This window comes from Bos taurus, chromosome 25, assembly GCF_002263795.3.
Source record: "Bos taurus isolate L1 Dominette 01449 registration number 42190680 breed Hereford chromosome 25, ARS-UCD2.0, whole genome shotgun sequence".
NCBI classification, from domain to species: Eukaryota; Metazoa; Chordata; class Mammalia; order Artiodactyla; family Bovidae; genus Bos; species Bos taurus.
The window spans coordinates 18,000,852-18,145,030 of NC_037352.1; the positions used below are offsets into that span (position 1 = coordinate 18,000,852).

Genomic DNA, 144,179 nt, shown 5'->3' on the forward strand with positions numbered 1-144,179 from the left:
TTTCATAGGAACCAGTGTTGGTGGAGTTTCTGTAACCTGGAGAATAATGGGTTTATGGAGCAGACCCTGGGGCCTACAGGGTTTTCGTGCCCTACACACTCTGTTTTGGGAATGCTAGGGAACCCAGTGAGGGCAAGAGGCACACAATCGGTTAGTTGCACATCAGCCTTCATCACCTTGGGGTCAGAATAATAATGAGGGCTTTGTGTGGTATATTGTAGGCATTAAGAACATCAGAGTCCCCACACTCTCTGCGTAGCCCCAGAGGGTGTCATTCATACTGAGCCTGAGTGGTGATGCGGGCTCTGGAGTTGTTGCAGGGCTCCCCTGAGCCACCGCACACTGTGGTTCTGCCTGCCAGTATTTGTTTTTCTCATTGTAAATGTAGGATAGGCTCATGGGAGAAAACTCAAAGGTTATTAAAGTGAATAAAGTACAAATGACACCTGTCATAGCGCGTTCCATTCCCAGACGTAACCATAAATTTGTCGTACAGTTTTCAGACCCTTCCTGTGCATCTGTTTAAAATAGTTTTTTTTTTTTTTTAATAAAAATGGGTTTAATGCTGTACAGCTTTCTTTCCACTTGCATTTATTATTTAGTATATCATAGAGATTTTTCCTTTATCAGTAGATGACGATTTCTGAGCCTCAGCACTACTGATATTTGGGCTGGATAATTATATGGGGGGACGGGCTCTGTCCTGTGCACTGTAGGATGCTTAGCAGCTTCCTTGAGTTTTCTTACTAAATGCCAAGAGTACTCCTCCCTGAAGTTTTTTCCAGACACTGCCAATTGCCCCCTGAAAAGCAAAATCACTCCCCCCACATTGGGAACCACTGAGTCTAATAGGGCCATTTCCTATTGCTGGTCTCATGGTTTTTAACAGATTCAAGGACTGTGATGTGTGAAGATATGGAGAAGTAAATCAGGGGTGGGGTGGAGGGTAGAGGAAGTCACAGGCCAGACAGTCTGGGTTTAAATCCAGCTCTGCACCTGCTGACTGGCTGACCTTGGCAGATGGTTTAATTCCCCTGAGACTCTTCTGCAAAATACCACGTGTAAGCTAATACAAATATCATCCATTCCTGTACTTCAGGTCACGGTTGCCACACAGGTGTCCATCTGTCCTTGCATTTATCTCATGTGTTTTTCTCTTTATTTATACACTTAAATTTTGTACATTTATTGTATTTAAGTTTATCTCAAAAAAAAAAAAAAACAACAACAACTGAAAGCAATATTGAACTCAGACTAATCATTTGCATGCTGAAATATTTACAGATAAAGTGCACGGATGCCTGTAGTTTACTCTTTAAATTTTTTAAAAACCTTTTATTTTGTATTTTATTTTGTGTGGAGTGATTAACAAGGTCATTATATATTTCATATGTTTCTTTCAGTGATTCTCTTTATAGATTCATTTCATCCTAAGGAATAGTATCTGTGATACCATAGGTATGATATATTAGTTACATGGTTTAATACCCGTGAAGAAAAGTACATATAACATAGCTACCAAAAATTCTCTCTCTCTTTTTTTATTTTGGCTGTTCCCTGAAGCATGTGGGATCTTAGTTTCCCAACCAAGGAGTGAACTCTTGCCCCTGCAGTTAAGAGTTTGCCATGCAACCTCATTTCGGGATATGCATGCCCCATTTGGGAGAATAAACCTTTAAAGGACTGTTAGAAGGTTAAATGAGGTACTAGGTGCAAAATGGCATGCACAGCACCTGGAGCCTAGTAGTTCAAGCTAGTTCTCTCCCCTAGTTCTGACATGCTGAATAGTACAAATTCCCCAATGATGAATTAAGTATATTCTACCAAGATCACATTCGTTTCTTTTCTTTTGATGTATTAAACTATTTAATGGGTGATCGTGTGCCCAGCACTGATGCACTGATTACTGGGGCTCAGTCCATCCCCACAAAGCAGGATCACATTAGAGAAACTTTTTAGGAAAGAGATTTTCAAGCCTTGCTTTTGTACATGCTTATTTTAAGGAAAGGAGTCACTGCACTTATTATTCTTGGACTGGTTATTGCACACACTATTTTGCCAAGGCAGGCCATGAGCTAAGTGCCTCCAGCCCCCTCCACAGGGATGTAGGCAGAAATTTTCCCTTGTGCAAAGCCTGAGAATCCTTCCTACAAGCATCTAAGATGCCCAATCCATGGATCTTTGGAAGGACCACAGAGAGATCACTAAGCCTGGTCTCTTCATTTTACAGATGAGCAAACTGATCTGGAGGAAAGAGGATGCTTGCCAAAACAAGGCACAGAGCGACTGGGAGCTTCATGTCCTCATGAATCCCCAGCCCTCTGCTTGCCACCATATCCAGGCATAGGAGGTTTTAACTGGCTCCCACTGCCCTTGAGGGGGAATTTCTGATTTGGCTCTTTGACAGATTGTGACTAGATTCCGGTTTCTCGCATCTTGTTTCCCTCGAGTTTTTATCATGCCCCTGTCTCCTCGCTGACCCTGAACCAATTTTCTGTTCTCCCCTGCTGCCTCTCCAGGTATCACAGGTCATCTGAGATGCCAGGCGAGCAGAGTACTCACCTTGCTGTTCTGTAGATGACAGGGTCAGAATGTAGGAGGCCAGGGCCAGCCACAGGACAGAAGTCATCCTTTCCAGGAGCTGAGACATGTGGGTCACTCAGCAACCTGCAGACTCTCCATGCAGTGGTCGTGGGGAGACCCAGATACGATTGGGGAGACAGAGATTGCTCCCCTGACTGCAGGGGTAAGAAGAGAACTAGGGAACTCACATCAGTTAGCACATGCCTTGTACCAAGCACTTTGCATACCTTAGCTCATTTAAGACACCAAACCACCCTCCAGGGAAGGTATATTTATCGTTCCCATTTTATAGATGAAATAGCTGAGACTCAGAGTACATTAATCCCAGAAATATTTATTGAATCCCTTCTATGTGCAAGTACTATGCTGGAAGTGAAATAGCTTGCTTAGGCCCATTTTCTCAGAAATGTTCTGATGGTTTCTTTCATGAAGGCTGTATTGCTTTGAAGTCCTATCTGTGACTTACAGAAAAGAGATGTTATAACAGGAGCAGATTTGTTAAGTGGGTGAGGTTGACAGCAAGAGAACCAAAGGCAAGCAAGACTACTGAATGTCCTCAAAGGTCTCAGGGCAGGTCCTACTCCGGTCAAGGTAGAGGCTCTCGGAGAATGGATGGAAGGGAGGGTGACAGAGCTATGAATGTCTACAGACAAAAGTAGCAGCTTTCCCTTTCTCGGTTCTGTGCATCGCGTACTGTGCCGAGAGAGCCCGAAGTGTCCTCTGTGTATGCAGATATCTGTGAGAGTTAGACCATGTCAGACTGAGGCCATCACGGGCTCCTCACACAGTGCCCAGAGCACAAGAGGTGCTTAGGAGACATTTGGGGGATCTGTGAATAACGAGCAAGGAGGGAGTGGATAGGAATAAGGAACTGTGAAGAGCCTGCCAACATTCAAATAAATAACACCTCCTCTTCTGGGAAACTCTTTTCTCAAAAGGAAAAATCTTTGGATAATATTCTACAGCCTCTGAAAGACTTCAGTTGAAGACAGAAGTTTGTTTCCGGAAGAGATATCGTGGCTATGTTTTGAGAGAGTGCCCAGGACTGGTAATTCTTAGAAGTGAAATCCTAAGTAGACGCCTGTCTTCCTGGGGGGGTGGCGGGGGGACAGTGTCCAGAGACAAGGGAAGGGGGCACTTTTTGCCCTGGAGTAGCTGGAGTCACGGTTGAACTGGAAATACAGTGATATATGGAGTCTTCAATAAAGGTCAGGGTCTAAACTCCTTGTTGGGTTCTGAAAGGGCCAAGTATCAGAGGAGGCCCCCAGGCTCAGGAGAAAGCCTTCTGGGGCTTGAAGTAGGACTTACCTGGTGGCGAGAACACGGAATGTTCTTCCTTCTCTGGCTGTGGAAATGCACGTCTGCTGTGGACCGTCCTTTTATTGCCGTTTCCCACCAATGTGGCTCTCTGGGATTGGTGCAGAGATGAGACTGAAGTTAGCCTCCCAGGCATACACTGGGTTGGTTGGGTGCAGGTAAGATAAACAATTTACCAGAAATGGTGGTGAAGGGAAGGCCCCTTTGTTCCCACACCACCTGCCCACCACGCCCTTGCATGTAACCCTTCCAGCAGTCTCTCCTTCGCGCAAATGCTTCTCTACAAACAAGAGCAGCATGTACTGAATTCTGAACATAACTGGGCACTGCTTTGCACCCATTATTTCTCACTTTTAATCCTCACAATGAACGCATGAAGTAGCACCATATTTATTACTGGAAACCAAATACTAATCAAACGGAAGCTTAATATCCAAAGGGAAGTGGAGAGAAATCAAACAGACACTTGTTTGCACAATAGATTTCCAATTGTTTCTTGCGTTCCTGGCTAATTACCTTAGAACACTTCTGCTTCTGTCTGGAAGCCAGTCAACTTGGAGTCAGTTAGGACAAGGGACTAAATAAGGAAGGGCAGATGGATATTTCTCATTTTGGGCCCATAGAATCTACCCAACTTCAGATGCTCCATGTTGAGCAGTCTGGGAAAGGCCAATCTGGGGACATGTGAATCACAGACCAGCAAAGGATAGCCTAGACCTTTGGACAAAATAAGCACCTGAAGAGCCTGTCGATATGTGGGCTACCCCAGAGACTGTAAGGTAGAGAACTGAGAGGACCTTGAAGATCTTGGACTTTTAAATTTCAGGCTTGAACCTGGCTTTGTGGCAAAGTGGATATTACAGAATTAACAAAAGAGTCAAAGCTTCAGCAGAATAAATGGCCATTGCCTTTCTGTGTTACACTGGGACTCTTCAAGGAGCCAAGGCTACAGGGTCAGGGAGCCTGGAGGTCCTGCCTTGATAACACCTTCCAGCAAAAACTCAACATGGACAAAGAAGAGGTGGTACAAGCCACCTTCTTAACCATACTGCATTTGGAGAAGAATCCCCTAAATGTGGAATTTATAGCAACTACAAATGTTGGATTCAGAAATCCATCTGAGCCCACAAAACAGCCCATGTGTCCGTTCCTACCCACCCTAGTCTCCCCAGTGGCCACTCTCAACCTTTTCCTTTCAAGTCTCTGCAGCCATTACTACTCACTTCTCTCTCCCGCTGCCTCCTTTCTCAGCAGGCGTCTTACATTCCACCTCAAGAAAGTTTAGGCCATCACACTTGACCTCGCTCAACTTTGTGTCCCCTTCCTCTAGAAACATAAACATCTACCTCCACTTTCCACTTCCTCCCTAGCTTCTGATAAGGTGATCTTTCCTTTTTTCAAAGTCAGTTCCACCACCTGTCTCTGACTTCTCCATTCCAATCTGAGGCATATGGCTAAGACTGCCTTGCAAACGTCCCCTCTTATGCAAGTCCACTGGGCATTTTTTCTGGCTTCTTGTCAATGGATTTTTTTGCTGCTTCCTTTAGGCACTCTGCATTTCCTTGACTCCCCTGCACCAATTACTTTCTTTATTCTCCTCTATCTGGATACTTGTGCTCTAAAATTATCATGATCATTGTCATGATAATTACCTTCTTCCTCCAGTTGTCCTTGAGAGGGCTGCTAGGTCTTATCTTTCTTTGTTACACCATGGACTCTCCCTAGGAGGTGTCAAATTATCTCATGGTTTCAAGTACCATCCACAGGCTGATGAGTTCCAAATCTGTACCTCCATACCCAACTACTTCCTTAATTTCAGATCCACCTTCCCAGGTGCCTGCTGGACTTTACTTGGACTGAGATGCTCAAGGCACCTTGAACCTTCAGTTCAGTTCAGTTCAGTCACTCAGTTGTGTCCGACTCTTTGCGACCCCATGAATTGCTGCACACCAGGCCTCCCTGTCCATCACCAACTCTTGGAGTTTACTCAAACTCATGTCCATCGAGTCAGTGATGCCATCCAGCCATCTCATCCTCTGTCGTCCCCTTCTCCTCCTGCCCCCAATCCCTCCCAGCATCAGAGTTTTTTCCAATGAGTCAACTCTTCGCATGAGATGACCAAAGTACTGGAGTTTCAGCTTTAGCATCAGTCCTTCCAAAGAACACCCAGGACAGATCTCCTTTAGAATGGACTGGTTGGATCTCCTTGCAGTCCAGAGGACTCTCAAGAGTCTTCTCCAACACCATAGTTCAAAAGCATCAATTCTTTGGCGCTCAGCTTTCTTCACAGTCCAACTCTCACATCCATACATGACCACTGGAAAAACCATAGCCTTGACTAGACAGACCTTTGTTGGCAAAGTAATGTCTCTGCTTTTGAGCAGGTCCAAATCCTAATTCATGATTTCCCCTATATCCCTCCCTCCTCATTGCATCCCTGGTTGGGGATCCCTCACTGGGCTTCCCTGGTGGCTAAGATGGTAAAGTGTTTGCCTGCAATGCGGAGACCCAGGTTCGATCCCTGGATTGGGAAGATCCCCGGGAGAAGGAAATGGCAACCCACTCCAGTATTCTTGCCTGGAAAATTCCATGGAGAGAGGAGCCTGGTGGGCTACACAGTTCATGGGGTCGCAAAGAGTAGGACACGACTGAGCAACTTCACTTTTACTTTCCTCATTGAATCATCTATCTTAATCATTGGCACCACTGTTCACCTGGTCACCTGAGCTGGAAAACTGTTTCCTTCCTTTACCCCTCAGTCTAACATTTCCAGTAATCACTAATATCTCAAATATTCGTGAACCTGTCTTTCCTTCTCATGCCCATTTCATCAACCTTAAGTCAGGCCACCACCATCTCTTAGAAGAGTGATTTTAACAGCTACCTAGTGGATCTCTTTTGTTCTTGTCTCCTTTGATTCTGTTATCTCCCTGCAGCCAGATGTCACAGCATCACCTCTCTGCATTATTCCCCACCACTTACATGCAAAGTATCCTGGGTCTGACCCCTGTTCACAGCTCCCACCTCATCTACAGCTTCTCCCGACATACAATATGCTTGCTTGGATCACTCTGTGCCCAGACTCTTCCTACTGTTTACCATTCAGGCTTGCCTCTTCCAGGAAGTCTTTCCTAAATTCCACAGGCTTGCTGGTGCTGCTCTTCTGTGCTCCTTCACCTCCCAGGGCTGATTGCAGTCGCACTCAATTACCCGCTAGCATATCTGTCTCCCTCTGAAGGTTGTAAGATCTTTGCAGACATCAATCTTATCTTTGCAGTTCTAATGAGCACCTAGTAAGTACTAGTTGAGTTAACAAATGGACAAAAATGACAGTATGTATGCTTAAGACCCTTTCCTGTGAGTGATGCCTCAAACTTTAGGTGTCCAAGTCTTAGTGAAAGTTGGGTAGAAAGACACAAGGCCTCAAGGCATTTGCACTTGCTGGCCCACCACCAGTAGTCTTCCTCAGATAGTCATTTTCTTTTCTCAGTTTCTACATCTCAGTGAGACCTTTCCCCAGTCATCCTAGGTAAACTAACACCTTCATTGCCTTGTTACTGCTGTTTCCCCCTGCCCCCTTGTCAGTTGCTTCAGTGATGTCTGACTCTTTATGATCCTATGGACTGTGGCCCACCAGGCTCCTCTGCCCACGGGGATTCTCCAAGCAAGAATACTAGAGTGGGTTGCCATACCCTCCTCCAGAGGACCTTCCCGACCCAGGGATCCAACCCACTTCTCTTTATGTCTCCTGCACTGGCACGCAGGTTGTTTACCACTAGCGCCACCTGGAAAGCCCCAGGTGGCTTATCACATAGCTATTGTTTAAACGTATCCCCCCTTTAAACATAAGGTCCTTATCAGCAAGGGCTCTGTTCTGATCACTGGCAATTTCCCTGCTGCCTATAAAAGTTTCAAGTCTTGAATTTATGCTCAAAATATTTGTTGAATATTGAGTTGAGCAACTATCTGATAGCAAACAAAAGTAAAATGTAAAGGGAAGGGGGAAAAAAGGAACAGAGGAATAAAGGGATAAATTCTGATATATTTTTTTTTCCTCCTGGCCTTTGACCCTTGTTTTAATTTTTTTATGTTCTCTTGTACCTGAGTCAAAGTATAGATTGTGCACACATCTAGCTGGCCCATCTGACCATGGACGTCTCCCATAGCTCTGACACAAAGGCAGCAGGCATGGGGATTCAGTGCAGGTCTGTGTGTGATAAGAGGTTCCTTAACTCGAGATATGCTGACCTCACAGCCCGCTGTTTGCTGTTACACACGTGTGGTTTTCCCTGGGATCAGAGATTCTAAAAATGGGTCAGGGCCTTGGTCTCTTCTGAAAGCCACAGCTGGGGTCCAGGGAAGCAGCTGGCATCGAGGTGGACATTTCTCATGAGCATCAACTGCCTTTGGTCCGCTTGTCAAAGAAGTTCAGAGCCCCTTGAGACATCTGGGTCTCCTGGGTGGTCTCCAGCTGTGCCTCCAAGGAACCTCCTAGAGGTCTCCCTTGCAAAACATCCTCTCTCAATGGAGTTAATGGTCTGCTTTCTGTTTCTGCTGCCAAGTCCTTGTAAACAGGTCTGCATCTCCTGCATTGGGCAGGGAGAGAAGTACAAAGGATGGCGGGACATGCCATCTAAGTCCCTTATATAAGGATTGTGACGCTCCAGAGCCTGGGGCTGTGTCTATCCTATTCAGGACTATCTTTTCCCAGCACCTAGCATTGTGCCTGGCACGTACTGGGTGCTCAAATAGATGTTTCTGGAAAGCTGAACGAACCCTGTGAGGGTATCATAATTATCCCCATATGATAGAAGCAGCAGTCCTGTTATACCCTCCATTTCTGCAATGCTTGACAGACTTATAATTACTTGTCTTTTCCCCTTCCAGACCTTAAGCTCTGGGAAGGCAGAGGTTGTTTACTGATGTATCCCCAGCACATTGCCTGAATCATAGTAGGTTACCAGCAAATATTTCTTGACTGACTGAAAGGATAGATGGATGGATAAAGTTCAGAGACAGTGTGCATTTTATTTAAGCTCATAAAACCAGAGTTGAACCCAGTCTGTGACCAGACCGTGAAGTCCATTAGGGCAGGAATAGAGTCTGCTTTTTCTCACAGTCAGATCCTTAGCACCACAGACAGTGCCTACACGGAGCAGGTGCTCAATAAATACTTATTGAATGAATGAATGACTCATAGACTGAGCTTTTTTTAATTATTATTTTGCAATACCCTTTAAGGAGATAGGGGCCTCATGAACAGACATATCACAAGACCCATTTTGAGAGAAAGCAGCATTTAAAGACACAGGCTATTTTTTGGTAACAAGGATTAAAGGGGAGAAAAATAGGAGCAGAGTGACTGAAGTGTGGGCTCCTTTCTCTATGGGTGGAGTGCTAGCCTGCATGGCCTCGCCAGTCAGTAGAAAGTGAGTTTGGTAGCCACAGAGTACAGGATTTCCGGCCACGGATCACGGAGACATCAGGGTCAAAGTGGCCGACAGAAGCAGAGGCAGCCAGACCTGCAGAAGCCCTGAAAAGAAAGAGATTACAGGGTTGCTGCTAGCACTGATGTGCACATTTTATGGCAAAACTAACATAAAATGCCTCCTCTAAATTGACCAATTAGGAAAGAACATGTTATCTGACTGGATCAGTTAGAAAAAGGAAATTTTTTCTTTACCTGCCCTGAAAACCAGTTAGAAAAAGGTGCCCTCCCAGATGGGCCAATCTGAAAAAGGCAGCCTTTCTGCAGGCACTAGCTGATAGCCACTCAAAAGGGTACTCCTGTGAAGTGACCAACCTACTCAACCTCGGTGACCTTGAGGGATAGTCACAAAGGGCAAGCCTCTTGGGGGCACCTTGCCTCTCCAGGACTGAGCTCACTGATACTGGAATGAACTAGCTTATGTCAAACACTAGGTTGGTGTAACAACCCACTCAGATCTAGGTGCCAAGAGCCAAGCAGAGCAACAATTACACAGATTCACTTTTTAATCCAGATTTTCAGACAATTTAGCAGCCATAAAAGTCAAGGGCCATTAAAATGCTGCCGGTCTCTGGTCTTTGTGGTCAGAGGAGCAGAAAAGCAGAAAACAGAGTTTTTTGTTTGTCTGCCATGTTCATCCTGGCTCCAAACATCCTGACAAAGGTGTTAGAGATACATCTTGAAGCTTCAGGAAATGCTCAAGGTGCAGATCACAACGCAGTGTGCGTGTCCACTGCTTACAGGTGTGTGACAAGCATGCATATGTCGGCATATGCAGATCCACACACAAGCAGCTGCAGCTGTAATGACGTTTTGTGTGTGAGTATGAATATGTGCATGTGACCTCGTGGGTGTGTGTGAAAAAGTCTAGGTGATGTTCGCTCTTGTGCACCTTGTGTGTGCCCGCTCTTGTGTGTGCCTGCGTCTATGTGCACTGTCGTGGGACAGCACAGGTATGTGCGTGCATGTGCAGCCCCAGGTCCAGCACTTTCCACACACGCAGTCACCTCTTCAGAGCTCAGGCCAAGCAGACCAGGCACTCCAGCACGCCCTAGGCCAACAGATAAAAGCCCCAGATGAAGGTTTTGGTCAAGTCCCTGTGCAAAGAGGATCTGAACTTACCCAAGCTACTGGGAGCAGCCCTTGACATTGCAGCCTGGCCCCCTGTGGGAGGAAACAGAAGGATCAGTGCACGGGAAGCCTGGAAGAAGCCCCTTCCATCTGCTCTTCCTTGCAGCCAGAGTGTGGTCTTTAAAAAACCCCAATCTGGTCATCTCACTCCCCTGCTTTGGATCCCTCGGGGGCTGCTGTCTACTTTCAAGAGAAAGGGCCCAAAACCTTAGCAAGAACTACATGTTATTTATATTTCAATTAGAAGAAGGAGAAAGGGAAGGGGAAGGAGAAGAAGAAAAAAGAGAAGTACTATCATTGGAAGGACTGATGTTGAAGCTGAAACTCCAATACTTTGGCCACCTGATGTGAAGAGCTGACTCATCTTAAAAGATACTGATGCTGGGAAAGATTGAGGGCAGGAGAAGGGGATGACAGAGGATGAGATGGTTGGATGGCATCACCGACTCAATGGACATGAGTTTGGGTAAACTCCGGGAATTGGTGATGGACAGGGAGGCCTGGCGTGCTGCGGTTCATGGGGTTGCAAAGAGTCAGACACGACTGAGCAACTGAACTGAACTGATAAGGCCTCACGTGGTCTGGTCCCGCACCTCCATCAGCTCACCCACACCAACCTCCCCTCCTCCTTTCAGCCTGCCTGGCCAGTTCCTCTAGCACCCTGGGTTCCCTCCCGCACAGGCCTTTTGCTCATTCTCTACTCTCTCCTTGGGATTCCTCCCTCTTTTCCATTTCTCCTGACCCCAGTTACTTAATCCTTTCTCAGTTTCCAAACCTCACTTCCTTTCTTCCCTAATCCTCTAGACTAGGTCTGCTTCCCCTGTGGCAAGAGCTCAGAGTTCCTGATCCATGTTCATGCCTGCACTTATCACAACTCCAGAGACACATGATTATTTAAATGATGTCTCCTCTACCAGTCCATAAGTGGCACACGAGCCAGGCTTGTACCCATTGCTGCTCATCCTGAACCCCCAGCCACTAACACAAGGCCTGCCACAAGGCAGGCATGAGAAGACAGCCGTGCAATGAATGAGAACCTGCAGGAGGAAGGCAGCTTATAGTCTACCTCGTCTCACAGGATTTACTTGCTCCAGCTCTTCGGACCCCAGGAAGATCCCAAGTGCCAGGTTCTCTCACCTCACCTCATCTCCAGAGAACATTTCTCACCAAGAACATGGAGAGGGGAGTGGCCTTCTTACCCTTCCGTGTGATGGGACCCAAGTTCAGGACACGGGTTTGGTCTATGATGCTCCCACTGCGGAATCTGGTCTCAGGGCAGGTCTGCAGGGAGAGGGTGACAAAGAAACCTTTCCACAAGAGAGACTGAATGAGGCCCTGCCATGGGGAGCTGGGTGCACCCTTCATAAGAGCAACCTCTTGCCTCAGGCTGGAACTTGAGGATGGTAGAGGCAGGGGTTGTTAGGAGATCTGTATACATGCGTTCATGTCCCAGCTCTGCCGTTTGTTAGGTGTATGATCTTAGGCAAGTCACTTACATTTTCTAAGCCTCTCTCCCCATATGGAAAAAGGGGCTAATAAAATACCTCCCTTATAGAGTTGCTGTGAAGTATCAAAAAGTTAACACGTGCAAATTGCACACAGTGCTTAAAAATGTCAGTTTCTGCTATTAGAACACAAGCTTGCAGATAAATGAGAGGTTCACCAGCCTACTGCAGTGCCCTGATCTCACCCAGCTTCTGCACAGCCTAGTCTCCTGTCTGGCCATGGCAGCCTCGTCTTGTAGCTCTGACTAGCCCCGTACTAAAATGGAAATATGGCAGAGATGTTTTGTTTTCTTTTCACCTTGTGGCCAAGTGTCTTGGGTTACGGGAGTTGGGTGTGAGGGTGTGGCAAGCAGACTGACTCACAGGTCTGCACTTTTCATTCACGGTGTCACAGAGATACACTTCACAATGCAGGTACACCAGGTCGTAGTTTCCAGCAAAACGGAACATCTGGACAGAAAACCGGCCCTGAGGGGACTCCCCATTCTCCTCCACTTGGATGGTTGAGTCCGCAGCACGTGGACATCTGGGAAGGGGACATCACATAACATGGTTGGTTATGCAAACACTCTGGGGCCAGACTTCCTGGGTTCAGATCTCACTCTATCACTTATTAGCTGTGTGACTATGGGCAATTTACTCAATCTCTCTGAGCCCGTTGCCCTACCTATGTGCCAGGAATAATAATTTTAGCTTACATCGTAAGACAGTTGCGATAATTAAATGAGTTAAAATTACAAAGTAAACAGTATATGGCGTACAATGGGTGCTACATGTATGTGACTCTAAAATACAAATGTAATCAGTTCAGAGCTTAAGGACAGTTACTTAAGGATAGTAAGTAAGCACTTAAGTAAGTGTATCCTTAAGTAAGCACTTTTTGATTTCTCAGGAAATGGCATTCAGGAGTTATTGCTGCTGCTGCTGCTGCTAAGTCGCTTCAGTCGTATCCGACTCTGTGCGATCCCATAGACAGCAGCCCACCAGGCTCCGCCAACCCTGGGATTCTCCCGGAAAGAGTACTGGAGTGGGTTGCCATTTCCTTCTCCAAGGCATGGAAGTGAAACGTGAAAGTGAAGTCGCTCAGTCGTGTCCGACTCTTAGCGACCCCATGGACCGAAACCTGCCAGGCTCCTCTGTCCGTGGGATTTTCCAGGCAGGAGTCATTACCTACCATTTATTGGCTATCTACTAGTGCCTGGTGTTAATTCTAACATTGGAAACCTCTGAGCACTGAAGGCTGCTGGCCAAGTTGGGGTGTGTATGTGTGCTCATCAGCACACATTATTACCCAGCGCACCCAAACACGCAGAAACTCAAAACTGCACATCCAGAGACTCACGTGAGTGCTGGGCTGGATCAGGGTACACAGGCACTCTGAGCAGGCAAATTGGGCACCCCGTCTGCTTTTTGACACTATCCGCTCAAAATGGACTTAGAAAAGGGGCTGAAGGCTGACTGCATTGGAGGACCGAGAAAGAAACTTCTCGGAATGATGTTCATTTTGTTCTGTGTCCCCCACAATTCAAATCTGACTCTACTTGACAAAAGAAAAGCCCTGTGGTTAAGGAGACCCACCTTACAAAAAGCAGAGTAAGAGGCAGCCAGCACTGCCCTTGGCAGCCCCAGGCAGTCAACCCAAGTAAGGCGCCCACGTGTCTCCCCCAGCGCCTAAGCACCTCCTCAACTCATCTCCTCCTTACACCCCTGTGATATTCTGAACAACTCACAGACTGGCAGTCCTCAGCCCAGCTCCCACTCATGCCATGGCAGAAACACAGGCCACAGCCAGCATTTCTTCATGCTTCGTTTTCAAGACTTTTTAAGCTTTTCACAATATACCTGCTCTACCTTTATACTCAGATAAATATATATATATATGTATACACACACACACAAGCTTAAAAATCCCTGCACAGTAGATTTTCTTCATGCCTGTTTCACATATGAGAACATGAATATCCAGACAGATGAGCTGAACTAAGAACTGTTTGCTGTTTCTTGAACTAAGAAACAGCAAACTAAGAACTAAGAACTGTTTGCTGTTTCTTGAACTAAGAAACAGCAAACCCATGCTATGAGCCCAAGTCTCCATGATGTCCCAGTCAAGGTCATGTCAATATTTTTCAAATTTCAGTTCTTTTTTGCCTAATACAGAAACCACCTCCCTGAATGTTTTCCTGTTTGCCAACACCTGTACTATTATTTTACATTATTTTATTATTATTATTATTACTATTTTTCTTTAAATCTACAAATGTTTTTTTTAAAAAAGATCATGACCACAAATAGCATACCAAGGGCTTCCCAGGTGGCAAAATAAAGAATCTCCACCTGCCAATACAGGAGATGCAAGAGATGAGGGTTCCATCCTGAGGTCAGGGAGATCCCCTGGAGTAGGAAATGGCAACCCACTTCAGTACTCTTGCCTGCAGACTTACATGGACAGAGGAACCTGGCAGGCTACAGTCTGTGGGGTCACAAAGAATTGAACGACTGAGAACATAGCACATTGCTTGCCATATATAAAACACGACCATACAAACACAGTCAGACACTACTGTTGCATTTTACTTCAACACTGTTGATTGTAAAAGACCCCCAAAAGACTTCTGCTCTCCTTTCTTTTTGTTGTAAAGGGAGATTAGCAAATAACGGAAGTGTGAACACCAGATGAGCACCCAATTGACGTGACCAGGCAGATTTTAAGAGAAGTGAGACAGAAATAGGTCAGGGTCTCCTGGGAGCACTTTCTCTGACTGCACTATTAAGACAGCAACTCCCCTCCCTTTTTCCTGCTTCATTTTTTTCTCTATAGCACCGTCATCATTCACATGCCATGGATGGCACTTTCGTTTAATTGTTGATCTCCCCACTTAGAATATCAGCGATAAGGGTGCAGACTTTTGTCTCTTCTATTCACTGTTATCCACATAGCCTGGCACACAATAAGCTTCCAAAAATATCTGTTCAATTTATGAATGAAAATGTGAACCACTTTCTCACAGTGTGGTTCATGTTTCTCTAATGTGTTTGAGTTAAAAGCGGTCCATCTGTGTCCTCCCTGTTTCCACTGACCCTTTTCTAACCATGCCTCTGCTGTATTCCTCCCAGCCAAGTGCCAGCCTGCTCCTGTCCAGGGCCTGCCTTTCCATCACGTTCCTCATCCTTTTCTGAATCCTAGACCCCCTCTGCCATCTGGTGAAGCCTATGCACTCCTCGTCAAAAGTAATGCTTTAAATGCATACACTAAATTACATAAGATAATAAAAAAAATTAAATATAATTCTTAAAATATTAAACTTAATACATCATGTATTTACATATCTGGATATAACTATATATTTACAAGTACAAGTATTTGGTATATATCAAATAATGAGATCTAGTTGAAATTCTAATACTACAATATAGTAAAATCAGTAAAAATACTGACTTGTTTAAATGTCTTCAAATGTCCTGCTAATACTTCTCTGGTTTGTTGCCTATATCATAATGAATGACAGTGCTAAATTTCAGCTAGAGGTGAATGAATGTGAAGATGTACTTTGTACCCATCCAAGTCTAAAGTCCCTCCCCAGCCCCAAATTCCATCCAACAGGCCTTACCTGTCCTGGATGATGAAGTATTTCAAGGGGTCTGTGGCATTGCTGCTGGGTGTGGCATAGCAGTTGGTCATGAGCAGTACAAACCGGGACAAGTCACCCCCATCCAGCATGGTGCCGACGTAGAGAAACGCTTCTGTGGACAGGGTCACAGAGGAGCCTTGGTAGGGCTGTGTGTAGGCAGGGCTCTGGAAGAGTGCCATTCGCACGGTGAATGTGCCGGTCCCGCCCATGCTGATGTTGAGGGCACTGCAGGGGGAGAGAGGCTGGTGAGACAACCAGAACCAAGAACAGCAACAGATAGGTCACTCTTTCTGATCTGCATTCCTGGGCCATCCCTGGCAGTTATTTGGAATTTTATCCAGCAACAGGACTGGAATCCACCAACCACTGCTCTGCAAAATACAATAATCACACACAGGTCACTTAGGGATCTTGTTGAAGTGCAAATTCTGGATCTGTAGCTTTGGGATAGGGCTAAAGGTTCTGCATTTCTAATAAGCTCCCAGGTGACGCTGCTGCTTCTGCTCCAGAGATCATATTTTTCTGTAACACGTCTACCCCTTCACATGGTGGCCCTTGCATTTAAGTGTGGCAAAAACATTCTCAAGGGAATCATCTAGATTCCTTTTTTGATCTTAATATAGAACAGTTTTAAAAGATGGGCTATGAGTCCTACAGGCCTTAGTCAGAGTTCTGGTTCCACCTACAGCAGAAGATTAGGATTTTTAAAATGCATTATTTTAAATCACATTAAAAACAGCCACACTGATGGCAACTCCATGGGGATTATCCTACAAAGGACACTGAAAGACTGATGCCCCAGGAAAGGGGTACATGAGAAATAGTAATGCGGAAGTCCATTTTAGAGGTGAGTACTGGGTTATTTGTTTGGACTTGGTATTCAACTGGGATGAGATTTCTAGCTTAAGCCAGAGAGAGATCTGCATACAGCTGTTTTGTTCCCTGGAACCTAGCAGGTCTGGGGCATGGCCACATTGCTCCAGAGCACTTCTTGGCCAGGTGATGTTCCACACAGAGGCAGACAAGGAGCAACTGGCTTCCTTCAAGTCAGCCAAGCACCTTCATCAGTGGCAGGTGCCCTTCCCAAGTCTGGTTGATCCAGAAAACATGTGACCATGGACAAGCTTCAAAAAAAAGGTCATGGTAGAGTGGAGGCTCTATGCCGGATGGCCTGGGTTTGAATCCCAGTTCTGTAACTTACTGTCCTCTACCACTTTGGACAAATTACCAAATTTTCTTTGAACTTCAATTTCAATAATAATAATATTTAAACCTTCTAGGCCATGCTAAGATTTCAGTGAGGTGTTTCGTCTAGAGCACTTAGCACAATGCCTGACATATGGTCAGCTCTTGCTAAACACTTGTTATTATCACAACTATTATTTTTTTCCAAGTATCTGCATCATTGGCTTGTGATTCATCCTATTCAGAAATGTTCAAGTTTATTTAGCAACAGGATCCTTTTATTTTCTAAGTAATAAAATTGATAAAGAAGATGTGGTACATATACATGATGGGATACTACTCAGCTATAAAAAAGGATGAAATAATGCCATTTGCAGCAACATGGAAGAAACTAGAGATTATCATACTAAGTAAAGTCAGAAAGAGAAAGATAAATATCATATGATATCACTTACATGTAGAATCTAAAATATGGCACAACCGAAGCAATCTATGAAATAGAAATAGACTCACAGATTTATAGAACAGATCTGTGGCTGTCAGGGGAAGTGGGGCTGGTGTAGGGGGTTGGGATTAGCAGATTTAAGCTATTATACACAGAACGGATAAACAGCAAGGTCCTACTGTATAGCACTAGAACCTAGAATCAATAACCTATGACAAACCATAATGGAAAAGAATATTAAAAAAGAATGCATAGACATTAACACAACATTGTATATCAACTATACTTCAATTGAAAAAATAAAATTTAAAAAGTTCTCTGGTTCACATCCCCAAATCACCTCCTTAAAGACCTTCACACTCCAAGAAGCATAATTTGTAAACCCCTCTTTATTCAAATTTCTCCTATTTACAGAGAAAGAAACTGAGATCCAAATATGGGGTACAATTTGCCCAGTCCCATAGCAGGTCTGAACTGAGACTCCAACCTTCTTTCTTTTGGGCCAACCACTCTACCCCTCAGATAAACCAGGGACCCTAATATGGGTTTCACCACTGCAGAGCACTTTTGTGCTTCTAAGAAAGACAGTACTTTACTGCTAAATCCATTTAACATATGAGAAGACTGACGCCTAGAATAGGGTTATCAATTTCCCAAAGCCATTTGTGAGATAGAGCCAGGATTTGAAAGTGGGCTCCAGATTTCCTAGCTGGGTTCCTTATGGACTCTTTTTGGAGTCCAACACTGCCTCCCAGCTGACCGCCTCCAATCAACTCCTTATTGGTGGCAGCTGACAGAGAAGCTGAGGTCCTGGCGGCCAAGGGTTTGTGGGGTGGAGTTGGCCAGGGACACTGGGGACCCTCTCTGGCCGCACCTGACCATTGGCTGCAGGGAGGTCTTCAGGCTGACTTTCATGTCCAGGGGATAGGAGCACGCAAAGTTGATTCTGATGTTGAGGTCACGGATGATGATCTCATCTGCCAGGTAGAGAGTGTTGCTGTATGTGGCGTGGGTCTCATTCCTCTGTATTGGGGTAGGAAGGTGGGGGGAGGAAGGGCGGAAAAGGAATAGAATCTGAGTAGGATTCAAAACCAAAGGCATTGAAACTGCTGAAACTGCCCTCCCAGTTTCCATTAGCATGAGTCATGAGCTAGGCACCCCCCTCCCAAGCTGAATGTCCCTACTGCATCTTTGCACGGATCCTTCAATGACCCTGACAGGCAGGATGACCACCTCCTTAATATAGATGGAAGTTCATGGGAACTGGGTAACTTATCCATGGTACAGGGGGTCTAAGAAGCCTGGACTCTTCCCATCACCTCATGCCTCCTCTCGTGCATGCCAAAAGACTAAAAATCACATACTGAGTCATCATTAATGGCAGATTGTCAAAAAGTCATATTTGGCAAGTGACAATTATTTCCTTGTTTCTTATGTCTTTTTTTTTTTCTCTATGTGGGGGATGAGGGAGATGCGAGGAAGCAGAACCCACTCACACAAATGTTTACCTCTGGGTCCCTTTGGAGGAGGCTTCTGTAGCTGAGGCCCTGGCTCTCTGAACACTCAAAGTGCAGACTCTGCCTCCCAGGAACCATCAGAGACAAACAGATCTGCTTCTGAACTCAGTGCTGATACCTACTGGCTTAGAATAGTCATTGCTCTGTTGGGGTACTACCTTTCCCATCTGTCAAATGGGGAACTATCACTATGGATTGTCCTCTTCATTTGAAACTGACATTTATCGAGCACTTACTTTGTGCCAGTCACTTGTACTAACCACTTTGCACACAGTAACTCCTTTAACTCTCCTAACCCTATGAAGTCAGTAGGTGCCCAATATGCTACTGGAGATCAGTGGAGAAATAACTCCAGAAAGAATGAAGGGATGGAGCCAAAGCAAAAAGAATACCCAGCTGTGGATGTGACTGGTGATAGAAGCAAGGTCTGATGCTATAAAGAGCAATACTGCATAGCAGCCTGGAATGTCAGGTCCATGAATCAAGGCAAATTGGAAGTGGTCATACAAGAGATGGCAAGAGTGAATGTTGACATTCGAGGAATCAGCAAACTGAAATGGACTGGAATGGGTGAATTTAACTCAGATGACCATTATATCTACTACTGCAGACAGGAATCCCTCAGAAGAAATGCAGTAGCCATCATGGTCAACAAAAGAGTCAGAAATGCAGTACTTGGATGCAATCTCAAAAACAACAGAATGATCTCTGTTTGTTTCCAAGGCAAACCATTCAATATCACAGTAATCCAAGTCTATGCCCCAATGAGTAATGCTGAAAAAGCTGAAGTTCAACGGTTCTATGAAGACCTACAAGATCTTTTAGAACTAACACCCAAAACAGATGTCCTTTTCATTATAGGGGACTGGAAAGCAAAAGTAGGAAGTCAAGAAACACCTGGAGTAACAGGCAAATTTGGCCTTGGAATATGGAATGAAGCAGGGCAAAGACTAATAGGGTTTTGCAAAGAAAATGCACTGGTCATAACAAACACCCTCTTCCAACAACACAAGAGAAGACTCTACACATGGACATCACCAGATGGTCAACACCGAAATCAGATTGATTATATTCTTTGCAGCCAAAGATGGAGAAGCTCTATACAGTCAGTAAAAACAAGACCAGGAGCTGACTGTGGCTCAGACCATGAACTCCTTATTGCAAAATTCAGACTTAAATTGAAGAAAGTAGGGAAAACCACTAGACCATTCAGGTACGACCTAAATCAAATCCCTTATGATTATACAGTGGAAGTGAGAAATAGATTTAAGGGCCTAGATCTGATAGATAGAGTGCCTGATGAACTATGGAATGAGGTTCATGACATTGTACAGGAGACAGGGATCAAGACCATCCCCATGGAAAAGAAATGCAAAAAAGCAAAATGGCTGTCTGCGGAGGCCTTACAAATAGCTGTGAAAAGAAGAGAAGCGAAAAGCAAAGGAGAAAAGGTAAGATATAAGCATCTGAATGCAGAGTTCCAAAGAATAGCAAGAAGAGATAAGAAAGCCTTCTTCAGCGATCAATGCAAAGAAATAGAGGAAAACAACAGAATGGGAAAGACTAGAGATTTCTTCAAGAAAATCAGAGATACCAAAGAAACATTTCATGCAAAGATGGGCTCGATAAAGGACAGAAATGGTATGGACCTAACAGAAGCAGAAGATATTAAGAAGAGATGGCAAGAATACACAGAAGAACTGTACAAAAAAGATCTTCACGACCCAGATAATCATGATGGTGTGATCACTGACCTAGAGCCAGGCATCCTGGAATGTGAAGTCAAGTGGGCCTTAGAAAGCATCACTATGAACAAAGCTGGTGGAGGTGATGGAATTCCAGTTGAGCTATTCCAAATCCTGAAAGATGATGCTGCACTCAACAGGCCAGCAAATTTGGAAAACTCATCAGTGGTCACAGGACTGGAAAATGTCAGTTTTCATTCCAATCCCAAAGAAAGACAATGCCAAAGAATGCTCAAACTACCGCACAATTGCATTCATCTCACACGCTACTAAAGTAATGCTCAAAATTCTCCAAGCCAGGCTTCAGCAACATGTGAACCATGAACTTCCTGACGTTCAAGCTGGTTTTAGAAAAGGCAGAGGAACCAGAGATTAAATTGCCAACATACGCTGGATCATGGAAAAAGCAAGAGAGTTCCAGAAAAACATCGATTTTTGCTTTATTGACTATGCCAAAGCCTTTGACTGTGTGGATCACAATAAACTGTGGAAAATTCTGAAAGAGATGGGAATACCAGACCACCTGATCTGCCTCTTGAGAAATTTGTATGCAGGTCAGGAAGCAACAGTTAGAACTGGACATGGAACAACAGACTGGTTCCAAATAGGAAAAGGAGTACATCAAGGCTGTATATTGTCACCCTGATTATTTAACTTATATGCAGAGTACATCATGAGAAATGCTGGACTGGAAGAAACACAAGCTGGAATCAAGATTGCTGGGAGAAATATCAATAACCTCAGATATACAGATGACACCACCCTTATGGCAGAAAGTGAAGAGGAACTCAAAAGCTTCTTGATGAAAGTGAAAGTGGAGAGTGAAAAAGTTGGCTTAAAGCTCAACATTCAGAAAACAAAGATTATGGCATCTGGTCCCATCACTTCATGGGAAATAGATGGGGAAACAGTGGAAACAGTGTCAGACTTTATTTTTCTGGGCTCCAAAATCACTACAGATGGTGACTGCAGCCATGAAATTAAAAGACGCTTACTCCTTGGAAGGAAAGTTATGACCAACCTAGATAACATATTCAAAAGCAGAGACATTACTTTGCCAACAAAGGTCTGTCTAGTCAAGGCTATGGTTTTTCCTGTGGTCATGTATGGATGTGAGAGTTGGACTGTGAAGAAAGCTGAGCGCTGAAGAATTGATGCTTTTGAACTGTGGTGTTAGAGAAGACTCTTGAGAGTCCCTTGGACTGCAAGGAGATCCAACCAGTCCATTCTGAAGGAGATAAGCCCTGGGATTTCTTTGGAGGGAATGATGCTAAAGCTGAAACTCCAGTACTTTGGCCACCTGATGTGAAGAGTTGACTCATTGGAAAAGACTCTGATGCTGGGAGGGATTGGGGGCAAGAGGAGAAGGAGACAACAGAGGATAAGATGGCTGGATGGCATCACTGACTCGATTGACGTGAGTCTCAGTGAACTCCAGGAGTTGGTGATGGACAGGGAGGCCTGGCATGCTGCAATTCATGGGGTCGCAAAGAGTCAGACACGACTGAGCGACTGATCTGATCTGATCTGATCTGAACCCTATGAAGGAGTTACTATTACTCCATTTTCAGTGGAGGAAGCTGAGCCACATCCAGGTTAAATAACTCACCCAATTCACACAACTAGTAAGTGGTGGGGCTGTGCTCCTACCCTGTCCCATACCGGCCAGAACGTACCGTCATCACTGTCCCACAGGGGCCATCCCTGGCTGGGGTCACCACAGACATCCAGTCCCGGTCGCCCCTCTCAGTGAAGCCTGAGCACTGGCTGTCATGCAGGTACATGAAGACCTTCTCAAAGCCCAGACTCTTCAGCTGGCACTTGCTCAGGGACAACTTAATGTCATCAACCCCACATTCCAGCCTGCGCTCCAGGAGGGAGAGATCTGAAATGGTCAGGGAAGGCAGGATTGGAGGCCTGTGACCACAGTTCAAGGTTTAGCACATCCCCAGGGCCCAGGTCCAGCTAGCTGGGTTGGCCACCAGCCAACCAGCTGGGAGTACTCAGAGTCATGCTGTGGTCTCCCCTCTCAGGGAGGTGGAGACATGAGACTGGGTTCCAAGTATCACTGGATGGATCCACATGACTAACCACCAGCCCATGTCACCCTAAGCCTAGGCTGTACGCAAAGAAAAGTAACACATTTGGGTCATTCGCTGCTCTCTCTGTGTGCTCAGACATGTCCAACTCTTTGCAACTCTATGGACAGACTGTAGCCTGCCAGACTCCACAGCCCCAGCACTAAATATCATTGAATCCTAATAAAACAAAACAAATAGCAAGCAAACAAAGCTAATAAGTTAATGGTAATTTCTTTCCATCCTTTCTGTATCAAGGGGACAATCCTCAAGATTTGCTAATGTTTTTATTATTAACACCATACACTTGCCAATTTTCCTTGAAACCACAGAGAACAGACCTCTGGTTAAGTATTTGCAGCATATAAAGAGATCCAGTTAGATTTTTTTAATTAAAGTATTACATAGCTGATGAAATTTAACAACTTTCTTTCATTGTATTCATTATTACTGCTACTGCCCACAGATAAGACGCATTAGTGAACTTCAACGGCCCAAGTTTACTTAAAAGAAGGTTGTGACTAAAACCAAGACTGGAATTTGGGAAACACTAGCCAAGGCAACCCACTCCAGTACTCTTGCCTGGAAAATCCCATGGGCAGAGGAGCCTGGTAGGCTGCTGTCTATGGAGTCCCTAAGAGACAGACACGACTGAGTGACTTCACTTTCACTTTTCACTTCATGCATTGGAGAAGGAAATGGCAACCCACTCCAGTGTTCTTGCCTGGAGAATCCCAGGGACGGGGGAGCCTGGTGGGCTGCCATCTATAGGGTCACACAGAGTCGGACACGACTGAAGCGACTTAGCAGCAGCAGCAGCCTGCTTCAGTCATTATGTATACAGGGAAACAGGTTTAGAGATGGCCAGGGCCCTGCTCAGGGTCCTCAGCCGGTCAGTGGAGGGCCCAGTCCAAGAAACCACAGACTGCTGGCCAGGCCTGTGTTCTTGTACTGTGGGAATACAGCTCAGGTTAGCCTTTGGCCAATAGGTGGCAACCTCCTGCTTATCCATCAGGATTTTGGGGGCCTCCGAAAGAAGCCTGGGAGTGGGGTTGTTCCTCAAACTCTGGGAGCTTATGGGTCAACTAAAGGGAGACTCCAGGAATCCAGAGGGCTTCTGGCTGATTTTAATAGGTATTACTGGACTGACTTTCCACTCCGATTGGATAATATGCACACCCTGGGTCATCCCCACAGGCCCCCAATTCACACACAGGAATATGTCCCTCCCCAGGTCCCTGGCATTTCTGAGTACCACCCCACCTCCCCATCGGCCTCACCGGTGACGTTGAAGTCCTGTTTGCACTGGCAGTGCCATTCACCATTATCCGATTTGCAGTCCTCATCCACACGGCACTCCTCACACGTCCCCTCCACAGAGCTGGGGTCTGCAGGGTCACAGATACAGTCAACAAGGATGAGTTCCAGTCTCTCGGGGCGCCCACAGGGCCCAGGGGGGGTTGCTGGGAGACACCCGCTCACCTGTGCAGTAAGCCAGATGGCACTCAGGGGGCGCCGTCAGGTTGTACACGTAGTAGCCCCCGGCACAGGCCTTCACTTGGATGGGCGCGTCCCACAGGCAGCAGTCACCGCTCCAGTGTGCACAGGCCACGCGGTTCACGATGCCCTCGTCGCTCGATGGATGCGTGCCGTTGAGCCACATAGGCGCGGCCGTGTTGCAGTGCAGGACGGGCACGCAGGTCTCGGGCAGGCGCACGCCGGCCTGGCCCACGAAGCGGTACCAGCCGCCCAGACTGACATCACAGATGTAGCCGGAGCCGTACTCTGTGCTGCGCCAGTATTCGTCCAGGATGCGGTGCACCTGGCACGGGTCCACGCACACGAGCGCGTCGCCCTCCCGCACGCAGTCTAGCCCAGGCCCACAGGAGCCCGGGGAACACTCACAGTGCCTTCCGTCTCCCAGGTAGCCCGCAGGACACACGCACGAGTAGTTGCCCTCGCCATTGATGCAAGTGGCCAGGGCGTGGCAGCGGCTGAGCCCTGGCTCTGCACACTCGTCCACATCCTCGCAGCCGAGCTCCGAGCTCAGGAGAAAACCTTCAGGGCAGACGCACGTGTAAGAGCCCAGCGTATTCACGCAGCTCTTGGTGGCGGAGCAGTTGTGCGCCCCCAGAACGGCGCATTCGTCCAGATCCACACACTCGAGGCCGTCGCCAGTGAAGCCCTCCTGGCAGGCGCAGGTCGTGGCAGCCCCGTCCACCGTACAAGTGGCATTGCTGTGACATTCAGAGCAGCTTTCTGCAGGCAGAAAAGCCCAGATTCAGAGTAGGGGCCACTAGGCCACTGTTCACCAAGAGACTCTTTCCATGGTCCTTAGGGTTCTTTAAGACATAGCAGACTCCCTTTGAAAGAAACAAATAAACCTCCCCCGATGTCTAAACACCCACCTGCATTCTTGTGTTAAGCACTGCATTCAAGCTGTGTCATCTTTTCAAACATCCACCTTTCCACCACCAGAGGAATAATGCAGGTAATAATACTTGACACTTCGGTAAGGATTTGGGGAACCCTGTCACCCCTTCCCCAACTTGATATATTCTATGCCTTTTGCTCAGATCTCCTTCCCTGCCTCCCCTCTCTACCTAGCAGTGGCACTGACATTCTGTGTGTTCCTCTACGACAATAACAACAGTAAAGATGGTGAGCTCTCATGTATTAAGTGCTTAGGATATGCCAGGCACTGGGATAGGCATTTTCTATCCATTAGCTAATAGAATCCTCTCCAGTGGCCCTGGGCAATTACTTTTGTATTTAGCCATATTTTAAAGGTGAGGAAACTTGAGATTCAGAGGGTTTAAGCTACTTGCTTCATTGGTAAGCAGCAGAGCCAGGACACAAATGGAGGTTGCAGGACCGCAGTGTGTGTGCTCCACAATGACACAATGGTATTTACTCTGCTCCAGAGAACTCCAGTTGGGGGTTGTGGAGAGGTGTCTCTTCTCCAACAAAAAGCTAACAGCAATGTGCAACCCAATGGAAGGGTCACTTATGTGTGAAAGGGGATGTCTTTGGGTCCCACCCAGGTATGTTCACATCTCTTGTGTGGTTGAATATGTTCTTGACCTTCCAGTAAAGTGCCGGGGGCGGGGGGGCGGGCTTAGTGATGTTCTAAACTTTTGTCTCTCAATATGTGATCCAAGGATCACACCATCAGCATCATCTGGGAGCTCATTAGAATGCAGAGTCTCAGGCCCCACCCCAGGCCTACTGAATCAGAATCTACATTTTAGTAAAATTCCTGGGTGAGTCCTATGTACCTTAAAGTATAAGAAATGAATTTAGAATAAAGACTATGCAAATCCCAAGCATAAAAGGAGAGGGACTGAGACCTCTTCTGCTAACGGGGCACTGCTCTCTACACACACAGCACTTACTTGCTAATGAGGTGTCAGTTGCTGCAGGTATGATGACCCAAGAGGTCACCACCGCTGCCATCCACATGAAGTTCGGAGAGAAAAGACACTTCATCCTTTCTGCTCCTCACAGCTTCTTCTGGTCTGGGAAGACTTTCCCAAAGGCAAGGAAAGGCTGGCCTCTTGAGATTTCCTTCTGTCCCTGATCCCTGAAGTCCTGTGAACAGAGTCAGATGAGATAAATACATGATGGAACTCCCTTCCCCACAGTTGGGAAAAGTGCTTTGGTTGTGCTCTGTGCAAGTCCAGGAGATGCCATTTATGTGAACCACAAAAAGTGTGTAGTGCTGTGGTCCTTGCTTTGGTAGAGCTTTCCCCTCTGTGGCCTTACTCTTAATTCCCACCACATCCCAGTCTCAGTTCCCCAAGTCTCAGTGCATTTGAAAGAGCTGAGTCTCTCATCTGGAGCAGGAACCTGCAAGACGTGGGGGTTGGGTGTTCTGCACTCACCATTTTATTGGAGGCACCCTCATGATTCCCTCATGGAAAACTCTAAACTTTCCTAGATGCATTTACTCATTCAACAGAAATTTATTGAGTAGCCAAACAGGAAGCTAAGCACCAAATGACAGACAAGGTCCCTGACTTCATGCAATTCACATATTGTAAAGAAGTGGCTTGAGATAAGCAGTTTGAGAAGTGATTAATCTTCATAATGTATTTTAATGTTTCCAGAGTGCTCAGATATTATTTCACTCACCTGGTAAAATAATCTACTAATACCCCAGTTTTTATAGCAGCATAAGGTAGCATGGCAGTTAAAGGTATAGGACCTGGAGGCTGCAACAAGGATTTGAACCTCTATTTTACCAATCACTATGATTGGTAAACTCACATGTGACACTGGGCAAGGTATTTCAATTCACTGAGACTCAGTTTCCTCATCTATGAAATAGAGATTATTGCTTGCACAAACTGAGTGGCTATAATGCATCAGGCTCAGTGTGAAGTCTCCTTTTAGTAAAGAACCTGCTTCATAGGAAAGTGTTTTACAAACCTTAGTGACCATGATCTGCTATAAGGAAAATATTTTATGCCATGACCCAGTACAGTTGCTAATACACACACACACACACACATGTACACATGAAATAAATGTTTTATAAAACAATTCTTACCATTACTACGTGCATTCCTTGCTGATATATCCTATTGTATCTAATTAAGAGAAAATTCTGAATGTAACCCACAGATGATTCCATAATCCACTAATGGGCTGAGAACTATAGTTTGGCTAATATCAGACTGCATATTACCATCCCGGTATTAACAAAAATGATATGTGCAAAGCAGGTTCAGAGCAGATGCTCTTGTTCACTGCTCTCTCCATCCCCATGCCTAGTATATAATAGGAACTTCACTAATATGGATTGAACAAATGGAAAAATTGTAGTCATTGTTGTTAGGGAAGCGCAAGATTAAAGAGAGGGGAGTTGATTTATCAAAGCCCTTAAAGTCAATAGTCAGCAGAGTAATGACTTATCCTAGCTTTGATTCAAGTGTCCAATCTCTTCATTTCCAGACCCCCATCCCTCAAACAGAATGGGAGTCAGCAAAGACTAGATGGGAGAAGTGGCTAGGAGAAGTGAGAGCTGCAGATAGCCTTACCTGAAACCAGAAAGGTAGAATTAATCCTTTTACAAGTAGGTGACTATCATATCTATATATATACATCTGTCCCCCACTGGCAGTCTTTCCTCCAATGATCCTCTGGTTCTGTTTCTTAATTATTTTAATGGGGGTGGAATATTTTTCCCTTTTGACACAGTGTTTTCCTTTTCTAGGCTGTGAGGTGGTTGTTGTTCTTTTCCCTAATAGGTAGAGACCCCAAATGATTGACACTGGGGGTCACAGTTGTGCCCAGAGTTACAAGGGCTCTGTTTTATATCTTTTGGCAACGAGAGGTTCTTTAGTTAGAAATTAACTGGGTAAAAAATTCCAAGTGCCTGGGCTTTTCTTGGTCATTGAAAAGCACAAAGTGGAGCCAAGCAGAGGCCAGAATCTGAAGCCAGGCTGCTCCAGGAGAAAAGGGGTGCTCACTGTCCCCACTGGGATGTATACTTGTGGCCACTCAGTTCCAAAGCAAGTTCCATCCTCATGGGTTCAACCAGCTTCCCTGGGGTCCCGATGTGAGCAGGAAAGGAGCTGAGAATGCCTGAAGGTCAGAGACAGAAGGCAATTCAGACATCATTGGACCAGATGCTCTGTGAATCAAGAAATTTGAATTCCCATGAAGGAAGGTCCTTGAGAAGTAGATAATTTTGTAAATGAACAGACTGACTTTGGAGTCAGTCTATCTGAATCCTGGTCAGCGTTTTTTGTGTGCCAGTGGGCTTATTTCTTTCCTTCCAGAGGTAATTTTCATCATCTATAAAACGAGAATACCCGTGTCCTAGAATTGTTATGGCCATTAAAGAAGATGATGCAAGTTAAGGCATATAGCAATGGTACCAACTGTGGAAGTCACTGCCGATGCTGCTTTGGTGATGTGCAATCATGGGGTAGAGAATGACAGGGCTTGGTTCAGCCTTAGGTCTCCTGACCTAATTCCACATTAATGGCAATGCCATATTGAGAAAAATCAGGTACGTGTGAACTCAGGCTGAGCAGGAAGTATGACAGTGATCCACAGCATTGCCTCTTTGAGGGCTTTCTCCTTCTGTCTGGCCTAGTGGTCGGGTGACTATCAGCAGAGGCTCACTCACCTCCTCAGGGGAATTTCATAGGAAAAGAGGTAGCACAGTTTTCAGCGATATTTCTTCCCAAACAGCACCCCAGAGAGATCTATAACAATTAGTTTACAATCCCAGCACAGTACTCAGCCACCCTGGGCATTAACTTTCATCTTTGTGGAAAAGTGAGAAATATCTCATCGTTATTTCCTTTTGCAGTTCTTTAATGAAAAAGGAAGTTATCTTTTCATTTGCTTACTATTTATTCTTTTCTGAACTGTTTGTATCCTTTGCCCATTTCCTCCCCACCCCCCGTAAGAATGTTTTTTTCCCTTTCTTTGCTATAACTTCAGAAGAAAATAAAAGTTCTTAATATTTTTTTTCTCAATCCTAGGTGGTGAGTGTCATTTCTGGTTGGTGACATGCTGCTGCTGCTGCTGCTAAGTCGCTTCAGTTGTGTCCGACTCTGTGCAACCCCAGAGACGGCAACCCACCAGGCTCCCCCGTCCCTGGGTTGCCATTTCCTTCTGAGGCTCTGTCAAAACCTAAGTCTGGGTGTCTTTAAAGGATTAAAGATGGAGCTCCAGGTAGCTCCTGAAGTTGTCTGGGCAGAGATCTTGGGTAGGAAAATAGGGAGTTTGGGCTGAGACTATTCTTAAGTCTAATAACCAACCACATTATTCAAGTTTTTGTGTTTGATGCTTTTACATCTTGAAACTTTGGTGATTCTGGAGGGACTGCCCCACTGAGGGTGAACTATGCCTTGGAGATAGGTAGCATTGGAGATACACCTTGCTATCTCTAAGAATATCATATTCCTGAGAGCATGCCTTTCACATGCAAAACAGCCAGTCTAGAGCCCATCACCCAAGCTCTCCTCTGTCAGGCTCACACTCAGGACCAGGTACCAGATAACTAGGGACAATTTCCAAGTCCCAGAGCCTACTGACATTATTCCAACTAGCCAATCCTAAACCTGCTTACCTTGCCTCTTCTGTCCCTTCCTGTGGGAACCACAATAAAGCCTACATTTTCAGGTTATAGTCAGATTTCTCCCTTGCTTCCTCTGCCTTCCGACCAACCCTAGCACTTTCCTGTATGCCACCCTCATGGCATGATATATTCCCTCCTCTTAGGATCTGAGAGTATAATAAACTATCTTTTGATGACAGTTATCTCCTGTTCTGTTGCCTTTGTCAGACTTGAATTATAATAAAATCTGTATTTTAGAACAGTAATTACCACCTTCATTCAACACAGCTAGATCATCTTGTGGTATATTTCTCTAATTGGCTATTTTTCCACTCTTTGTTCTTCGCACCCTTCCCTGCCCCCACCAGCCCCACACACTTAATGACGACATGGCAACTTCATTGGAGTCATTAAGCCATGCCTCCCACATCTTCTCCATCTACCTGCCTCTGGACTCATCTTCCACATCCCATCCTTTCATTGAGACAGTATCCTTCTGTAAAAGGTTTTTCTCTCCCTGTATGCTCTAATGACCCCCCAACAGAGAGTCATCACCTGCCCCACCTACCCATACTGTATTCACCAATATGAGCCCCCACTTCCTAAGGCCCCAGTTGCATCTGGGGGACAGGCAAGTAGCACACCCATTTTCTGGCTCATGGCCAGTAAGGAGCTCTGTTCCATGTGATTTAGTTCCACGTGATTTCCTAGAAGCCCCCGGGGACCCCTCCTTCAACTGGCAGCCACATGGCTTTGAAGCAGGTGAGCTTGGAATCGTGTCTTGAATACTAACACCTGCTCCTGCCAGGGCAACTGGTTCCGGTGAGTTCCAGGGCCGCAGGCTGTTCCCTGCTTAGTCTGGATGTGGACAGGCCCGGGTTTGGGAAAGGAGAGACTGGGGCACAGGCTATTGAGACCTGATTAAGTACAATCAGCCTTTGCGTTACATAATAGGAAGGCTGTGGAGAGGCCCAGGTGGTTTGTGTAGACCTTAGTTTCTAAAATAGTATGCCCTCCTTTTACTGAGAAGGTCTATTATACCCGAATTAAGTGAATGTCACAAACCAGCAGCATAAATATGCTGCTGCTGCTGCTGCTAAGTCACTTCAGTCGTGTCTGACTGTTCGACCCCATAGACGGCAGCCCACCAGGCTCCCCGGTCCCTGGGACTCTCCAGGCAAGAACACTGGAGTGGGTTGCCATTTCCTTCTCCGTGTGAATGTTACCTTACATGGCAAAAGGGACTTTGTGGGTATAATTAAGATCAGCGTCTTGAGATGAGGTTATCTGGGCAGGCCCAGTGCAATTACAGTGGTGCTTATGAGAGAGATGCAGGAAGAATTAGAGTCAGAGGAAGCAGGACAAGTGAGGATGGAAACAAATGGTCAGAGTTCTTTGAAGAGGAAACCATGAATGGCAGGTAGCCACTAGAAACTAGAAAAACAGGGTAGTACCGTGAGCTCTCATGAAACGGCTTTTAAAAAGATCACTTTAACAGCTTTAGGGAATACGGATTGTGTGCATGTATGTGTTGGGGGCTTGGAGGTACAGAGCCGCAGTAGAGGGACCAATTAGAAGACTTCTGTGGCTGAGACTGGTGGTTGGAGATGGGGAATAGTGGATGGAGTCACATGGAAGGAAGTAGGAGGAGTCATGTATTTTGGTGGAGTTACTTTTATGGTAATAAAAGGAAAGAAGGGACTTGAGCGTTAGCCTAGCATATGGTTGCTTACGAGAATGGGTCATTTTGAGTGAAAGACTAGGGAGAGATTTTGGGTCAAATCTCTTTCTTACCGTGCTAAAATGAAGCAAAAAAAAAGATCAGTCCACCTCTTTGAAAGCGTCAGCCACCCTCTCTGGGGATCCCAGTGTGGTAGTGGTGATGGTGATGTGTGCACCACCTGTGGAGTGAGATTGCCCAGAATCATATTTCAAGGGCTTTCTAGCCTTGTGATCCTGCCTGGTTGCTCAACCTCTCTTTGCCTCAGTTTCCTCATCTGTAAAATGGGGATGATGAAACCTAGCTCTCAGTGAGGCTGTGAGAACTAGGCGAATGCCCAGTATGTTGTAAACACTCATTAAATGTTACTATTATGGCTTCCCTTGCAGCCCTATCTGAATTCGAGGCCAAAGAGCTCTTCTAAAGCAACACCAGCAGAAAAAAGGTAATGAGTAACACGGGGCCAAAGACATTCAGGGGCTTTTATTATCCAGCCTCCACCCACCTACCACAATTATATGGAATTTTATTTGGAGTGGATAAACTCAGAAAATGATGCCAGGATCTGGAAAATGGGCACCCTCTCTTCCTGGCTTTGGAGAGCCTTACAGTTCTTCCTTCATTCTTGGTTTCTCTGCCTGTGTTGGAGGTTCCTTTGGCTCAGCTACCTTCTCCTCCTCAGCCTTTTCTTTCTGCTCAGTTGGCCCTTCGAGCTTGGTCACATTCTCCAGCTCAGGCAAATTCTGTTCTGGTAGCTCTTTCTTCATAAAATGTTCCTCCTTTTCCTCCGCTAATACCTTCTTTTCTGTCTCTTCACTTTGCTCAACAGAGAGTAGCTATTTAAGAAAAGAAGAGAGGGAGGGAGAAAGGGTTGGAGGAGGAAAAATAAATAGAGGCAAGAATTATGCAGTAATTGCCATTGTATTGCCAAGCAGCCTTTCACTGCTCTAAGCTCAGAGGTGCTGCTGCCCCAGGCCTGGCTGCTGAGATTCGTTCCAGGACATGTGCTAGGACTACTAAAGACCTGGTATTATTAATAATACTTTCTTTGCAAGCTGAGAAGATGTTAGCTGAGAGCTGTGGAGCAGTCACTGCCCCTCCGTGGGGAAGTGCCTGCTTGGGAATGAAGCAAACAGAGGAAAACAGAGATGGGGAGACAGAAAATGACTCTGAGCTTCAGAATCCACCCACCTTTGATGTTCTCCTGGTTATAGGGGATAAATTCCCATTGCTGCTTAAGCCAAACAGTGCTATAGTTTCTGACATTTGCAACTGAAAGGGTCCTAACTAATACAGATGACCCCTTTCAGCTTACTGAGGCATGGACAGAATTAGGAGGGAATGGAAATTGTAGAACAATGCCAGGGCACAGGAGCCAATCAGGACATGTGGTTAAGCACTCAAGAATAGTGGACCTAGGGAAGCAGCCTAGGAGCTGTGTGAGACGTTGTCCTTTTTTTTTTTTTAATATAAATTTATTAATTTTATGTGTTTCTCAACTCTGCCTTTCTAATAGCATGTGTCCTTGAAATAAAGTCATCCAACCTGGATCCCTCCTCCATTCTCTCCCACAAGATTATAGAAGTCTTGGCACCCTCTTTCCTAATCTGTTGAGCTCTTGATGGTTCTGTGTGGGACAGAATGGTCTAGGCTACTGCTGTTTCACCTTACCTCATCTTCATCCTCAATCTGAATCTTGATTTGACTTTCCAGGAAGTCAGAAAAGCCCTTCAGGGTATGTTCACCATTGTACAGTACAGCCTAGGAAGAAAATGGCGCAGAGATGAAATGGTAGCCTCTTCCTGCAGGATACTCAGGGATTGCTCCACAGACAAATCCGGAGTCAAATTCCTAACAACCTGAGTGCAGCGAGCAAGTTCCTTAACTTCTCTGAGCTTTCATTACCATAAGAATAATGAAATATCCTCCATCATAGGGCTGTGATATAGTTGTTCAGAGCAAGAACTATGGGGCCACACTGTTGGGGCTCAATCCCTGGCTTCATCACTTTGCAGTGTTGTCTGGAAGCTTAACCACTCTATGACTCAGTTTCCTTAACTGTAAGATGAAGATAATAACAGTCCCTTGCTCATGGTGGTGTTCTTTGGATTTAACGAGTTACTATGTGAAAAGGAGGCTTCCCTGGTTGCTCAGAGGTAAACCTGCCTGCAATGCAGGAGACCTGGGTTCTATTCCTGGGCTGGGAAGAGCCCCTGGAGAAAAAAAAATGGCAATCCACTCCCATACTCTTGCCTAGGAAATCTCATGGACAGAGAAGCCTGGTGGGCTAACAGTCCATGGGGTCGCAAACAGCGTGCAAAAGGCAGTTAAAACAACGCTTGACTCATAGGAGCACTATATATATCTACATCTAGATATATATGCTATTTTATCACTAAAGAATGAGAATATTTGTTTTACAAAAGGTCTGGCGTATGTTCTTGCTCAGTTATCACTAGCTTCCTTTCCTTTTTCAGTCTTTAAGAAGATTAGGAAACTGTTTACTGCCCTCTGGCTGTCTAAACTCCTTTTCAGATAACTGAAGATCTGAACCAGGTCCATCCACCCTTTCAATCTAGCCTCATTTTCCATGTGCATCTTCTACACCAGGAGGATGACATCTCTTTCACAGTTCTGTGGTTAGCCCTCCGCCTACCCCCTTGTTTATATTATACTCCCTACTTATAATTCACACACTTCTGATTTAAATCCCTACCATTCTTCAAAGTGTCATATTTTCATGAAGACTTCCAGCCATATAAGCCCTCCAGAATCTGCCCTATTTAATGTCAATTGCATTTGGAGATGAGGCTATACCATGACCTTCAGTTCAGTTCAAATCAGTCACTCAGTCGTGTCCAACTTTTTGCGACTCCATGAACCGCAGCACGCCAGGCCTCTCTGTCCATCACCAACTCCTGGAGTTTACCCAAACTCACGTCCATTGAGTTGGTGATACCGTCCAACCATCTCATCCTCTGTCATCCCCTTCTCCTCCCATCTTCAATCTTTCCCAGCATCAGGGTCTTTTCAAATGAGTCAGCTCTTCGCATCAGGTGGCCAAAATACTGGAGTTTCAGCTTCAACATCAGTCCTTCCAATGAACACCCAAGACTGATCTCCTTTAGGATGGACTGGTTGGATCTTCTTGCAGTCCAAGGGACTTTCAAGAGTCTTCTTCAACACCACAGTTCAAAAGCATCAATTCTTTGGCACTCAGCTTTCTTCACAGTCCAACTCTCACATCCATACATGATCACTGGAAAAACCATAGCCTTGACTAGATGGACCTTTGTTGGCAAAGTAATGTCTCTGCTTTTGAATATGCTGTCTAGGTTGGTCATAACGTTCCTTCCAAGGAGTAAGCTTGGAATGCCTGCATGGCATTCATGGCTGCAATCACCATCTGCAGTGATTTTGGATCCCAGCAAAATAAAGCCAACCACTGTTTACCCTGCTTCCTCATCTATTTTCCATGAAGTGATGGGACCAGATGGCATGATCTTAGTGTTCTGAATGTTGAGCTTTAAGCCAACATCTTTACTCTCCTCTTTCACTTTCATCAAGAGGCTCTTTAATTCTTCTTCACTTTCTCCCATAAGGGTGGTGTCATATGCATATCTGAGGTTATTGATATTTCTCCTGGCAATATTGATTCCAGCTTGTGCTTTTTCCAGCCCAGCATTTCTCATGATGTACTCTGCATAGACGTTAAATAAAGCAGGGTGACAATATACAGCCTTGACGTACTCCTTTTCCTATTTGGAACCAGTCTGTTGTTCCATGTTCAGTTCTAACTGTTGCTTCCTGATCTGTATACAGGTTTCTCAAGAGGCAGGTCAGGTGGTCTGGTATTCCCATCTCTTTCAGAATTTTCCACAGTTTATTGTGATCCACGCAATCAAAGGCTTTGGCATAGTCAATACAGCAGAAATAGATGTTTTTCTGGAACTCTCTTGCTTTTCCGATGATCCAGCAAATGTTGGCAATTTGATCTCTGGTTCCTCTGCCTTTTCTAAAACCAGCTTGAACATCTGGAAGTTCACTGTTCACATATTGCTGAAGCCTGACTTGGGGAATTTTGAGCATTCCTTTACTAGCATGTGAGATGAGTGAAATTGTGCAGTAGCTTGAGCATTCTTTGGCATTTCCTTTCTTTGGGATTGGAATGAAAACTTTTCCAGTCCTGTGGCCACTGCTGAGTTTTCCAAATTTGCTGACATATTGAGTGCAGCATTTTCACAGCATCATCTTTTAGGATTTGAAATAGCTCAACTGGAATTCCAGCTCAACTGGAATTCTATTATCTGCACTAGCTTTGTTCGCAGTGATACTTCCTAAGGCCCACTTGACTTCACATTCCATGACTTTACCCAACACTTAATCGTACTCTTCCTGGGATCAGGGACCTTGGCTTGTGATTCTTTGACGTCCTTCCCCACATACCAAAGTAGCATGAAGTATGTATTCCATGAACACTGGTGATGTTCAATGGCTCTATAACCAAAGTGTAAAGTACTTAATTGTCTCCATCATGCAGTCTTCCTTCTTCTGGTACCACCCCACCCCCAATATTCACATGGTGACTCCCCTTACCTTATTCCATATAGTCTGAGTGAAGCTCAGCTTTAATACCAGAGGGAACCATTTGACCTAGGCCTGACTATCAAAACACCAACATCCCCTTTGCCACAATGATTGGGTTAGGGGGACCCAATCAGACTGAGTTGGGAATTTTCTGAAAGCTAGTGGAAATCTTTCTCTAACTTGAATATGAAAAGATAATAAGAGTTGGAGCTGAGAATGAAGTTGATTTTGTAAAAGGTAGAGGGAGACTGAGAGAAACAGAGTCCTTGACAATAATATAACATTTCCAGTTATGTGAATCCCAAGAGCCCCTCACTTTTTGAGAGTCAGTGGGGAAGAGTCTGAAGAAGGGGTACCGGTCCTGGTACGTCAGCTCAATGTCATTTGCTGTGATGTCAATCTTGGCGATGGTGACTGTGGAGTGGTTTTGATACTTTCTGCCCAGTTCTTCCAACACTGGGAATAACACCATGCACTTCTGGGACCAGGGTGCATCTGGAAAAGAAGGGCCATCACTCAAGCTCACACTCATAAAGACCCTGAAAGCCACACTCCCCCGTAGACACCATCACTGTGCTCCACTAATGGTCTGCTGCCATGCAAATTGCACTCCCTGTCTCTTTTAATAGTATGTTAGGTTATCTTGGGCTTCCCTGATAGCTCAGTTGGTAAAGAAACCGCCTGCAATGCAGGAGACCCCAGTTCGATTCCTGGGTCAGGAAGATCTGCTGGAGACGGGATAGGCTACCAACCCCAGTATTCTTGGGCTTCCCTCCTGGCTCAGCTGGTAAAGAACCCACCTGCAATGTGGGAGACCAGGGTTTGACCCCTGGGTTGGGAAGATCCCCTGGAGAAGGGAATGGCTGCCCACTCCAGTATTCTGGCCTGGAGAATTCCATGGACTATAGAGTCAGACACAACTGAGCAACTTTCACTTTCACTTACTTCACTTAGGTTATCTTACATTTCAGCTATAGTATCTGATCATCACTACATAAACTAGAAAAAAAAAAAAAATAACCTAGTCCCCTTTCCACTCAGACATTAACATGTTGGGACATTTTCTTCTATTCTCTGATTTCCCTTTAACATTTCCTTCTATCCAGCTGAAGAGGAAAACCAAACCAAGAAAAAAATATTTATGTTCTGCCAAAAAGTATGTGTATTTGTGTATGTGAGAGAGAGCACAAGAGTTTTCCAACAGTGGTTAAGCTTACAACTCAAGGTCACTTAGTGATTTAAGCAGAGGAAGTGGGATTAGCAGACAGGCTGCTTTGACTTGTGACCATTGTATCACACTCCTTTCAGTCCCACGGAGGAGAGTCCACCTAGGAAGTGAACATGAGGTTGAGCTAAGTACAACTATCCCTGGGAAAGAGACACTGGACTTCCCTCCAGATAGTTCCCTAAGCTCTGTGGACAGTCCAGACACCTGGAACTGTGGGGAGAATTGGGACCAGCTCCAACCATGGAAGGGAAACAACCTTGCCTTATTCGTTCCATTAAAGATTCTGGCTTTGTCGGAGGAGTGGCTCAAAGTCCCTGGGTATTACATTTGGATGATTATCCCTCCATTTACAGACTGAGTGCCTCTGTGATCATCTACTCTCCTGGCTGCATCCTGGCAGCTTCCCTGGAGATCAACAGGCCCTGGGTGGGAACCCAAGGGGGCCTAATGGCTATGGTCGTGAGGCTAATCTGACAACCCTGATTCCAAAAAAATGAGACCACTGGTTTTTTACCAGAACCAAGTGAGCATTCTCAAGACTCCCAGTGTCAGACGAGCAAAGAAAGGCCTCCCCAGGCTCTCACTTAAAGGCAAAAGATCATGGTTATTCAGCCATGCAGACTTATAAACACCTGGCTCCGTGGATGAATGTCCATTTTAATGAGAGTTTTAAAGGCCTGCATAATGTAACCCAGTCCTTGTTTCACCCTCTAGGAAATGATGGCATCAGACCTGGATTTGAACTTTTTGTCTTGCAGTTTACTTGCTATGGGATCTGGGGTAAAGTAATTCTTCTCTCTGAGGCTAGGTTCCCTGATCTGTATCATGGGGAAATCCACTGTACCTTCCTAAGAGGCTTGGTTGGAGGAGGAATGAGAGCAGGTGTATAAACAGCAAACTCATCAGTGCTCAATAAATATCAGCTCCTCCTGTTAAGTAAAAGAGGTATCTGAAGTCACTGCATTGCCACCCTTCTCTGTGTCTCAGGGTAAAAGAGAAGGTCCCTTCGCTTTGGTTTCACATGCAAATCAGAAACAATGGAGGAAGAGCAACAGTCCCTGGGTGAACACTGGAAACAGTCATAACAAGGGAAACAATGGCAATAAATAGTACCTGCCTTTTATCTGTGCTTACAACATGCCAGACACTGTTCCAGGTCTTTTACATGTATGATGTGAGTCTTCATTTTGGTTGCCCCAGCTCAGGTATGTTAAATATGGGCTATTTGATGTTACTTAACTTATGCTGGTACAGCAGTTACCCGTGCAGCCACTGGATTCAGGCTGACTAGGTTCCAATCCCTTACTTACTTAAGGTCACCCACTAGCTGCCTAACTTCAGTAAAGTTTCACTTCCCTGGGACTCTGTATACTCACCTGTAAGGTGAGAGCAATAAAGTAGCTACTTTCAAAAGTAAGGTGTGAGGATTGAGTGAGCTAGTGTAGTGTGATGGTGCAGGCCTGGCGGCTCTAGCATCCAATCAGCGTTAGCCATCAGTATTACTGTTGTTACAAATAGCCACAGGCTTCGATTACGTGAAAGGTATTCCACACGCTTCAAGAATTTGATCTGGGGGGAGAGTTGCTTTGTAGCTGATAGCATCTTGAGCCAAACTATGGATATCTGAAGACCATTCTTGGCATGATGCTTTGGTAGGTTTTGGAGATTTTGGTACCCAAGAATTCAGGAACCTCCACTTGAAAAAGTAACGTTAGAGGCACAGCCTCCAGAGGCCCCTGCAGAGATACTCACAGAACATCACAAACACGTCCCTTTCCTTGTCAAACACGACGACATTGAAGTTCTTCCCAACAAGCTGCTTAACCAGCCCCTGGTCCCAATAATTTGGAATTTCTTCACTGGATAGATGTTTCTAGGAAATAAATTTGAGACATTTTAACAGCCTCCAGAAATGGGTTGGCAGTTGGGGTCCCCACCACGGCTGGAAACAATAGAAAATTTTCTCTTGTTTTTATAGCAGCCTTGGGAAAGCATTTGAAATGTTAAGAAAGGTCATGAGCTAAATGTGTAACCTGGATTGTCCAGGGCACTGGAGTCAGAGGGCTGAGAAGGCAGCAGAGTCCCAAACCAGGGTGGATTCCAGAATTCCAAATACATGATTCTTAGAATTCTTAGATGAGAGTGGGTTTCATATCATTAACATCTAAACTAGACTATGTCCCTTCTCCCAAAAATATAGCTGTCCTCAATTATTCCAAGAATCAAACTAGGATCACTTATGTCACCTATAAAATATATATTATACTTTGTTTTCCGCCACCTTTTCCACATTCATCATTGTTTCCTCGCTTTCTTCAGCCACACTGGTCTATTCACTCAAAGGACTAGCCTTCTGCCCACTTCCTCATTCCCATGCTCCCTTCTCTATCAGAATTATCTCTAACTTAGATTTGTCTTTCAGAATGATCTCAGAGGAAGATTTCCCTGACTCTCCCCCAGACTAGGTCACAGCCCTGCTTTCATAAATTCTCATAATACTTGGTACTTTTCCTGTATCACTTATTTATCATTTATATTTATTTTATGGTTATGTGATTAATGTGTCCCTATCTGAGTCCTCACAAAGGACTTTTCTTCCCTTATCATTGAGTACCACTGAGTACTGGTACATCATGAGACCTCAGTCAATATTGTGAACAAATGAAAAAATGAACTCAGTTCTTGCTTCTCTTTAAAGGAGGCGATGAAAAATCTCAGAACATGTATTTTTCTTTGCAACCATTGTTTTCTGAATATCTCTTGAATTCACACCTTTCTGTCTGCACTGCTACTACTTTGGCCAGGTAGCTTTCATCTCTCATCTAGGTCACTGTTATTACAGTGTCCTCTCTTTATCTCCTCCTAATCCTCTTCACACCTTTATTCTAAAAGCAGGTTCTACTTTCACCAGGCAAATGTGGCTTCCCATTGCTTTTAGAATACCAAGTCCTTAATATTCTTACAAGTCCTTGCTGTGTGGTCTTTGTCCAACTCACCAGCCTTGTCACCTACAATAGCTTCCCTCATCCCTACCCCCACCTCTGGAAAGGACCTGAAGATTCTTTGTGAGGGGACTGGATGTGAGGGATGGGAAATGGAGAAAATGATGGAGAATTAGTAATGGGCCAGATCAGACTCGTGACATCTTATAGGTCAGATGAAAGATGCTCTTCTTTGTCCCAAGAACACAAGAGGATGTGCTGGTCCTTGAGAGGAAGACAAACACCTCCTGAGATATAACCAGAATGAGAAAAAGAGGACAGGCAGAACTCCATCTTAGATCTGCAGATGTGGTGATAGAAAATGAGGGGACCCTGTCTGAAACCTTCTATTTTCTTAGGGATATATTAGAATACTCAGCTCAGACTGAAAGTAGGAATGAGGTTGAGGAGAAATAGACTCCAAGATTAAGAGAATGAACACATTAAGTGAAATTTCTATAAATGTCAGAACATTTCTAAGAGCCCACAGGGGGTTTGGTTTGTGACTCCATGAAGCCAGCCTGCCTCAGGGTGATGTTCTTTTTTTCCAGAATTGGCCTAGAATCTATAGGAAAGTTAAGTGGGTTCAACTGGAGTTGTGATTTTGCCTGGGAAATGCTAGGGGATGTAGAGGAGGTAGAAGGTGGAAGGGACGGAGGAGTTAAGGGAATCATCATCAGGGTGATGGACATGGAATCCAAGTTAACAAAGGAGGGCATTAAAGGGATTATGAAATAAGATCAGGAGACTGGAGCCACGAGAAAAGGGTAAGGGGTTGTAGCCATGTGGCTACTAGGGAAGGGAACTGAGGGGACAGGAAGGGTGAAATCAGGCTTTCAGAGGGGCTGCCATCTCTAGAGTATGGCCCTAAGAGCAAGTGGCTGAGAAGGCATGGACATACCATTACTGGAGAAGAGATGAGGGTTTTGGATATTGACATCTCTGTAAATAAGGACAGAATAGGGGTAGAGGGCATGTCTGCATCCTCAGAAAGTGAAAGGGAAGTGACCAGGACAGCCATGGGAGGCAGGAGCTGGTGGTCTAAAGTCCAAAGGCATGGAATCTAAAGAATTTGGAGTTTTTAAAAGCCAAGAGGAAGAGAAATGGTTTAGAAGTGGCATGGAGGACACCAGCCTTACCAACTGGTGTGTGATAATGCTGTACATAAAATAAAAATCAGCTTTCATTTGAGAAGGCTGCAGAGGAAGCAGTGTCTGTGGGGGGATGGACAGAAGTAGAGGGAGCCCTCCAAAATAAGGTGATCATACATTCCTGTTTGCCTGGAGTACCCCAGTTTATTCCTGCCATTTAAAATACTTCCAAAGAATGCTCCCATTACTCTCAAAAGTGTCCACATTTGGAAAAATAAACAATATGATCACCTAACTCAGCAGGAAGTAACTCAGAAAGGTGGTTGAGGATACAGCAAGAGCTAAATAAACAGCAGGTGGTTATGTAATGGGGCAACATAGTGTTTGTAGCCCTCTTTTTGAAGCCTCTCCTCCTTAGTCCCTAAAGTCTTTGAGGTTAAGTCCTGATTGCTCCATATATGCCACCCCATCTTCTCCCCCAAGCAAGCATCTACCCTGTGCCCAAGTAAATCTTTCACTTTAGAGTCTGAAAGAAGAGTAAGAACCTACTTTGAGACAATGCCAGGCTGGGAGTGCTCATTTCAATTGGAGATTCCTATAGAGAAAATGTCTTAAAATTAAGAATAACGAATTAATGGTGGAATTATAAGGTCAGGACATATCAAACGTTGAATAGATTTGAGATGGGGAGATGCGGGTATTTCATCACAAGAAACGTAAGACTGACTTTTCCATTCAGATGCCCAAAGCCAGCGGAATGACAGAAAAAATTATTTTGAGGACCTCCCTGGTGGCACAGTGGATAAGATTCTGCCTGCCAATGCAGGGGGCGTGGGTTCAATCCCTAGTCAAGGAAGATTCCACATGCTTCAGGGCAACTAAGGTTGTATACCACAACTACTGAATCCAAGCTTGCCTAGAACCTATGTTGGGAAATAAGAGAAGCCAACACAATGAGAAGCCCGAGCATCACAACGAAGAGTAGCCACCGCTCACTGCAACTAGAGAAAGGCTAAGCGAAGCAGTGAAGACCCAGCACAGCCAAAAAAGAATTATTTTGAGGTTCTGAATAATCATTATCCAGGGACGGGTTTACCTTAGCCTTTCTATTCAGGAAGCTCTGGCCGAAGTTCCGGAGGTTTTCGTAGGTTATTTCCTCGAAAGGCATTTTGTACCTTGCATCGGAGCTTAAGTTTATGATTTGGATACATGGGACATCGACCTCTCTGATCTGGAAGTATTTGAAGACACGTCTATTTCTGGGCACATCTGTATCCACAAGGATGAAAAGGATCTGCAAAATCAAATGAAACCCATGTCTGTCTGGACTGGAGTTATGGAGAGGGCGAGGGAGAGAAACTGTGGGAAGCTACGGGAGGGCACTTGTAGTGGTAGTAGTTTGAGCTGCTCAGTCATGTCTGACTCTTTGTAACCCCATGGACTGTAGCCCATCAGGTTCCTCTGTCCATGGAATTCTCCAGGAAGAGTACTGGAGTGGGTAGCCATTCCCTTCTCTGGGGGATCTTCCTGACCCAGAGATGGAATCCGAGTCTCCTGCATTGCAGGGAGATTCTTAACTGTCTGAGCCCCCAGGGAAGCCCGGCAAGGCACTTAATGAAAAGCAAATAGCAGCATCTATGCAGCATCTCTGTAAAGGCTCCTTTTCATCAGGTGCAGTCCTGAACACCACTGCATAGACAGGCACTAGCTGTCATCCTGGTTTCATCATCCTTGTGCAAGACATACAACTGCAGGAAGTCAGGAGATCCTAAGCTTTCATCTCAGTTCCTTGGGCAAAACAGTAATGTCCCCTCTATGTGCTACAGTTTTCTTATCTGTAAAGTGATAATTACAATAGTATCCACATTACAGGGTTGCTGTGAGAATGAAACAGGATACTGTATATAAAAGGCTTAGTTCAGTGACTGGGAGGTAGAAAATTGCTCACTACATGTCAACTCATTATTATTCTAAATTATTCTTCCATCTAGGAAACTCATAACTCATTCAACCATGCATTCTACACCTATTTGTGGAGTGGCTACTAGGAATTTTACCAAGTACTGGGGATACAAGGTACACAAAATTCATGCCTTCATGGAGCTCACGTTCTAGTGGAGAAGACAGGCAAGAAATGAGTAAAGAAATGAATCAACTAGATAGCAATGAGTGAGTGCCAACTGGATAATGAGACAGGGCATTGTGAGAGAGTGACTGCACAGATAGGGTGACATAGGGGCTCAATAGAAGGTCAGAAAGCATATTTGAGGAGATGACATTTGAGCTTGGACCTGAGTGATGAGTAACTAGTCAGGGGATCACTTATTTAAGCAGTGAAGACTGTCACTGAAAAGGCCTGGGTGGAGGGATGGGGAACACTTAGAGTGTTCTAGAACAGAGAGGCAGCCCAGTGTGGCTACAACACCATGAGGGATAGAGTCATGGGAGATGGTGAGAGATAAGGTCAGATCTACAGTGAGGAGCCGAGAGTTGATATGAAAGAGATGAGAAGTTTCTGAGAATAATAAGCCAGAGTGTGACATGGTGATAATTTAAAAAGGCCACTCTGGTTGTAGATAAGAAGAAAATGTGAAAGGAGACCATTTAGAGGCTCTTGAAGACTCTGGATTTGGACACTCTCAGGTCATTCATGATTCAAAATATTAAGAGTCTACTGTGTATCAGACAGTCTTCCAGGTGCTGGGGAGAGAGTGAAAAACAAAGTAGACATATTAAAACCATGTATATTTTCAGTAAACATTTGTTAGAGGAGAACAAGATAAGGGGCATGACCTGTTGGAATAATATTTATCCAACTGTATAACTTTGCCTCAAAAATGGAGCACAATCATAAATGACATTCAACAAGCTTGCTAAATGGGATAAAGGCAATCAACAACCTCAGTCTTTTGATATATGCCAAAATAAATTCCATCTAGATTAAAGAGATAAATTAAAAAATCAATCTAGAAGAATTATGGCTAAGCAATTATGCTTCCCTGGTGGCTCAGTGGTAAAGAATCCACATGATGATTCAGGAGATGTGCATACAATCCCTGGGTCAGGAAGATTCCTCTAGAGAAGAAAATGGCAACCTACCCCAGTATTCTTGCTGGGAGAGCTCATGGACAGAAAAGCCTGGAGGGCTACAGTCCATGGGGTCAGAAAAGAGTCGGACATGACTTAGCAACTTGTTGTTCAGTAGCTCAGTCATGTACAAGTCTTTGCCACCCCATGGACTGCAGCACACCAGACTTCCCTGTCCTTCACCATCACCTGGAGTTTGCTCAAACTCATATCCATTTAGTCAGTCATGCCATTCAACCATCTCATCCTCTGTCATTGCCTTCTCCTCCTGCCTTCAATCATTCCCAGCATCAGGGTCTTGTCAATGGATCTATGAATCAGCTCTTTGCATCAGGTGGCCAGAGTATTGGAGCTTCAGTTTCAGCATCAGTCCTTCCAATGAATATTTAGGGTTGAGTTCCTTTAGGATTGACTGGTTGGATCTCCTTGCTGTTCAAGGGACTCTCAAGAGTCTTCTCCAGCACCACAGTTCAAAAGTATCAATTCTTCAGTGCTCAGCCTTTTTTACTGTCCAGCTCTCACATCCATACATGACTACAGGAAAAACCATAGCTTTGACTATATGGACATTTGTCAGCAAAGTGATGTCTCTACTTTTTAATCCACTTTCTAGGTTTGTCATTGCTTTTCTTCCAAGAAGTGTCTTTTAGTTTCATGGCTGCAGTCACTATCCACAGTGATTTTGGAGCCCAGAAAATAAAGTCTGTCACTGTTTCCATTGTTTCCCCATCTATTTGCCATGAAGTGATGGGGCTGGATGCCATGATCTTAGTTTTCTGAATGTTGAGTTGTAAGCTAGCTTTTCCATTCTCCTCTTTCAACCTTCACCAAGAGGCTCTTTAATTCCTCTTCACTTTCTTCCATAAGGGTGGTGTCATCTGCGTATCTGAGGTTATTGATATTTCTCCTGGCAATCTTGATTCCAGCTTGTGCTTCATCCAGCCTGGAATTTCTCATGATGTACTCTCTCTGCATATAAGTTAAATAAGCAGGGTGACAATATACAGCCTTGATATATCCCTTTCCCGATTTTGAACTGGTCAGTTGTTCCATGTACAGTTCTAACTGTTGCTCCTTGACCTACATACAAGTATCTCAGGAGGTAGGTCAGGTGGTCTGGTATTCCCATCTCTTTAAGAATTTTCCACTGTTTATTGATATCTACACAGTCAAAAGCTTTAGCATAGTTAATTAATCAGGGATAGATTTTTTCTGGAACTCTCTTGCTTTTTCAGGAGTTGGTGATGGACAGGGAGGCCTGGTATGCTGTGATTCATGGGATTGCAAAGAGTCGGACATGACTGAGGGACTGAACTAAACTGAACTTGCTTTTTCTATGATCCAGAGGATGCTGGCAGTTTGATCTCTGGTATGTCTGCCTTTTCTAAATCCAGCTTGAACATCTGGCAGTTCTCGGTTCACATATTGTTGAAGCCTACCTTGAAGGATTTTGAGCATTACTTTGCTAGTATGTGAAATGAGTGCCATTATGCAACAGTTTGAACATTCTTTGGTATTGCCCTTCTTTGGGATTGGAATGAAAACTGACCTTTTCCAGTCCTGTGGCCACTGCTGAGTTTTCCAGATTTGCTGGCATGTTGAGTACAGCACTTTCACAGCATCATCTTTTAGGATTTGAAATAACTCAACTGGAATTCCATCACCTCCTCTAGCTTTGTTCACAGAGATGCTTCCTAAGGCCCACTTGACTTCGCACTCCAGCATGTCTGGCTCTAGGTGAGTGATCACACCATCGTGATTATCTGGGTCGTGAAGATCTTTTTTGCACAATTCTTCTGTGTATTTTTGCCACCTCTTCTTACTGTCTTCTGCTTCTGTTAGGTCCATACCATTTCTGTCCTTTATTGTGTCTATCTTTGCATGAAATGTTCCTTTGGTATCTCTATTCTTAAAGAGATCTCTAGTCTTTCCCATTCTATTGTTTTCCTCTTTTTTTTTTTTTTTGCATTGTTCACTTAAGAAAGCTTTCTTCTCTCTCCTTACTATTCTCTGAAACTCTGCATTCAGAGGGGTATATTTTCTTTTTCTGCTTTGTCTTTCACTTCTCTTAGTGACTGCTGCTGCTGCTGCTAAGTCGCTTCAGTTGTGTCCGACTCTGTGGGACCCCATGGACTGCAGCCCACCAGGCTTCTCTGTCCATGGGATTCCCCAGGCAAGAACACTGGAGTGGGTTGCCATTTCCTTCTCCAATGCATGAAAGTGGAAAGTGAAAGTGAAGTTGCTCAGTCGTGTCCGACTCTTAGCGACCCCATGGACTGCAGCCTACAAGGCTCCTCCATCCATGGGATTTTCCGGGCAACAGTACTGGAGTGGGGGTGCCATTGCCTTCTCCGTCTCTTAGTGACTAAGCAACAACAAATTGACCATTATAACAAAAATAGCGGGAAAGCAATCAGATTGTAATCAATTTAATTACATCAAAAATCTAGGTTAAAATTGAATAAACCAGGAACTATTGCTTCCCAGGTTGTGCTAGGGATAAAGAACCCACCTGCCAATTCAGGAGACATAAGACGAGCAGATTGGATCCCTGGGTTGGAAAGATTCCCTGGAGAAGGAACTGGCAAGCCAGTCCAGTATTCTTGCCTGGGAAATTCCATGGACAGAGGAGCCTGGAGGGCTGCAGTCCATGGGGTCACAATGAGTAGGACACTACTGAGCTCGTACACACACACACACACACACACACACATACACACACACACAGGAATGCATTTACAACAGATGTTTCTGTAATTAGAACAGCTTTCCTGGTGAATAATGATGTGGGATGTAGCATGGTCTTAAATATGTTGGTGCATAGTGGCTTTATTATGTGTTCATTTAAGTCTTCAAAGTTTTTAATTGTTTTGTTTAAATTTCAGAATAATTTTATTACCTTACTTCTTATAAAAATAAAGAGAAAAAGGAAGTAAATAGCCTCCATACTCCAGACGGTGGTAACTACATATATATGGATATAATACTTCGGAAACACTGATGTGTTTCTAATGATAATAATAAAAGTAAGCACTGTTTATTGTACATTTGCTCATTCCTTTACATAAAGCACTTCTAATTCTTGCTCTAATTATCCGTTTTTCACTGAAAGTGACTGAGACTGAGAGATTAAACTCATCTAAGACAAAATCATTTGTAAGAGGAAGAGAATTTGCACCAAAGCCTATTGATGCTGAATCCTAGAACCCCAGCAACTGCTGTCTGTACTGCTTCACATCTTCAGGCTTTTCACAGTCCCTGACCTCAGGTCTTGCTTTCCCCTCTCTTCCAGGCCAGATTCTAGCCACAGTGCAGTCACCCACTCTTAGCAGAGCCTGGTCCATCAAAAAAGCAGCCAAAACAATCATGTTACCATAGTAGGCTTCTCAAAAAGATGAGGGAAGGAAAAGCAAAGCTTTGGTGAGAAAGAAAGAGACACTGGGCAGGAAGAAGACTGCAAATCAGGAGGTATACAAATGAATATGCCAATTCTTCTTAGATTCATTTACAGTCAGCAAAGCAGATGGATGGCATCAGGGTCTACAGGGCTTTGATTCCTATCCAAAGAACCCTAAAAAGCAATGGCAATTTCCACAAACCTTGTTTTGGAATATCTTCGATGCCAACTTGTAATGCTGCATTATTATACGAAATGACTCAGAGCTTTTGGAGACAAAGAGCAACATGTGATTCAGGATGTTCAATTCGTAAATCAGATCCCTACTCTGAAATTCAAAAGAAAACAAGTCATTTTGTGCACACAGCTACCGCAGCTACCCTCCTCCTGAGACCCTTTGCTCACTGACCTCAGTGTTGTATTCAATAACAAGATCTGTGAGTTGTTCTTTTATGAGTTTATTGAGGATTTGTTTGTTGACATTGTCATTAATAAGCTCCTGGCGGTTCACAATTCTTCCCTTGGACAATAGAAGAAAAAATTAGACGGCAGTAGCATCCATGACATAACCATTTAATAAATGTAAATAGTACGATTTTCCCCTAGGATAAAAGGGAAACACCATGGTAACAGGTGTGACATATAATCTAGATACTTAATAAATACAGACATCTGAGCAGACTAACCTGAGGGTGGAATATGGATATAGGGAAGCCATGAAAATCTCTGGTCTACAGAGCAGGGAGTATAGTTGACTGACAGCCCTATCTGCCTTGCTCTGAAATCTCGTCAATGTATTTGTGCTGATGCTGAGCAGTTTTTCACACACTGCTCCTAACCAATGAATTTTTCAAGGATACTAAGGCAAGCCCATTTCTGGAAGATGCAGGACTTCTCTTATGGAGGACTTTGATGAACTTTCTTAGGACTACACTGCAATCAAAGACTTCCACTTCACCTTCCTTCCTTCCAAGGGTCGAATCTGCATCATGGTCTGATAAGTTTCCCCACCCCCCTTTCTGTTTTCCTTCACAGGCATTTCCTCTAATTTTTGCATGACTAATCCTGCTTGATGACTGCTTCTCAGAAGGAACTGGATTAACACAGAAAATGATATAAATTATCTGTAGCACAGGATCAAAGTCTGTGGGAGAAGGAGAAAAAAGTAGCTATCTCCTTATTTCTCTCCACTCCATCTCCTTCTCTACATCTATACCAATTCCAACCTCTAATCCAAACGTATTTCCTGGGCTCCTACAATAGTTTCCTAATAGTCTTCCAACTTATCCCCCTGCTTCCCTTCAATCTGTCCCCTAAACTTCAGCCAGAGTGATGTTAAAATGCGACTCTTTCTTAAACATAAGCCATATTGTCCTCTTGATAAAGCCTACACGCTTGTCTGGTCATAATAATAGTTTAATAATACTAATTAAACTTATGGAGAGATCAAGTTGTACCAGCCACAGTTCTAAACATGTATGTATTAACTCATTTAATCCTCATAACATCTCACTGAGCCATATACTATTATTTTGCCCATTTTACAGTTGAGAAAATTGAGGCACAGAGGAGTGAAGTGACTTGCCCAGAGTTGCTAAGCTAAGCTAAACTAAGCTAAGCTAAGACATGGAGCCAAAATTCCAGCTCAGGCAATCTGACTCTAGTGCCCATGTTCTTAACCATTAACATAAACCAAATCTCTCCTAAATGCAATGCCAAGTTTGCTGTTTCGTTTTTTATTTTGTGACTGGGTTTGTTCTGCAGAGGGCTTCCTTGGTAGCTCAGCTTGTAAAGAATCTGCCTGCAATGCAGGAGAACTGGGTTTGATCCCTGGGTTGGGAAGATCCCCTGGAGAAGGGAATGGCTACCCACTCCAGTATTCTGGCCTGGAAAATTCCATGGACTGTACAGTCCATGGGGTTGCAAACAGCTGGACACGGCTGAGTGACCTTCACTTATTCTTCAGAATTTAATGTTTTTTTGTATGGTCCAAATTTAATAGTGGTTTCTTTTCATATTCTCTATGGTTTCTGTCATGCTTCATAAAGGGACTTTTCCCCTCCCTCCAAGGTTAGAAAGCAAATTCTCCTATGGCGTCTTTTAGTCTTTCCACAGTTTTATTATATTTTTAAATCAGGGATCAAGCTGAAATTTAATTTGGTGGCAGGAATGACTTATGGATTTAGCTTTAGCTTTTTTCAAACGGCTACCCAATTCTCTCAATGCTAGTCACTGAATAACATAGTCTGCCTACTAGTCTAAAACAGCATCTTTATTAAATACTAAATTTCAGTATGCATATGGATCTACTTCTGGACTCTATGTTGTCCATTCAAAAACACAAATCAGGTTATTTTATTCTCTAGCTTGAAATCTTTCAGACTTTCATGGGCCTAAGTAAAACACAATGGCTCACAGTCTTCCCTATGAGAAGTCAACCAGCATCTGGATCATTTCATCTACTTCCTGTGTGGCCTTGAGCAAGTAACCTAACCTCTCTGAGCCGTGTCTTTAAGTAACATGGTTATTGTAAGGATTTAGCTTTGTGTAGGGAAGGAATAATGCATATTCTAGGAACCAAACTACAGAGTCTAAAGTAACACTTCAGTAGAATTCTCTGAGATGATGGATTTGCTCTGTAAATCAATGATATTAAATATAGTAGCCACTATCTACTAATAGCTAGTTTGATTGAAGAACTAACATTTCAATGTTACAGTAAATAGTCACATGTGACTAGTGGTTGCTGTATTGAACAGCTCAGATCTAGATCCCAGAGAGGGAGAGGAGGGCAGTTTGTAATAGAGGTTAGACTGTGGAAAGCCTTGTGGGTCTCATCAAAGACTCATATTTATCCTAAAAATTATAGGACACTGTTAAAGGGCTTTCAATGAGAAGAAGGAAAATAACCATCAGATTTTAATTTTGAAAAGATATCTCTTTAGAGGACAAGATAAAATGTGGTAGACCAGTTGAATGTATGTTGCACTAGGCTGTGGGATATGAATGGTCAACTTGATCTATGATGGTAGCAATAGAAAGAAGTGGATAGATTCATGGAACATTTTAAATTTAAAAATCAATGGGATTGGGCTGATGGATCGGTTAGCAGGGATGGAAAAGAGAGAGGTGTTAGAATGATGCCTAGGTGTTCTGATTTTGTTTACAGAGGAGCTGGGAGTGATGGTGACATCGCACTGTGAGAGGATCGCATTTCCCTATGATTCATGATGTTGAACATTTGTGTTGTGTTCATGTGCCATGTGTATGTCTTCTTTGACAAAAATGCCTATTTCTATTTATAACTGAGAAGATAATCAAAGAAAGGTTTTTGAACTTTGCTTTTCTTCAGTGGCTGCTGGGTGGAATAAATGTTTCTGCTATTCACAAAAAGAGAGAGAGAATACTAGAAGAGGGTTTGGAAGGGAGGTCATGACTTTAGGCTTGACCATGTTGAGACGTCTGGTGATGGATTTAAAGGTCTGGAGATTAGAGGAGTCTGGCTGGAGATGGAGATTTGTAAATCATGGGTATATGGATGGACCAGAAGAAAATGCAGGGCAGAAGACTGAGCCTTAATTAATGGCATTTACTGGTTAAGGAAAGGAAGAGCTCCCGATGGGAAATGGATGGAAAGGTCAGACAGACGTCTAGAGACTGGTTTCCCAGAAACCAACTAGTCAATACCACTTAGTTCACAAGTACAGAACCAGAATTTATACCCAAAGCCCATGCATGGTTCATTATTTTGAACTAGAGACCCGTCACTAGCAATAAAATTCAAGTCTTACCTTTTTGAACACTATAACACTGTCAAGGGTGACATGGTAACGCCCAATGGCATGTCTAATCGATATCGCTCCAAACGTTAGTTCTGGAAAGTCTTTAATCATATCATAGAACAACTCTGCTACTTCTTCCTCCAAGTCCTATTTGGAGAGAGATGTTTGATGAGGCTTCGACAGAAAGCAAAATGCCTAGCAATTTTAAGGACAGGGTGAAAATGGTGACTAACTCAACTCTTCACCTTTCCAAGTTCTGTGGTTTTGGTAGGCTACCTAAATCCACCTTCATGGATGTTTCACACCCAGAATACTTCTATGGCTATGCTGCTGCTGCCAAGTCACATTAGTCGTGTCTGACTCTGTGCAACCCCATAGATGGCAGCCCACCATGCTCCTCTGTCCCTGGGATTCTCCAGGCAAGAATACTGGAATGGGTTTCCATTTCCTTCTCCAATGCATGAAAGTAAAAAGTGAAAGTGAAGCCGCTCAGTTGTGTCCAACGCTTCACGACCCCATGGACTGCAGCCCACCAGGCTCCTCCATCCATGGGATTTTCCAGGCAAGAGTACTTGAGTGGGTTGTCATTGCCTTCTCCTCTATGGCTATGACTAAGGTCAAAATAGGCAAATCCACAGAGATAAACAGAGAGAATTGATAAACTTGACCTTTTCCAAGTATGAGTGTGAAGTCTGAACACAGTTGTTGAGACTTTTTATTAATAACATTTAGTCCTTAAATGGACTTCCCTGGTGGCTCAGATGGTAAAGAATCTGCCTGCAAGGTGGGAGACCTGGTTTCAATCCCTGGGTTGGGAAGATCCCCTGGAGGAGGGTATGGCAACCTACTCCAATATTCTTGCCTGGAGAAACCCCATGGACAGAAGAGCCTGGCAGCCTACAGTCAGTGGGGTTGCAGAGTTGGACACAACTGAGTGACTAAGCACACATGCACACACAGTCCTTAATTGCTTTCAGAAGAGGCCATTGATTTGATCACATGTAGTAACAAATATGAACTTCATATTAAGATATAACTGTAGTTTCAGCCTTCATTCTTTAGCTTGAAAGAAAACCGTGGCCCAAAACAATGTCAAAATGTAATATGGGAGAGAAAAAAGTACAAATTCTCCCCATGTATAAATATAACCCCAAAGTTCTGATTTCTGCTCAGAAAAAGGGAGGAGTCATCAAAGTTACAGGAAATGAGCAAAGATGTATAAAAAACTCATTCTCCAAAAGCAGGGGCCATTTGAAAATCATTTATTATTCATTGATGTTCTAAGTGGACCTCAAAAAGATCAGCCTGGCATGCTGCGATTCATGGGGTCGCAAAGAGTCGGATACGACTGAGCGACTGATCTGATCTGATACTATCAAAACCAGTTCAAAGTATACTAATCTCCTCTCCTTTCTCCCCATTACTATCTGCCTTTGTAGTTAGCTCCTCCTGCCATTTCAGCTTCCACTTTTTCTTTTTTATCCTTCCAGTTTTCCCAGAAAACCACTCATTGAAAAAGGAAAAATGGGCATGGAATTAACCTAAATGGAAGACCTCTCTTCACCCCACGCACCTTCCCAGACATAGGAATCCTTAGAAACTGAGAAGCCACCTCCCACCTCTTGAATGCAGTACCTGGAAGAAACCGATGATGACCAAGGGCCTGGAATTCACAAACTCTGCTATCTCATTGCTGTTAGAGAACAGAAATGCTTTCTGGCTAATTTGTCTTCTCAACCAAACAACCAAAGCAGTAGATTCAACCACTCCTAGAGAGAGAGGTACAATTAAATGGATCGCACAGAAGTTTCCTCTTGAACTGGAACAAGGCCTATCTTCCCCAAGTTAAATGAGTAAAAACCTCTTGCCTTAGATTCCCACCCCTTGAAAGCCAAGGTCAATTTTCCCTCTCTTCCTCAACCTGAGCCCCAAGGATGTAAACTTTAATAACAACTAAACTTTACCGAACACTTACCAAGGACCAGGCACTGTGCTGAGCATTTTGCATGTATTACATCTCCATAGTAGCCCTATGGGATACATATTGAGGTTTCAACTTGCTAGCTGCCACCCCACTAGTGAACCTGGGAATCAAACAGAGGAGGAAGCATGCCCAGCCGTGTTTTCTTATTCACCGTTCAAAGTAAAAGGAAGATGGATTTATTTTTTTTAAATATAAAAATTTAAAAGGTAAAGACCAGCAGAATTTTTCTGCACCCTTAGGAAAATTCCATTATCTCCGTGTGTCTCCCATTCGTTAGCTGAGACATGGATGTCCTCTAAGGTCATCTATCCTGACTTCCATTTCTCAGCTATCATATAGGAAATGCCAAGCATGCAGAAAGCTTCTAAAATTGAGACACATCGACCATATCTGGGAGACATAACAGTGTGCCAAAATGTACACAAGGCTACAAATGGACTGTGCTTGCTAGGATCATCGATGTTATATGATGGCAGATAATGAAAATATTTTCTGTCAAAGACTGTTATAGAATAGAATGGATCATTTAAAACGAATTTATGAGCTAGAGCAATGTTAGTTGTGAGTAGCTTTGTATGACATAAAAAAGCCTGTATTCCTTCTCTCATGATTCATTCCTTCACTCATTCATTCATTTGATAAATATGCACTGGAGTGCCGTGTTAAAGTGCTGTGTTTGGTCCTGGGGATAAAATGGTGAATAGAAATAAGACCTTGCCTCTGCTATGCACCTCTCATTCTGTTGAGGAAGATAATTGTCAAATAACTGCACAAACAAATATGTAGTCACACCCAAAGTTAGCATTAAGAAGCAAAATTCTGTGGACCAGTAGATACATGACCTACACTGTGAAGTTGAGGAGGAAATCCTGGAGGAAATCACTTATGAGCTGAAAACTGAAGGATACGTAAGAGTTAACAGGAAGTAGCTAGAGAAGGAAAGGCAGAGAAAACAGGTTGTGCAAAGCCCCCGTGGTAGGACAAATTGCAGCCTGGGGCTTGAGGAATGCACACAGTGTTGTTCAACTGTCTGAAAAGGACATTATTGTTAAATTGACTGGAAAGGGCACCAAGTGTCTTTACTTACCTTTCCTAAGAACATTAGGCCTTTAAAAATGTTCTAATTAAGTATGTTTACATGGAGAAATGGAGAAGGCAATGGCACCCCACTCCAGTACCCTTGCCTGGAAAATCCCATAGACGGAGGAGCCTGGTAGGCTGCAGTCCATGGGGTCGCTAAGAGTCGGACACGACTGGGTGACTTCACTTTCACTTTTTACTTTCATGCATTGGAGGAGAACATGGCAACCCACTCCAGTGTTCTTGCCTGGAAAATCCCAGGGACAGAGGAGCCTGGTGGGCTGCCATCTATGGGGGTCGCACAGAGTCGGACACGACTGAAGCGACTTAGCAGCAGCAGCAGCAACGTGGAGAAAGGTACACAAATTATAATATACAGTTTGATGAATTTTCATAAAACGAACAAACATGTGTAAATACCACCCAGATAAATAAATAGAAAATTATCAGCCCCTTAGAAGTCCCCATGTGCCCCCTCCCAGCCTCTACCCTGCTCTCACCTAGAGGTAACTAGAAGTAACAATTACCCTAGCTTCTAACAGCTTGTTCTTGAACTGCATGTAAACAGTCATACAGTATGTGATTGAGGATCTGGCTTCATTACACATGTGAGAGTCCTCCATGTTGCATTTTCAGATTCATTCCCACTGTTGTGTGAGATTTCCATGACTTATTTATCCATTCCTTATTAATGGGCATTTGGTTTGTTTACAGTTTGGGGCTATTAAGAATTAATTCTTGGGCATGTCTCTAGGGGCACATTATATGCACTTCTGTTGGGTACATGCCCAAGACAAGAATTTCTGGTCATGGGTACACAATGTCCAGCTTCAGTAGATACAGATTAGGCCATTAAAAAAGTCACGGTGAGTCAAGCCTCTGAAGGTTCATAAGAGGATGATGTGGTGGTCTCAAGGGTCAGAGTGGGTGGGGAGGCATCATGCCATCCTCAGACCATGGTTCCACTCACAGCAGTCATCCCCACCCCTCCAACCCAGATACCAGCCTAATGTTGAGATTCTATTTTCACGGTGGTCCAAGCCATCTTTTAGGAAGAAAGAGGCACACATCATGAAAACAAACCCTTTCTCCTAAAGGCTTTGCCTGAAAAAATTATTTTTTTCTAAGTGACCTGAAAGAAATTAGCTTAGACATTCTGAAAATGTCAAAAAAGGTGAATAAAATCCCTTCAAACGAGTTTGCATATCAGGTCATCAGGACCATTGCCCTGATTTCCCTCTCCCTGTGGCCACTCTCCAGTCACACCCTTGTCTTCCAGCACACTGGCTGTGGCATCCACCAGTCCCTCCGCCTAGGCTGTCCTTTCCTCTCAGCCCTCAAGTGCATCTCATCCTGCTTATTTAATCCTCAGTTTGGTCTTTTCCTACTCTCCTTTCAATCATTCTCTATATTATGACCTGTTGTATTTTCCTCATTGACTCTGTTTCTGAAGTTATGAGTTTTTGCTAACTTTCTCAGTAGCTCCTGAAGGATAATAGAATATGCCACCTCAAATTCTACTACTTTGGCATATTATTTTGAATTAAAGGTACTTGAGAAATAGCCTGTGCAAAAAAGATGTTCTGATTCTTCTTTATCCCTCTGAAAGCAGGAAATAAATCTCCCATGTGGCGGTACCCTCCCAACACTAGCAGGGTAATGACATCCTTATTACGACTCATAGGGTTTTAAGGTCAAGAAGGCTATATAAACAAACCTGGTTACTTCCTCACTAATTTTCTACCCCAAGCCCCAACCCCTTTTTTCTTGTCAATTCTTCACAACTTTATTGTTTCTTTGTCTAAAAGGTATAAAATCTGCCTGCTTTGATCACTTCTTTTTAGCCTCATATCTTTGGGACTCCTGTACATATGAAATTAATTTTTCTTTCATTAATCTCTCTTATGTCCATTTAATTATTAGACCCCTCAAAGAACCTAGAAGGGAAGAAAGGAAAAGTTTTCCTCCCCTACATCTTGTAATGTCTGGTTCATAGTAGGTGTTCAGGAAATCATGGGATGAATGAACAAGGTTAATGAGTCATTAGATAACTGTGAGGGAACTTGATCTTGAACCCTCCTCTCTGGGATGGGTGGACTCCACTTGGCCCCCTGGGCCCCATGGGACTGAGACAGCTCTGAGTCTGGTAAACAGTTTGTTTCTGAGTGTTGGGCACTGTCCCCACTATGCAGGTGCCTGTCCTGTTGCTCGGCTCTGAGCCAGAGGACACAGTGACAACTGAGGTGTGAATGTCGTGCCAATAATTAACTGAGGCCGTCACTCTGCTGCATATTTCCAGGCACAAGGTGTGAATGCATCATTAATTGAGGGCCTGGAGGCAGCCTGAGTCTCCCTCCCTCAACGGAGATGGTCAAAGCCAAGTCTCCCACCATCAGTCCTTGGAGACCAGAGGAGAACCTGAACTTGACTCAACAAGAACTAAACCCAACCTGCATCTGAGGAAAATTTTCATACAAGTCACAGTGTAGGAGGCCAGTAAAGTACCATCACCTGCTTGGCTCAGGGAAGTCCTATCAAGTGGCAGAATTGGCACAAGTCATTCTTTTTAGGAAGTGATAGATCAAGGCTGCCTCAAGTTCTCACAGCTAGTGCTCATCCTAAAATCTGGGCCCTGACTCCATCCCAGTATTCCATAGTCTCTTTCCATGGTTGAGGGTCATACTGAGGAAGAAGGAGATGGTTAAGCCTAGTACAAATAACAGCTGGCTTCTTTACTCCAAGCCTGCTGCAGTGGGGACCTTCTAATACCACCCCATTCAAACACAAAATATGCATTAAAAACCTAAGCATTCCAGGCCCTGGTCTAGGGTCAGAAAAGTAATAATTTGAGGATAATAATAACCACATTGATGCTTTAAACTGTGGTTTTTGAGAAGACTCTTGAGAGTCCATTGGACCACAAGGAGATCAAACCAGTCAATCATAAAGGAAAACAGCCCTGAATATTCATTGGAAGGACTGATGCTGAAGTTGAAGCTCCATTACTTTGGCCACCTGATGCGAAGAGCCAAGTTATTAGAAAAGACCCTGATGTGGGAAGATTGAAAGCAGGACGAGAAGGAGATGACCAAGGAGGAGATAGTTGGATGGCATCGCTAACTTAATGGACATGAGTTTGAGCAAGCTCTGGGAGTTGGTGATGGACAGGGGAGCCTGGGTGTGCTGCAGTCCATGGGGTCACAGAATTGGACATGACTGAGTGAACAACAATAATAACCACATCTGCCATTTACTTAGAGGACAGAACAATGTGCAGGAAAGATCCATCAACTATAGCCCATGGGCCAAATCTGACCAGCCATCTAATTTTATAAGTTATTTTTATTGGGACAGAGCCACATCTGTTTGTGTATGGCTCCTTTTTCAGAGCATCAGCAGAGTTAAATTGTTTCAACAGAGATTGGCCTGTAAAGCTTGAAATATTTACTTTCTGGTCCTTTAGAGAAAATGTTTGTGAATCTCACTGCTTATTAGCTGGGGAGCCTTAAGAGTTATTCCACTCTCTGCACCTCAGTTTCCCCACCTGTAAAAGCACCTCCTACCCTGTGTCGTAATGTCTGAGAAGGGCCTAGAACAGTATCTGTAACACAGTAAATGCTTCAGACATGTCCACTTATCTTTCTTCCCAGGAACCCTCAGAGGTAGATATCTTTGCCCTTCACACTTTACAGATGAAGAAATCAGAATTCTATGGGAGGAAGTGGCTGCTCCTCAGGTACATAGTGAGGATTTGAAGTCACAGTGTCCACCAGTTCTGGTAGCCTTTTCAGAGATCGCAGAAAAGAAGGTGAGATTGGATTCTGTCCTGTGCTCTCAGGTGAGAGGTGAGATCTTTGAGGAGGAAGGACAGGTACTGTGGGACCACAGAAACAGGGCAGGCACCATGACCCAGGCAATCAGGGGAGACTTCCTAGAGGAGGTGATGGTGACACTTCCTGAATGATGAGGAGATTTCAGGCACTGGCTCCCAGCACAAAGAGGGCTCAGACAGTCCTCTTTATGCTGCAACCCTTTTACCCTTAAGTGCAGTTGGACCTCACCTGTCCTTTAGGAAGTGAGGGTATCCCAAGAGCCCGAGTAACTCCATGAGCAGATATGTACTTTAACAAAGTAACTTCAGGCTTTTATTTTTTTCACAGCCCTCCCCTAAACCAACACATCACAAAGGACTCCTCGCTTAGGTCAGTGTGTAGCCACTGAGGGTATCACTCAGCGCACAGGAAGCAGCAGTCTTTATCCTTTCTCTCACTCCTATCCTCTCTCCTCATCTCTTTCTCTTCTTACTCCCTCACACACTACCCTCCTACAAACCAGCTAGGAGGAGGCTCCAAGTCTTTTATGCAATCTGCCCTGAGGCAGGCTCTTCTGCAAGTCTGGCCTGTGTATCTCATACTCTCTTTGTGTCCCTTCTGAGAGCTTCAAGGCAGCCTGCAGCCCCTGCACGTGGTAGCCCTCTCCACTCTACCCCTTTGGTTCTTGCAACCACTCTTGAATAGGATTTTTGCAAACATGCTAAATGCTGCTGCTGCTGCTGCTAAGTCCCTTCAGTCCTGTCCAACTCTGTGCGACCCCATAGACGGAAGCCCACCAGGCTCCCCCGTCCCTGGGATTCTCCAGGCAAGAACACTGGAGTGGGTTGCCATTTCCTTCTCCAATGCATGAAAGTGAAAAGTGAAAGTGAAGTCGCTCAGTCGTGTCCGACTCTTAGCAACCCCATGGACTGCAGCCTACCAGGCTCCGCCTTCCATGGGATTTTCCAGGCAAGAGTACTGGAATGGGGTGCCATTGCCTTCTCCTGCTAAATGTTGAGCCCTGCTAAAAGACAGGCTCAGTTTTCTGTGATTGAATCATTCAAGATACACAATGGGGACATTCTACTAGTAAAGGAAGGGTTGTGTTGAGCATTTCTGTGTTCATCAGTTTTATTCCATCCATCTATCTATTCCTCTACACGTTCAGATCAGTTCAGTCGCTCAGTCGTGTCCAACTCCTTGCAACCCCATGAACCACAGCACACCAGGCCTCCCTGTCCAACATCAACTCCTGGAATCTACCCAAACTCATGACCATTGAGTCAGTGATGCCATCCAACCATCTCATCCTCTGTCGTCCCCTTCTCCTCCTGCCCGAAATCTTTCCCAACATCAGTTCAGTTCAGTTCAGTCGATCAGTCATGTCCGACTCTTTGCAACCCCATGAACCCCAGCACGCCAGGCCTCCCTGTCCATCACCAACTCCTGGAGCCCACCCAAACCCATGTCCATCAAGTCGATGATACCATCCAGCCATCTCATCCTCTGTCATCCCCTTCTCCTCCCACCCTCAATCTTTCCCAGCATCAGGGTCCTTTACAATGAGTCAACTCTTCACATCAGTGGCCAAAGTATTGGAGCTTCAGCTTCAACATCAGTCCTTCCAGTGAACACCCAGGACCGATTTCTCTTAGGATGGATTGGTTGGATATCCTTGCAGTCTAAGGGACTCTCAAGAGTCTTCTCCAACACCACAGTTCAAAAGCATCAATTCTTCTGTGCTCAGTCCTCTTTATAGTCCAACTCTCACATCCATACATGACCACTGGAAAAACCATAGCCTTGACTAGATGGATCTTTGTTGACAAAGTAATGTCTCTGCTTTTTAATATGCTGTCTAGTTTGGTCATAACTTTCCTTCCAAGGAGTAAGCGTCTTTTAATTTCATGACTGCAATCACCATCTGCAGTGATTTTGGAGCCCCAAAAAATAAAGTCAGCCACTGTTTCTACACATTGTGCATACATTTTTGCATCCATATATTTCAGTTCAGTTCAGTTGGTGAGTCATGTCCTAATCTTTGAGACCCCATGAATTGCACTACACCAGGCTTCCCCATCTGTCACCATCTCCTGGAGCTTGCTCAAACTCATGTCCATCAAGTCAGTCATGCCATCCAACCATTTCATCCTCTGTCATCCCCTTCTCCTTCTACTTTCAATCTTTCCCAGCATCAGGATCTTTTCTAATGAATCAATTCTTCGCATCAGATGGCCAAAGTATTGGAGGTTCAGCTTCAGCATCAGTCTTTCCAGTGAATATTCAGGACTGATTTCCTGTAGGATTGACTGGTTGGATCTCCTTGCAGTCCAAGAGACTCTCAAGAGTCTTCTCCAACACCACAGTTCAAAAGCATCAATTCTTAGGCACTCCCAGCTTTCCTTATAGTCCAACTCTCACATCCATACATGACTACTGGAAAAACCATACCTTTGACTAGACTGACCTTTGTTCGTAAAGTAACACCTCTGTTATCAAAGATGTTGTCTAGGTTAATCACAGCTTTTCTTCCAAGGAGCAAGTCTCTTTTAATTTCACAGCTGCAGTCGCCATCTGCAGTGATTTTGGAGCCCAACAAAATAAAGTCTGTCACTATTTCCATTGTTTCCCCATCTATTTGCCATGAAGTGATGGGACTGGATGCCATGATCTTAGTTTGTTGAATGTTGAGTTTTAAGCCAACTTTTTCACTCTCTTCTTTCACTTTCATCAAGAAGCTCTTTAGTTCTTCTTTGCTTTCTGCCATTATGGTGGTATCATCTGTGTATCTGAAGTTATTGATATTTCTCCTGGCAATATTGATTCCAGCTTGTGCTTCATCCAGCCTGACATTTCACATGATGTACTCTGCTGGGAGAAATATCAATAACCTCAGATATGCAGACGACACCACCCTTATGGCAGAAAGTGAAGAGGAACTAAAAAGCCTCTTGATGAAAGTGAAAGTGGAGAGTGAAAAAGTTGGCTTAAAGCTCAACATTCAGAAAACTAAGATCATGGCATCTGGTCCCATCACTTCATGGGAAATAGATGAGGAAACAGTGGAAACAGTGTCAGACTTTATTTTTTGGGGCTTCAAAATCACTGCAGATGGTGACTGCAGCCATGAAATGAAAAGATGCTTACTCCTTGGAAGGAACGTTATGACCAACCTAGATAGCATATTCAAAAGCAGAGACATTACTTTGCCAACAAAGGTCTGTCTAGTCAAGGCTATGGTTTTTCCTGTGGTCATGTATGGATGTGAGAGTTGGACTGTGAAGAAGGCTGAGCGCTGAAGAATTGATGCTTTTGAACTGTGGTGTTGAAGAAGACTCTTAGGAGTCTCTTGGAGTGCAAGGAGATCCAACCAGTCCATCCTAAAGGAGATCAGCCCTGAGTGTTCTTTGGAAGGAATGATGGTTAGCTGAAACTCCAATACTTTGGCCATCTCATGAGAAGAATTGACTCTTGGAAAAGACCCTGATGCTGGGAGGGGTTGGGGGCAGGAGAAGAAGGGGACGACAGAGGATGAGATGGCTGTATGGCATCACCGAGTTGATGGACATGAGTTTGAGTAAAATCTGGGAGTTGGTGATGGACAGGGAGGCCTGGCGTGCTGCGATTCATGGGGTTGCAAAGACTTGGACACGATTGAGCGACTGAACTGAACTGAACTCTGCATATAAGTTAAATAAGCAAGGTGACTATATACACCATTGACGTACTCTTCTCCCAATTTGGAACCAGTCTGTTGTTCCATGTCTGGTTCTAACTTTTGCTTCTTGACCTGCATATAGATTTCTCAGGAGGCAGGTAACATGATCTGTTACTCCCATCTCTAAGAATTTTCCAGTTTATTGTGATCCACACAGTCAAAGTAGATGTTTTTCTGGAATTCTCTTGCCTTTTCATGATCTAACAGATGTTGGCAATTTGATCTCTGGTTCCTCTGCCTTTTCTAAAACCAACTTGAACATCTGGAAGTTCACGGTTCATGTATTGTTGAAACCTGGCTTGGAGAATTTTCAGCATTACTTTGCTAGTGTGTGAGATGAGTGCAATTGTGTGGTAGTCTGAACATTCTTTGGCATTGCCTTTCTTTGAGATTGGGATGAAAACTGACCTTTTCCAGTCCTGTGGCCACTGCTGAGTTTTCCAAATTTGCTGGCATGTTGAGTGCAGCACTTTCACAGCACCATCTTTTAGGATTTGGAAATAGCTCAGCTGGAATTCCATCACTTCCCCTAGCTTTGTTCATAGTGATGCTTATTAAAGCCCACTTGACTTTGCATTCCAGGATGTCTGGCTCTAGGTGAGTGATCACTCCACAGTGGTTATCTGAGTCAAGAAGACCTTTTTTGTATAGTTCTTCTGTGTATTCTTGCCACTTCTTACTAACTTCTGCTTCTGTTAGATCAATATAGTTTCTGTCCTTTATTGTGCCCGTCTTTGCATGAAATGTTCCCCTGGTGCCTCTAATTTTCTTGAAGAGATTTCTAGTCTTTCCCATTCTGTTTTTTTCCTCTGTTTCTTTGCTTTTTTCACTGAGGAAGGCTTTCTTGTTTCTCCTTGCTATTCTTTGGAACTCTGCATTCAAATGGATATATCTTTCCTTTTTCCCCTTTACCTTTAGCTTCTCCATATATTTAACACTTTTTTAAAATTAAGACCTAGTCACACTGAGGCACAAAATTCTTCAAATTCCCCAGCATTAAGATAGAACTTGAGGGATTTCCCAGATGTTCCAGGGGCTAAGAGTCTGTGCTCCTAATACAGGGAGCTTGGGTTCGATCCCTGGTTAGGGAACTAGATTCCACATGCCATAACTAAGACCCAGTGCAGCCAAATAAATAAAAATAAATGAATATTTTTAAAGATGGGGCTTGACACATGTTAGGTTCTTAATAAAAAGGTGTGGAATAAGTGGGTGAATGAGTTAATGAAATGGATGGTGACAGAAGCTTTAGCTTTAGTTTAGTAATCACCCAGTCCTATGCGCATCTTGTTCTAGCACCTCCCGGTCTCCCTTTTGATCAGTCAGTGCTTCCTTGGTCCGAGACCCCGTCAAGATCATTCTAAAGTGGAAGGGTGCAGTGGGAGTGGGCAGTTAGGTAAGCCGGGAACTCACTCTCTGGTCTTTTTAGTTTAGAAACCATGTACCTCACTGTGCCATCTCGTGTGCCTCCAGGGCCCACCAGCTCAGATATGGTGGAGGTAACTACATGTGCACCAAAATCCATTTTTTTCCTTATGGTCATAGAGCAGGGCCATATTTCCCAGCCTTTCAGTTGGGTGGAGCCACATAACAGAAACCAGGTCAATAGGATGAGGATAGAAGTGGTATTCACTACCTCCAGGTCTGGGCTACGGACTCCACTGGGGGCACTCCTCTGCCTCCCAGCACCGACTTCTGGCCAGACACAGAGGGAACAGCCAGAGAATCAGAGGTCCTAGGGGAGGACAGTGCCACAGGCTGACAGGGACTTGGGTCCTTGAAAGATTGTGTGGACCAGAAGCCCCACACCCAACCTTGGCTACAACTGGGTTTGGTGCAAGCAAGACATAAACTTGTAATTCTGTTAAGCCACTGAAATGCAGATTTTTGTGTTTCCATAGTTAGCATTCCTTTGATTGACACACAAATACCATTACCTTCACAGCTGATGGGCTGTGATCTGTTGCCCTCAAAAAACAGCTTCAACTCTGGGGCCTTCTTGACATCAAACTCCTTCTGAAGTTCTTTCTCAACTGTGACATCCACTTTGCCAAATCCAATCCCATTCTTGCCTTTGCCCATGATCTCCACGGCTTTGCCCAGCTCCTCAGCTAAGCTTCTGGATTGCTTTGAGGATGGGTTATCTGAAAGAGCCAATAAAAAGACAGAACTCACTAGAACCTCTCCTCCATCCCATCTCCCAAGGAGGAGGCTTTGTTAAGTTTAAGCCTTTATTAAGGCTTTTTTTTTTTTTTAAAGTTAAGGCCTGCTTAACTCCTGGGTTTTTCTCATGTTCCACTGCTTACGGGTAGATTCAGAAATGTGACAGTATATCACAGTTCATGAAACTGATCAGTTTGGGAGATATGCATCAGGTTTTTCAGAGGTTCAGCAACACTGGAAACAATACAACTTTGGGCAATTTAATTTCTCAGAGACTCATGTGCCTCATCAATAAAGTGGGGAAATAGTGGCTGCTTTGTGAAGCTGAGTCAAAAGATTTAACAATCAATTATATAGTGCTTATTACTTTCAAAGAGGTTTATGTGGATTAACCCACTGAATCCTCCAAGTACCCCTATGGGGTGTGTGTGTGTGTGTGTGTGTGTGTGTGTGTGTGTGTTAGTTGCTCTCAGTCATGTCTGACTCTTTGCAACCCCATGGACTGTAGCCCCCTCTGTCCATGTAATTCTCTAGGCAAGAATACTGGGGTGGGTTGCCATTTCCTTCTCCAGAGGATCTTCCCAACCCAGGGATCAAACCTGGGTCTCTCCCATTCCAGGCAGATTCTTTACCATCTGAGCCACCAGAGAAGCCTCTATGGAGTAGGTATGGCTATTATTATCTCACTGTGATAGAGGAGGAAACTGTTGCATAATTGAAATGACTTATTTGCCCAAAGTTTCATGGCAATAGGAGGTGTAGCTGGATGGGACTCACTCACTCTGGCTTGGGTGCTTGCTCTCTAACCTCCACTGGGCTTGTCCTTAGCATCAGGCCTGGCACTTGGTCAGTATATAATGCCTTCTTATTAATACTGTTATTATGGTTAAAATGTCTATCAGAAATCATAGCAGAGGGATAGAGTGAGAAGGAGGGAGGTGAGAGGAGAGAAAAAGAGAAGTGGGTGGGCGGGGCATGGAGAGAGAGGGAGAATGAGCACCATCTGGTGGAAGTTCCTGGAGCTAACAGGACAGGTTCTGCACCTTCATTTGCCCTGTATCTGCATGTAATATGGCAGGAGACATGCTTGTGAAAAGGAGGCCAGATGTGAGAAGGATAAGGGGGTGGGGGGAGGTTATGATGACCCCCTACCCACCCAGCTCATCTCCTTGGTCCAGAGTGTTGAAGAGACCTGGCACTATTGATCAAGATTCCTTGGCCTCTCACATTGCTAGGCGGTAGGCTGGAAGTAGAAGTGAGGGGCCCTTTTCTGGAAAGAGCCCCAGGGGACTAGCATGCGATCCCAGCAGCAGTAGAAGACTTCCTGGCCTAAATGGGAGGGGCTAAAAGGCAATCACATTTGTCTCCCTTCCTCCTGATAATGTTGAGAGACTGTAGGCCCCTCGCTGGCTCTCACAGCCCAGTGTCTGCAGCAGGTGGGTTGAGCCAGGGTAGGGGGTCATTGATTCCCTTTTAAGCCAGAATGCTTTATCTTTCTCAAACTCCCTTGTCCATCTGGAGCACTTGAAACCAGTGCAAGTCATTTCCACTGCCATGGGCAAGTTCCAAGTACAAGAGAGAGGGCTTTTGTAAAGCAAAACCCAGAAAGCCAGGCCTAGGACAATTGGCACACACCCCATTGCCAGTCAGCACACTGCTCCGGTGATGGAACCCAAATGTGAATGATCACTTTCATTAAACTCTCAATCAACGGACACGAAGTGTGGCTTTTCGCCTCCCTTGTTGATCAGTGCCTCTCCACTGCCTGCTTCGTCACCAGCATTGCCTTCGATACCCCATCCCTCACCATCAGCAGGGGTTGGCCTGTTGCCAGAAGCTCTGGCCTGCAGGCCTCTCCTCTGACTTCCTCACGGATTTGGCCATGCCTGGCTCAGGGCTGCTGATTGACATAGCATTCAAATCTGAGTTTCTAAGCTTGGGACAAGAGAAACACTTGGAATGATTGTCCAAACAGTGGAGTTTTTGAGGTTCCACACATAGCCCAGTGCTTTTTGGTGTCTAACATGGAAGTGAGAGAAAGAGACTGTGACAACTGGGGCCTGAGAGTTGGATGGATGGGACCTAATAGTTACAGTAATGGGATTCATTCATTCACTCATCTGACAAATCTTTTTTAGAATCTCCCATGTGCCAGGAAGTATTTTAGGTATTGAGGACTTAACAATGAACAGACTGATAAAAATCACTGCTCTAATTGGAAAAGCCAGAAAATAAAGTAAAGAATAAAGTAAAGAAACAGGCTGTATTCTGTGGAGAACACTAAGTGCTATGGAGAAAAAAGAAGCAGACATGGAAGTTGGGAGTGTGTCTGGGAATGGATTTTAAGTAGGGAGGTAAACGGAGGTCTCACTGAGAAGAGAATGGAACATTTTAATGAAGACTGAAGATGATGAGGGAACCAGCTGTGTGCTCACTCACAGGAGGGAGAGAGTTCCAGGCAAAGGAGCCATATGAGCAAAGGCCTTGAAGTAAGAACACATACAACATGCCTGGAAAATCCCATGGACAGAAGGGCCTGGTGGGCTGCAGTCCATGGGGTCGCTAGGAGTCAGACACGACTGAGCGACTTCACTTTCTCTTTTCACTTTCATGCATTGGAGAAGGAAATGGCAACCCACTCCAGTGTTCTTGCCTGGAGAATCCCAGGGATGGGGGAGCTGGTGGGCTGACGTCTATGGGGTTGCACAGAGTCGGACACGACTGAAGCAACTTAGCAGCAGTAGCAGCAACATGTCTGAGGGATGACAAGAAGTCCATTGGGTCTGGAGACACAGGCCTTGTAGACCACTGAATAGACTTTGGTCTTTCCTCTGAAGCTTGTGGAAATGTACTAGAGGGTTTGGAGCAGTGTTAGATGTGATGATATACATTTTTACTGGATTGTTTTGAATGTTACATGGAGATTAGACCACAGAGGAAAAAGGAGGCCAGCTGGAGGCCACTGTAATAATCCAGGTAAGAAATGTTAATGGCTTGAATCAGGGGAGTGGCAATGGAGAGGGTGAGAAGTGGTCAGAGCCTCGAGGGGTCTTGAAGGAGGAATTGACAAGGTTTATTGATGGATTGGAGGTGGAATGTAAATGAAAGAAATCAAGGATGACTCTGACATTTTGACCTGAACAACCAGAAGGATGATGATAGTGATGATGATGGTAATGATTGTGATGATGGTCGTAGTATTGATAACAAGATAACAGCATTTATTGAACACTTACTATGCCAAGTACTTTGCTAAGTGTTATGTGCATTATCTTGATTAGTGCTCAGAAAAAGCCTAGGAGTCATCTACTGTTGTAAATAGTCATCTACTATTACAGGTGAGGAGTGTTAGACAAGGAAACAGAAACCCAGAAGTCTCACAGCTAGTAAGCATTAGGCCAAGACTCAGCTCCAAGGCTGCTGCTAAGTCACTTCAGTCGTGTCTGACTCTGTGCAACCCCATGGACTGTAGCCTACCAGGCTCCTCCGTCCGTGGGATTTTCCAGGCAAGAGTACTGAATTGGGGTGCCATTGCCTTCTCCAGCTCCAAGGCTGGCTGACTCCAAACTCCATGCTCTAACTGACCTTGTAGGCAAGCCAGACTGAAAAAATGCTCTTTTTCCCTGGAGGGGTGAGTTTCCAATCTACCCTGCTCTGGGTGGTTCATATTAGAGCAAATAGACTGTGGAGAACCAAATCTACTTTTTATGTCCAGTCCTGTTTGCTAGTTTCTATCTTTTTAAAATTTGCAAATCAGTGTTTACCTCTGGCGCCTTGAATGCCAAGCGTGTAAAGGTAAAATGAATGCATACACCCTCAGATCTTGGTGACTATGTCTTATGGGGCATGGAGTCAATTCAGCTGTACATTGGAACCTGGGCAAAGCAGTGCCCAGTGGACTGTGGATGGGCAGGGAGCCCTTTGCTGGGAGCTCCTTCAGTTTTAGCCCTCCTCAGGTTCTAACTAGGGTCCATTGTCTGGCACGTACTAGATACTCAATGAACATCATTTCCTTAGGTTGTTTCATAAACCAGAGACAGTTATGGTGGCTTACAGCACCTGTGGTCCAGAAAAGGAGTTTTTTTAAACATCTCTGAACCTTAGCTTCATCACCTATAGAATGGGGATAGTGATAAGTTTCCATACCTTAGAATAAGCCTACATAGTAAGCCAAGGTATGCAAAGCTCTGATACAGAAGTGCCCAATAAACATTGAGCATTATGATAATATGGGGGAAATTCATGGTCTTGCTCTGACCAGATGTTCTCTGGGGAGGAAGGATCCTATGTAGTTATCAGGATCTTCAGCAAATCTTCTTATTCCTGGGGAAAGGAAGACAAGGGTGACAAGCCATCCAAAATAAGGCTGAGGCCTATTCTGTGGCTCTCTCATGGGTTTTGGGGTTAAGCAAATGGCACCCAGGGTCCCATTAGAGTTGGCAGTGGCTCTCGACAGTGTGCCTAGTGTGTAAATGTGTTAATGGCTAGTGGACCTAGAATCAATGTTTGCCTGGGTCTTTAGTAGGTAACCCCATGGGGCTGATGGATGGGAGAGGTGTGAGTGTAGGAAATGGAGATTCGCTCCCAGCACAGGGAGCTGGAGTCTGCCTTTCTTTAGATTGTGGTTCTCAATAGGGCACATTTGGCCCTATCTGGAGTCATTACTGGTTGTCACATCTGGAATGCTACTGGTATCTAGTTGGTGAAAGCAAGGGATGCTAATAAATATCCCACAGTGCACAAGACACCCTCCTCCCCATCTCACACACACACACACACATGCGCGCGCGCGCGCACACACACATACATAAGAGAGACTGTGCTAAGAATTAGCCAGCAGAAATGTCAACAGTGCTAAGGATGAGAAACCCCACTTTAGACCAAGTTCAAGATCAAGCATGGAAAAAGCTTATGAGTATAATACTCTCACCATTCCATAGGATGCTTTATAGTGCTCATAGGTGATAAGGACTTCAGGATGATCTCCAACTCCCAGTTCCTCAGGGTCCAGCCAACAAGTTTCTTTGACCATTGAAAAGGCCTACAAAACTCTAAAAATCTGCTCCTTACCCTTCTGATCCTATATCCCACTACTTTTCTCTTCGGCAACTCAGCTTAGCCACCCTGCCCATTCCCACCTCAGGGCCTTTGCACTTGCTGTTCCTTCCGCCTGAAATTTTCTCAAGTTGCTGTTTTACTGCCTTCAGGTCTTTGTTCAGTTTCCATCTTCACAGGAAAGCCTTCTCTGGCTACCCTGTACTTAACCCACTTGCACCACTCCTAGTACTTCCTAAGGGCCCTGCTCTGTTTTTCTCCATACTCCAAGTACTTCTACCCTTAAGATATGCTACATTTTTGACTTCTGCATCATTTTATCTTGAGTCTCCTCTCTCAAAGCTTCCCTTGTGGTTCAGCTGGTAAAGAATCCGCCTGCAATGTGGGAGACCTGGGTTCAATCCCTGGGTTGGAAAGATCTCCTGGAGAAGGAAAAGGCTACCCATTCCACTGTTCTGGCCTGGAGAATTCCATGAACTGTATAGTCCATGGAGTCCCAGAGTTGGACATGACTGAGCAACTTTCACTTTCATTTTCACTCACCTCTCCAGGATAAAAGATATGTAAAGCAAGGGTCTGTCTGTTTTGCTTACCACTCAGTGCCTAGAAGAGATCTGGCATATAATAAATATTCAATAAGTGTTTAATGAATGAATGTTTCAATTATCAGCACAGTTTAAGAAGAATTGAGTGTTAGACCTGGTCTGAAATCCTCATCACTTACCAGTTGTATAATTTTGGGCAAATCCTAAACCTTTCTGAGACTTTATTTGCCTCATAATATAAGACAGGAACAATGAGAACAAGCCCAGTGCCTGGAATACAGGTCTGAGTAAATGGTCTTCCTCATTTTCATCATGACGATTGTCCGCGTCATCACCATCCTCATCTACTATACCATTTACATCATCTAATCTGCTCCCAAGGCAGACTTTTGCCACCTCTGCCTTACGGATGATTACTAATTAGTCAGCCTAGAAACTGCTCCTTTTAAGTCTCATTTTGGCCTCCTCCACTAAATGTAGCTTTTCCTTTTCTCTTGTCTCATTTATGAAGAACACTGTGGGCCAAAGGAAAGCTCATTTATTTACCAACATCTCCAAATGACTACTGTGCTCCAGGCACAATCCTAGATGTTAGCAATCAAGAGATGAATCAGTTTTGACCCCTGTCCCCTGTGGAACTCACAAGTTTAAATGCAGTTTCAAAGCAGTGTGGCAAATGTTATAAAAAGCAGGGTGCAGAGGGCTGAGTGAGCATGCCAGAGCCTAGGTGGGAGGGAGGTGAACACAGCCTCTTGACAAGGCAACTTCATGAACTTAAACTTCATAATCCAGCTTAAGAAGTTCAGGAAGGACACTACAGGTAGAGGGAACCTCAAGTGTAAAGGCCAGGAGGCTAGTGCCAGTGTGACCTACCTGGTAGCCACACTCAGGGTGTAGAGCACAGACTTCAAGTGGAATGGAAAAGTAGGCCTGGGTTAAATCAAGCCAAGGACATTGTAGCTATGTTAAGGAGTTTGGAAACTTTGGGATTTTCAATCAGAAAGTGATCCAAGCAGATGTGCTAATTTAGCCTCTAAGAATGATGCTGTTAGTGCAGAAATGCTTGATGGTGTGGTGGCCTTCAATAATTGCTTCTGTTCTTCCTGTTCACATTTTTTCTTTTGAAAAGCTCCAAAGGCTTGTCTTTTAATGCAGGGTGCTAGGTCTCCATGTGGCAAAGCAGATTTGAAGATTTCATGGCTTTGTTGGATAGCTGGTCACCATAGAAAGTGAGCTTAGAGAATATAAATCACCTGTTGCAATGAGCCTGTAACTTAAGTCTCTTGATATTTTCTTGTAACTGTGGCTTTCTTTTTGTTGGCAGTCTTAGAATATTCTGCTATCTCATAATTTAGTCTTACCCTCTTTTCAAAGAAGCTCCCCAGTGACACTCATTTTTTACTCATTTTGGCTAGAGTTAGCTTGTGAGTTTGCCAAAACTGTGACTGAGACAAGTGCACAGTGTGGAAAAGAAGCAGAGACAGAAGTGGTAAATAAAACACGGGCAGGCCATGCATGGACTGAAATAAGTGCTGGATTCTAACTTAAAGCCTGCCACCAAGATGCAACTGTACAATTGAAGAAATTCACCTCTCTTGCCCCTATAAAGTCCGCCCCCAGATGCAGCTTTTTGATGAGTCCGCAAGCAATTGATTTATTATGATCTCTGCCTCAGCTCCACATCAGATCATCAGGCATTAGATTCTCAGAAGGAACACACCACCTAGACCCCTTGTATGTGCAATTCACAGTAAGGTTTGTGCTCCTATGAGAATCTAACGCCGTCAGTGACATGACAGAAGGCAGAGCTCAGGCAGTAATGCAAATAACGAGGGGTGGCTGTAAATACAGATGAAGCTTTGCTTGCTTACCCACCACTCACCTCCTGCTGTGTGGCCCAGTTCTTACCCCTGATCTAGAAGATACTGCAGTGGTTCAGGGAGAGAATGATGAGGCCATAACTATGGCAGTGGCGGGGGGGATGGGGAGGACTGGAGATTGCAGAGGGCTTCAGGAGGTAGTTTCAATAGGACTCAGTGAGAGATTAGAGATGAGACTAGAAAGGAGTCAAGAATGATCTAGGATTTCTGACTTTGACATTATAAAGATAGCCATGCTGTCAATCAAGACAGGATGTGAGAAAAAGCAAATCAAGTAAAGATGCTGAGGTCTATTTTGGACACATGTGGCATTGAGATGTGTGAGATATCCAAGAGAAAAGATGCCTCTGAGTGTTGGTTCTTGAATCTGGAGTCCTTGGAGAAATGAGAAACTGGGGAGCAGCTAAGGATTTGATAGTTACCAGGACAGTATTTCCCTGGGACAATATTGGAAAGACCTTTTTGTAAAGAGCCATTTACTCCTGGCGGCGGGGTGGCGGGTACTTTTATAATGCTCGTCCTAAGTGATTCGTTTTTCCAAAGGTCATTTTAAAGGGTCTGCAAGCTTTTGAGAATTCATTTTTATTTAAGCTGCATATTTGAAGAAATCAAATTTTCAAATGAAATGAGTTTGAGTGTCTTTTAGATAGCATCTCTGCCAGTGTTCACCGAATTTAAATACCTGCTGGTGGGAAGACTTTAAAGTATTCAAATTGGTTGTTATCAGGTATAATTAAAGAATATAAAATCGATTAGCTCCCTTCATAGCCCCAGGTTCAGTGTCAATCCCTAAGTTATAAAACATCAACGTCCCAAAGAACCATGAACTTGCCCTTCTGCCCTGATTAAAGCAGAGTAGTTGTGGACAGAGTCTTACATTCTCACCCAGATTGGATAGGTTACCCAGGTTTGTCCACCTGCCGTGTCATTTTGGAAGCATAAATGAGTGTTGTGGTGTGTGTTGTGTCATGCAAAGTGTGTGGCTCTAAATCCTTCAATATTTCCACTGAGGGTCCAGGATTCAGGGATTAAGGCTGCAGCAAAAAAGAGAAGACGGCTTAGATGGCTGACCTGTGCAAACCATTAACTCACAAGCCACAGCAGCTGTAGAGTTCTCAATTCTTCCCTGAGAAAAAAAACCATGAACCAAATGTTCAAGTAGTGACCCAAGTCTTGATGTGAATGAGGGAGGTAGGGAACCAGCTGGAGGAGTAGTTCAGTAAGGTGGAAATTATGCCCTGCTCACAGGCTCCTATAAAGAAAATGACCCAAACTGGATCTCACCAAGTTTTGCTCCATGGGCTTGAAGCAAAATCAGGTGTGCATTCTGACACTTTGAAGGAAACAAACCATTAAGAGCCTGAACTAGATGGAGGTCAGAGGCTTGGAATTATTTTGATAGAACTTTACACAATAGGCACACTTCATGTTCAGTTCAGTTCATCAGTCGTGTCCAACTCTTTGCGACCCCATGAACTGCAGCACACCAGGCCTCCCTGTCCATCACCATCTCCCAGAATTTACCCAAACTCATGTCCACTGAGTCAGTGATGCCATCCAACCATCTCATCCTCTGTCGTCCCCTTCTCCTCCTGCCTTCAATCTTTCCCAACATCAGGGTCTTTTAAATGAGTCAGCCCTTCATATCAGGTGGCCAAAATACTGGAGTTTCAGCTTCAACATCAGTCCTTCCAATGAACACCCAGGACTGATTTCCTTTAGGATGGACTGGTTGGGTCTCCTTGCAGTCCAAGGGACTCTCGAAAGTCTTCTCCAATACCACAATTCAAAAGCATCAATTCTTCTGCACTCAGATTTCTTTATAGTCCAACTCACACATCCACACATGACTACTGGAAAAACCATAGCCTTGACTAGACAGACCTTTGTTGACAAAGTAATGTCTCTGATTTTTAATATGTTGAACATCGACATTCTAGGAATCAGCAAACTAAAATGGACTGGAATGGGTGAATTTAACTCAGATGACCATTATATCTACTACTGTGGGCAGGAATCCCTTAGAAGAAATGGAGTAGCCATCATGGTCAACAAGAGTCCGAAATGCAGTCCTTGGATGCAATCTCAAAAATGACAAAATGATCTCTGTTCATTTCCAAGGCAAACCACTCAATATCACAGTAAACCATTCTATGCCCCAACCAGTAATGCTGAAGAAGCTGAAGTTGAACGGTTCTATGAAGACCTACAAAAGACCTTTTAGAACTAACACCCAAAAAAGATGTCCTTTTCATTATAGGGGACTGGAATGCAAAAGTAGGAACTCAAGAAACAACTGGAGTAACAGGCAAGTTTGGCCTTGGAGTACGGAATGAAACAGGGCAAAGGCTAACAGAGTTTTGCCAAGAGAACGCACTGGTCATAGCAAACACCCTCTTCCAACAACATAAGAGAAGACTCTACACATGGACATCACCAGATGGTCAACACCGAAATCAGATTGATTATATTCTTTGCAGCCAAAGGTGGAGAAGCTCTATACAGTCAGCAAAAACAAGACCAGGAGCTGACTATGGCTCAGATTATGAGCTCCTTATTGCCAAATTCAGACTTAAATTGAAGAAAGTAGGGAAAACCACCAGACCATTCAGGTATGACCTAAATCGAATCCCTTATGGTTATAGAGTGGAAGTGAGAAATAGATTTAAGGGCCTAGATCTGATAGATAGAGTGCCTGATGAACTATGGACTGAGGTTCATGACATTGTACAGGAGACAGGGATCAAGACCATCCCCATGGAAAAGAAATATGCTGTCTAGGTTGGTCATAATTTCCTTCCAAGGAGTAAGTGTCTTTTAATTTCATGGCTGCAATCACCATCTGCAGTGATTTTGGAGTCCCAAAAATAAAGTCAGCCACTGTTTCCACTGTTTCCCCATCTATTTGCCATGAAGTGATGGGAACTGATGCCATAATCTTAGTTTTCTGTATGTTGAGCTTTAAGCCAACTTTTTTACTCTCCTCTTTCACTTTCATCAAGAGGCTCTTTAGTTCTTCTTCACTTTCCGCCGTAAGGGTGAAAGTTGGAAGGAGGCAAAATGACCCAGTTAGATTTTCTCTCCTGGGAACTACCAAGGTTAAGGGCAAGGTTAAGGTTAAGGTTGTCGTATGTTGCTATGAAGTGGCTGCACAAGTCAGCTGAGGAAGCAATGGGATCCATGGTAACTGAGCTACTGATACTATGTCACTGTCACAAAATGCCCACTGATGCAAAGACCACCTCACTGAAGTGGTGCAACTCAGAGAGAATGTATCAAATGAGAAGAGACAAGAATTGAGGAAGGAGCTGGGAGGCCTGAATTTCAGGCAGAAGACACAGACTCAAATGCTAGAGGGGTGAGGCAGGGGTGTGACTATGTGGGGCTGGCTGACTAGGAATGTGGCAAACTGACTAGTGTGCTGTTTCCTGATCACAAGGGGAAACTGTCACTTAGTTCCAGCCAACTGTCACATTATAGGAATGTAAGCCAGGGCTTCCAGATCTCTTGGTTTTTCAAGAGCAGATGTAAATTGAATTTCAATTATGAAATGTCCCCAAATAGGGAGACAAATAGTGGCAGTACACTGGGTGATTATGAGGAGTGTGTGAGAACATTTAGTGGGGCTATAAGGACAGTTCCCGGCACGCAGTAGGTGCCCGCTATGTGAAAGTTGTTATGAACATCCCTTCCATCCGGTCTCAAAGCATAGACATGAGTCTGTGTCAGTGTCTCAGGAAAAAGGAGTCCGTTTCCTCCATCAAAATGCCTGCTGATGCAAAATCTGAAGAATAAAAGTGGGCATGCAAAATTCAGATGAAAAACCTGATGATCTAAAAATCTTCCTTGAAAAAAAAAAAAAAATCTTCCTTGAGACAATGCCCATAACTGTGTCCCAGCAACTTACAATATTATTTAGCAACTTAACAACTTATTTTGTCTTCACAATAATCCAGTATAGCACTTCTGTTTATACCCATTTTACAGAGAAGAAAACTAAGGTTCAGAATGGTAAAGACACCTGAAGGTAAATCCTGGCTTCTTGCCTTCAGTGAAACAGAGGCTGCTGCTGCTGCTGCTGCTGCTAAGTCGCTTCAGTCGTGTTCGACCCTGTGTGACCCCATACAAATCAAGACCAAAGAGGCGACATAGTATCTTGCAAATGATTTAGTTTCCCTGGACCTCAGTACTCTCATCTGGGAATTAAGGATGATGCTATTTTTTTTTTTTAATTATTATTGAAATGTGTTCTCATATATTTATGCTAAGTTGCTTCCGTTGTGTCCAACGCTTTGCAGACCCCATGGACTGTAGCCTGCCAGGCTCCTCTGCCCATGGGATTTTTCAGGCAAGAATACTGGAGTGGGGTGCCATTTCCTTATCCAGGGGATCTTCCCAACCCAGGGATCGAACCCACGTCTCTTACATCTCCTACACAGGCAGGCAGGTTCTTTTCCACTAGCGCCACCTGTTTAACAATACTTAAAATTCCTCTGGCTACCAGAAGAAAGGGGGCAGGTCTCAGCCCACCCATCACCCATTGCCCAGGAGTGGGAGACACTCACGGAAGAGCACCATCAGGAAGCGCGTCTCGTTCAGCATCTGAGTCAGGCCAGCAGGTGTTAGCACCATCAAGTTTTCCTCCACAAGGATATGCAAGGGCTGGGACATGTTGATGCTCTCCTTCTTGCCATTCATCTCTGGTGAGCCCTGGACAGTGCCGACACAAGAGGCTACCAGCAGTAGAGACATACAGAGCAGCTCCATGGCTGTCCTTCAAGGGCAGGAGAAAGAACAAGAACTCTTACCAACACGGGTAGTGGGGACCCACGTCATCACTCCCTCCCCATCTCCTTTCCTAAAAGGTCAGTCCTGATGTGGAGAATATTACCTCAGCATGCCCCCACTGGCTTCCTAGCAGTGCCCAGAGCTCAGCAAAGCAAGCTGGTAAAGGAGAGGCAAACTTTGCCAGAGAGGTTAACCTTGGGGCCCATTGAAACTGCATGGGATTAGCTCAGGGCAGCAGGGTCCCACTCGGAGCAACAGAAAGCCAAATCACAAACCAACACTCAAGCCCACTGGCTCCCCAGACAATAGGTAAGAATATTTTTAGATATGAAACTCAGTCCAGAATCCCAAGGTGAGCCTCTGGGTCTCAGAGATGACTAATCCAATCCCTATCACAGCCTCTGCTCATGCTCCCCCAACTCCTGCTTGAATACCTCTTTTGATGGGAAGCTTACTGCTGGCAGTGTAACCCATTTGATTTTTGAGCAAATTTTCTCAAATGTAAATATTTCTTTCAAAAGTAATCACCATAATGCACACATGTAAAAATTTCAAGAAACACAATAAAAAAATGTTAAGTAGAAAACAAAAATTTCTCCCATAACCCCACCTCTGAGAAAGTGACTCAGTTTGGAATGAATCTTTACCAATGTTGAAAATGCCAGTATGAATATATATTTAAATGTATATAATAAATGGAATTAGATAGGCAATACTGTTCATTGTCCAACTGTCTTACTCAATGATGTAAAATATAATCCAGATACCTTTTTGATAACAGTACATACTAGGTCTATAACATGATTTCCTTTCCTCTTTTTTTTCCCCTCATTTTTTTTTTCTTTTCCTTTTTTTCTTTTACAATTCTTTTCTGTTCAGATGGTTTGGGTCAGCAGTTGTCTCTCCTTAAGTGCCACTCTCCCCAGTAATGTTTCCCCTAATAATCTAGAGCATAGGATCACTGTCACAGATCTTTGCATGTTGTCCTTAAGCACAGAGCCATTTTCCTATGCAGCGTACAGACTACTCAAGTGTTTTGAACATGGCAAATAGCTGGTCCAGATTAAATTTATAAGGACCTCAATTTCTTTGAGTGCTGTATTCCTAGCATTTGGTATTTATGATAGGCAAATAAACATGAATGAATGAGTGGATATTTGATATGTACCTGGTAAATATGTTTGGCACACTGAGGATTTTTTAAAAGTAGATCTTCTGATGTAATTTTTTGGTCTAATACCAAAATAATTGGGATTAGATAATTGGTCACAAGTGTTAAATTTTATAAATGCCTAAAGCATCTACCTACAATGCCTACCATGTGGGAGACCCGGGTTCAATCCCTGGGTCGGGAAGATCTCCTGGAGAAGGAAATGGCAACCCACTCCAATATTCTTGCCTGGAAAACCCCATGGATGGTGGAACCTGGTAGGCTACAGTCCATGGGGTCGTGAAGTGTTGGACATGACTGAGCGACTTCACTTTACTATAGCTAAACATACTTGTTAAATTATGTATCAAGTGTTAAATTTTATAAATACCTGTAGCTAAATATACTTGTCATGTATGGCTGCTCTATGCATTCCATGCCATCATCTCTCCTATGACAATTCTATATTTAGTGAGTATAAAATGAGGCACATAAAAGTTAAATGATTTGTCCAAGGCCATACAACTAACATGTGACAGAGACAGGATTTCAAACAAGGATATCTAGCTACAGAATCCATGTCCTTAACCAGAATGATGTACTGTCTCTCTAATGCCCCCTGTAAAACTGGTGCAGTGAACAGTGTCTTGAGACAGTAACTGAGGCTCCCTGACTCCAAGCACCATCTCTGGTATCCACCATCTAATCATGCTGTGTCTCAGAAGGGGAGGACTGAGGCTGGCAACAGAACAGAATCAAATTTTTGGTTTGGGGTTACAAAACAGGCCTTTAAAACTCAGGAGGGGCTTGCAAGTCAAGGTTCTAATTGCAAGAATTAAGCTTTTCAGGAAAATATAAAAGGGTTTTTGACTACTCAAAGGTTTCTGCTATAAACTCTAGGTAAGGAAGAACATGTTGACAGAAGGAACATCTACCTTCCCCAAAGGAGATAAAAGTGTGCCTTCTTATCAGGAGGGCAGGGAGGAATGGCAAGAGCTTTGATGCTTCTAGGGTCCTGAGAAAGGGTTCTGACCCTCTGTCCCTTCTCTTTTTGCTCACCACTGCAGTCCCCATCCCCAGTCACACTCTGGTCACAGTAATAAGTCAATCACCATGTATTAAGCTAGCATTTGAGCTTTACACACATCATCTCATTAACCCTCACAGCATGTCTGTGAGGTAGGTACAATTATAAGCCCAACTTACAAAAGTGGAGACCCACCCTAGAAGAAGGAGCAAGACTTAAGCTCAGGTATATCTAAGCCTAATGCATATGGGTCTAAACGAGGACTCGCAATCTACAGCCCTCTGCCTTTCTTGCAAATACCGTGTTAGAGGATTCACAGCTATACCCATCCCATCACTATTGTCTACAGTTGCCTTTACTACCGGAGAAGGCAATGGCACCCCACTCCAGTACTCTTGCCTGGAAAATCCCATGGACAGAGGAGCCTGGTAGGCTGCAGTCCATAGGGTCTCAAAGAGTCGGACATGACTGAGCGGCTTCACTTTCACTTTTCACTTTCATGCATTGGAGAAGGAAATGGCAACCCACTCCAGGGTTCTTGCCTGGAGAATCCCAGGGACGGGGGAGCCTGGTGGGCTGCTGTCTATGGGGTCCACACAGAGTCGGACACGACAGAAGCGACTTAGCAGCAGCAGCCATTACCGTAACTACTCAGTTAAGTAGTTGTAATAGAGACCCTATGTGGCCAGCAAAGCCAAAAATATTTATTATCTGGCTCTCTTCAGGAAAAGTTTGCTAACCTCGGGTCTAAATCACCATATCATACTGCTCTCATGTCCATACCTCAGATTTTGTACTTGGGAAGTGGTCACAGATTCTCAGATTTGCAAATCCACTATCAGAGCACAGCACCTCCCTCTGCAGAATGCGTGAGTGGCCTTTCATCCCAGAATAGTTGTGAAGATTCATAAAGAACTTGTGCTTGATTAGCACAATGCAGGAGATCGGTTTCTATCCCTGGGTTGAGAAAATTCCTTGGAGGAGGAAATGGCACCTCCACTCCAGTATTCTTGCCTGGAGAATCCCATGGACGGAGGAACCTGGCAGGCTACAGTCCACAAGTCGCAACAAGTTGGACATGCCTGACCGACTAACATGAACTAAGAATCTGGATTCACATTAAAATTCTCTAGGGAGTTTTTAAGGTGATATTGATGCTCCTCTGACCCTTTATTATTTCAAAATTGCTCAAGGTGGGGTCCAGATATATGTATGTTTTAAAAGCTCTCCAGGTGATTATTTTAACTTTCTATTTAGAAAATTTTGAACATAAAAACAGAATGGTATGGTACAACATACCCCCAAGGTAACTCATCACTCAACCTCAGTTGTCACTCCCAATCATATCTTTTATACTCCTGTCAACTCCCCACCCTGGATTATTTTGAAGCCAGTCCCATGCATCATATTATTTTATCCATAGGTATTTCATTGTGAATCTCTAAAAGATGAAAATCTGATAATAAAACATAGCTACAACAAAATTCACTGTAATCCCTCATATCATCAAATACCTAGACAATAAACTACTCTGATTATTTCATAAGTTTTAGGTTTGTTTGAGTCAGAATCCAACTGAGATTTGTGTATTGTCATTGACTGTTGGATCTCTTAAGCCTTCCAGGTGATTCTGTCCTGCAGCCTGTAGGTTGAGAACTACATGGTCAAATAAAATCAATAAAGGAGAGTTGAGATAAGGATGAAGGCACAGTGGAGAGCCTGGTTTTCTGGAAAGCTGTGATGCATATTATTCAAATCTACATTTCAACCAAAGGGCTCATTACTACCACCCAGCCTGAAGGGTGCTTAATAATCCCCAGAATCCCAGGACCCACAGATAACATGCCACTTGTTAGTCCTGGGGAAGTCTGGTACAGGATGATGACTACTAGATGGAGCTTTTGTTTTCAGTATTAATTCACCTTTGTCGACTTGGGAAAAAACACACAATGTAAGAGCTGTGAGTTGAACTGAGTGTCTTGTTGAAGACTATAGCCTGGGGAGACAGCCTCTCAGATGGCTCTGAGAAACTGCTCAGAAGATGTAAGGGAGGAGGTCAGTGTATATATAATTCTGGTTAAGGGGTACATGTAATCAAACACACATCTCAGTAGAAGGTTGCTATTGATCACAAGGAACCAATGTCCTAGTTATTGGTTTTAGTGCTTTTCTAAACATGAGAAAATACAAGAAACTGGGTTCATAAAAATTTCTCCTAAAAATATCTAACTATTTTGAAGACCTATGCTGCCAGTTTTCCCAGAGCACAGAGTACTTCATTCTTCATCTTTGCCCTGAACTCCTTTCAGGGTGTATTGAAGGTCAGCGAGTGCAATGACTAATGACTTAATTCTTATACAACCAGGTGGTGAGCTCTATTCTTTCATTGGCACCTGTTTGCTTGTTTGTTCATTGATTAATTTACTTGCAAGAAAAACTCTCATCTAAATTTCTTTGTCTAGATGGAGACATTAAAGTGCTAGAGAGTTAACTTTTATTTTACAGACAATCACCAGAATAACCCCTTATCTATTATGCAAGCATAAGACAGTGAGAGCCACCCAGAGCCTTTCTGGGTGACTGACCATTGGTGACCCCTTTCAAACCCCTTGGCACCCAAAATCTCTTGTTTGGCAGGGGTGGGAGGGATTTGCCAAAGTACCAATGGGTCTTTGGAAAGAAATCTCAAGATTTGAGGTTGCTAGGCTCTCTCTGTGGAGAAGGCAATGGCACCCCACTCCAGTACTCTTGCCTGGAAAGTCCCATGGACAGAGGAGCCTGGTGGGCTGCAGTCCATGGGGTCGCTAAGAGTCAGACACGACTGAGAGACTTCACTTTCACTTTTCACTTTCATGCATTGGAGAAGGAAATGGCAACCCACTCCAGTGTTCTTGCCTGGAGAATCCCAGGGATGGGGCAGCCTGGTGGGCTGCCGTCTATGGGGTCGCACAGAGTCGGACACGACTGAAGTGACTTAGCAGCAGTAGCAGTAGCAGGCTCTCTCTGAGAGATCCGGATGGCTCTTGTCAGAGGGAAGGGAAGCCTGGGCCAGTGGTCTCACCTCACTCACTCTGGAGAACTGTGCCGTGATAAGAAATTTTTATTATTAAGAACAAGAATAGCTGCCACAGAGGGGCTTCCTACCCACCAGCCAGTGCGCTGAGTGCGGTGTGTGTGTTGTCTCCACCCGCATTCCCAGAGAGGCCCCTCGTCCCTGTACTGTCGGCCTTCGTCCAGTTGGAGCGGTGGCCTCCTGTCTGATCCCTCTCCTTATTCTCTTTACTTGCCCTCAGTTATCAATTTTCTCTCTAAACATAATGTAGATCACATTGCTGTCTTACAAAAAGGTCCATGGCTTGCTGTCCGGACAATCCCACCTCACGTCTGTCCTCTCAGGCCCCTCAGGCCAACTCTGGCCTCTGTAGCTCCTTTTCCCTCTGACACCAGCCCTCCATTCTCCACCCCCATTCACAGGGCACCAGCCACATTGCTTTCCTTTCCTCTCCTCAAACACATCCTGCTTCCCGGCCTTTGCCTTGGCCTGGAATCCCTCATCCTGCTCTTCATTCAGCCTTTTCTGAAGGGTCCGGGTACAAGCACCACCAACTCAGAAGGGTCTCCGCAGGCCACTCTGTCTCCCCAAACCCCAACTTTGAGTGCTCTTGGTCACATCACAACAGTTTGCTTCAAATTTTGTATTTTTACTTCCTACTGCATCTTGTTTATATTTCTAACTTTTTAATGTAAGTGCCCTTGTTCATGGCTGTGGCTGTTTCCCCTCCTCCTGGAATGGTGTCCGGCCAAGATTTGGAGCTCAAGGAATTTGAATTAATGAATGAATAAATATGCTAATTTAATTCTCATGCAAACTCCACAAGTCTGTTTCAGTGGTTCTCAGCCGAATACTGATGCTTGAACTCAAACGCACTGGATTCAATTCCATTAATCTGGGGTGGGGTGAGTCTGGGTATCTTTTCTTTTTAAGCCCTCTTGGTCATCTTAATGTGTAACCATTTATGCTGAAATTCACACTTAAATTCGTAACCACCTTGGCAGAAGGAAGGCTGTCAAGGCAGGGCCCTTTAGTCAGAATTGCTGTTTTCACTCAAGTTCATACCTGCAAGAAGCCTGGTTTCTCTCAGGCCTACTGGGGCTGAGCCAGGGCTCGGGCAATGAACTCTTCTGGCCCTTGAGGAGGACAGTCGTGGGCTGAACAGTAGGTTCCTGACTTCTCTTTGTGACCAGAGCAGGACCCAAAAGCAGCTGAGTGTCCTAAACAAATCCAGAGGTAGAAATGGAGTCCCTTCCTGGACACACTGAGGCCGCAGTAACTGTAGCCACAGTGTTCTGAGTTCTGGAGTTCTGGAGGACCAGGGGTGGCCCGGGAGAAGAATAGGCCATTGTTGAGTAAGAGCAGGGGCCTCCCCTGCCCATGCTGAGTTGGGGGAGGGGGGCTGAAGGTCACAAGAAGGGCCAGAAACAAAACACACTACGGGGTACTGGGTGTCCCCATCAAAGGTGCCTATAGATTGGAATTTGGATCCCAGCTCTGTTCCTAAGCATCTGTGTGATCTCAGGAGTGTCACTTAGGCTTTCTGAGGCTCAGTTTGCTCACTGGTAAAATTGAAACCGTTTACCTTAGATTGGGACTTGAACTCACATGACCAGCACTCGATCCCAGCCAAATCCCACAGTAACGAAGCTCAGGTTCTTGATGTCTCATCACAGAAAGAATTCAGTGAGAGACAAAGTGATAGTTAAGAAGTGGCTTCATTCAGAGAGAAACATACTCCATAGACAAAGTGTGGGGCCATTGCAGAGGGTGAAAACAGGGGCCCCAAAATGTGGTGTGGTTAGCTTTTATGGGCTGGGCAATTTCATAGGCTAATGAGTGGGAGGATTATTCTAACTATTTTTGGGAGGGGGTGGAGATTTCCAGGAGTTGGGCCACTGATCACTTTTTGGTTTTGATGGTGGCTTAGAACTGTCATGGAGAAGGCAATGGCACCCCACTCCAGTACTCTTGCCTGGAAAATCCCACGGACGGAGGAGCCTGGTAGGCTGCAGTCCATGGGGTCACTAAGAGTTGGATATGACTGAGCGACTTCACTTTCACTTTCTTGCTTTGGAGAAGGAAATGGCAACCCACTCCAGTGTTCTTGCCTGGAGAATCCCAGGGACAGAGGAGCCTGGTGGGCTGCTGTCTATGGGGTCGCACAGAGTCAGACACGACTGAAGTGACTTAGCAGTAGAACTGTCATGGCACCTCTGGGTGTGTCATTTAGCTTGCTGATTGAGGATCAAAGTCTAGTCGAAGTTGACTTGTCTGCCATCTGGGGCCCATTGGATTCTAATTGGTTTATGTTATATCCGTGGGCTATGTCATTCTTTCAAAAGTTGTGCCCTGCCCCCTTTCTTCTCATTTCAAAATGACGTACAACACCTAGAAGGGTTGTAAGTGTTAGATGAGATGATACCTACAGGTAGCACCTGGAAGGCAGGAAACCCTGCCCTTGGTAATCGTGTACATGTGTATCAAGTCATCACATTGTATGCCTAAGTATATACAACTTTATTTGTCAGTCATACTGAAAGCTCCAGGCTGGAGCTTTACAATCAGTCAGCCTCCTGAGATAAGAAACAGGTGGGGTCCAGCTGAGGCATTCATAACCAGCCCCCTGTTGACTGGTAAATAGCCAGTCTTTGTCTCTTGTAACAAGAGACTTCCCTGTAGCTCAAATGGTAAAGAATCTGCCTGCAATGAAGGAGACCAGGGTTTCATATCTGGGTCGGGAAGATCCTCTGGTGAAGGGAATGGCAATCCACTCCAGTACTCTTGCCTGGAGAATCCCATAGACAGAGGAATCTGGTGGGCTACAGTCCGTGGGGTTGCAAAAAGTCAGACACAACTGAGCAACTAACACACAGGGAGCTAACATCCAACATGCCTTGTAGAGCTATATTAAAAAGCAGAGACATTATTTGCCAACAAAGTTCCATCTAGTCAAAGCTATGGTTTTTCCAGTGTATGGATATGAGAGTTGGACCATAAAGAAAGCTGAGCAGTGAAGAATTGATGCTTTTGAACTGTGGTGTTGGAGAAGAGTCTTAAGAATCCCTTGGACTCAAGAAGATCCAACCAGTCCATCCTAAAGGAAATCAGTCCTGAATATTCATTGGAAGGGCTGATGCTGAAGCTGAAACTCCAATACTTTGGCCATCTGTTGCAAAGAACTGACTCATTGGAAAAGACCCCAATGCTGAGAAAGATTGAAGGCAGGAGAAGGGGATGACAGAGGATGAGATGGTTGGATGGCATCATGGACTCAATGGTCATGAATTTGAGCAAGCTCCAGGAGTTGATGATGGACAGGGAAGCCTGGAATGCTACAGTCCATGGGGTCACAAAGAGTCAGATATGACTAAGTGACTGAACTGAACTGGAGTCTCTTGTAAACACCTCAAGGGAATAATCATGGCAAAGACAAAGAGAAGGAAAAAACCGTGTCTGAGTGAAAAATAAGGGAGACCAACATCTGTTGGATTATCAAAAAAGCAAGAGAGTTTCAGAAAAACTTCTTTTCTGCTTTATTGACTACCACAAAGCCTTTGACTTTGTGGATCACCACAGACTGTGGAAAATTCTTAAAGAGATGGAAATACCAGACCACCTGACCTGAGAAATCTGTATGCAGGTCAGGAAGCAACAGTTAGAACTGGACATGGAAAAACAGACTGGTTCCAAATAGGTAAAGGAGTACATCAAGGCTTACATTGTCACGCTGCTTATTTAACTGATATGCAGAGTACATCATGAGAAATGCTGGGCTGGTTGAAGCACAAGCTGGAATCGAGATTGCTGGGAGAAATATCAATAACCTCAGATATGCAGACGACACCACCCTTATGGCAGAAAGTGAAGAAGAACTAAAGAGCCTCTTGAAGAAAGTGAAAGAGGAGAGTGAAAAAGTTGGCTTAAAGCTCAACATTCAGAAAACGAAGATCATGGCATCCGGTCCCATCACTTCATGGGAAATAGATGGGGAAACAGTGGAAACAGTGTCAGACTTTATTTTTGGGGGCTCCAAAATCACTGCAGATGGTGACTGCAGCCATGAAATTAAAAGATGCTTACTCCTTAGAAGAAAAGTTATGACGAGCCTAGACAGCATATTAAAAAGCAGAGACATTACTTTGCCAACAAAGGTCCATCTAGTAAAGGTTATGGTTTTTCCAGTGGTCATGTATGGATGTGAGAATTGGACTATAAATAAAGCTGAGCGCTGAGGAATTGATGCTTTTGAACTTTGGTGTTGGAGAAGACTCTTGAGAGTCCTTGGACTGCAAAGAGATCAAACCAGTCAATCTGAAAAGAAATCAGTCCTGAATATTCATTGGAAGGACTGATGCTGAAGCTGAAATTCCAATACTTTGGCCACCTGATGCGAAGAGCTGACTCATTTGAAAAGATACTGATGCTGGGAAGGATTGAAGGAGGGAGGAGAAGGGGACAACAGAGGATGAGATGGTTGGATGTCATCACCAACTCAATGGACATGAGTTTGAGTAAACTCTGGGAGTCGGTGATGGTCAGGGAGGCCTGGTGTTCTACAGTCCATGGGGTTGCAAAGAGTTGAACACGACTGAGCAACTGTACTGAACTGAACCTATACACATACAGAAAGGCTCCTTGGAGTCAAAAGTTAGAGGGTAATTCCAGGCCATAATGAGTCTTGCTCCTCCCAGAAGACTTCACTTTGAGATTCAAATGGTGTGCATGAGATTAGCCACACCTTAATGGATAAAGTGTACATGTGCACCCCAGGGGAATGTCCTGAGACAAATTAACCAGTGTGGAACAAAGCAAGGTGATTGACCTGAGGGAAGACAGACCTGGAGAAATGCCCCTTATAAAGGATTTAAACTTCCCAGAGGCTTGACTCTCTCTCTGAGCTCACCCATGAGCCTTTCTGCATGTACTTTTCCTTTCAATAAACTATTTACTTTACTCTTTACCTTCTGAGTAAGGTTTACTCTAAACCTTCTCTTTACCTCACCTGAATTCGTTCTTGACTAGGCAGGCCCCTGTGGTTCAGTGGTTAGGACTCCAGTCTGGGAAACTAAGACCCTGCTTCCAGCTACCACTTGCTGCTGCTTGCTGCAAGCTGCCACTTCCTGCTGCAAGTGTCCAGAATCAATACCTCTGTGAAGTTGGAGAAAAATAAAAATAAAAACATATTTTAACATATATCAACTGTTCAGTTCAGTTCAGTCGCTCAGTCGTGTCCGACTCTTTGCGACCCCATGAATCAGGGGGGTCGCAAGGCCTCCCTGTCCATCACCAACTCCTGGACTTCACTCAGACTCACGTCCATCGAGTTAGTGATGCCATCCAGCCATCTCATCCTCTGTTGTCCCCTTCTCCTCCTTCCCCCAATCTCTCCCAACATCAGCGTCTTTTGCAATGAGTCAACTCTTCGCATGAGGTGCCAAAGTACTGGAGTTTCAGCTTTAGCATCATTCCTTCCAAAGAAATCCCAGGGCTGATCTCCTTCAGAATGGACTGGTTGAATCTCCTTGCAGTCCAAGGACTCTCAAGAGTCTTCTCCAACACCAAAATTCAAAAGCATCAATTCTTCGGTGCTCAGCTTTCTTGACAGTCCAACTCTCACATCCATGCATGACCACTGGAAAAACCATAGCCTTGACTAGAGAGATCTTTGTTGGCAAAGTAATGTCTCTGCTTTTCAATATGCTATCTAGGTTGGTCATAACTTTCCTTCCAAGGAGTAAGCATCTTTTCATTTCATGGCTGCAGTCACCATGTGCAGTGATTTTGGAGCCCAGAAAAATAAAGCCTGACACTGTTTCCACTGTTTCCCCATCTATTTCCCATGAAGTGATGGGACCAGATGCCATGATCTTCGTTTTCTGAATGTTGAGCTTTAAACCAACTTTTTCACTCTCCTCTTTCACCTTCATCAAGAGGCTTTTGAGTTCCTCTTCACTTTCTGCCATAAGGGTGGTGTCATCTGTATATCTGAGGTTATTGATATTTCTCCCGGCAATCGTGATTCAGCTTGTGCTTCTTCCAGTCCAGCATTTCTCATGATGTACTCTGCATAGAAGTTAAATAGGCAGGGTGACAATATACAACCTTGATGTACTCCTTTTCCTATTTGGAACCAGTCTGTTGTTCCATGTCCAGTTCTAACTGTTGCTTCCTGACCTGCATACAAATTTCTCAAGAGGCAGGTCAGGTGGTCTGGTATTCCCATGTCTTTCAGAATTCTTCAGTTGATTGTGATCCACACAGTCAAAGGCTTTGGCATAGTCAATAAAGCAGAAATCGATGTTTTTCTGGAACTCTCTTGCTTTTTCCATGATCCAGCAGATGTTGGCAATTTGGTCTCTTGTTCCTCTGTCTTTTCTAATACCAGCTTGAACATCTGGATGTTCACGGTTCACGTATTGCTGAAGCCTGGCTTGGAGAATTTTGAGCATTACTTTACTCGCGTGTGAGATGAGTGCAATTGTGCAGTAGTTTGAGCATTCTTTGGCATTACCTTTCTTTGGGATTGGAATGAAAACTGACCTTTTCCAGTCCTGTGGCCACTGCTGTGTTTTCCAAATTTGCTGGCATATTGAGTGCAGCACTTTCACAGCATCATCTTTCAGGATTTGAAATAGCTCAACTGGAATTCCATCACCTCCACTAGCTTTCTTCGTTGTGATTCTTTCTAAGGCCCACTTGACTTCACATTCCAGGATATCTGGCTCTAGGTGAGTGATCACACCATCGTGATTATCTGGGTCTTGAAGACCTTTTTTGTACAGTTCTTCTGTGTATTCTTGCCACCTCTTCTTAATATCTTCTGCTTCTGTTAGCTCCCTACCATTTCTGTCCTTTATCGAGCCCATCTTTGCATGAAATGTTCCCTTGGTGTCTCTAATTTTCTTGAAGAGATCTCTAGTCTTTCCCATTCTGTTGTTTTCCTCTATTTCTTTGCATTGATCACTGAGAAAGGCTTTCTTATCTCTTCTTGCTATTCTTTGGAACTCTTGCTTTTCACTTCTCTTCTTTTCACAACTATTTGTAAGGTCTCCCCAGACAGCCATTTTTCTTTTTTGCATTTCTTTTCCATGGGGATGGTCTTGATCCCTGTGTCCTGTACAATGCCATGAAAACCTCATTCCATAGTTCTTCAGGCACTCTATCAGATCTAGGCCCTTAAATCTATTTCTCACTTCCACTGTATAATCATAAGGGATTTGATTTAGGTCATACCTGAATTGTCTAGTGGTTTTCCCTACTTTATTCAATTTAAGTCTGAATTTGGCAATAAGGAGTTCATGATCTGAGCCACAGTCAGCTCCTGGTCTTGTTTTTGCTGACTGTATAGAGCTTCTCCATCTTTGGCTGCAAAGAATATAATTAATCTGATTTCGGTGTTGACCATCTGGTGATGTCCATGTGTAGAGTCTTCTCTTGTGTTGTTGGAAGAGGGTGTTTGCTATGACCAGTGCGTTTTCTTGGCAAAACTCTATCAGTCTTTGCCCTGCTTCATTCCGTATTCCAAGGCCAAACTTGCCTGTTACTCCAGGTGTTTCTTGACTTCCTACTTTTGCATTTCACTCCCCTATAATGAAACGGACATCTTTTTTGGGTGTTAGTTCTAAAAGGTCTTGTAGGTCTTCATAGAACCGTTCAACTTCAGCTTCTTCAGCATTACTGGTTGGGGCATAGAGTTGGATTAAAGTGATAAATCCTGGGGAGGAAGATCAAGCAGAGAACAGTGGATAGGAAGCATCAGAAAGGAGAGGATTCCACTTTCGATGAGGGAGTGGGTTGAAAGCTCCATGAGCTGAGCCATGTGAAGGAAGACCTGAAGCAGCACTGGCCAGAGCCAGCCTGAGGGCTTGTTAATATTTAGAAATTTTGCAACTCTGGTTGGTTGGAACTTGTGGGAATCGAAACTGGCCATGGTGGGAATTTTTAACCACAGGTACTAGCAAACACTGTAAGTCACTTGTGTGGTTTTTGTTCTCAGAGAACCAGTTTACCAGCAGCCCCACCCCACGCCAGAACTTCAGTCCCACAAGGAGACCACAGTGGCTGCCACCCAATAAGCCCGGTGAGAACTGTTTCCGAGACTTTGCCTTTGACTCTAAGTGACACAAGGCAACAGAGGAGGCTTAGTTATTTTTAGTAGCTTTATTTGGTATAATTCACATACCAAAAAATTAACTCATTTCAAATGTGCAATTATTTGTATTACTGTTAATTTCTTTTGGTAAGTTTATAGAGTCCATGGGGTCACAGAGTCCATGGGGTCACAAAGAGTTGGACATGACTGGGCGACAACTGAATTGAACTGAAGTTTGTAGAGATGTGCAGTCATGGCCACGCTCCAAGTTTAGAACATATCCAACAAAGAGATCCCTTGTGTCCAGTTCCTCTAGGCAATTGCCAAGCTACTTCTTGTCTATTTCCTGTCTCTGGAGGGTTTTGCACAGAAAAGGGACATGATTTGATTTATATTATTGTCACTATTTTCTCCTTTCTGCAAGAATATAATAAAGTTCCTGTTCTCTTTCTGGATTAGATGGTGACCTGAATTTTCAGGCACTGGGGTTAGAATTGCATCTCCCAGCTGTGAAAAAAGGTTGCAGGGCCACTCTCGCTGGCTCAAGTGTGCTGACCAGCTGACGCCATGCGTCCTCTGCTGGCTTCAGGCTCTGCTCTCTCTTGGCTGCATTTGGGGCCAAAGTTCCCACGGGAGGCTGAGTTAGCAGATTGCCTTTACCAGCGTTCCTGGGAGCCTGAATGTTTACAGGCACAAAGGCCTGCATTCTGCTGAAGTAAAACCTGGAAGTCTTCGCATTTCCTGGGTTCAGGAACAAGGTACAGTGAAGAGAAACGCTTGGCAGGAGGTGTCAGCTGCCCTAGGCCTTTACTGATTAATCCTAAAGGGGGCAGGGCCGGAAATGGGGATTTGTACACTTAGGAAGAAAGCCTGAGATTCTAACTATCTGCTATCAAGGGACCCCAGGAATCCAGGAGAGAAAGGCAGAGGAAAGGGCTTGGGACAGTTCTGGAGAGGTAAGGAGTAAGGGAGGGAGGTGAGGGAAAGGGAGTCCTGAAGCTGCAGCCACCACCTGCAGCCTGGCCCCCAGGGGGGCTGGTGGCCACCCAGGGGCTGAGGTCTAGCTTCCTGGGAGGTGAGACTTGGAAGTCACTTTTCCTCTCCACGCCTCACTTTCTTTATCTGTAAAATAGAGAACATAGCACATTACACAGTTACAAGGATTTAAGGAATTAACATTTATAAAGCACTTTTCAAATGCTCAAGAAGATGACAGTTATTATTGCTTTTCTGTTATCCTGGCACATTATTATTGTTGTCTTAGTCATTTTGGCTGCTATACAAAAATACCACATACTTTGTGGTTTAAACAACATTTGTTTGTCATAGTTCTAGAGGCTGGATAGTACAAGATCAAGGCACCATGGGCAGATTGGTGTGAGGGCCTGTTTCCTGGTTCATAGTTCTAGCCTCCGCAAGCAGAAGGAAGGAAGGAGTTCTCTGGGATCTCTTTTATAAGGGCTCCACCCTCATGACCTAATCACCAATCAGCAGCCTCACCTCCTCACACCATTACATTCGAGGTTAGGATTAAATTACACATTGGGGGAGCACAAACATTTAGTCTATGGCAGTTATTATTACTGCATTCTATTATTATTACTACTAAGAGGAACTTGGCAGAAAGGAAATGAATCTGGGGATATAGTCCTGTGCCCACTGCTTCACTTCTTAAACTTTAATGTGCTCAGCTGGCCTGGGGTTCATGCTGAAGTGCAGATTCTAATTCCACAGGTCTTGGGTGAGGTCTAAGGTTCTGCCTTTGTAACCTGTTCCCAAGTAATGCTGATGTCAGTGGTCCATAGACCACACTCTGAATATCCAGATACTAAAACTATTCTGGTCCAATACAGTAGAGACTAGCCACGTGTAGCTTTTGCAGCATTTGAATGTGGCTGGTCTAAACCGAAGTGTGCCTGTAAATGGAAAACGCACATTGGATTTCAAAGACTTAAGAACAACAGAACATAAAATATCTCTAATAATGTCTTCTGATATTGATTACATGTTTGAAATTATGGGATATAGCTAGTGTCAACTGAAAAATTAGTCACAACCTGAAAGTAGAGAATTATTTTATTTGTTGGGAATGTTAAGGACTCCCAGCCCAGGAGGCAGCATCTCAGGAGCCCTGAGGAAATTGCTCTGAGGAGGCAGGAAAGGGAGTCAGGCTATATACAAGTTTGGAACAAAGCGGGCAGGCAATCTGAACATCGAAGATTATTAAGTATGGAAAACCAGATAATTCATCCTTTCATATGCCCCTCTGGAGGAAATGGCAACCCACTCCAGTAATCTTGCCTGAAGAATTCCATGAACAGAGGAGCCTGGCAGGCTACAGTCCATGAGGTTGCAAAGAGTCAGGCATGACTGAGCAACTCTCATTCTCTGACTCATATGCCCCTCAGCTATCTGGGGCCAAACCCTGTTTCTTGATTGTTTACATCCTTAATTTCTTGTTCACCATAAGGAATGGCAGAGGTAGTGGACGGTTGCTTCTTGCACTTCCCACCCCTCCCCCAGCTCCTCAGCAATCACCATAGGGAGCATCGAATCTGCTGGATAGCAGGCATTGCATTCCCTTTGGGGAGCCCTCATTCACATTTAGAAGCCCAAAATCACTGATAGCTGTTACATTTCTTGCCCACTGATATCGCAGGAAGTATTCCATTCCACAAGGGCTTCCCTTGTGGCTAGCTGGTAAAGAATCTGCCTGCAATGTGGGAGACCTGGGTTCAATCCCTGGGTTGGGAAGATCCCTTGGAGAAGGGAACGGCTACCCACTCCAGTATTCTGGCCTGGAGAATTCCATGAACCGTATAGTCCATGGGATAGCAAAGAGTCAGACACGAATGAGCAACTTTCACTTCACTTCATTCCATTCCATTCCACAATAGTTAAATAAAATGTATTCACCTGTTTCTTTTTATTTATTTATTTATTTTAATGAAACTGCCAGAGAATTGTGCATTACAGGAGGAGGTGTGGTTCATATCACATTTCTTTTGGAAGGTGCTGCCCTGGAGCTTTCTTCAGACTTGTCAGGCCAGTTCAGGATTGCCAAAGGCTTTTTGAGGGATTCAGTTTGAAGGACTGAGCCTTAGGAGGTGGGCTCTGAGTTCCTGCCCTCCACAGAGATCCAACAGGCTGTGAATGGTGGAAGAGATGAACCTCAGGCCCAGGGAGGAGAAATTATCAAAATCACACCATGGAACTCAGATTAAAGCCCAAGACTCTGCTCTACAAGCTAATATGTGCTGCATTCATCCTATGGCTGACCACAGGTTTCTCTCCAACCTCAGTGTCTCCCTAAAGCCCAAAATTCATGATGACATTCTCTCTCTTCTTTGATGACAGGCAGGAGGCAAGATGAGGCTATGGCTAAAAGAACTGGTCCTCCAGGCACTGAGAAATGCCCGGGGTATCTGTGGGTCTCATGGGCAGCCACCGCCTCTTCCTGTCCCTCAGAAGATTGTGGCCACCTGGGAAGCCATCAGCCTGGGCAGGCAGCCAGTGCCTGAGTATTTCAACTTTGCCCATGATGTGCTGGACGTGTGGAGTCAGCTGGAAAAGGTGAAGCTCACGGTGTCCTAGGGTCCAACTTGGGCATCAGATTCCACCTTCACAAAACCCCACTGAGACTTGAGGCTACAAGACATGTGTACATTTTGGCTTGAGAGTTTTGAAAGTCTTAAAATGTAAACTGTGAGCATTTAAGCCTTAAAAAAGTTATTATGACCAAGGTTTTGAGCCTTAGATACCCCTACCTAATCCCTAGTATTTTCACATTCCAAATTACACAGGGAGAGAGTTACGCCCCAATTAAATCAATGATTTGATTTCCTTCAAATAATTCTGAGCAAGAGAAGGGGAAAGTTTTGTATTACTACTAATCTGTTTTTAGTATCTTCCTCACATTGGGCCTGTCCCTTTTAAATAAGGAGAGAGCTTGGCTCAGGCTCAAAGCTTTTCACTGCTGCTGCTGCTGCTGCTAAGTCACTTCAGTCGTGTCTGACTCTGTGCGACCCCATAGACGGTGGCAGCCCGCTAGGCTGCCCCGTCCCTGGGATTCTCCAGGCAAGAACACTGGAGTGGGTTGCCATTTCCTTCTCCAATGCAGGAAAGTGAAAAGTGAAAGTGAAGTCGCTCAGTCATTTCCGACTCTTAGCGACCCCATTGCCTGCAACCTACCAGGCTCCTCCGCCCATGGGATTTTCCAGGCAAGAGTACTGGAGTGGGATGCAATTGCCTTCTCCAAAGCTTTTCACAGATCACAGCAAATACATAGGATTGAATTCAGATGATCTTGGTTTCCTTGTGTATCTCAGTGCATTTGCTTCTTTCTTTATCCTCCCTTCCTTGCGTCTGTTGTGCCTCTCTTTGTACTCTATGTCAAAGATACCTTTTGTTTATAGGAGAATATAAGCTTTGTCTCAAAGAAATTTATTTATGTTAATTTTAAGAAGAGCTTGTTTAAAGAAAAAAGATGAAATAAGTAATATTGTGAGTAGATGTAGTAATAGTGGATATGGTCAAATGTATGGGGGTGGTATGAGAATGACTGAGATATAAAAGTAAGTTTTGCTGTCAGATAGATGTGCTTTATCTGCTTGAAGCATGACCTTGAGCGAATCGCTAGGTTCCTTGGATCTCAGTTGTCTCATCTATAAAAATGGAGTCATACAGTATGCCAACTGGAGCTGTGAGAATTAAATGAGAAGAGATGGGGTCAGAGTGCTCCTTTACTATCTACAAAGTGTAAGATTTTTAAAAAAATAAAACCACTCTAAGCTCATCCAGTGCTTCCCTGAAATGACCTTCCTCCCAGGCTTTACAGTGCCCTGGATTTCATAAGCCCACAGGCTATGTGAACAGCTAGAGTGGCCCCAGCTCCTTGCCTGTAAGGTGGGGATGACAGCAGCTTCCTCCTGCCTTGGAGAAGGCAATGGCAACCCACTCCAGTATTCTTGCCTGGAGAATCCCATGGACAGAGGAGCCTGGTGGGCTACAGTCTATGGGGTTGCAAAGAGTCAGATGGGACTGAAGCGATTTAGCATGCATGCATGCAAGCTCATCCTTAGAAGACTTCTCCTAATGAAAAAATCAAACAAAGAGGGTTAAGTCAGCAAAAATGAAGGAATAAGGACTTCCTGAAATTTTATTCTCCATAAAAGCAAAACAAAAACCTTAGTCATAATCAACTTTTCAGAACTCTAGAAACTAACTAAAGATTAGAGTAATCCAGGGAATGTATACTAAAGACACTCTGGTTAACATCTGGGTGTATCTCAATGAGAATGCCCCAGAGATATTACCTCATTACGTAAAAATTACATATTCTCTATGACGACTCTGAAAATGTTAAAATACATCTGATGAAATTTAACTTTCGGCAGCCAAGAACTACCAGAAAATAATTATGTATTACATTATGCATACATTTAAAAGCTTACCTGAAGTCTCTTTTATAAAGGAATAGTATGAATAAGTTGATCCGTATGTTTTAAAAAGTAAATTGTTATTAAGGCAGAAATTATAAAGTTGCAAAAAAAATGACAATATATACCAAATTGATCTACATACTCCATGTAAGCTTTATCAAAATTCCAGTAGACTTCTTTGCAAAAATGTACAGTCTTGTCCAGTCATGTGGAAATGCAAGGGACCCATAATAACCAAAACAATCTTGAAAAAGAAGCACAAACCTGGTGGACACTTTCTTATTTCAAAACCTACTACAAAGTTACAGTAATCAAGACTGTGTGGGAAAAAAAGAAGAAGACAATCTGATACTGGCATAAGGATAGGCATAAATGAATGGAATAAACCTAAGAATCAGAAATATACCCATAAATCTATGATCAATCAGTTTTCAACAAAGGTGTCAAGAAAATTAAATGGGGAAAGAATTGTCCTTCCAATTAATGGTGCTGGCACAACTGAATATTCACATGCAAAAAAAGAAGGTGATCCCTACCTCACACCACATACAAGAATTAACTCAAAAATGGATCAAAGACCTAAATGAAGGAGAAAAAAACTATAAAATTCTTAGAAGAAAATATAGGTGCATATCCTGGATTAGGTAATGGTTTCTAAAGTATAAGCAATGAAAGAAAGTAGATAAATTGAATTTCATGAAAATTTCTAGCATTTGTAGGTCAAGATGAAAAGACAACCCACAAAATCACATATCAGAGATATATAATTAGTGTATATACATGTGTGTTTATATATATATATAGAGAGAGAGAGAGAGAGAGAGAGAGAGCACATATCTGCAATGTATAAAGAACCCAATTAAATATTGGCTAAGTATTCAAATAGGGATTTATCTAAAGAATATAAACAAATCACCAGCAGACACATGGTAAAATGCTCAACATCTTTATTCATTAGGAGAATGCTATCCCAACCACAAAGTGATACAATTTCACACAGAGTGACATGGCTAAAAACAAAAACAGACAAACAAGTGTTGGGCAAGAAGAAATAAACAGAAAAAGTAGGAAAAAAACCAAAAACAAAAAGTGTTTGCTAAGAAGTGTTAACAAAGATATAGAGAAATTAGAAACCTTATACATTACTGCTGGGAATGTAAAATGGTACAGATGCTGTGGAAAACAGTGTGTAATTCCTCATAGAGTTATCATATGACCTACACTACTCTCATAGGTGTATATCCCAGAGAAGAGAAAGCACATGTTCACACAAAAGCGTATGTACAAATGTTCATAACATTATGGAAGTGGAAGCCACCCTAACGTCCATCAGCTGATGAATGGATACACAAAATATGGTCTATCCGCGCAGTCGAATACTATTCGGCCATTAAAAGGAAGGTAACACCAATACATGCTACAACATGGATAAACCTTAAAAACATGCTAAGTGAAAGAAAGCAGACACTAAAGGCTGCATACTGTATAATTCCACTCATGTCAAATATCCAGAATAGGCAAATCCATACAGAAAATAGATTAGTGGTTGCCAGGGGCTTGGTAAGGAGAGAATAGGGTGTGACCACTAACCTGTAAAACGTTATTTTTAGGATAATGAAATTTTTCTGGAGTTAGATGGTAGTGATGGTTACATAACTTTGTGAATATACCAAAAACCCTTGAATTGTGTGCTTCAAAATGGTAAATTTTATGGTAGGAGAATTACATCTCAATTTTAAAAAGGGGAGGACACAATATAGTGTGAATCTTAGGATAGGCACAGTGTGGAAGAAGCCTTCTCAACGCGTATCTTTTCATATCATTTTGATTTTTTAACCCTGTGAATTTAATAACTATTATAAAACAAATAAATTTTAAAAAAGAAGAGCAAGCAAACAAAATTCCTCACCCATGGTGAGGATTTTTTCTTTTTTGCCTATGCAACTCTCTAGGCTGGGCACCGGCCCCCAATCCCTGCCTTCTGGTGGGTTGATGGTACAGGAGCAGAGGTCAAGTGGAGCTTTGAAGAGCTGGGAGAGCAATCCAGGAAGGCAGCTAATGTGCTGGAGGGTGCCTGTGGCCTGCAGCCTGGAGACAGAATGATGCTGGTGCTCCCGCGGCTCCCGGAGTGGTGGCTGGTCAGCGTGGCTTGTATGCGGACAGGTCAGTGAGCAAGGCTGAGACTCCCAGTTGGGGCTGATACAACCTGCCCGAGTTTCAGCAGCATCCACAATGTCTGGGAGATGGAGCAAGTCGAACCTCCTGTGGAGTTTGGTTTACTTCCCCTTTACCCACCAATCACACCATGATTGTGTGCAGGGGCCAGACAGCACCGTAATTGATCAAAGGGGTATGTGTTTTGCTGAATACATTTCACTTTTGTCTCAGGTTCAAAGGATTTGCTAACAAAATAAGCCAGTTGTTAAATGCAAATAAAGAATACAGATATGTATTAGAGAATTTTCTAGCTTACTTTCAACATACCAACATTAAAAGAAAAGAAAAATAGAAAGAGCAGAGAATACATCACCAAATTGGGGTTTGACCAACATCCAGACTTAAACAGCACTGGGAAGCGCCATGTCACAGCACATTTGGAGTCCCAGTTGGGAAAGGGTCCCAGGCAGTGTGTTGACTCCATGGGTGAGACTTCGAAGATTGCAGTTCAGTGTTCTGCTTATAATCCCAGGACTATGAAAACTGATATCATCATCAATCTGTGACCAAATCGCAAGCCTGGTTTCATGTTAAAGCTGTTTGTTTTGTCTTGTAAAACTTAGAATGTTGCTAAGCCTGGGGTTTGTTTGGCCAGACCCCCTCTAGGGGCTCAACAATCTCAAGATTTGTCCCCCGTCTTATCTTTGATGCTGCAAGTCACAGCAGGCAGTCACTCCCAGTCAGTGCAGTGTCCCAGAAGGTTAGACGCAAGGTCAGAGGACTGCTCTGCTTTGTCTCTGAAGCCTAAACAAGACTATTCATTTAATTTCCCTAACAGTGTGAGGCAGCAGGGAGTGCTGAGGACTGTGGTGAACTGGAGCTCACATGCCTCACCCATCAGAGATGACTGCTATTTTGAACATATTGATCTTCAGATGATTCTTTCCGCAAAGGAGGGGAGGCCAAAGGATATAGCCCTCAGAGCCCCAGAAGCCTCTGCTGGCTCTGTGTCATGCACATGTTGAAAAGGCTGGAGTTTTTAGGCTGATTTTTCAAAAGCAAGACATCTGCTTTTGGTGGAGTGCTAGTTTCTCCATCCCCTAGGAACTTTATACCACTTAGAATGTCAACCACTCTCTTCCAGTCATATCTGTAGAACAATCTACCTGAAATTTGTTGTCAAAAATGTTTGCAAATCAATACAAACTCATGTCAGAAAATTAACCTTCCTGTATGATCAAACTTAATCCAACCATTTTGTGAATAGGTTGTCCTCCCCAAAATTTTATTTTTACATATTTTTGAACAATAAATAAAAGTGAGCAGCATTTCAGAGTATCCAGCTCTGAAGAAAAGAAACAGGCACACAGGTTTGGGGACTTCTCCATATTCTGCCATGAATATAAAATCCATTGAACTGGGGACTGAGGTTAGGGAGCTCCTGAGGACCTGCTGTGTTGCAGGCACTGTGTTAGGCACCTTGCATGATCAAAACTTCTCTTTGTATTATTATTATCATTTTTTTCTGGAATGATAACTGGAAAATGTCTCCAGTGTCCCCAGTTATACACATACCCTATTTCTTTGATGTCCAAGTAGCTCAAGACCATGTTCTCCATCACCACATCAAGTCTAGCATCCTGTTGATTTCCAAGGCTACACAACCTGAATGACCTCACTTTCTCACATCCCCACGTTCTCCTGATAAGCACTTGTCGCTTTTCTTCCAGGCTATGGTATTCACCTCGTTTCTCTTGCTGACAGCTCCGGCTGTCCACCATCTGCCTGGGCTGCCAAAGCTCCGGATAGAACAGACTTATATTAGAAACAGCTAAAACAGAGAGGTGGAGTGAAGAGCCAAACTGCTCAGCTCCCAAAGTGTTCATGCTGGGCTTTAAGTCCTGTAAAGTTTGGAAGATAGAGAGAAGGGAAATGAAGGTTTTGCTTGGACTCCACCCTATTTGGGATTGGCCCTTTCCTCTGTCTTCTATCCTCACTCACTGGGTGGCCGATTATTTTAGGATCTCTTTCTTCTCATCTGTGAAATGAGAATGTTGGACTCGGTGGAGTGTGGAGTGTTTACAGCCTGCATTCTGAGATGTTCAAGTGGTTTTTCAAGTGTCTGATTAAAATTTGTCTGCTTTCTGCTTCCTTATCACTTCCCCTTAAGAGTAAATGAACTCAACTACTAGAGAGTGGTTTTGTTTGAAGTAATATGAGGTCATGGAGCCCCCACTGCTATACCCTTGCCCCCACCCCAAGTGATCCACACCCAACGCTAAGATTCACTATAGCCTTTTGTTTGAAAGGCCTGAAAAAGCATGGAACTAGGTAATCTCTGCTTGTGTGCTTGCTAAGTTGCTTCAGTCATGTCCGACTCTTTAAGACCCTATAGACTGTAGCCTGCCAGGCTGCTCTTTCCATGGGATTCTCTAGGCAAGTATAATGGAGTGGGTTGCCATTTTTTCTCCAGGTAATTTCTAGGACAATGTAATACAGTGTTCAAGATCATGGAGAGTTAAGGTTAATAACTTAACCTTAACTGCCTGGGTTCACAGTCACAGCTCTACAGCATTTTAGCTGTGTGATCCTGGGCTAGTTAATTTATTTAAGGCCTAAGGGTCTAGGTCTTAGTGTTTTGAATCTGCCAAACGGGTTTATGATAACATCTACTTTCCAGGGTTGTAAGAATTAAATGAAATAATGCATGCAAAGTTCTTAGCATGTGTAAATGTTCTGTAAATATTCTCTGAATTTCAATATTTTATCATTAATAGTGCCTTTTCCAGTTCAGGCATTCTAAGTATCTCTGGCCCTTTCCTGCTTCTATCTGGGAATATCCGGTCTGGACCTGTTCACAGGGGTCTTCCCTGTCTCCCAGTCAACATCCCCTCTCTGTGTGGTATCAGGGGCCATCATGATTCCTGGCATCTCTCAGCTGACAGAAAAAGACCTCAAATTTCGGCTGCAGGCATCCAGAGCCAAGGCCATTATCACCAGTGACTCCTTGGCTCCACGGGTGGATGCCATTAGCGCCGACTGCCCTTCCCTTCAAACCAAGCTGCTTGTGTCAGACAGCTATCGGCCAGGCTGGATGAACTTCAGGGAACTCCTCTGGTAAGTTGGAACTCTCCAGAGGAGAGCATAAAAATAAGGCCAAGGCATTTCCCCCTGCGTAAAAAGAATGCATTTCTAATTGCCCATGGAAAGAGTGAATCACTTTGGAAGCCAGACAGACCTAAGACCTAATCCCGGTGACTACCTGAAGTTCCTTCAGTGTTACTCACTTAGTCAGGACTGGAATTGTCACTAGATATTTTTGTGCATTTGTCTCTATGATGTGGTAATAAATACAGATTATCAGCTGGAGTAAATGAGATGATTTACATGATGCAAAATTAATAATCTAATTTCTTCCATGTATTGAGTGCTAAATGTATTTTGAACTGTGGTGTTGGAGAAGACTCTTGAGAGTCCCTTGGACTGCAGGGAGATCCAACCAGTCCATCCTAAAGGAAATCAGTCCTAAATATTCATTGGAAGGACTGATATTGAAGCTGAAACTCCAATACTTTGGCCACCTGATGCGAAGAACTGACTCATTAGAAAAGACCCTGATGCTGGGAAAGATTGAAGGCAGGAGGAGAAGGGGACGACAGAGGATGAGATGGTTGGATGGCATCAACGACTCAATGGACCTGAGTTTAAGTAAACTCTAGGAGTTGGTGATGAACAGGGAGGCCTGGTGTGCTGCAGTCCATGGGGTCGCAAAGAGTCAGACACACCTGAGCGACTGGACTGAACTGAATTGAAATGTATTCCAGGTGTTGTACTGGGTTAGCATTCACCTTCATTCAATCTTGCAACAAAACTTTAGTGAACACCTGTTTTGTGACAAGCATGGTACTTGATACTCGGACAATAATGAATCAGCATTGTCTTATTTAATCCTTGAAAAACCCTATAAAGTGCACTTTACCCTAGTTTTTCAGATGATGAAACTGAGACCTGGAAAGATAAAATAACATGTTTGAGATGATGATAAGTAATGAAGTCAAGGTTGAGACAGAACCAAAGCCATTTGCCTTTCAGTAAGGACTCATGGAAATCTAACTGGGCATTTGAGACTTTGTCTTGACTGGAGGCCAGAACTAAAATGGGTCCCTCACCCGGGCCTGCACTGTTAAGTCACAAATGTTTGTCTTCATAGATCAGGGGCATTAGATTCACCTGCTATTTCACTTTTATTTTTTAGCTAATCTCAGTATTTGTGTCTTGTCCCTAGCTTAAAAGAAAACTTTGTGTCACTTGCATTTAATTGTATTATCATTTTTAGGACTATAAGACTCACACGCATAGGTTATAAATAGTGTATCCTGTATTTTATAAAATATTATATTTCCAACATGTGGCATTGTCTGTACTTTCCTTATATTCCAATATAATCATAAGCAGCTGAAAGTTGAACGGCAAATCATCAATATATGTAAGAAATACGGTTAGATACAAAAATATATTTTCAAGTTTGAGGACATGGTAAATGGTTTTTTGAATGTCCTTTCCTACGCTAGAATACAAACTTTCCACCATAAAATTATGGGAATTTATTTATTTATTTATTTGAGTGTGTGCTTAGTCACTTCCACTGTGTCTGACTCTTTGTGACCCTATGGACTGGAGCCCACCAGGCTCCTCTGTCCATGGTATTCTCCAGGCAAGAATACCAGAGTGGGTTGCCATGCCCTCTTCCAGGGAATCTTCCTGACCCAGGGATCGAACTCTCATCTCTCATGTCTCCTGCATTGGCAGGCAGGTTCTTTACCACTAGCGCCACCTGGGAAGCCCCATTTATTTATTTTACAGTGAAGTTTGAAATACAGATTTTAAGGTCCCACATCTGACCTACTTAACCAGACATATCTGAACAAGGGCCCAGATCCTTATATTCAGTGATCTGCCCACGTGATTTTGATGAGATGTCAGGCTGGTCTGAATCAGCAGGCTCTCAATTTTGGCGGTCATTAGAATTACGTAAGGAACTTAGAAAATTAAAAAAAAAAACCAGTGCCCAGGCCCACCAACAAAGATTCTGATTCCATTTTCTTCAGCTTGGAGCCCAGGGAATAGTATTTCTTTCAAAAAACCTATCGGGTGATCCTAAGACGCAGCCAGGATTGAGAAATGGTGAGTTAGAGCATTCTCCAGATCACAAAACTTTTAGGAATTACCCACATCTCAAAATTCCAAATTTAGGGAACACTTAGGAAAACAACTGTAAATTACCAGGAACTGAGGTAGAACTCATAAATGCTGGTTTCACCAGAAGGTCTCATGCCTTGATAAAAGCACAGGTTTCTTTTGAGTGAGTCATTTAATTATTCTGAGCCTCAATTTCCTTATGTGCAAATGGTTATAACCCCATGACGTGATTGTAGGGGTCAGAGATAACTCAAGCTGGAGCTTCCAGCAGGTACCTCACGCATGGTATTTATCAAATGTAGCCTGTCTTGTTGTTATAGATATTACTGTGACTGTTGTTATAGATATTACTGTGACTGTTATAGATATTACTTGTTATAGATATTACTGCTGGTGCTGCTAGCAGTACCCCCATAATATTTTTATATTTTACAGGGAGGCAGCCACAGAACACAACTGTGCCAGGACCAGGGGTCAAGACCCAGTGGCCATCTACTTCACAAGTGGCACGACTGGGACCCCCAAGATGGTCGAGCACACCCAGGCCAGCTACGGACTGGGTTTTGTGGCCAGTGGGAGGTACCAGGGGTTAGCTTGCCTGGTGGGTCCAAGGAACTGAAAAGTAGGTGGGTGAGCTGGAGGAGTGTGGGTGAGGGGGAAAGTGGCAGGAGTCGAAGTTAGGAGCTAACATGGGGGCAGATCAGGTAAGGATCAGAAGGCTTTGGGCTTTACTTTGAGTGAGGTGTTCCTGTTTTTTTTTTTTTTTTTTTAAGTCTGGTAAACTACATGTACCATTAAATTTACTATTTTAACCATTTTAAGAATACAGTTCAGTGTCATTAAATAAATTCACATTTTTGTGCAATCATCCCCACCGTTCAACTGCAAAACTTTTTCATCTTACAAATCTGAAAGCCTGTACCATTGTACAAAAGCCCCCTAATGCCTCCTATCCCCAGCCCTGAAACAACCATTCTACTTTCTGTCATAAAGAATTTGACTCCTCTGGGAACCTCATAAAAGTAGAATCATACAATATTTTTCTTTTTGTGTCTTACTTATTCTACTAAGCATGATACCTTCAAGGTTCATTCATGTTGTAGCCTATGTAAGAATCTTCTTCCTTTTTAGAACTGAATAATGTAACATTGTGTCCATACTAATATTGCTTATCCATTGCTTATCCACTGATGGACACTTGGATTGCTCCCACGTTTTATTGTTGTCAATAGTGCTGCTATAAACACGGGTGTACAAATATCTGTTCAATTCTTCTGGATACATAATCACAAGTAGAATTGCCGGATAATATGGTGAGCCTATGTAATTTTTTGAGGAACATTGGAGTATTCTGAGCAGAGGCGTGACAAGATCTGATTTGCTTTTTTTTAAAAGGATAACTCAGAATATTGGGTTAGGAATAAACTGTAGGAGGCAAAGGTGAAGCAGATGGCCACTTGAGAGGCCAGTGCATTGAGAGGCAAAGGTGGAGGCTTGCCTGGGGGAATAGCAGTGGAAGGAGCAACCGGAAGTATGATCCTGAAAGTATTTTGAATGTAGACCTATAAGATTTGATGAGAGGTGAGAGACAAACCTCAAGGATGATGGCAAGTTTATGCTTATGCTTACTAAACTATAAGCCCCTCCAAAAAAGACAAATCATTCATTTTTCTACCTCCAATGGTAAGGGCAGGATAAATACTAAATACATATTGACTGAATAAATAAAGTGCCCTTCCACATTATTTCGAGATTACTTGTTCCCTTATATATCACTCTCAGTAGATTGTGAAGTCTTTGGAAGCGGCACGTTTGTCTTTTTGAGTCTAGCCTAGGACATAGGAATTTAGAAGATGCTCAATAAATGCTTTGGAGGCAGTCTGGTTTTATGGTTCTTATACAGATATGACAAGTGTAAGTGAGTGAGTAGGGCTCCAAATAGGAGAACAGACTAATGTAATTCTTTTTAAAGGTAGAAACTTTGCTGAGGGTTCTGATTTCCTCCCATTTTTGGCAGGAGGTGGGTGGCCTTGACCGAATCAGACATCTTCTGGAACACAACTGATACTGGCTGGGTGAAGGCAGCCTGGACGCTCTTCTCTGCCTGGCCTAATGGATCTTGCATTTTTGTGCATGAGTTGCCCCGGTTTGATGCCAAATTTATCCTAAATGTAAGAGACAAAAACACCTCTTCTGTGTCGGGTATAAATTAGTTGAGTGGGATATAGGTTTTGAGTGTACAGGATAAAAGGCATGAATCAGTGACTATAAAGTTTCTTCGATGTTGACATTAATCCCAAAGGCTCCCAGGACCTTCCATAATCTGGTTCATGCCCTCCTGGTTGTCTTGAATCATTGCCTATCCTCTAGCTATATTCCTAGACATAAGACCACTTAACATCTCCAAACCTTTGCATGTTCTATTTGTTTTTTTGTGGAGTGCCTTTTCTGGTACTACTTTCTTCCTTGTACTCTTGTCAAAAGCAGAGTTATTTATCAAAACCTTGGTGGAAAATTATAACCTGCTCCTCAACAGTGTGTGCTGCTGTCCATGGTGCCTAGCATAGATAGTTCACCCCACCCTGACTCTCCAGCCATCCTGCCAGGGTTTTCTCATAATCAATGTCCCCAGTGAAGATATAGGGCATCTTTCTGCTGCCCTCCACATCCTAACCACAGTTTTTTAAAATATCAGAGGAACCATCTGCCCATGCTCTTTGCATTGAGGCAAGCTGTATAACATGGTGGTTAATACAACAGGCTGGGCCATTAGTCAGACCTGGTCTTTGATCCTACATCTTCCACTGTGTTTTCTTGGAAAAGTCACATAATCTCCTTGAGCCTCATGTTTCTCATTGGAAGGGAAGAAAGGGATAATATGGTTCTAGAGAGCTGTTATGAGAATTAAATAATATTAGGCATATGGCCTGGCACATAGTAGGTTCTTCAGATTAGATCAGATCAGTCCCTCAGTCATGTCCGACTCTTTGCAACCCCATGAATCGCAGCACACCAGGCCTCCCTGTCCATCACCAACTCCCAGAGTTCACTGAGACTCACGTCCATCGAGTCAGTGATGCCATCCAGCCATCTCATCTTCTGTCGTCCCCTTCTCCTCCTGCCCCCAATCCCTCCCAGCATCAGAGTCTTTTCCAATGAGTCAACTCTTCACATGAGGTGGCCAAAATACTGGAGTTTCAGCTTTAGCATCAGTCCTTCCAAAGAAATCCCAGGGCTGATCTCCTTCAGAATGGACTGGTTGGATCTCCTTGCAGTCCAAGGGACTCTCAAGAGTCTTATCCAACACCACAGTTCAAAAGCATCAATTCTTCAGTGCTCAGCTTTCTTCACAGTCCAACTCTCGCATCCATACATGACCACAGGAAAAACCATAGCCCTGACTAGATGAACCTTTGTTGGCAAAGTAATGTCTCTGCTTTTGAATATGTTATCTAGGTTGGTCATAACTTTCCTTCCAAGGAGTAAGGGTCTTTTAATTTTATGGCTACAATCACCATCTGTAGTGATTTTGGAGCCCAGAAAAATAAAGTCTGACACTGTTTCCACTGTTTCCCCATCTATTTCCCATGAAGTGGTGGGACCGGATGCCATGATCTTCGTTTTCTGAATGTTGAGCTTTAAGCCAACGTTTTCACTCTCCACTTGCACTTTCATCAAGAGGCTTTTGAGTTCCTCTTCACTTTCTGCCATAAGGGTGGTGTCATCTGCATATCTGAGGTTACTTATATTTCTCCTGGCAATCTTGATTCCAGCTTGTGTTTCTTCCAGTCCAGCGTTTCTCATGATGTACTCTGCATATAAGTTAAATAAACAGGGTGACAATATACAACCTTGACGTACTCCTTTTCCTATTTGGAACCAGTCTGTTGTTCCATGTCCAGTTCTAACTGTTGCTTCCTGACCTGCATACAAATTTCTCAAGAGGCAGATCAGGTGTTCTGGTATTCCCATGTCTTTCAGAATTTTCCACAGTTGATTGTGATCCACACAGTCAAAGGCTTTGGCATAGTCAGTAAAGCAGAAATCAATGTTTTTCTGGAACTCTCTTGCTTTTTCGATGATCCAGCAGATGTTGGCAATTTGATCTCTGGTTCCTCTGCCTTTTATAAAACCAGCTTGAACATCAGGAAGTTCACGGTTCACATATTGCTGAAGCCTGGCTTGGAGAATTTTGAGTCATCATCATCAAACTCACCATCATTATTACTCATCCAGGGCTTGATAGACCAATGTGTGCCTTCTCCCTCCCCTTCCCCCAACTCTGAAGTAGTGTATTAGTCATCTACTGCTGTGTAGTAAATTACTCCAAAATATATGAATTAAAAAGGAGTTTCCCTGGTGGCTCAGTGGTAAAGAATCCACCTTCCAATGCAGGAGACACAGGTTCAATCCCCGAGTTGGGAAGATCACCTGGAGAAGGAAATGGTAACCCACTCCAGTATTCTTGGCTCAAAAGAGTCAGACATGACTTAGTGACTAAAACAACATATAAATTTAAAGCACAAATATTTATTATCTCACAGTTTCTGATGATCGGGAATCTGGGATCAGCTTCCAGGTGGTTCTGGATCTGGGTTTCTCAAAGCGTTGCAGTCAAGAGGTCAGAAAGCTATACTCATGTTGATAGTGGCATTATTCATAATTGTCAAAAGGTGGAAGCAATCCAAGTTCTATCAACCCAGATAGAATGTGACACATACTTACAACGGATTATTATTCTGCCTTTAAAAAAAAGGAAATCCTGCTACATACTACATCATGTTGAAAACATTACGTTAAGTGAAATAATATATAGGACAGAAAGACAGATAACATATAAATACCTAGAGTAATCAAATTCATGGAAACAAAGTAGATGGTCAGAGGATGGGGGAGGGGAAATAAGGAGTTATCATGTAACAGGTAGAGAGTTTCAGTTTGGGAAGATTACAAAAAGTTCTAGAGGTGAGTGGTGGTGATGATTGCAAAAGAGCATGAATTTACTTAATAGCACTGGACTGTACTTATAAATAGTTAAAATGGTAAATTTTCCATTATATTTATCACAATAATAAGACAAAAGATGTCAGCTAGGGCTGCAGCTATCTTGAGATTTGACTGGGATTGGAGATTATGTTTTAAACTGCACTTATGTAGGTTTTAGAAAATGCCAATTCCTCACTGGTTCTTAGCCAGAAGCTTCAGTTGCTCACTACAAGAACTTGTCCATTGGATGACCGGAGTGTTCTCACAACACAGCAGCTTGTTTTTCCCAGAGTGAGGGAACCAAGAGACAGAGAGACAGTGAAAGTGCCCAAGGCGGAAGCTGTAGTCCTACTGCCACATCTGGGTTAGCCTACTGGTCACATAGACCAAATGTGGTACATTGTGGGAGGGGACTGAGTTTGAATACTGGTAGGTGGAAATCATTCCAGGCCATCTCGGACGCCGGGTACCACATGGCGTTCTCAACTTTTCTCCTCTGGTAATGGGAATATAAAGACCTGATTCACCCACTCCCCCTCCATGAAATCCCACCCTCGTCACTCTAAGAAGATCTCCACACTTTGTTTTTGTTTAGACTCTGTCCAGGTTCCCGATCACCACCCTCTGTTGTGTCCCCACCATGTTCCGTCTGCTTGTGCAGGAGGACCTAACCAGGTATGGCCCATCTTTTTGGTGCTTTAGTGCTTTTAGATACCCAAGTATCTAAATATATAGCACAGGTACCCCTTATAACACATGTCCCCTCTTATTCCAATTTTCTTTCTCTCAGTGTCTCTCTTTCTCTCTCTCTCACACACATGTACACACATACTCACAAGCATATATACCCATATCCTTTGTAGACACCTCTTAGGAATGAACTTCTGGCCCCCAAGAATTTGCAACCAAATGGAACTGAACCGAGTAGAACTAAACAGTCTGAAATTTTGGTGCTTACACCCATATACCCGTAGGCCATTCCCTCAGCAACGAGATTAGAAAAAATGACGGATAATTGTTAATCACCTGTGGAATAGGTTTGTGGCCAGAGCCTTAGGTCTGGTGGGACTAACAAGTCCACCACAATAGAAGCTCCATCCATCCCATACCAACTCCAGCCAGCCATTCTCAAGTGAATGCCACCCAACAGAGGGTGACAAGACCTTGCAGATGGGTCCCATCTCGGGTGAATCCAAGGCAACATCTTCTGATGGGGCAAGTTTCACTGCTGGGTCAGGAAGAGAGAGGCCCATCCCCATTGGTAACCTACTGACCCTCATCTCTGTCTCCCTTTGCCTATTCTCTCCCAAGTAATGGGAGTTGCCCCAACCCCCTTATCTTCCCTAATCCCATATATCTGGTCATAAAGTGCCTAAGAGAGTGAGTTCTTCCATGATTCTCAAGGTTAATTCTTCTATGATGTAAGAATTCTTCCTATCTGTCAATATATTGTGAATATTTACACAGCATGATTTGATCAAAAGCAGGCTTAGAATGATTTGTTTAAGCAGAAAGTGATTGAAAGATATTAGGTAATAGCCAAACCAATTTAATCCAAAGGGGAAAATGATCATAAATTTATTTACAGTCTCTGATCTTTCACATGTTGAATAATTTGTTGAATACTTTTGCAAAAGACTTAATATCTGTCAGAATTTGGGGGTTTCTAAAGGGCTACTTTCTATCTTCTTAGTTGTTAATTGATTTCTCTTTTTCACAGGTGGTTGTCCTAACCAACTTATTATCAATCAGTTTGTTTGCAACTAAATCATTTTGACCAGTTCATGTGGAATTCACCATTGTTATGCCAAAACCTACTGTGTGAGGTTCTGATTTTATTTTAAACTCAGATAAGATTAAAAAAAAATTTTTCTGTCCATGCGTGCAAGGTCAGGGCACTTGGGGCAGATTTATAAATCTTTATAAGTATGGGCGCCTATGCTTTAGTGCCTCAAGGTGTCTTCCAGCAGTGCTAGAGTATGGGGTTGGGCATGGGGATTCTGACACATGTGGCCTTGTTTTTTGGTTGAGAAAGGTACCAGTTTCAGAGCTTGAGACACTGTGTGACCGGAGGGGAGGCCCTGACTCCTGATGTGAGGGAAAAGTGGAAGAGCCAGACGGGCCTGGAGCTGCACGAAGGCTATGGCCAGTCTGAAACCGTGAGTGCTGCCAGGCCAGTCCCTGCCCAGGTCACCTCCATTTGAGCCCTCTGCCAGTCAATAGGGATAGCTGGTCTGCAGGGCCTCCTGCATTTCTGGCTATTGTCTCTGTGACACCTTCAGGGACTGCCCTGTCCGCAAGGAAGAGAGTGAAGTCGCTTAGTCATGTTCAACTCTTTGCGACCCCATGGACTGTAGCCTACCAGGCTCCTCCGTCCATGGGATTTTCCAGGCAAGAGTACTGGAACGGGTTGCCATTGCCTTCTCCAGAGGATCTTCCCGACCCAGAGATCGAAACCGGGTCTCCCACATTGCAGGCAGACGCTTTACCATCTGAGCCACCAGGGAAATCCATTCTCCATTCACAAGGAGGAGAAGCTAGTAACAAAACACTAGCTTTTGTTAGAAACACAATCGGCCTTTCTTCTCTTTTGTTTTAAAGGTAATTTAATTTCACAATGACACCATAGCCAGCGAACTAACGCTCATGGCTGAGGTATTTGTCTCCACCAGGACAGCCCATGTCAGTCTCTGGTCAGCGCCCAGTCTTAAACAGCATTCTCTACAGCCACCTGGGCACAGACTTGGTGATTAATTGAGTCATTTAGCTTCGTGACCGCTTAAGCTCTTTATGTGTGAGTGTCCATTTGAGTGTTCAATAAGGGTTTGTTCTCTATGGAAAGAATTGAAGGAAGAAAGGAAGCAAAGGGAGGGAAGGAAGAAAGGAAAGATGAAAGGAAGGAGAGAGGAAGAAGAAGAAAGAAGGAGACAGAGTTTGAAGGCAGGGTGAAAGGAAAGGCACGGACCAGGAAGGAGACTAAGGAGAAAAGCCTCCTCCTTATTGGTTCTGGTTTCTCTTCAGGTTGTAATCTGTGCCAATCCAAAAGGGATGAAAATCAAGTCAGGATCCATGGGGAAAGCGTCCCCACCATATGATGTGCAGGTAGGCAGCCTCTCCCAACTGTTGATAAGGCTTGAAGAAGAGAGCAAACATACATATCTGTATTAGCAATAGCAGACATCCGGCAGGGTGGCCTGGCTGTACAGACATCAAGACACCCTCCTGTGATCTCTCTGCCAGGTTGTAGATGAGGAGGGCAATATCTTACCTCCTGGAGAAGAAGGGAATGTTGCCATCCGTGTCAGACCCACCAGACCCTTCTGTTTCTTCACTTGCTATTTGGTAAGTAACAGGGAATGGCCATTTTCACAGCAATTGCACTGTCTCAAGCATGGTGCTCCATGCTTTATAAGTATTTATTTGTTTAACTTTTGCAATAACTGCATGAGTTGGCACTAATATTGATAAGATGTTATTATCAATAAGGAAGCTGTTATAGAAAGATGAAGTGACTTATCCAATATCAATCACTTACTATTAATATGTACAGTACATGGGATTTAAATGTGGTGTGTCTAAGGGCACATGCCATCATTTTAATGATGAGATAAGGGCAACTCAATCATTTTAATGATGATAAAATCAAGGTTCAGAGAAGGGAAGGGACTTATCGAAGGTCAAATTAAAATTTCTTATAAGAGCCTAGTTTTCAGGACTCGTTGCCTTCAGTCTTGTGTGGATAAGGGTTTGCTGTCAGGGCTTGTGTCCTGGGTTTCCAGTCCAAGTTTATGTGATAATCCAGTAATAAATTCTCCCTTATACCTACCTTGGGTGGTATTTATAATGGATTGTTTTCTCCAAACTCTTCTCTACAAAACTCTGCTGACCTGGTTCTCAATCCTGGATGCTCATTAGTAGCAGCTTGGAAGCTTCATCCATTACTGATACTCAACTTCCAAGTCAGTGAGAGGCAACTTTTCTGAGAATGGGCCTCAGCTCCCAGGTGATCCATATGTGTGGCCCAAATTTATAGGAACTCCATCTGCTGTGTATACTAGGCCTCAGTCAGCAGCAATATTGGAAGAAGCAGATGAAAAACAGTCCATTTGTTTTTGAAATGCTGTACATGTATTTTGTGACTTTTCTGTGATTACAAGAGGAAAATCTTTCATGATATTCTATTTAAAGTCATAGAAAATGAAGTTGCTCAGTCGTGTCCGACTCTTTGCAACCCCATGGACTGCAGCCTACCAGGCTCCTCCGTCCATGGGATTCTCCAGGCAAGAATACTGGAGTGGGCTGCCATTTCGTTCTCCAGGGGGTCTTCCCAACCCAGGGATCGAACCCAGGTCTACCCACATTGCAGGCAGACGCTTTAACCTCTGAGCCACCAGGAGGCCACACAAGCTACCTACATAACAACAACAACAAGATAGTAATTCCATCAAGCAGAGATGATGTGAAAATTTAAATGTATTTCCTTCTAATCACTTTTGTAAACAAAAGTAAATCCTTGACTTTCCTGAAGAATTTATTCTGTATTCACTGAGTACCGACTTCATGCCACTAAGCATTCAGCACTGGACAGGAAAGATAAGACCCTTGTCCTCATAGGGCTTCCATATAGGACCTTTGTGAGTCTGTGATCATGCCATTGAGAGTCAATGTAAAGTTTTTCCTAACAAGAACATTTCCTTTCTTCAACTTTTTCATTTCATCCTGGCACTAGCTGTTAGTTTTGTTTCTGGGTGATTTTTAGCAAAGAAAATTCTTAAGGCATTTAATCTCTTCATGAGAATCATGGAGCATTGAAAATTAATAGAGGTTGTCAGGCCAGAGTTGCTCTGTGAATGCTGAGTTGTCAGTAGGACTGACCAGGTAAGCTCATCCCCCTTCATTAGTGCGTACATTCCAAATAGCTGAGATTGTACTTGTCAATTAAACCAATGTGCCCACATCAATTTTATGCCCAGGGTAAGGAATTTACTTATTTTCCTATGGGGAAGCAAACTGTCAAATGCCAGATGTTCATTAGAGAGTTGTTTATAACAGACAAAAAAATGTGGACGTACTATCTGAATTTCTAACAGTGGGAAATTAGTTACATAAATGATATTATAGCCCTCCATATTAAAAAAAGAAGAAGAGATAGAAAGAAAGAAAAAGAAGAAAAAAGAAAGGGAAAGGACTAAAAAGAAAATGAATCCAATTTCTAATAACATGAAATTGTTTAAATAATTAATATTGCAGTCACACGGGAATATTATGCAACTATTTTATATTTCATATTTATATTTGACTTTTTATTCTTCTGAGGAGATATTCATGATATATTGTTAACTAAAGTAAAATTGGATTTTAGAAATACATAGAACAGAATGTTTTGTATTCACACAAACGTGTATATGCATAGAATCACAGATAAGCCATGAAAAGGTCCCATACACAAGATCAAATTTTTAGCCTTAGTTATCTGAATAGTGAGACTGATCTTTTGTCATCCTTCATCTTTATTTTGTATTTATTCTATAAGAAATATATGATTATTAATATAGAAATGATAAATTTTTTTAAATGAAAGGGTCCTCAAGTACAGTTTCACATATAATTGGTACCACACCATACCACAACTTTGTACTATGTACTTTTTAACATTATGTCATGAGCCTTTTTTGTGGCACTCAATATTTTTGGAAAAATTCATTTTTTTAATGACTATTTAGAGGTCCCCCACTTTGGGAGTAATATGATTATTAAGCTTTGTGTAGCACATTCCCTCCTGAGGGCCTTGGCTCTGACGGCAGCACATTGAATACATCTCTATGCCCAGCCTGACAACAAGCATCATTACCCTGAGAAAGAGACTTATTCACAAAAACATTATCATAAGTCTCAATATCTAATAGAATAAATTTCTCCTTCTTACTTAATTTCTTTAGAAATGTTTTACCTACTTACTCTTATTTCTCTTTTCTTTCATGGTCAGTTTAGAATCAACTTGTCAGGTTCTCTGGAAACTGTTAGCATTTTAGTTAGAGTTGCATTGTTTAGAGATTAATCTGTGGATAATTAACATCTTTATGATATTAAGCGTATCTTTCTAGTTATGCATATCTTCTTTGATGTTCTATAGAGTTTTATCTTTTCTGTATATGCTTCTTACAGATTTTGTGTTAGATTCAGTTTTAGGTATTGATAGTTTAGCTTTTCTTTATTTTTCAGAATGCATTTTTTAAATTAAAGTATAATTTACATACAATGAAATGTCCCTGTGTTACATGTACAGATCAATGAATTTTGACATGTGTATTCAATGACTTTTGACACGTGTATTCACCTGTATAACCACCATGGCAATTAAGATACAGAACATTGTTTATTTCCCCCAAAAGTTCTGTTGTGCCCTTTTGCAGTCGACTCCTAGAATCCAGGCAATTGCTAAATTGCTTGTCATCATTGAAGAATAATTTTCCCCTTTTTTAAAAAAAGAACTTTATGTAAATAGAATCAAAGTATTAATTTGTGTGTGTCTGCTTTCTTTTTTTCAGCACATGTTTTTGAGATTCATCTGCATGTGTCAATAACTTGTTCCTTTTTCCTGCTGAGCAGTAGCTTTTACTTTAAAGCTTTGAGAATCAGAATCTGATGTTTTATTTCTTTCCTCTACCCTTGCTTTTGCCAACCATCCCCTTTCTATTTTCAGTGATTGCTGAGCACAAAGAGTATCAGTGTGCTCTTTTATCCTGAAAAACACGGAGCTCAAACCAGGGCTTTGAAACAACCTAGAGGAGTGGAATGGGGAGGAAGGTGGGAAGGAGATTCAAGAGGAAGGGGACATATGTATACCTATGGCTGATTCATGTCGATGTTTGACAGAAACCAACAAAATTCTGTAAGGCAGTTATCCTTCAATTAAAAAATTAGTTCATTACAAAAAAAAAAAAAGAGCTAACAGCCCTGTGCCCACCCCCCTGCCCACAAGTATGCTGCCTAGACACTTCTAAGGATGGTAGTGAGTATCTGTCCTTAATCATTTTCTGGCAGCTTCCTTTCAGTTAAAAAAGGGAAAACCCACAGATTCACAGCTCCTTGTCCAGTGGGGATCTGGTCACTGGATTTCCTGTTGAGGGGTCCTCAGACATCTGCAAGGGACTGCTTAGGCCTTATGTACTGAATGACTGTGTTCAGATGGCCCTTAATGGACTCACTGTGTCTTTCAGGACAACCCTGAGAAGACAGCAGCATCAGAACGAGGGGACTTCTACATCACAGGGGACCGAGCCCACATGGATAAGGATGGCTACTTTTGGTTCATGGGAAGAAATGATGACGTGATCAATTCCTCAAGGTCAAGTTGTCTATACTTTCCTTCTTCCTTTGAAGCTTCATAGGACAGAGGAGGACCCTTGAAAGAGTTTGTTTTTCTCTTCCAGCTACCGGATCGGGCCTGTTGAGGTGGAGAGTGCACTTGCTGAGCACCCAGCTGTCCTGGAGTCTGCTGTGGTCAGCAGCCCGGACCCCATTAGAGGGGAGGTAACTAGTCCAACCAAGAGCATTCCCTCCTGGTTCTGTACCTACCAGCACCCAGCAGAGTAACCTGGAAAGCCCAGGTTCCCCCATATCTCACTCCATCCAGGTACCACAAAGCCTGAAATCCCACCATCAGACAAATACACATGTCTTTTGGCTAAGCATTGCCTTCATGTCTTTGAGGATACAAATACTCTCCAGAGGGACACCATGGGAAAATATAAACACTTTGGTGTCAACTGGACATGGAACTGGATCCAAAAGGGGCTATTAGATGGAGATGTTGGTGGCAGGTGTGGGCTTTGTCATTCACCCTGTCCAATAAAAGGTCCTTTTCTATTTGCAGATGAGAGTATAGTGAGCACGCCAAACATGGTCACTGCTGGCTGTGACCTGGTAGGGATAGCCAACTTGAGGGATGACAAACTAAGTATCCCAAGTGACCTTGATATGTCAGATGTGCTCAGTCACTCAGTCATGTCCGACTCTTTGCAGCCCCATAGACTGTAGCCTGTCAGATTCCTCTGACAATGGAATTTTTCAGGCAAGAACACTGGAGTGGGGCACCCTTTCCTACTTCAAGAGATCGTCCCAACCCAGGGACCAAACCTGCATTTCTTGTGTCTCCTGCATTGGCAAGCAGATTCTTTACCAGTAGTACCATCTGAGAAGTCCATGATATATCAGAAAGATGAGCCAATTTTAATAAGCTGGCCTTTCTCAGGAAATATGCAAATACCTTCCAATGGGTGCCAGAAGAAGGGACAGTATGAGAGAAATAAACTCATAGGCAGACCTATGAACTTTTCAGTGGCTATAAATCCAGCATAATCCTAAAGTATAATGTAGTTACTTTATGAAAGTTGGTACAAGATCAAGCTACATCCTCAGAAGCCTCAGGAGAGAGGAGTGATTTGCAAAGTCTGGACCCTGGACTGCTCACAGCTGCATCTTCTGGGAGTTTTGTTTAAAATACAGATTTCTAGACTTAAAGTGAGACTTGCTGAATCAAAGTGATTGGGGATGCAGCCTTAAGGAGTCTTCATTTTGACCAGAAGCCCCTAGCCAAGTGATTCTGATACCCACCAAAATCTGAGACCACTAATAAACAGTGAAGGAGATGAGAGTCCCATCTATGAGGTACAGAAATTGTACCTAGAAAAGTATGCCTAGTCCTGCATGCCCCAAATTAACTGGGGCTGTGACAAATCCCTGTATGTTCAAAGTTAAGCCAAGAATAGTGCTCAGACTAGAACCTGGCACATAGAAACTGTTTGATAAATGCTGGGTAGTTTTAACAGTAAGAGAAGGCCCTTCCTAAAAGCCAGATCTATCTGCACCTGAAATGGTATGAGATGCCCACCACTGGAATGTGTGTAAAGACAATGAACCACTGCTGAGGGTATTGTTGGCAGAGTTGTATGCTGGCTTTTGAACTCTTCCATGAACTCTCCTATGGTTTCCATCAGAAACCATGTTCTGTTGTGTCTGAGTCTGGGACTGTTTCTTGTCCTTAGCAAGAGGCAACCTGCAAGAAAGATATGGGCAGAGAGAGCCAAGGTGCAGAATGTCCAGGATGTTTCAGGATGCCTGAAACAGCTGTGCAGCAAAATCCTTGCTGATTGCAAATACTCATACATGCAGTCTCAGAAAGACCCACCACCCCTTGAAAATGGTATAAATTTTCCCCCAGTCCTGCCTCTCCAACACTATTCCTAGCTGCCTTCCTAGTTAGGAAAAGACTTCCCTGGTGGCTCAGATGGTAAAACAAATCTGCCTGCAATGCAAGAGACATGGGTTCAATCCCTGAGTTGGAAAGATTCCTGGAAAGGGGAATGGCTATCCACTCCAGGACCCTTGCCTGGAAAATTCCAGGGACAGAGTATCCTGGTGGACTACAGTCCACGGAGTCACAAAGAGTCAGCCACAACTGAGTAACTAAGCACACACAGGTGCACTATGAGCCCTAAGGAGTCTATGAAACTCCTCTCTCCAAAGTATTGTCATCTTAAGAGAAGCATGTTGGCTTCTAACAGTGTCATTTCATGTATGGGGAAGAGTTTTGTAAATAGGATTCTAAATCACTCTATAAAAGCCATAATTCCCAATAATTACTCCCAATAATTGATCCTAAAAAGGCAGACAACAGAAAAAAATTGGTGTCCAATTTGCTGGCCCACTCCAAGGCACTGGTAAAAGTTTCATGTTGAGCTGGTAAATGTAAGCACTTATTCACAAAGCTAGGTTAAACAGAAAAGAGTTGTTATATGGGGACTGATTCTTTGTTTTTTCCTTTGTTTGGTTTTGGTTTTTTCAACAGGTGGTAAAGGCATTTATAGTTCTTTCTCCAGCCTATTCCTCGCATGACCCAGAGAAACTAACCCAAGAACTCCAGGAGCATGTGAAAAGGGTGACTGCTCCATACAAGTACCCCAGGAAGGTAAACATCTGGAAGTTCTAGGACTTGAAAAGCTGGGAAATCAAATGGGTATGTGCTCCATGCACTCCTACTCAGGGCCAGGCACTAGGAGTGTGAAGACTGAGTAACTCTAGCTGCTGCTTCATCCATTTCTCCCTGTTTCTTCACTGGGCCTTCCTTTTAGCACACTGTGTGCCCGCCCTAAAAATTGGCATAAACAAGATTCAATGGGTGGTACTGAAATGCTTCTGGAAAGTGCCTGTATTCCAGGCCAGCTGTTTTTATTGTTGCCATTTGGGGAAAACCAGGAATCATGGATGCTTTCCAATGACATGTCGGAGGGTAATGATTCTTTCAGGACAAAAGTCTTGCTGTGAAATGATAACTGTAAAGAGTTTTTTTGTTTGTTTGTTTGTTTTTATGGTCACTAGATGGCCTTCGTTTCCGAACTTCCAAAGACGGTTTCTGGAAAGATTCAAAGGAGTAAATTGAGAAGTCAAGAGTGGAAAAATGAGAAGCAACCCCAGAAAGGCCCCATAAGTCACTGAAACTTCCAAGAGGAAGTGGTGGGATCACTGGTTAATCCCCACTTGGAGCAACATCCTTTCAACCCTACTGAAATCAAAGGCTTGCAGTCTCCAAGTGGGCATCCTTAGCATCATTGGATGACCCTGGAAGAAAGCAAAGAACATCATTAACCACCAATTCAGAGCCACTGCCCTGTCTAGCAACTGTTCAGTGGCTTAACTTCCTCATCTGTCTGGAGGTATCCTCAGTAGCTGCCCACTGGTCTTACTTCCTAATAAGCTTTTAGCTAGCCCTCCAAAGGACAGGTCACCAGAGTATTGGGAGCACTTGTGACCTTACTGCCAGGGGCAGTGTAACCACTTGAACCTTTTGATAAAGCTATTTGGTAATCATATCCAGGGCCACAAAATTTAATCATACCTTTAGTTCAGAAACTCCATCTTTGGAAATCACTACAAAACAAAATATTCAAGAGATAGTTACTGTAGAATTGTTTAAGACAGTGACAAATTGGGGGGGGGGGGTAATTAATGCCTAAGTAATAGGGTAATGATTAACTAAATTGTGGTAGATTAACTCAATAACATGTTTTATAGCTGGCCATTAAAAATATGTGTTGGGAAAAACTTGGGCTACATTCATTTTGTCAATAAAAATAATATATGTATAGTGGGGAACCACAACTTTCTATGATAAAGGAAAATCTACAGAAGAAAAAAGTCTGGAGGAAGATACACTAAATGTTAACAGAAATTTTCTTCAGTATTGAAAATAATGGGTGATAGATTTTTCCTTTCCCTACATTTCTTTATTTTCCAAGTTTTTCAGTGAGTATATTTAAATCTTTTAATGAAAAAAAATTATTTTACAGAAATGATCACTGAATATCACACTCTGCCTCATATCTTGTTCTTCCTCCATATACAAACACATCAGTTCCAAGTGCTAGCATGCTGTCTCATCCAGGAAAAATACAGGGACCTAAAGTCATGTCTCAGAAGCCCAGAAATGAAAAGCGTGGCTCTGGGCAGCTGAAACCAACCATGCAGAGAATAAGCAGGTGGAAACTGATCCTAGTGCTGCTGCCTGACTCTCAGCACTTTCATTCACTCATTGACCAATGTTTATTGAGTGCCTACTCAGTCCTGGACTGGGGACACACAAGGATAAGCAAAGCCAACTGGTCGTCATCTGTATTAGTCTGCTTGGGCTTTAATAACAAAGTACCATGAGCTGGGCAGCTTTAATGAAAGAGATTTATTTCCTCAGTTCTTCATCCTGTAAATCCCAGATCAAGGTGTTGGTAGGACTGGTTTCAGTCTGAGGCCTCTCTCCTTGGTTTGTAGATGGCTACCTTCTCATGGGTCTTCACATAGCCCCTTCTTTGTGCATGTGTATCCCAATCTCTTCTTGTAAGAACAATAGTTGTATTGGATTAAGGACCCAAATTTACAACTTCATTTTAGCTTAATCACCTTTTTAGGCCCCCATCTGTGAATACAACTACCTTCAGAGGTCTGGGGGTTAGGACTTCAGCCTATAAATTTTAAGGGGACATAATTTGGCCCATGACACTGTTGTAGCCACACGTTCCAGGAAACAAACTCAGTCAGAAGGACAATGCAGATAGTGGAGTGCAGTTTATTACACCGGCAGGCCCAAGGCAGAGTCTCCTCTTAGCCTAGGACCCTGACCAGTTTTTGTGAAAACCTTATATACCCTAAGTGTACATGCCCAAACCCACCTCCCCCAAAGTCCCTGAAACTAGTCTGAACAAAGGAAAAGAAAGATACAGTCAAAGATAACCCGTGATTCATATGCCTTAGGCCTAGGTGGTTAATAGTGGACAATTATCAATAGGCCTGTGGTCATATCCCAATAAGCATAATAGACTTTATGATTCTATTTGGTTACACAGATAATTAGGGTATTCTTTTAAGTGATGGAGAGTCTAGGTATGAGCCCTGGGGTTCTTCCATCCGGGGGTCTGGTTTTCCAGTTGGTATGTCATTTCCATAGATACTGAGCATAAAGATCAAAGTCCATAGTCCAGCCCAAGATGGAGTCCTGCTTTCAAGACAGAGCCTGTTCTGTCTGTTTCCTCCTTCATTCCCCTCTCTTGATGCTCTTAACTCATAGTATGAGCATCATTCATAGGTATATATTGCACCCTAGCTCTTCAACCGCCAATTTGGGAGAATGATACCAACCTTTGGGTTACAAAGTTCATAATACATCGTAAAATGCAGGGTCCACAAAGCAGAAACTATCAAGGCAACTATAACAATGGTAAATATAGTTTTCCACATCACCCTTCACCCAAGATAGGACCGAAGTTCAAAAAGGAATATTATCATCAGACGTAGCTTTTACCTGACCTTTCATGTCATCTAGGGTGGCTGATATATTGCCAGATAAATCAGGAATATATACACAACATTCAACTTTAATTATAGCACAGGTCCTTCCTTGTGCCAAAACTATGGTTAGTCTCAAGATGATACCGGCAAGTCCTTGTAGCAGCAGTTGATTGTAGAGCTTCATCTCTTTTTCTTCTTTAAGATGATCTTGGTTTCACAGGGGTCAGTGGGGTCCTTTTGTATAGTCCACTTGGCATCCTCTGTGTCTGCATGGTATGCTCTCTCTACACCCTCACGTGGTGGATCCAGGGAGTGACACCTGCAACTTTACTTGCTGTAGGGGTGGTTAGAACAACAGTATATGGACCCTTCCATTTTGGGCCACCTGCTCACCAGGCACAAATTCATGAATCTGTTCCCCAAGGGGGAATGGCACATTTTCTTGTACAAACTTAGTTACCTGATTTATTACCTTACCCAGTTGTTCCATCTGCTGTGAAATCTCATCCCCCCTTACCTGAAGCAAATTTGTTGACACCTCTTTTATTATGGGAGGGGATCTCCCATACACAATTTCATATAGAGAATAGCCATGGGACCATGGGGTCATCCTGAGTCTAAGCAGAGCCATTGGAAGCAAGTCCACCTAGTAGCAGTCTCTATGATACATTTGGAGAGCGTCTCTTTAAGTGTCCGGTTGGTTCATTCCACCATCCCAGAACTCTGGGGCCTATATGCAATGTGTAGTTTCCATTTGATATTTAGAGTTTACATACCTGTTGAATTAAGTCAGCTACTGTTGGGACCAGACAATGGCCCTGCCTTAGTTGCTGACTTAATTCAACAGGTATGTAAACTCTAAATATCAAATGGAAACTACACACTGCATATAGGCCCCAGAGTTCTGGGATGGTGGAATGAACCAACCAGACACTTAAAGAGACGCTCTCCTATACTGGTTGGGTGGAGAAGGCAGTGGCACCCCACTCCAGTACTCTTGCCTGGAAAATCCCATGGATGGAACAGCCTGGTAGGCTGCAGTCCATGGGGTCGCTAAGAGTCAGACACGACTGAGCGACTTCACTTTCACTTTTCACTTTCATGCATTGGAGAAGGAAATGGCAACCCTCTCCAGTGTTCTTGCCTGGAGAATCCCAGGGATGGGGCAGCCTGGTGGGCTGCCGTCTATGGGGTCGCACAGAGTCGGACACGACTGAAGCGACTTAGCAGCATACTGGTTGGGAACCCGAATTTGGGGATTATTTCTTGAAGCAGACAGCGAGCCACTTCATTTGCTTTTTCAGTTCAGGTGGGGAAGGCCTCCATCCATCCTGAGAAGGTAAATACCATGACCAGTAAATAACGATAGTGTCTGCAGGGTTTCATCTCAGTAAAGTCCACTTCTAAATGTTCAAAGGGGAGAGTGCCTTTTAACTGTATTCCTGGAGGCTTTTGTTTATGTCCAGGGGCAGCATTGACCTGGACAGCAGAACAGCTCCAGGATTCAATTCTACATAAGGAGGAACGTCGTAGAATTAAGAAATATTTTTAAATTAATTCTTCCATTCTTTCATGTCCCAAGTGAGTTTCCTGGTGTACCTGAGATACCAGTGTGGGGGCTAATGCCTTGGGTACCAGTAACCTGCCATCCGGCAGTTCCCACCAACATTTTTCATTTTTGGTGGCCCTTTCTGCTTCAGCCAGCTGGTCTTGGGCCGGGGTATACTGTGGGAGAGTCAGAATTAACTCAGGCATTGTTGAGAGCACAAAGGTTCTAATAGATCTCCCACCAGCAGCCCCAAATTTCTCAGCCATATATTTTGCAGCTTTGTCTGCTAGTCAATTTCCCCATGTTTGTGGGGTGTCTTCCTTTTGGTGACCCCAACAATGAATGCATCACTGCTACCTTTTCAGGTTCCCATACAGCATCTAACAGAGTCAAGATTTCTTCTTTGTTTTTAATATCTTTTTTCAGTAGATGTCAAAAGGCTTCTCTCCTTACACAGAGCCCCATGTACATATAGAGTGGCAAAAGCATATCTGGAGTCTGTGTAAATGTTTGTCTTCTTACCTTTTGACAGCTGGAGGGCCCAGATTAGAGCATATAGTTCGGCCCATTGAGCAGACCAGTGTGATGGCAGAGAGCTAGCCTCAACGATGGTTTCTTCCATGACTACAGCATATCCTGACAGTCACTGTTCTTGTTTCACCAGGCTGGTGCCATTGGTGCACAGGACCAAATCTGGGTCTTGGATTGGCTGGTCTCTCAAGTCAGGTCTGCTGGCATAAACTTCTAGGATTTCCTTGCAATCATGTGAGGGCCTTCCACAGGAAGGAGAGTGGCCAGCTTCAGGGCCTGACAAGGCTCAGTAGTAACGTGGGGGTTCTCACATAACAGTCCCTGGTATTGAGTAATCCAGGATGTCAACAGCCATTTAGGGAGGGTCCCCTCACAAGGGAGTGTTGACCTCATGCAGGATTTTTACAATCAAATCTTGGCCCAAAGTCAGCTTGGTTGCCTCCCGGACCAGTAAGGCAACCACAGCAACTGCCCACCATCCTGGCCACCCAGTGGCAACATTGTCCAGCCTATTTGACAGATAAGCCATGGGTCTGTCCCATGTCCCCATAGTCTGCGACAACATTCCCATAGCCACCTTGTCCTTTTCAGTCACATAAACAGTAAATGGCTTAGCAAGTTCTGGCAGGCCCAAGGCAAGTACTGATGCAATTGTACTGGGCTTGAGTTCTAGTACCACTGGGACTTGTTGTTCTGCAAGCCCAGGGGGGTTGTTTTCCACCCTGACCTCAGGGAATTGTTGAGTTAACTCTCCCTCTCTCTTTCTCAACTGTTTAGCCAGTCCGGTTTCCCTTCCGGGAGATTGTGCAACCTCCATTCATCTCAAGGGGCTACTGAGAGGGAGAGTAAATAGGTGGTAGAGCCCCCTCGAAGAGTGGATGTTTCACTGGGTGGGGGGAGGTCACTTGTGCCCCCCCAGTTTAGACAGTAAGTCTCTTCCCAACAAAGGTACTGGACATTCAGGGATGTATAAAAATTCATAAGTCACTTGGTGTCCCCCCATCTGACATTTTTGGGGTAGGCTTGAAACACAAAGGCTACATTTTCACCATCTGAGACCCAGCGGCCTCTGGATCTATTGGCATATAAAGTCTATAGGCCTTGCACAGTCTTTCGTAGAATTCAGAGGGTGATTCAGTTTCCCTTTGAATCACTTCAGAGGGTTTTGCCATATTCATAGGTTTTCGGGCCCCCCTCTTGAGGCCTTGTAAAATAACCGCCTGTTATCTCTCCAGGTGGTCCCTCCCTTCCTCTGTTTTACAATCCCAATTAGGCCTCTCATTGGGGGTGGCTAGTTCTGCCCACCACTGTGGGTTCACAGTACCCCTGATGCCATTTCTCTTAACCATTTTCTGGCCTCAGTTAGGATCCTGTATCTTTCCTCAGTGCTGAAAAGGGAGACTAGTAGTTGGATTATATCATCCCATGTAGGGCGGTGGGTTCGAAAAATAGTCTGCATTAGTCTAATCATGGCTTGTGGCTCCCCCAAGTATGGTGGAGTATGTGTCTGCCAGTTTAATACATCCGTAGAGGAAAATGCTGGCAATAACAGGGGGCTGATGGTAGTGCCCCACATGCATCCTGAACTGGAGCTGCTGTAGCTCTCTGAGGGACATCTGTAGTGGGGTTCTTTCCCCCTTTTCCTTGGTGGAGTGCAGCCTCTGTCTAATTCCTGTGTTTTCTTCCCCCTTCCCATCAATACTCACCGGGAGAGATGGATACAATCTAGGAGGTCTGGCTGAGGTGGAATCCTAGGGGTGTTGACCAGAGGTCTCCATCGCTGGGCTCAGAGCCTGCTGAAATGGTGGGTCTACAGTCTCTGGGAGAGCTGGTGGAGGAGCAGCAGCTGCTGCAGGAACTTCACCTGGCCCTGGATCGGGCATTAAGGCGGCCTCCAGTCCTGGTGGAGCACTGGGCGGTGACTGGGGTGAGAAGAGCCTTACCTGCCAGATCCCAGAGGGCAAAGGGGGATTGGCATGTCTTCACCTTCTAGTTGGCACAGCCGAACCAGAACACCACGTGGTCCAAGACTGTTTCTCCCTTAACTTTTAAAGTCTGTTCTGCCTTGGTAGGTTTGATCAGGTGCGGATGAAAACATAGATGGGTTAAATATCCCACATCCCAGGCCATGTCCAGAAAAGCCAATTCGTACTCACTTATGTATCCCCCACCTTCTAGCCTGACAATTCCGAGGGGGTGAAGAGTTTCACAGCAGATGGGACACCTCCTGAGGGAGGGCAGAATACAAACACACAAAGACCAAGTTTCTTCCCCTAACAATCCCCTGGTGATCGCTTAGTAATAATTTTTCCTAAGATGGCATGGATACCGCCTCCTAAATGACATTCACAAATTTCCTTCCTAAGCCCTAACCAACTCATCAACCTGTGTACCAAGCAATTGCTGCCACCTGCCTCTTCCAGTCTCCTGTGGGTCTGTGCCCCTTCTAGTTCCTCCCAGGGGGGTGATCAGGCCCCCTCTTCCTCCTTGATGGGTGGGTTCCTCCTCACCTGAGCGCTCAGTTCCCCTGCTGCCATCCACTACCTGCTAACATGAAAGGTCTGGGCGTTGAGAAGCAGAATCCTTCCAGAGGGGTGAGGCGCCATCCCCCTTCTAGAAGATTCGAGCCACAAGGCCTCCCAAATGGGAGTTGTCTCCTCAAAGTGAGGAGTTTCCCAGCCAGTGCACCAAATGTTGTAGCCACACCTTCTGGGAAACACTCACTCAGAAGGACAATGTGGATAGTGGAGTGCAGTTTATTACACCGGCGGGCCCAAGCCAGAGTCTCTTCCTAGCCAAGGACCTCGACCAGTTTTTCTGAAAACCTTATATACTCTAAGTGTACATGCCCAAACCCACCTCCCCAAAGTCCCTGAAACTAGTCTGAACAAAGGAAAAGAAAGATACAGTCAAAGATAACCCGTGATTCATATGCCTTAGGCCTAGGTGGTTAACAGTGGACAATTATCAGTAGGCCTGTGGTCATACCCCAAAAAACATAATAGAATTTATGATTCTATTCGGTTACACAGACAATTAGGGTATTCTTTAAGGGGACAGAGAGTCTAGGTACGAGCCCTGGGGCTCTTCCATCCAGGGGGCTCTGGTTTTCCAGTTGGTATGTCCTTTCCCTAGATACTGGACATACAGCTCAAAGTCCACTGTCTGGCCCAAGATGGAGTCGTGCTTTCAAGATGGAGCCTGTTCTGTTTCCCTCTTCAACACTACCCTTGTGGAGTTTACAGTCTAATGGTGAGGTTGATGTTACCCATCGAAGAATAATGCAAATAAGGCATGGATGTTAAAAATGTCATGAAGCAAAGAGTACTGTTAAAACACAGATTGGGAGACTGATCAAGGATAGAGAGGACTCAGGGTTCTGAGATGAATTTCCATAAGGAAGTTCCCAGTGAGCTGGTATCAAAGGAAAAGTGGAAGTAAACTAAGAAAATTAGGAACAAGCTTTCTGAACACAGGATACAGCATGTGCAAAGAGCTTGGTTTGGAAAAGACAGGTTTCGTGTTTCTAATAACAGCTCACACTCAGCTCAATTCTAAATTTTTAAATTCTCAACCATCCTGTCGGGCAGGTATTGTTAATACTCTCATTTTATAGATATGTCAATTGAAATAAAAATACATGTAAAAAGTGTAAATTTCAGTTTTATTTGGAGGCTTACTGAGGACTATAGCTCAGGGGCAGTCTCTCAGATTGTTCTGAGGAACTGCTCAGAAGAGGTAGGGGGGGAGTCAGTATATATACGATTTTTGTGAAAGGGTATGTGCACACAAGTGCACATGTCAGCATAAGATTGCTGCTAGTCATGAGGGAAAAATATCTCAGTTACTGATTCACTATTGATTCAGGATAGCCTGGTTTAGGAATTTTGTTCTTCTATGAGTGCTAGGGAGACACTGAAGGTTTACATCAGAGAAACATACCTCCCACCATTTCAGTAGTCCTTAAAAAAGAAAAAACTTGTTTTTATATCTTTTCTTTATGACATTCCTGAACTGGGCAAATTTGCTTTATTATTGTATGAAGGTGGAAGTTCAGAGGACTGGCAATTTGCACAACAGCTAACAGGAGGGGTCACCAGAGGCAAAGAAAACATGCATGTCCAGCTCACATCACCAGTGCTCTAGTACTGAGGCTTGTGGTCTTGGTTGGGTGCTCCTGGAATTCCTAATAAGCTCCAAAATGTCAGTTCCCTGAAAGCCTGGGAATCACACCTGGGGAGGCAGCACCTATCATTTCTGTCACTGTAGTTACACGGCTTTCTTCTCTAAGCCTCAGCTGCCTTGCATTCCGGGCTGATGTTCTCTGGGCTCCACTTCCCTACACCCTGGGCTGAAGCAATGTGTTCTTCACTTGTATTCAAAGCTCTCCACCCACGGCCCTTTTTCAGACTTCAGTCTTAACTAGGCAAAGATAATAAAGGGTGGAGGAAACCCAGTTCCCTTCCCTTCCCCTTAGGACCACTTGCCCTCCCCCTCCTCCAACACAATGAGCCCCTCAGTTAATTCTCTCACAGTAGCCTCAGCCCAGTTCAGCTCCAAAAAATAAGAAGCAAAGCTCTCAACTGCCTTACATAGGGAGCCACCAGCACACTGACTCAGAAATCATTGGTAGTGACGCAATAGCAAATTTTATCACTTTATCAGCAATTTATTCCTTGCTGAGCATTGTGCTAGAGGCTCTGCTGAAATCCTCACCTCAATCTTTACTCATTCCTATTCTACCATCAGGATTGTAGCTTTAGCCACACACCGTCTGTGCTGGAAAGAAACTCACCTTTCAATGCCCACATCTAAACCCTAAGCAATATACTATGCATTAAAAGAGGAGTCTGTAGTTCTGTTAGCTTTTTTTCTAATGCGGATTGTCAACTACAAATTGGCATTTGCTGTCTACTTCTACAAGGGTTAAATCATGTGCTGCTGTGGCTGATGACCTTCAACAAGCCCAGGAGGGAGTTTAGAGTGGAGATGAAGACTGAGACACTCTGTGCTTTGGAAAACTGACAGAATAGGCCTTCAGATAGTTTGATATTTTTAGGAGATTTTAATGAGCCCAATTCTTGCATCTCCTCTTATCTGGAAAAGCACTAAATTCCTTTGTTGCAGGGAAAACCCCATTCTGGCTCCATGTTGGAACTGTTTCATTGACTTGTTTTCCTTTGCTTTTGTTATTATAATCATACAAAATGTCCTGCCTCAGAGAATCCTGCCCCTCTGCCTGACTGTGGAACTAAAGTGCCTTTTTTCAGCTCACAGAGAAATAATCTGACCCTGCCACCTGTGAATAGCTGCAAGAAAGAAGAGATTAACACATCCCTTCCCTGAGGCCGGCTGTTCCCAGACACGTTTCACGAGACTTATTGACTTCCCTGGTGGCTCAGAGGATAAAGCGTCTGCCTGCAATCCACAAGACCAGGGTTTGATCCCTGGGTTGAGAAGATCCCCTGGAGAAGGAAATGGCAACCCACTCCAGTATTCTTGCCTGGAGAATCCCATGGACAGAGGAGCCTGGCGGGCTACAGTCCACGGGGTCGCAGAGTGAGACAAAACTGAGCGACTTCACACACACACACGACCCTTTTTACTTTCTCATTGTCTCTCTATTTTGCCTTTTTGCTTTATTTTCTCACCTCCCCCCATCTCTGTTCTGTAACAGAATCTGGTATCCAGCCTCTAGTAAGATGGCGATTTTGAGATACCACTCTTCAATCTTCTCATTCAGGGGCTTTCCAAAGTCATCTTCCTTGCCCCAATACCTTGTGTCTCAGATTCATGCGGCAAGCAGAGTGAGCTTGGACTTGGTAGCACTTCCATGGTGACATCAGCTCCTCAGGACTAACTAAATCTTTTGCAAAAATGTGTGCTTGATTACATGAACTTCTTCTTCACCAAAATCACATATATATATCGACCTTTCCATGCTTACCTCTTTGGAGCAGTTTCTCAGAGCTGTCTGAGAAACTGTTCCAAATGTTGCAGAGAAGAAGCCAATTATGACTTCATGTTGGAACCTGTTTCTTTGGCTTGCTTTTTGTTGCTTTTGTGGTTTTATAATCATACATGTGAAGTGAAGTGAAGTTGCTCAGTCGTGTCCGACTCTTCGCAACCCCATGGACTGTAGCCTACCAGGCTCCTCTGTCCATGGGGTTTTCCAGGCAATAGTACTGGAGTGGATAATCATACATAGAGGCTTGCTTAAAAGGACCTTACCCCTCTGCCTATGTGTAAACTAAAGTGCTTATGTTCACCTTATAGGGAGATAAAGTGACCCTGCCAAACAAACTTTGAATATAGGAACTTAACACACCCCTTCCAAAGACGGGCCATTCCCTTGGAGATGTTTTGCAAGACTGAAGACCCTTTCACTTTACTTCCCCACTGCCTCTCCCTCTCTCTTCTGCCTTTGGACTTTAGTTCCATACTGCTTCTTTCTCTCTGACTCTACCAAAGGACTTGGCATCCAGACCCCAGCAAGATGGGTATTTTGAGGCACTAGCCTGCTATTTCTCAGTCAGTGACTCCCTGAATAAAGTCTCTTCCTTGCCTCAACCTCTCATCCCTCAGATTTATTGGCCTACAATGTGGTGAAAAGAGTGAGCTTGGACTCTGTAACACAAAGAGGTGAGGGAGTTCCATGCAATCAAGTGTTTCTTTTACAAAAACTTTTATGTTAGTCAAGAGGAGCTGGTGTCACCGTGAAATGATTTAGTGCTTTTCTGAAGAGGAAAAGTTAAAATTTTACATAACTTCCCACTTGTTCTGCCTCTGTAACTCAGCTTGCTCCTGTCTGGATCACACAGGTCACAGTCTCAGAAAGTGGGGACTTAGAATACTAGGAACTGAAGCTTATCTTCTTCACCCTTGTCTTGCTCTTTGCAATTGCTGGCCCCTGCAAACCTGTGTAATCATCCCTGTCTGTGTAAAGGTCAGGCATCCCCCTCCCCATCTTGACTGTGGGAGAAACCCCTTAGTTTAAACCAGCCTATTAGCAGCTAGTGTTGCCCACTATAGTCTGTCTATAAAAACGCTTGGTTCAGGGCTCAGAGCTTGGAGTGTTAACTCCTCTGGGCCCACCAGCATAATAAATCCGAGTTCTCCAACTCTCCAAGTGTGGTGCTTGGTTTCTCGATTACTGGTTTCTGCAACATTTCTGGAGGCCCCAGTGAGATTACAACCACGCCAGCCCCTTGAGCCGCCAAATTGGTGGCTCGGCCAGGCTGGAGCGAAGGAACCCGAGACAAACAAGGAGACCCACCACCTGACAGTATTCTGGGTTCTCTTTCGGATCGGTGTTCTGACTCTCTAGAAGGCTGAGCCCTGACTGGACTCGTTGGAGGGGCAGACCAACTCACCAGGAATGGCCACAGGATCAGGTAAGGCCCCGGGGCCAGTTCCCAGTTAGGTCCTACCTCAACGGGTAGAAGAGGAGACTGATACCTCCCAGGAGGTACCTCCCAGAGAGACTGAGCTCCCAGGAAAGGGGCATCAGATAGGGAGAACTGAGGACTCAGGACAAGGGAGGCACTGTGACTGATAACTTCTTTGGAGCTCCCAGGAAAGGAGCAACAGTTAAGGAAACCTAGGGGCTGAGGAGAAGGGAGGCACTGTGACTGATAACCTCTTTGGAGCTCCCAGGAAAGGAGCAACAGTTAAAGAAACCTGGGGGCTCAGGAGAAGGGAGGCATTGTGACTGATAACCTCCGTGGAGCTCCCAGGAAGGGAGCAACAGTTAAGGAAACCTGGGGACTTGGGAGAAGGGAGGCATTGTGATAGCCACTGAATGATTGTGAGTGCACGATTGCTGATTGAACAGAGTGAGAGAAATTTTTCCTTTTGTAAACTGCAAAACCAATTCTTTTTGCATATGCAATTAAAAACAACTAGCTTGTTAAAAGGCCTGCCTAGGAAAAAGCTTGAAGTTAACCCTTTCCGTGTCCTTGAAATACACAGCCCGCTTTGCCTGAGACCTCAGCCTTGGGCAAAGGAGAACTTCAAGCAAAGAAAAAAAAGGAGTCAAAGAGATATTTTAAATTTCAAACAGAAAACTATAAGATCTCTGTCTGTCTGTCTGTATTTATGTATGTCTCAGTGTATGTTTTTTTTTTTTTTTCTGATAATATTGTTGAAGTTGTAAATGAGTTCTAATTTAATTGGCCTAAAGAAAAGTAAGCGCTTACAAATCAAACAATTCTAAATACACAAATAATTAACCTAAATAAATTTCAGGCTAAAGTAAACTGGGAAATATTCAATATTAAATATCTAGTATTAATGTTTGTTTGCTAACTAATAAGGAAATAAGATGCATGTTTTTAATAAAGATGATATAAAAAACAAAATTACATTTTATAAAGGGAAAAGAAAGTAGGTCTGACTTACAGGTGGGTGTTACAGAAAGTAATTAAAATGTTTGTGGAAAATGGACCCTAAAAAAGTTTGTGCGTGGTTAGGACTAACTAAGTTTAAAATAAATTTAATTAAGTTTACCTAAATGAGTTTAAAGTAAGTGGGTGCAAAACTTTAATTTGGCCTGTCTCTGTTAAAAAGATATACTTTCTTCAGATGTTGAACAGCTTTTAATAATAGATTTAAGTTTCTTTATCTCTTAATTGATCTGTTCTATATTTACCTTTAAAATCTTTTGTTAACTTTGGCTAAGTAAATAACTATTATTTTGCAGTAACTTATATGATCCTACCTGACTGTTATAAACCCTTTTGACATTTATTGACAAAACTTCCTAAATAACTTGACTTCTAGCTAGCTTTGGGATGCTTCAGAGGGCCCCTGAGACATCCCAAAGAGCTATTAAGCTAGCTTGGTTCACTGGACATGTTAAATTACATGGTAAGTACTGTTAAATGGGTGATAAATCTTTTCATGTTATACTGTATGGTTGATGTTACTAATATAGATATCCTAAAATTATGTGAAATTCATATAGATCTGATATGCCCTGATAAAATATGGTCAATTATAATTCTAGTTATCATGTTAAAGGGTTATGACCAGGTTTCTCTGCCAATTGCAATAGAATCAGGTTTTAAACATGCCTTCTATGGTTTTACTCTCATGCCTTTAGAAGAATACTGTTAGTTCTTCAAGATTTATGAAAAATACTTTCTAAGATTAAGCAGATAAACAAATTTTGTTATTAATAGTAAGTGTACCAGACTGAGATTTGGTCTTCTCTCTGTTTAGAAAACAAAGTTTTCTTAAAATACAGCTTTCAATAACAGATTATGAATTTCTTTGCCTTTAAGTGAGCTATATTTGTTTTTAAAATCTTTTTGTTATGTTGGCAAAGTAAATAAACATTATATAAGATTATGGTACATGTAGACAAAGCCCATTCTGCTTCAACAACAACAAAAATAACCCGTCACAGTTAGACTTTTGCTATCCTGATGTCCTTAAAACATGGCAATAGTCTGGTCCTATATCAGGAAATTAAAAATGGATGAACAACAGCTGAAAATCAAAGAGCCAGGGCTATGGGAAATCCAAGACAACTGCTTGGCTTTTCCTGGCTCCCTGACAGACTGCATTTTTATTTGATGGGTTAAAGCCTTACCTGGCTACAGTGTTAATGGCCTCACAATGAACTCTCCAAGAAAAGAAAAAATTATGTTTCACTGAATATTAAATTCTAGTTTTGTTAATTAAGGCCTGTACTTACTAAGACTCACTTCTGAAATAGTTCTTTGTTATGTTATATTGCTAAAAGGCTTAATTAAGTTATTAAAAAGGACAATCAGATTTTTTTCTAAAGCTTATCTCAGTAACCAATCTTTGGATAAATGTCAGATGCTCCATGATGTACAGCCAGGTGTTTGACACTTGTCTATAATCATTTAACTGAGTCAGATGACCTGGGGCATACTGGGCTATATCCAGTGAAAGTTCTTGACTTAAATTCTTGCTTTTGACTTTACTAATAACTGCTAGCTATATTATTTTCTATGTAGCTTGCTTCCAAAGATTATTTCTGATGTTACCAAATGTGTGACTGAGCGTGTGATAAAATGTTGATATGAAGTTCCATATGAGACCAATAATTGTAATAATGTATCTCTAGATATGGGAAGAAACAACGGGAGGAAATATTTTCTTACTCCAAGAGGCTAGTTTAAGACAGGTATGGTCCAGAGACTTTCGCTGCTTACAAGGCCTGGTCTAGTGACAAGACACTGAGTGGCCTGTCAATGGAATCTTTCTTAGACCTGGGAATGAGCCTTCCCAGCACCATGGGACACAATGACCATGAAATGCCCCAAAACATGGTCAAATATGTAGCTATGAAGGGGCCCTGCTGACTGGAAGTTGGCCCTTGCCAGCTGCCTCTACAAAGATTAAATAGGACCACCATAAGATGCTGACCTTCAACACCCCCTTGAAAGGAGTTCAGGGTGAAGACAAAAAATAAGGCACTCTGTGCTCTGGGAAAACCCTGGAAAAACAGGCCTTCAGATAGTCAGATGTTTTCAGGTAAAGATTTTTATGAGTCCAAATTCTTGCATCTTCCCATATATAGAGAAACACGAATGTCACAAACCAATGTCTGGACCTGGTTCTCCTGGCTAGCCCCCCTAGCAGCTTTACTACTTCTATTAATCTTTCTTATGTTTCTCCAAGTAGCAGTACGACAAGAGTACCCCTGGCCAACACCCAGACAGTGCTAGGACAAGCTGCCTTATTCTGTGGACTCTCATCTCCTTCTGTAAATGCACCCCAAGGTCCTCAGGCTATTTGTCCCTTTGAGATCTTACATGGGAGACCACCCCTAATGATAAAAATGCTCAAGGGAGACCACCAACAACCAGCTGAACTGGAGGTGTCCCAACATCTCCAGGCCCTGGAAAAGTCTTCTGCCATATCACCTGAGAAAACTTAGAAAGGACACCCAGTCCTTTGGGCAATTGGGTTCATCCCTATCAGCCAGGAGATGAGGTCTGATGAGAGGGTTAAAGGTCTGATGAGGGTTAAAGATTAGGGGAAAAAAAAAAATACTTCAGCAAGTTTGAACAGGCTCTCACATGGCCATCCTGGCAACCCCTACTGCTGTTAAAGTTATAGGTGTCATCCCTGGGATCCACCATGTCAGAGTCAAGAAGGCAGCTACTTCCTGTGATGAGGACACCTGGAAAGCAGTTTGGGACCCCCAAAACCTCCTCAAGTTCCGGTTCCAAAGACAATGGCCCTCATACACAAAGGATGTTGAGCCCTACTCTAGTCACTCCAGAAGTTGACTAGTCAACCTACTAGTAGACCTACTGACAGCTGACAGGAGAGGACTCTGCCTCTTCTTGAATGAAGAATGCTGCTTTTATGTAAACCAATCAGAAATAGTCAGGGACATGGTCCAACAGCTAAGGGAACAAATCATAAAAAAGAGAGAGAAACTAGCTAATTCCTGGGGTGACTGGAACAATGTCTGGAGCTGGGCATCGTGATTTCTCCCTTTAACAGGTCCTCTCTTCATGCTCTTTGCGACGCTCTTGTTTGGCCCTTGTATTCTCAATGCTATTACCCAGTTCATAACCTCTCAGATTGAATCCATAAAGTTACAAATGGTAATACCTCAATAGACCCCGAAATAATGGGGCACTCTGAACGTCCTACCAAAACATGAGATGATGTTTTCTACAAAGAGTGATAGAAGCATCAAGAGAGGGAAATGCAGAGGAAAAGTTAAAATTTTACATAACCTCCTGCTCGTTCTGCCTCTGTAACTCAGCCTGCTCCTTGCAAGGTCTGGATCACATAGGTAGGTCAAATAGTCTCAGAAAGTGGGGACTTACAATACTAGGAACTGGAGCTTATCTCACTTACCCTTGTCCTGCTCTTTGCAATTGCCTGGCCCCTGCAAACATGCTTGATCATACCTGTCTGTGTAAAGCTCAGGCATCCCCCTCCCCATCTTGACTGCTGCTCCTGCGCTCAAAACCCCTGAATTTAAACCAGCCTATTAGCAACTAGTGTGGCCCACTAGAGTCTGTCTATAAAAACTCTGTAACTCCTTTGCTCAGGGCTCAGAGCTTGGAGTGTTAACTCCTCTGGGCCCACCGGCATAATAAACCTGAGTTCTCCAACTCTCTGAGTGTGGTGCTTGGTTTCTCGATTACTGGTTTCTGCAACCTTTCTAGATGTAAGAAGACAAAAGGATTAGTTGCCTCATTCTCCACTTTGAACTCCCTCTAGGTCTTGTTGAAGGTCAATAGCTGCAAGAGCACAGGGTTCAATCTCCACAGGGGCAGATGGCAAATGCCCTTAGCAAGTGCCAATTTGTCGCTAGTTGACAATAACAACAAAATAATCATGACCATGAAAATTGCTCATCTAAAATCCCATTGTGAAACCCACTTTTGAGAAAACTGATCCAATCCAATTTGAACTATTATAAGAAGAAAGAAAGAAAAGTATTATAATCTCCTAAGAAGAAAGTATTATAATCTCCATTTAACAGGTAAAGAGACCAAAATGTAAAAGTGAAAGTTGTTCAGTCGTGTCTGACTCTGTGACCCCATGGACTATACAGTGCGTGAAATTCTCCAGGCCCGAATACTGGAGTGGGTAGCCTTCCCCTTCTCCATAGGATCTTCCCAACCCAGGGGTTGAACACAGGTCTCCTGCACTGTGGGGGGATTCTTTACCAGCTGAGCCACCAGAACCCAGTTGTTCAGTGACTCAGTCGTGTCCAACTCTTTGCCACCCCCATGGACTTCAGCATGCCAGGCTTCCCTGTCTTTCGTTATCTCCCAGAGTTTGCCCAAACTCATGTCCATTGAGTTGGTGATGCCATCCAACCATCTCATCCTCTTTCACCCTCTCCTCCTCAAGCCCTCAACCTTTCCCAGCATCAGGGATTGCAACCTGTAGTTGCATAGCAGCCCCTCACTGTTCCCACCCCTTTTCCTGTAAGGAATTGGGAAACCCTGCCAAGATCCCTTCAAAACTTTCCAGCGGGAAAACAAAACTTTTTAAGATTCTTGTTAAAATACAAAGTTTAACCAGATACATTTGAAGATCTAATTGGCTTTATTCAATGATTCATGAACAGGGCACAATCTCATCTAGCAATCTGGAAGGTGCTCCCAGGGTAGCACGAAACAGGTTTTTATAGGAAAAATGGAGGAGCAAGGGAGCTATTAGCGAAAGAAAAGAAAGGATTATTTTTAGACCAGGACAGCTTTTAGTGGAGAAGGAAAGGCAAGAGCAAGGGTTTTGAGAGTGTTAATAGCCTCAGTAGGAAGGCCAGACAGAGGTCCCCAAGTGACAGGAGGAAATAAACTGCAAGTGGAAGACTTCTTTTTTTTTCTCTTTTCTAATCCTGTGTTGTCATGGTGACACCTGGTCCACCTGAACTTAACTTTATCTCAAACCTTGAGCTAACCAATGCATTTTTCTGATGGAAATGTCTTCCTTAAGCTCTGTTAATGAACTATGTGTTTGCTTGGAAATCTGCCTTTCTTCAAGATTCACATCAATGGCTTTTTGGCTCCGGATGACTCACCTTGAGTGAGTCAATGCTATCTTAAAATGCATGTTGGAGGTGAGAGGCCCGGTGCCAGTCTCTCAGTTTTGAGGCATTTCTTTTCTCTAAGTAGCAGCTTGCTAATAGGTATATAACTCCTTGCTAAAAATTAGCAAGGGGGCACTCTTTCTGTCCCCTTCTGATGTCTACGTCAGAAGTTTTCACCATCTCGTTTATACTTTAATAAAACTTTATTACACAAAAAGTTTTGAGTAATCGAGCCTTGTCTCTGGCCCCAGATTGAATTCCTCTCCTTAGGCCACGAATCCAAGTGTTCATGGCTTGTGGCAGCAACCTTTCAGTTTTATCTACAGAGGCTCTTCTTTCTCTGACAGGTATAGAAGGCCCATCAAATTACCTCATTGGTGCTGATAAAAAAATTCGAAACTCATTGGTTAAGATTACATTACTGGTAAAGGCTGAAACTATAATTAACCCAGGTATTAAATTTAGGTTTGGCATCATGGATTTAAAACAAGTGATGCCATTTGGGGCCTGTGGTTTTTCCCTTTAACAGCCTCTTCCTCCCTCTCAGAGTCTGCCCCTGCCTTTTTCCTACTAAAATTCCCTTTGTTCTCCACTTTTCCTCTTTCTCTACTGAGAGCTCAACTGAACATGTGGTTCAGCTTTTAAAGTCATTCCTTTTGAAAAGCTCCCTTGGACCAGCCCCTGTAGGAATCTTCTGGGCATCCCAGAGGACCCTACCTAACCTGATGGTGGCAGAAATTATGATCAAGTCCAAGCTTGCTCTGCTTGCCACACAACAGGCCAATAAATTTGGAGATAAGATTTTGAGGCAAGAAATAACTGAAACAGGAGGGAAGAAGGCAGCGGACACACTTTACAAGAATGACAGAGCCTGAGGACATGACATAAAGTGACTAGAACCAAATCAGTCAAAGGTGACAATTAGTCTACTTCCACTACACTTTGAATCTCAGTATACTCTCATCATAAACATCAGCAAGCTAAGTGACACAGCCATCTGCACCATGACATTTCCAAGGCTATCAAAGACCCAAAACAGGCAGTGGGTGGCCCAATTCCTGGAAATCTCCATCCTCTCCCCAAAATAACTGGAATAATTCTCTCACACATTAGCCTATAAGTTACCCAGCCCATAAAAGTTAATCATGCCATATTTCAAGGCCACTCTTACCTTCTGAGATGGCCCACATTCTGTCTGTGGAGTGTCTGAATTCTTTCAGTGATGAGACATCAAGAATCTGAGCTTCATTAAGTCCTTAAACCAAGTGTGTGATCTCAGTTGAAAGATGGTCTTAGCTGAGTTTGAGTCCCTGTCAAGTGGGTTCAAGTTCCAATCTGAGGTGAACAGTTTCAGCTGATGACCACAAAGGGACTTGATAATGTTAGCAAAGGTGTAGAGTTAGGTCTCGGTCCTTAACAGGCCTGTGGGATGCCATGAACCAGGTGTACTGGGGGGGGACACTCTGCCAGTGTCTGCTCACTTTTGACCAGTGGGTCAACTCCATATGCTTATGCATATCCAACAGCATGTCCAGGACACAACTGTTACTTTCTATACTCTTCTACTTGACTCTCAGATTTTTCTCTTACATTCTTGCATTGTTGTTCATTCCTGCTCGCTTTCTTTCTTTCCTTCCTTCTTTCCATGAAGGATCAGATTTGTTATAGTAAAAGGGAAGAAACAATTCCAAATCTGACCATGCCAAGTTCTGCTACTATCTCAAACTAATAATCCTTGTGGACCCCAATTTTCTATAGTATAACTATCAGTCAGGAGGAGCTGTGTGGAAATATTGCTAGATCGGCAGACGTACCAGTTAAATCTGTCAAACTGTCCCATATCAACCCAGGCTTGAGTACATAATGGGATTGATGGTTTAGGGTGAGACATTCCAGATGTTAAGTTTCCTAAGAAGCCAGCAGTAAACATAAATGTCTCATGTTTAATGGTAAGGATTTGAGATCCTGTTTTGGGGGGTCTTATCATATTATTCATATACTGTTGAGTGCTGGCGTAAGCACATATCTGTGCATTTGTTGAATTAGTTATGCCTAAGGGTAGATGTGATGCATTGATGGTCCAAGGAGAATCTAAGGTGTGCATAGGTAAAGGAGATGTGGGAGAAAGCCATTCTCCCCCAGTAATGGTGGAGTCATTGTTAGAAATAGGAATTTCTGGATCTTCCCATGTGACAATAGAGAATTAAAGGGGGGTTCATTAAGTGAGCCCAGTATGTATAGTTATTATTAGGTAGTATATGAGCAGGAAATCTAGTGAAAAACAGAAGTAAAAAACTAACCCAAAACAGCCATACCTTGTGGGCAGAGTGAGCAGCTATAGTGGCTAGAAGGGAAAGCAACGTATTTTCAGGAATAATAGGTGTGCCAGTATTAACAAGAGCTATTTCAGCTCTTTAAGTAAGATGTTTAATATCACCCCTAAGTAATGTCAGCGGCTGGTGGATGATTATCCCTCAGTCTTTTCAGAGGAGGCATGCCAGAAGGAGTCATCTGGGTGTCAATAGACAAAACTCTGGTAATGGATCTTGAAGTCCTTGGCACCAACTCATGATAGGATTTCACACAACAGACAGGGATCCAAAGTGAACTTAATGAAGACAAAACAGCAGCATATCCTTTTCCCCATGTTAGTAACTTAACAGGTCCTTGCCAAATAGGAGAGGGTAGTTGTTTAGAAAGTATCAGAGGGTATTCTTGAGAATGTGGAGGAGCAAAATGTCTAGCAGCAGCTGATTATGAAGAATTTTTGGATACTGACAAGTGATTGAGCGAATAAGGCAAATATAATCATTCCCTAGGAGGAGTTAATTCTTTCCTTTTCTGTTTATTTAAAGATAATTTCAGTAGTCCATTTACACGTTCAATAATGGTTTGCCCAATAGAGTTGTGAGGAATACCTGTGATGTGTTTAATATCCCACAGACAAAAGAAATCCTGAAGTTTATGAGATGTATATGATGGAGCATATCAGTTTTAATGGTTTGAGGATGTCCTAGAATAGCAAAACATTCAAGAAGGTGAGCTCGCACATGATGTGCTTGTTCTCCTCGATGTACAGTAGCCCACAAAAAGCCTGAAAATGTTATCAGCAGTTACACAGACAAAGTGAAATGGTTTAAATGGAAGATAATGAGTTACATCCATTTGCCATAACTCATTAGAAGAAAGACCGTGAGGGTTAATGCCAGCTTCATGGAGAGAACGAGTTAATAATTGACATGTGGGACAGGCTTCTCTTCTCTCTTTGGCTTCCTGTAGGGTTAGAGTGGAGAAGGCAATGGTACCCGACTCCAGTACTCTTGCCTGGAAAATCCCATGGATGGAGGAGCCTGGTAGGCTGCAGTCCATGGGTCTGGAAGAATCGGACATGACTGAGAGACTTCACTTTAACTTTTCACTTTCATGCATTGGAGAAGGCAATGGCAACCCACTCCAGTACTCTTGCCTGGAAAATCCCAGGGACGGAGGAGCCTGGTGGGCTGCCGTCTATGGGGTTGCACAGAGTCGGACACAACTGATGCGACTTAGCAGCAGCAGCAGCATTAGGGTTAGAGCAAATGGTTTATGTAGTGCCTTGGCACCCTAGTGGAAGAATTGATGTGATTGAAAGGCCTCAGTAAACAATGATTCTACAAGGTGAAGAGAAGAATCGGCTTGCTGATCTCCCAAACAAGAACTCCAGGAAATTGTGTATGTCCTCAATATAAGCTGTAAAGAAAGGATGTTGTCATTTAGTTAAAAGAGTTTGAACAGAAACAAAGAGGGAGAGTAATGGTTTATCTATTGAAGTATTTAAAATAGAATTGGGCATCTTGTCGAATGATATTGACAACATAAAAGGAATCTGTTGAGAGATTAAAGGAAGTTTGCAAGGTTTGTAAAACAAGCAAGACAGCCACTAATTCAGAAGGTTGTGGGGAAGCTTGGGGGCTGGTAAAGATCTTTTTTCATCCTGAGGTTTCCTTCCAGGTTACTGTTCCTCGAGCTTGATTGCCATCTGTATAGAGGGTAAGTGAGTTTGACCACCATTTGTATAGAGTGTTAGGAATAGGATGCTTAGAAATAATAGGATGTAAAGAAAAGGGGACTAATGATAAAATAGAAATTATTTTATCCATCAGCAAGTTGTAAATAACTTCCCCTGTAAAATCTGATATGGAAATTTGAAATTGTTCGTTAGTTTGATGTAATGATTCCACATTTTCTCTAGATAATCCCATATAAATTGTGGATCTGAGCCAGTAAGGCGACGGAGATGTAAGCATCTTTGCTGTAATAGATGTAGTCTTGCCTGCAGATAAGGAAGGATACAGTATTTTGGTTGATTAATGTATCCATTCAATGATGTTTATCTCTTTAGGTAAGATTTGAGCAAGTATTGCTGTAAGAGTATGTTTTGTGAAAGAAGAATCTGTGAAAAAGGATGTGAAGGAACACACCTGTCAAGAAAATGTTTGGCATAAGCAGTGCTGAACTGTAATAAGCATAATGTTGAGGAGAAAAACAGCAGGGTGAAGTAGGGTCTTCATTCCCCTGAGATAATTGAAATAAAGGAAACATTGCATATGCTGGGATGCCTGAGCTAGGTTGTACCCAATTTAAGTGACCCAAGAATTGCTGTAAAGAATAAACTGTTAATGCTTCTGGAACCATGAAAGAAAATTATAAAGGAGTAATTGTTTTCTGTAACATTTGAAAGCCAAGATATTTCCATGGGGGCAGACTTTGGATTTTCTCTGGAGCTATAATTAATTCCTGTGAATTCAAATATGTCTGTAATGAAGAAAGAATTTCTGTTAATTTTTGTGGTGAAGAGTGAGCTAAAAGAATGTCCTCCAGATAATGATAAGTATAGGCATCAAGAAATTGTTGTTGTAATGGTTGAAGAATTAGATCTACAAATCTTTGACACATTATGGGGCTATTCACCATACCTAAAGGCAAGTATTTCCATTGATACCTTTACATTTATATTATTATATTATATATATATATATATATATATAATATATATATATTATATATATATATTACCTTTATATTAGGAACTGAAAATGCAAATTTCTGTTTATCTTCAAGAAATAAGGATATGGTAAAAAAAAAAAAAAAAAAAAGCAGTCCTTAAAATCTATAATTATTATAGCATGATCTTCTGGAATTAGAGAGGGATTTAGAATACCTGGTTGTAATGAGCCCATCGGTTGCATCTGAGCATTAATTGCTCTTAAATCATGAATTAAAAGCCATTTTCCTGATTTGGGGGGATAATAAAGATGGGAGTATTCCATGGACTCATGAAAGGCTCTATATGTCCTGCATCTAACTGTTCTTTAACCAATTGTTCTATATGCCTATTTTTTTCTTTAGTCATGGGCCACTGCTCTATCCAGACAGAGGGGCCATCAGTCCAGATAATGAGTAATGTGGTATAATAGCAGTGGCCCTTAGGATAAATTTGTTTGCAGTTTCAGTTGATACTCTTGTAATATATCTCATCCCCATAAAGTTGTAAGAATATTCATGACATAAGGATGGTTAATAACAACATGCCCTTCTGGATCTGTACAGATTTTTGGAAAGGTGCTTTGATAATCTTCTTGGAATCCCCCAATACCTAACATTTGTCCATGGACCTTTTTTAAAGGCCAGTGGGAGGGCCATTCCTGTCTTGTGATGATAGTTACATCAGCTCCTGTGTCTATTAAACCCTTGAAAGAAAGGTCTTGAATTTTTAGAGTTAATATGAGGTGGTTTGAGTCAATTAGCATAGTCCAGTAAGCCACATTCATAGATTTAAAACATCCAGGAAAGGACTTCTTTTCTGTTGAGGGCACAAAACAAGGCAAGAATAATAATTGTGCAAGTTTTGCCCCTTTCTCTACTGTCTGATAAGTATGTGAGAGAGCCATAATTTGCCTATTGCCTGTGTAATCAGAATCAAACTCCTGGCAAAATATGAATATCTTTCATAGTTATGCTGGAGCAGCCTAAAATAATTTCAACTATACCTTTAGCTTCTGTAGGAATACATTTAACTTCATCGATAATATCAAAAAGACAACTTTCAGTAATAACAAGGTCCAATTCTGTACTGCCAGTTGTGGCAGCATTTAAATCTGAGATTAGTTTTTGTTTTGAGCCATCTTGGTGTTCAGAAAGGGATTGTTGGGATTCCATTCTGGGGCATTCATGTTTCAAGTCTCTTCTTTGTTTGTCCCCTGTTTTTGCTGTGGGCACAGGGTTGGCCACATCCAGTAGTTTCCCGACAAAGGCTGCCCCTTATTATGTGGAATGGCATTGATTAGCCTAATGGAAACCCTTATTGCAATGAGGACATTTTTGAGAAGGTTTTTTTTGGACCAGAATGGCAGTTTTTTTGCATATGTCTAGGTTTGCCACAGTTAAAACATTTTTGAGAAATTAATGCAGTGGCCAGCATAGAAGCTTTATGGGATTCTGTTCCTATATTTTCACAAGCTTTTAACATTTCTGCTATATTAGTTGTTGGCAAATTACAAATGGGCTGCAAGTCTCATTTACAATCTTCATTTGCAATCTCATAAGCTAATTGTACTACTCTTGCTTTAAATAATCTTCAAAATGACATACCTGTTAATGTAGATATGCTTATGGGAGGACAATACATGACTGTGGCTGTTCAAACTAATGTGGATGCTCCAACTTTTACACAAACCTCTGAAGCTGCTCATAAAGCTTGGCTTTGTTTACCCAATCTTACCGTCCCACAGAGATCCTTTTCTACTATAAAACAAGGAGCAAATGAACCTTACATGAACTTTGTAGGAAAATTACAAAATGCTATTGACTGACAAATTGAAAATTTGGAGGCTCAGAATGTATTAACACTGCAATTAGCTTGAAAAGTGAAAGTGAAAGTCGCTCAGTCTTTACGACCCCATGGACTATATACAGTCTCTTTGCGACCCCATGGACTATATACAGTCTATAGAATTCTCCAGGCCAGAATACTGGGGTGGTAGCCATTCCCTTCTCCAGGAAGGATCTTTCCAACCCTGGGATTGAACCCAAGACTCCCGCATTGCAGGCAGATTCTTTACCCACTGAGCCACAAGGGAAGCCCAAGAGTACTGGAGTAGGTAGCCTATCCCTTTTCCAGGGGATCTTCCTGACCAAGGAACCTAACCGGGATCTCCTGCATGGCAGGTGGATTCTTTACCAACTGAGTTACTGGGGAAGAGGGCAGACCTTCCTGCAAATAAAGTTCCACTTTTATTAGAAAAAAACAGATGAGAATGGTTAACAGTAGTTCAGTTCAGTCGCTCAGTCATGTCCGACTCTTTGCGACCCCATGAATCGCAGCACACCAGGCCTCCCTGTCCATCACCAACTCCCGGAGTTCACTCAGACTCATGTCTGTCAAGTCAGTGATGCCATCCAGCCATCTCATCCTCTGGCGCCCCCTTCTCCTCCTGCCCCCAATCCCTCCCAGCATCAGAGTCTTTTCCAATGAGTCAACTCTTCGCATGAGGTGGCCAAAGTACTGGAGTTTCAGCTTTAGCATCATTCCTTCCAAAGAAATCCCAGGGCTGATCTCCTTCAGAATGGACTGTTTGGATCTCCTTGCAGTCCAAGGGACTCTCAAGAGTCTTCTCCAACACCACAGTTCAAAAGCATCAATTCTTCAGCGCTCAGCCTTCTTCACAGTCCAACTCTCACATCCATACATGACCACAGGAAAAACCATAGCTTTGATTAGACGGACCTTTGTTGGCAAAGTAATGTCTCTGCTTTTCAATATGCTGCTGCTGCTAAGTCGCTTCAGTCATGTCCAACTCTGTGTGACCCCATAGACAGCAGCCCACCAGGCTTCCCCGTCCTTGGAATTCTCTAGGCAAGAACACTGGAGTGGGTGGCCATTTCCTCTCCAATGCATGAAAGTGAAAAGTGAAAGTGAAGTCGCTCAGTCATGTCCGACTCTAGCGACCCCATGGACTTCAGCCTACCAGGCTC

General features: G+C 43.6%; 4 protein-coding genes across 11 annotated transcripts in view; 1 reads left to right on the forward strand and 3 right to left on the reverse strand.

Moving 5' to 3' along the window:
• GP2 (glycoprotein 2) overlaps positions 1–3,950 on the reverse strand; it is a 16,459-nt gene extending 12,509 nt beyond the window's left edge. Inside the window, exons 1-3 of one of the 2 annotated variants that reach the window (XM_024984966.2) lie at positions 3,892–3,950; positions 2,563–2,758; positions 1–36 (exon numbers count right to left, since the gene is read on the reverse strand). The exon at positions 1–36 is cut by the window's left edge and continues 405 nt beyond it. In XM_024984966.2, coding sequence (XP_024840734.1) covers positions 1–36; positions 2,563–2,650 — 124 coding nt within the window. In that variant the 5' untranslated portion in view covers positions 2,651–2,758; positions 3,892–3,950. The remainder of the gene's footprint in view (positions 37–2,562; positions 2,759–3,891) is intronic. The other variant, NM_001075950.2, reaches the window with a different exon arrangement.
• Positions 3,951–9,097: 5,147 nt separating this feature from the next.
• On the reverse strand, positions 9,098–27,680 carry UMOD (uromodulin). The gene is given in 12 exon segments (NM_174213.2): positions 9,098–9,370; positions 9,372–9,433; positions 10,511–10,552; positions 11,719–11,800; positions 12,388–12,550; positions 15,633–15,878; positions 18,158–18,306; positions 22,222–22,430; positions 23,904–24,011; positions 24,106–24,882; positions 26,019–26,214; positions 27,666–27,680. Coding segments are annotated over 10 exon segments (1,932 nt in total). The 5' UTR covers positions 26,113–26,214; positions 27,666–27,680; the 3' UTR covers positions 9,098–9,370.
• Positions 27,681–31,889: 4,209 nt separating this feature from the next.
• On the reverse strand, positions 31,890–83,145 carry PDILT (protein disulfide isomerase like, testis expressed). 3 transcript variants are annotated; one of them, XM_024984886.2, is made up of 12 exons: positions 82,894–83,144; positions 76,377–76,585; positions 64,106–64,312; positions 53,210–53,343; positions 51,584–51,721; positions 48,202–48,312; positions 47,995–48,120; positions 42,405–42,602; positions 38,989–39,109; positions 36,325–36,503; positions 33,093–33,182; positions 31,890–32,257 (listed from the first exon to the last, which is right to left on the reverse strand). In XM_024984886.2, exons 2-12 carry the CDS (start codon positions 76,576–76,578, stop codon positions 32,027–32,029), a joined length of 1,737 nt encoding a protein of 578 aa, XP_024840654.1. In that variant the 5' UTR covers positions 76,579–76,585; positions 82,894–83,144; the 3' UTR covers positions 31,890–32,026. The 3 variants fall into 3 exon arrangements, with proteins under 3 accessions (XP_024840654.1, XP_024840655.1, NP_001192777.1); XM_024984887.2 differs by lacking the exon at positions 64,106–64,312 and having other exon boundaries at positions 82,894–83,145; NM_001205848.1 differs by lacking the exon at positions 82,894–83,144 and having other exon boundaries at positions 32,027–32,257; positions 76,377–76,578.
• Positions 83,146–90,567: 7,422 nt separating this feature from the next.
• Positions 90,568–118,852, forward strand: ACSM5 (acyl-CoA synthetase medium chain family member 5). 5 transcript variants are annotated; one of them, XM_024985238.2, is made up of 14 exons: positions 90,568–90,681; positions 93,281–93,496; positions 97,317–97,527; positions 100,431–100,638; positions 103,156–103,299; positions 104,738–104,891; positions 108,302–108,381; positions 109,742–109,865; positions 110,728–110,808; positions 110,947–111,048; positions 114,927–115,054; positions 115,140–115,239; positions 117,557–117,676; positions 118,087–118,852. In XM_024985238.2, exons 2-14 carry the CDS (start codon positions 93,293–93,295, stop codon positions 118,201–118,203), a joined length of 1,773 nt encoding a protein of 590 aa, XP_024841006.1. In that variant the 5' UTR covers positions 90,568–90,681; positions 93,281–93,292; the 3' UTR covers positions 118,204–118,852. The 5 variants fall into 5 exon arrangements, with proteins under 5 accessions (XP_024841006.1, XP_024841009.1, XP_024841007.1 ...); XM_002697984.6 differs by lacking the exon at positions 90,568–90,681 and adding an exon at positions 90,708–90,879; XM_024985241.2 differs by lacking the exon at positions 93,281–93,496.
• The last annotated feature ends 25,327 nt before the right edge of the window (positions 118,853–144,179 follow it).

Excerpts from the sequence above, each read along its gene's own strand:
- PDILT (XM_024984886.2), bottom strand. The coding sequence starts at position 76,578 with ATGGAGCTGCTCTGTATGTCTCTACTGCTGGTAGCCTCTTGTGTCGGC. Across the intron at positions 48,121-48,201 it reads TTATTGAATACAACACTGAG|AGTAGGGATCTGATTTACGA; the intron begins GTCAGTGAGCAA and ends TTTGAATTTCAG. Across the intron at positions 33,183-36,324 it reads TCCCCACTGACTCTCAAAAA|GCTGTACTGTACAATGGTGA; the intron begins GTGAGGGGCTCT and ends TTTTCTTCCTAG.
- ACSM5 (XM_024985238.2), top strand. The coding sequence starts at position 93,293 with ATGAGGCTATGGCTAAAAGAACTGGTCCTCCAGGCACTGAGAAATGCC. Across the intron at positions 103,300-104,737 it reads GGTTTTGTGGCCAGTGGGAG|GAGGTGGGTGGCCTTGACCG; the intron begins GTACCAGGGGTT and ends CATTTTTGGCAG. Across the intron at positions 115,055-115,139 it reads GACGTGATCAATTCCTCAAG|CTACCGGATCGGGCCTGTTG; the intron begins GTCAAGTTGTCT and ends TTTCTCTTCCAG.